The sequence below is a fragment of the Rousettus aegyptiacus genome, unplaced genomic scaffold (assembly GCF_014176215.1).
Source record: "Rousettus aegyptiacus isolate mRouAeg1 unplaced genomic scaffold, mRouAeg1.p scaffold_m13_p_1, whole genome shotgun sequence".
Lineage (NCBI taxonomy): Eukaryota > Metazoa > Chordata > Mammalia > Chiroptera > Pteropodidae > Rousettus > Rousettus aegyptiacus.
Window position 1 is genome coordinate 90,763,692 of NW_023416284.1, and position 127,964 is coordinate 90,891,655.

General features: G+C 35.9%; 1 protein-coding gene and 1 pseudogene across 1 annotated transcript; both read right to left on the bottom strand.

The window, feature by feature from the left end:
• Window positions 1-32,055: 32,055 nt before the first annotated feature.
• TSBP1 (testis expressed basic protein 1) lies at window positions 32,056-110,472 on the bottom strand. Its single transcript, XM_036235078.1, has 19 exons — window positions 110,466-110,472; window positions 107,793-107,891; window positions 106,968-107,000; window positions 106,128-106,160; window positions 105,058-105,090; window positions 104,946-104,975; window positions 104,832-104,852; window positions 101,617-101,799; window positions 79,460-79,480; window positions 78,887-78,907; window positions 78,257-78,277; window positions 75,625-75,645; window positions 75,084-75,104; window positions 58,374-58,502; window positions 57,831-57,899; window positions 52,872-52,892; window positions 37,916-37,936; window positions 37,391-37,405; window positions 32,056-32,801 (listed from the first exon to the last, which is right to left on the bottom strand). The coding sequence occupies exons 1-19, from the start codon at window positions 110,470-110,472 to the stop codon at window positions 32,056-32,058; spliced, it is 1,545 nt and encodes a 514-aa protein (XP_036090971.1).
• Window positions 99,756-99,874, bottom strand: LOC118605199 (annotated as a pseudogene).
• Window positions 110,473-127,964: the final 17,492 nt, after the last annotated feature.

Below are 127,964 nucleotides of genomic sequence, written 5' to 3' on the forward strand. Positions count from 1 at the left end.
TTACACTGCCACAGGCTGGCATAGCAGCAGCATACCTATGGTTTCTCCAACAGAGAGAGAGGACCCAAAATGGGCATCTAGTTTTTCCAGCCTTTTGGGATACTTTCTCGGAAGTCACTCACCTCATGGAGATAACTGGAGAAATCTGCAAACCTCAATCACTGGAGAATATATAGAAATGGATAAGAGGAGCAGGGATTATAGCAACCAATGCTCAGATTATGATAGACCTCTATCCTGCCTGCAGTGGCACCTGAGCATAGATCTTCAGCAGCTGCTCTGCCCCTATGTAGAGCTAAATGGATGGCCCCATCTGGCCAGAGAGCTTGGTTGGCATTTCTGCCCAATTTAGATCCACAGGTAATGGGTTGTGCTGGTCGTGAAGCCCATTCTATGGTCCTATTTCAGCAGAGGAGCAAATTCAATATCACCTAACTGGTGAGCACAGCTTCCAGTCCCATGCATTTGGGAAACATGGGCACAGAAGCATGGCATCTGAGGACCACATCCTACAGCCCACCTGGGCAGGGGAGCAAATTGACAGTCCTGCCCAATGCTACGGATAACTTCCAGTTCCATGTCCCTGGGAAATTCCCAGCAGCCATGGAGTACATCCTATGGCCTGCATGGACAGGGAAAAAATTCATAGTCCCTCCCAACTGCTGAAAATAGCCTCCAGTCCTTCCTAACCAGGAACCATTGCCAAAGATGTCTGGCAGCTGTGGAGCATATCTTATGATCAGCCAGGGCAGAGGAACAAATTTGCAGTCCAGTCCAACTGCTGAGACTAGCTTCCAACCTTCACCTCTGGGCAGCATGGCCATAGGCACCAGACAGCTATAGAACACCTCCTACAGCCTGCTCAGACAGAGGAGCAAATTTTCAGTCATGTCTAATTACTGAGCATAGCCTCCAGTTCTGTTCTATAAGAACTGTGGCCAAAGATGCCTAGTGACCACGGAGCATATCCTATACCCTGCCTGGGCAGGGAGCCAAACTATCAGTAATATCCAACTGTTGAACACAGCATCAAGACCTGAGAAATGAAGAAGTCTGAACAGTGACCCTGAGCAACCTTGAAGCTGAAACTATGGCACTGCCCAACAGTGGAGGCCAGCCTACAATCACACCCATATGGCCCTGCCCAATTGCTAAATGGAGCTCGAGGCCTTGCCCAGGCAAGTAGCCCAGCCGGTTGCCCTTCTAAATCATAGAGTGTAGCCTGAGGTCCTACTCAAACAGAGAGCCTGGACAGTGATTTCGCCCAACCATCAAACACAGTTCCACCCTCCCCCCTGTCACCCTCGAACTTTAGGGTACAGCTAGAGGCCTAACTCAAACAGAGGACCCAGCCAGTGGAATTGCCCAACAGTGGAGCATGGCTAATCTCCTACCTGATTTTAAAGCCCAGCTTGAAGCCCTAACACTGGGGCTCAGCCAGAGGCCATGCCTGATTGCCGAACATAGCCTGAGGCTGGGTCCAATCATGAAGTCTGGCCTGTAGCCCTTTCTGAACATGGAGTCCAGCCAGTGGTACAATCTGGTAAAGGAGCACAGTCTGAGCCACCAGAAGCAATAGTGGATCACAACCACAGTCTTGCCCAACAGCAGATTTCAACCAGTGGTATGGCACCACCAGGGAATACAACCTGCCGCCCTGCTTAACTATAGATGATTACAGAACCCTGCTAGTGGCTCCATTTAACCATAGAGCACAGCTAGAAGCCCCACTTGATTGGAGCGCCTACAAAGCCTGACCCGCCCAACCATGGAGCCCAAACAGTGACACTCCCCTACTCAACCTCAGAACACAGATAGTGTTCTGCCCAATTAGAGATTCTAATAGCAAACCCGACCCACCCACAGACACTATCAGCTGACAAGCCCAGTACCCTAAACTGATTTGACTGGAGAAGATCTTTCCCTGCTCATGTGAATCTATAAAGTCTAGCAGAGGAGACTACTTACTCGAATGAGGGATACCAATACCAGGATACGAGGATTGAGAAGAATATGGCAAACATGATAGAAACAGGAATCTAATAAAGCTCTAATAACTGACCCTAATGAAATTGAGATCTATGAACTGTCTGACAGACTTCAGAATAATCTTAAACAGATTGTTAGCTAATCATCCTGTCTTTATTTCCACTTTCACATACTTAACTAAATGTTACCTGGTTCCTGGAAATTCTGGGCCCTCTACTCTACTGCTTAGGATTAGCCCTCTTGAATTTGCTTAGGATTCATGTTTTGTTGATCAGCTAAGTTAGTTGTTACTCAAACATCTGCTTTTCAGCTTTGATGGTTTTGTTTCAAAATTTCATCTGTTTATTTCTGTTATTTCTTAGCCACCATAGTTTTGCCTTAAAAAAAACCTTTTCTCTCAATTTAGTGTTTCTAAAAGTGCTCAGAGGAAAATAAAGTTTTTCAAGTGTTCATTTTCAACCTCAGTACCCTAGTAATACTTTTATAATGATGGGATTTAAACTGTTATTACAATCACTATAGGAGCAGAATCTCTTCCTATTCAGCAGTGTATACAAGCAGTAACAAATAAATAAGGAATTTACCTGTTTGTTCTGAGACAGTCCCTACAGAAATAAAAACAAACATGTAAGCTAATTTAAAAATGTTACTTCTGTTTTTCTAATTCTCTAAATGGATTTAAAAAGTTAGAAATGATGTCAAAGTATGTAAGAATTCTTTCTAGGTGTTGACATCATGGAATGCTTGAGATTCACAAGAGGAACTTACTATAGGTCTTGAAGTCATAAGTAAATAGGAAAAAAGAGGCATTGATTATATATTACAAGATTGTTTTACTTAATATCTCTAAAATTTATATAGTGCAAAGTTTACATGAATTATTTGTTTAACTGCTCTTATAACAAAGCACATATACTTATTTTAAAAGTCTAATGTAAATAAAACCACCAGTTCTCTGACCTATTCCTTGTTACCTCCAATAGGTGTATGGGAGGAATCCTGAAGAGGTTAAGCGTGTGGAGAAAGAAAGATAACCATAATCAGGCTCCCTCCCACACCTGTAGCTAACTCTTGAGCAGAAGCAAACTCAGCACTTCTCCCTTTATGTACCCATGTGCCCCTAAGCATGCATGGGCTCCCATTATCTGGCAGTGTGCTGCTATTGTTTAACTAGTGTATAAAAGTTGCTGTGTCCGTGTGTGTGTGTGGGGGGGGTGGTAGGGGAGCGTGCCCTTGCTTGAGATCTGCTGCCCTGTGAGGTGGTGCCATGCCCTTGCTGGAATAAAGAGCTATGTCGCAGTTGCCTATGGCTCCCTGAATTTTCTTCTAACTACCTGAGTCTTGTACACCTTATCTTAGAACCATGAATCTATAGCAACAAAGCAGCATATATAAGTGTCTTGTTTTCATACCCATTCAATCACCCTATGTCTTAAAAACATTTTTTTTTCAATTATAATTAGCATACACTAATATTAGTTTCAGTTGTACAGCATAGTGATCAGAGATCTATATAACTCACGGAGTGGTCACTCCACTAAATCAGGTATCCCTCTTTCCTCTTACATATTTTTTACAACATTGACTATTTTCCTTATGCTACACTTTGTATTTCCATGACTATTTTGGTTCTATCCATTTCTACTTCTTAATCTCTTTGCCTTTTTTCACCATCCCTCCAATGACCCCTAGTAGTCCTCAAAATATTCTCTGTATCTCTGAGTTTGTTTCTGTTTTTTTGTTGTTGTTGTTGTTGTTGTTGTCATGTTGTTTATTTTGTTTTTTAGATTTCATATGTATGTCCAATTATGTGGTATTTGTATTTCTCTATCTGATTTACTTCATTCAGAGCAATACCCTTTAGGATCATTAAGACAATACCTTTTTCCATCTCTTTCCTTTTACCCTGTGTGTCTTTTAATCTGAAGTGAGTCTCTTGTAGGCAGGCAGCACATGTAGGGGTTTTATTTTCTTATCCATTCAGCCACTCTATCTCTTGGTTGGAGCATGTAATTCTTGTCCATTTGAGATACTTGTTGATAAGAATGTAGTATTACTATTCTTTATTTATGATTTTGATATATGTTTTTTCTTCTTAAAGAGTCCCTCCAACAATTGATGTTGATAAATTCCTTTAGCTTATTTTTATATGGGAAGCTCTTTATCTGTCCTTCGACCTGAAATGATAGCTTTGCTGGATAAAGTATTCTTGGTTGTAGATCCTCAGTTTTCATCATGTCAAATATTTTGTGCTAAGCTCTTCTGTCTTGCATAGTTTCTTTTGAGAAATCAGCTGCCAGTCTTAGGGGTGCTCCCTTGTAGGTAACTAACTGATTTACTCTTACTGCTTTGAAGATCCTCTTTGTATTTAACCTTTGGCATTATGATGTGTCTTGGTGTGGGCCTCTTTGGCTTCATCTTATTTGGGACTCTTTGAGCTTCCTAGGGTTGTATGTCTATTTCCTTCACCAAGTGAGGGAAGTTTTCCTTCATTATTTCTTCAAATATATATTCAACTTCTTGTTCTCCCTCTTCGGGTACCCCTATGACACAGATGTTGTTACCTTTATTTTTGTCCCAGAGGCTCCTTAAATTATTATTATATTCTTGGTTTCTTTTTTCTCGCCATTCTCAATGGATGTCCTTTATATTAGTATTTTGATCCTTTTTTTCCTCTACTGTGCTCATTCCCTCTAATATACTCTTCATCTCAGAAAATATATATTTTTATTTTTGACTGGTTCCATTTTATAATTTCCATTTCCATTTTTATGTTTTTCTTAAAGTTCTTAGTTTATCTTATGAAAAATCTGATCACCACATAGTTACTGATGAATATTTACTCCTTCTGTCGTCCAATCTCCACCTTACTTTTTGCCAGCATCAACACTGGCTTTCCAAGCCTTCTAACTTTCTTCATTCTGTTCTTGGGTTCCTTTCACTGTTTTCTTTAGGTCTTTTTCTTCTCATAAAGACCATATCTTGCAAGTCTATGGTTTTTTTATGGGTTTTTTTTTTTTTTTGCATAGTCCAAGGAATCATAAATTATGCCAAACCCAGTTGTCTTGCCACCACCGAAATGGGTTTGGAATCCAAATACAAAGATGACATCTGGTGTGGTCTTGTACATTTTGGCTAGTATTTTTCTGAATTTCTGTCTTAGGTACTGCTGCTTTTCCAGGGTTAAGGACATCGATGGCCATTTGTTTCTGCTGAAGTAGCCTTTTGGTCATGAACTTTCTGGCCCAGATAGTTATTGTGTCATTCATGATGGCAGCAGGCCCTCAAGCAGCCAGGGAGGAAAAGAGCCATTTTTATGTGCGTGTGTTTTTTAATCTCTTTGTTAAAGTTCTCACTGAATTCATCTACACTTCCCCTAAGTTCATTGAGCATCTTAATAACCAGTGTTTTGAACTTTGCATCTGTGAGATTGCTTGATTCCATTATTTATGGATCTCTGTTCTGTTCTTTCATATGGTTTCTGCTTCTTTGTCTTCCCATTTTGGCTTCCCTTCTGTATCTGTTTCTATGTACTAAGGTAGCAAAGCTGCTAAGTCTCCCAGTCTTATTAGTGTGACTTTGCATGGTAGGTGTCTATTGGCACAGTCCTGAGAGGGGTTCAATTGAAGGCCAAGTTTAGCCCCAACCTGTGCCCCTCTAGGGCCACCTGTTAAGATTCTGCATGCAATCCACAGATGCTGTGTTTATAGTTGCCTCAAGAGCCCACACCAGAAATCAAATCCATGCTAGAAACTGAGGCTACCTGTCGCCAGTGTGAGTCATGGTGCTACTCAGCAAGTGGCACAGGACTCACTGTGGACACCACTAAATGTGGCTTGGGTGGGGATGCGAGTTGGGGAAGGTGAAATTTCAGAGAATCCTCTGGGCAGAGTGACCTCTATTATTCAGTTTGATGGCATCTCAGCTATGACAGTGCTATGTTTGCACATTGGGAGGGGGAAGGGCTCAACAGAGGAACAAATGGATACTGCCAGCACTTCTGCCTGAGAGAAAGCCTCATGGCCCTTGTTTGGACAACTCAGTGCCCCTCTTCAATCTCTGGTGCCCTCTGAGCAGCTGACTTGGTGCTGGTGTTCAGAGCGAGCAGGTCCGTTACCACAAAAATCCAATAGTGGACACAGGCCCTTTAAGAGGAATGTCTGCAGCTGCTGGTTATAGCTGTTGTAGCCTCTGTTCTGCTCAGTCGTTAGGGACAAGGCAGTCTCATGTCTTTGCCCTCTCCCACCTCCAACTATTGCCGGGCAATTTCTTGTTTTTCTCCCTAGTTATAGTTGCTTCTGTTCATCTAGACCCCGAAGCAACTCTGTTTGTGTTTGCTGTTTGTTCATCTCAACTTTGATGTGGTCACAAGAGAGGTTGAATGAAGCTTCTATCATCTACGCCATTTTGCCTGGTTCTCTCCGCCTTATGTCTTTTGATTGGAGCATTTAATCCATTTACCTTTAAAGTAATTGTTGCTAGATATGTAGTTATTGCCACTTTATTAATCATATTTTTTATCCTCCTCCTCCTCTTCCTCCTCTTCCTTTCATTCTCTTTCTTCTTCTTCTTCTCCTTCTGCTTCTTATCTTTTTAACATTTCTTTTAATACTGGTTTGGTGGTGATAAACTTCTTTAACTTTTTCTTGTCTAGGAAGTTCTTTATATTTCCTTCGATTTTAAATGATAGCCTTGTGGGGTAGAGCAGTTGTGCTTTTCATTACTTTGAATATTTCCTGCCAATCATTTCCCGCCTGCAAAGTTTCTGTTGAGAAATCAACTGACAGTCTTATGGGAGCTCCCTTGTAGGTAACTAGCTGTTTTCTCTTGCTGCTTTTAATATTCTCTCTTTGAGTTTAGAGAAACATGGCAGAATGACAGACATCCCAAGATCTCTCCCCTTGAAACAACAATAAATTGAACATCTAAAACTCAACAAAAAAACACCAGAACTGCACATCAGCAAATATGAGTGTGAAATCTGCACATAAGAGCTACTACAGGTCAGCATCCCAGGTGTTGGGTGGTGGACTGGGAGAAATAAAAAAGCTGCCTCTTGCAGCTGCTGGAGCTGAGGAGGGGGTGGGGAAAAGGTATGGTATGGCAAGTTCCCTGAACAGCACTACCTGGGAGTGTTGTGAGATCCACGCAACCAGTGGCAGGGCACAGTCATTAGGGCAGAAAGCAGAGAAGTAGGATGGCAGAAAAACAACAGTTGATTTTTACCGGCCCTGGTTGCAAGACCAAGGCTGAGCCGCAACCCCCATCTTCCAACTCAAAGGGCCCCTCACCCCTTATCCTCCGAGATCAAATACTGTGGATCCCAGGGGAATCTGAGCAAACACTACTGAAACTGTTGCTAACACTGACAGGGATTATTAATGAGAGTAGTGAGCATGATTAAACATCTATAATGGAAAAAAGGGCATTATTAAGGCTTTATATAAAGAGGGATCCAAGAGACTGAGATGCCAACTACTGAAAATCAAAAGAAAAGCACCTTCTTTGCAATAGGCTAAAGAAACACATTTGTATAATAAATCTTTCTGGAAAAAAAAGCAGACTACACCTCCACTAATGCCCAGGTAGAGAAATAGTCCATTAAACACATGAACAACCAAGATGACAAGGCATTTCAGAAAGAAAGAGAAAAATCTCCAGAAAATAAGCTTACAGACATAGAAATATGCAACTTAAACGACAGAGAATTCAAGATGGTATTTCTGAAAAAACTCAGTGAGTTCCAAAATAAGTCATATCAACAATTTCTGGTATTGAAAAAAACAACTAGATGAACAGAATGAGTTCTTTACCAAGGAGATTGACACCCTCAAAATGAACAGACTAGATCTTCTGGAGATAAAAAAAAATCACACTGCAAGAGTTGAAAAATGAAATAGCAAGCTTGGGAAATAGAATTGATTAAATGGAGAAAAAAATCAGTGATATTGAAGGCAGAAATCTAGAAATAAATCAGAAGGAAAAAGAGAGAAACTGAAGAAAGAAAAATAATAACAAGAACTAGCTGATACCATCAGGAGAGGAACCATAAGAATAATGGGCATTATTGAAGTCGAGGAAAAAGAACAGGGACTAGAAAGTATTTTCAAACAAATAGTGGACAAGAATTTCCCAAATCTCAGGAATGAGCTGGAGCTTGGAATTCAAGAAATCAACAGAATACCCAATTATCTCAAGTCAAAAAGGTCTTCACCAAGACACATTGTATTAAAATTATCAAAAATCAATGCCAAAGACAGAATTCTCAGGGCAGCCAGGAAGAAGAAGACAGTAAATTATAAAGGAAAACCCATTAGATTATCATTGGACTTCTTGGCACAAACCTATAAGCCAGAAAGGAGTAGAACCAAATATTTAAACTATTAAGTGAAAGTAACTATCAGGCAAGAATAATGTATCCAGCTAAGCTCTCCTTTAGATATGAAGGAGAAATAAAGACCTTTCCAGACATACAAAAATTGAGGAAAATCTCCACTATGAGACAATGTACCATTCTGGTGCAGGATATCAATAGTGGGGAAAGTGAGACATATGTGGAAGCAGGGGATATACCGAAACTCTCTGTGCTTTTTACTCAGTTTTGCTGTGAACTTAAAACTACTCTTAACAATATATTTTATTTTTTAAAAACTTTAATAAGAATGTTTAAAAAGAGAATAGTTATTACTGAGAGGTAAATTAGTGATTTGGAAGATTGAGTGGGAAAAAAGTTCTCAACAGACATATAACACTAAGAATAGAAACACAAAGGAAAACAAATTTGGAGGTCGGATCAAGTTGATCTAACAAGAAAATATTAGGAGACCCAGAAGGTTATGAAAGAACACATGAAGTAATAAATTAACATTTCCTGAGTTGAATACAGACCCGATGTTATAGATTGAAAGATCTGACTGAGTGTCAGGCATATCTTGGTAAAGTTATTGAATTCCAAGGTTATAGGTATAATTTTAAAGGCTTCTAATTAAAACCAATAGTCTATATGTGATGGAAAGAGAGCAAAAGAAATATTTGATTTCACATCAACAATACTCTAGGTATGAATATAATAGTATAAAACTTATAATTGAGAGAATAGGCTTACAATCCAGTAAGTCTACACCTGGCAAGATGGGAGAAAAACATGTTCCAACAGGTACAATTTCAAAGTGTATACCATTTTATGTGCTGTCTGAGGAAAATATTAGAAATAAACAATTTAAATAAATTTTTCTTTATAGGAGAAGAGAAAACTGTGAAGATCATTAAATAGAATGTTCTCTTCATCAACCTTCATTTAATCTAATCACCAAATTTCCATTCCTTGATGTAATATTCTTACTGATGCTCATGAGACTAGGAGCCTCCTCTATACTTTGTCCATTAACTTCAACTTTCATCACTTAAATTATATGCTTACTATGAGAATTGTGTGTGTTCTCAAAATATTTTGTGCCAGTTGTCCTTGTTTTGAAATTATGCAATTTAAGCAAGCTAATGTAATATATGGCAAAAGGGAGTTATTTCTATAAGAATGAATTTGGAAAATAATTGAGCATCAAACATTATATATCCAGTGACAATAGTCTGCAAAGTGGAGGTGAAATAAAGATATTTTAAGACTGAGGAAAAAAGGAGAATTTTTTATCAACAGTTCTGCACTAAAGAAAATATTAAAAGGTATTCTTAAGGCTGAAAGAAAATTATTGTTCTATACAGATTCTAGGTGATACAGGGAAGATGAAGAGCAATGGCAGAGTAAATATATGGGTAAATCTAAATATTAACTTATGAAACAATAAAAGTAATAATGTGTTCTGAAAGTTAAAGTTTAAATAGAATTCAAATACATATCAAAAGTAGTATTTAAGCTGGAAGTAATGAAGTTAAAAGGTTCTAATGTTCTTGCATTGTATAGAAGAGGTAAAAATTATAATTTGTATAAAACTTGATTAAATCAAGAGTGCATCATGTATCTTTAGGTGATCATTAGAAGAATGATGAAGTAATGTATAACTAACTAATAGAGAAAAAAGAATAATAAAAATTATTCATTCAAAAAAGTTGAAAAGGATGTGTAAAGTAGAAATAGAAATCAAATAGTAAGATTTATTTAAACCCAAGTATAACTGTGATGACACCAAATTTAAATAGATTTGATGTTTCATTTAAAATATGAAGATTATTACATTAGGGTAAAATACTTACATTACAAGGAAAACAGCCAAAGCCTAAAGATACAGATAAGTTATAAGTAAAAAATAAAAACAAAGGCAAACACTTTAAAAGGAGAGCTGAAGTAACTACATTAATTTCATACTAAGTAGACTTCAAAGCCAAAAGCATTACTAGATATAAAGAGGGTCCTTTCATAATGGTAAAACAATCAGTTTATGAATATTACATAACAAATCTAAATTTATGTGCAAGTCACATTGCCTTAAAATATATAAAGCATAAATCTACAACTAAGATAAATGATTGTATCTCAGTAACATATAGATGAAGTAGGAAAAAAATTAGTTTGCTATATACAACATCAATAATATAATTAAAAAGCTTGACTTTTTTTGACATGCATAAAATATTATACCCAGAAAGAGGAGAATACATATATATATATTTTTATCAAACACACAACACATTATGGACTAGAAAGCAAGTCACAATAAAATTTTAAGAATGAAATCAGAGTGTGTTCTTGTCCATAGTAAAATCAAGCTGGGATTTAATAAAAAAGATAGATAATTGGAAAGTCTCTGTATATGTGGAAATTAAGAATTACATCTTAAAAATAACTTGTAAGTTAAATAAGAAACTACAATGGATATTATTTTTAGTGAGCAACAACAACAACAACAACAAAAAACCCAACTATATTAAAAAAAATTGTGAGGTCAAGTTAAAGCCTTAATTAAAAGAAAATTTAGAACTTTAAATGCAAGTATTAGAAAATATATTTTGCGGCCAGCTTCATTTCTTAGTATGGCTTTTCCCATGGACCTCCTGGTCTAGCACAGGCACTAGACATCCACAAATTGCTTTGTAGCACATACCAGGTAGCCTTGGACCAGTCACAGGCAGCAGCTGACCTTGGCCTGCACAGGACCACTCCCAAAAGGCCCCAGAACCAGCACACTGGGTGGCCAATTTCAAACCATAACAGAATGCCACCCAATTAACCACAAAGCAGTTTGTATCCTGTGGTCATGACCATTCTTCACAGCCAGCGAACCTGAGGGTCAATCCCACCCACGGATGTGCTAACAGCAATTGTAGCTCAAATACAATAGGAGGGCACATACGATTCACACAAGGGACAATTGTGGAGCACCTGGTTCAGGTGACCAGAAGACCGAGACACTGAGCTCCATAGGACATATATTACATAAGGGCACCCTGCCAAGACTGGGAGATGTAGCAGATCTACCTAATACAAAGAGGCAGCCAAAACAAGGGAAAAAAATGTCTCAAATGAAAAACAGGAAAATTTCAGAAAAAGAATTAAATGAAAAGGAGGCAAGCAACCAATCAGATACAGAGTTCAAAACACTGGTTGTAAAAATGCTTAAAGAGCTGCCCAGTCAAGATAGTGTAGAAGGTAGAGGCTATAAATGCCTCCTCTAGTGACCACACCAAAATTGTAATGAAACTATAGAGAATCCAGCCCATGGAATTGCCTGAGGTCTGACTGAACAGAAGCCCAACAGCTAGGGACAAAAATAACATGTCACCTCAAACCAGTAGGAGGGATGGAGACGTGAAACATCCCAATCCCACAACCATGTGGGGCAATTGAGAATTGGGAGAGTTATGCTGGCTGTAGAGCCCCTTTCCCCACCTGAGGAGCAATGGGTCCTGACCCCACATTAGGCTCCCCTGCCCAGGGTTCTAGCACCAGGAAAAAAATGTCCCCACAACTTCTGGCTATGAAAACCAGCTGAGGTTCTGGCTGAGTGAGATAGAGGGCTGAAGAAGTTGCAGACATTTCTCTTAAAGGGCTCATGCCTGGCCTTACTCACTGATGCACTGGTTCTCTCTGAGCCCCAGTGCTGAGGCAGCTATTCTAGGGAGCTCCAGGGACATGTGGGAAGGCATTGAGCTGTTGGGCTTAAGGATGGGAGCTGGAGGGGTGGCTTTCTCCTGGACAGAAGTTCTGGCATTATCCATTGTTGTTTTGTTGGGCCTTCCCCACTGGGCCTGCAGATGCAGGTACTGCCATATCTAAGTCACCATCAACCTGGATAACACAGGTTGCTCTGCCCAGGTTCCACAAAACTCCACCTCTCCCAACTTGTGGGCCCACCCAAGCTGCTTTGAGTGGTTTGTTCCTTACGAATAGGCTATCTTAGCTCCTGCTGCAGATTTTCCTAAAATCTTTCAATGACTTACAAGATCCAAAGAAGCAGCATTTAACCTCAGCATACCCTGTACCTCTTGCTGAGAAGTCCCAAACCCTGCACTAGTGAGAGCTGGTCTTTATTTCTGGCTTGACTCCTCAAGGCACCTGTAAGCCCAGCACGAGTGGCAGCCATCTGTGGATTGCTTGGTGACACTTTCCAGGTGGTCCTGGAGGTGCACAAAACTTGGCCTGCAGCTGAATCTGACCTAGGACTGTGCTATTGGGTTCTACAAGACACTTACTACGTAAAGCCACTTTACTAAGACCAGGAGACTTAGGATTCCTACCTAAAACATTGAAATAGACACAGGGAAGTAGCCAAAATGAAAAGACAAAGAAACATGTCCAAAATGAGAGAACAGAACAAAGCTCCACAAAAAGAACTAAACAAAATGGAGGCAAGCAATCTACCAGATGCAGAGTCCAAAACACTGGTTATAAGGATGCTCAATGAACCTAGGGGAAGAGTAGATGAACTCAGTGAAAACTTTAACAATGAGATATAAAAAATAAAAATGGATATGGGAAACATAAAAGGGAACTAGTCAAAAATAAAGGATATAATATCTCTGATGAAGAGTATATTAGAGGGATTCAACAGAGTAGATGAAGCAGATCGAATCAGTGATATAGAGGATAGGGTAGCAGAGGACACCCAAATAGAACAGCAATAAGAAAAAGAATCCCTCCTCCTCTCCCCAAAAGAAGATAGCTTAAAGAACATTTTGGATAACATCCAGTGTAATAACATTTGCATCATAGAGGTACCAGAGGAAAGAGGGCAAGAAATCGAAAACCTATTTAAGAAAATAATGATGGAATTCCTAATGTGAAGGAAATGGACATACAATCCTAGAAGGTTCAGGCCCACACCAAGACACATCATAATTAAAATGCCAAAGGTTAAATACAAAGAGAGAATATTAAAAGTAGCAAGGGAAAGCAACTAGTTACCTACAAGTGAGCTCCCATAAGACTATCAGCTGATTTCTCAACTCAAACTTTGTAAATCAGAAGCACTTGGCACAAAATATTCAAAGTGATAAAAAGCAAGGACCTAATACCAAGATTACTCTACCCAGCAAAGCTATCATTTAGAATTGAAGGTAAGATAAAGAGATTCCTAGACAAGAAAAAGCTAAAGGAGTTTATCACTATCAAGCCAGTATTAAAGAAATGTTGGAGAGACTTCTTTAAGAAGTTGAAAAAAATGTATGAAAAATATGAATAAATAATGGCAATAGCTACATATCAATAAACAAGTACTTCAAATAAAAAAATAATTAAATGCTCCAATCAAAAGATAAGGTGACTAAATGGATAAGAACACAAGACCCTTGCATAGACTGCCTAAAAGACACTCACTTCAGATTAAAAGACACACAGAATAGAAAGTAAAGTAATGGAAAAAGATATTTCATGATGGAACTATAGCATATTGTGCTGAGTGGAGAAAGTCAGATAGAGAAGACAAATGTTATATGATTTCACGTATATGGAATCTAAATAACAAAACAAATAAAAAACTCCAGAAACAAATTTATAGATACAGAGAACATTTAGAGTGTTACCAGATGGGAGGGGGTTTGGGAGATCACGAAAAAGGGAGAAAGAATTAAGAAGTACAAATTTGTAGTTACAAAATAGTCATGGAGATATAAAGTATAACATAAAGAATACAATCAATAATATTGTAATGACTATGTAAGGTATCAGAGGGGCAACAGAATTATTGAGGTGATCTCTTTGTGAGTTATATATATGTCTAATCACTATGTTGTACAACTGAAACTAATATAATATTGTATGCCAACTATTACTGAAAAACAAAACATATTTAAAAATGCTTATGGAACTTAGTGAGAACTTCAAAAAAGAGTAAGTATAAAAAAGGACAGAGATATTTTGCCTTTTGAAGACGGCAGGCTAGGTAAAAGTGGAGTTTGCCTCCTCCTAGGAACATATTAAAATTGCAACCAAATTATAAAACAATCAACTTAGAGAACTACCTGGATTGTAGCTGATCATAACACATACATCTGAGGATATAAAGAAAAGGCCACATAGAGACCAGTAGGAGGGGGTGGAGACACAAAACAGGCTGGCCTCATACCTGCACATGGCAGTTGAGCCTCAGGAGGGAGAGTGCAGCTGCAGAGTCCTCCCTGAAGGAATGAGGTGCCCTAGCCCCACATAGGGCTCCCTACCTTAGAGTTCCAGTCCTGGGAAGAGGAGTTCCTATAAAATTTTATTGTAAATGTCAGTGGGGATTCTGGCCATCTGATGAGACAAAAAGAACCTGAAAACCCAGATGTCTCCCTTATAGGGTCATGCAAAGACTCACTTGCTCACAGACATTCATCCTGGGTGCTGATAGAGAGTCAGAAGCTCTGGAGGCACAAAAGACATACAGAGAAAGACTGAGTTGCGTGGTGCCAGGGAGAGGGCTGGAGGACAGCCACCATTGCTTTTTTGGGCCTCCTTCCAGGGAGGTCTACAGATGGGCACTGTCTTGTCTGTGTTGAAACCTCCTTCTACACTACCAATTCTGAAGCTGCATTGGCCTGGTAAAATCAGTGTGCTATACCTCATGTCTTCCTGAGACCCTGCCCCACCCGATCCACAAATTGCCCATGGTAGCCTATTGTTAGGCAGCCAGCCTTGTCCTGCTCCTTACCTGGGCCATTCATTCATTGTGGGCAATAGCCCCTGAGTTGCATGACCCACATGTGGTAAGAACATTTCTGGGGAAACTTTTGGTGGTGGGCCAAAGGTACCAGTATGAGCTGCAGTGTCTCTTGGGAAGACTACAAGTGTCTATGGACTCTACATGGATGGTGGCTGGCCTAGCTGTGATCTGTGACTATGGCAAGAGACTACAGGCTCAGTACTGGCAATAAACCTGAATCTGCATTGTACTGACAAAAACAGCTTGCTCCATCTGTGTCTGCCTGAGACCTTGCACCACCCAACTCACAAATTACCAGTAGCAAGCCTATTCCCAGGCAGTGAACTCCACCCTATGCTTTCCCTGGGCCATGAATTCAACAACAAACAACAACTCTCAGCTTGTGCTACCTACGTGCAACCTGTGTATCCCAGAAGAGACTTTTTCTGGCAGGCCACAAGCCCTACTATAAGTTACAGTATTTTTTGAACAGATCTCCGGTTTCTCTGAGTTCAAGGAGGGCTGCTGCTGGCATTGCTGTGATTTGAAACTTTTACAGGAAGCCACAGATTCAGCACAGTAATGAAAACTGACTCTGCACAGGGCATGTAAAATCTGCTCACTTTACCCCAGTGACACCCTGGATTCCCACCCCAACCAACTCACATACTACCCAAAGACTTTTGCAGTTGTGAAGTCTTATGAGCAGCTGGCAGGCAGGCAGCCTCAAGCTTTGAGGTGCACTAGTCCTTTTGCTAAGCTACCTGGGCCTAGACTGGTGGTACCTGACCTTGACTCACAATGTGGTCTCTCCTAGTTACCTCCAGATCCAGCACAGGCAGAAACCATCTCCTGAACACTTTGTAGCTCCTACCAGGTAGCTTTGAGCAATCAAAGGTAGTGGCCGACCTTGGCCTACATGGGAGCTCCCCACAAGGGACCACAGAACTAACACAACTGGAGACTGATATCACACCACAGCAGAGCACCACCTGACTAGCCCCATAAGTGGCACATTCAAAGGGTGGTTTCAATAGGTACATTAGACTGCTGAGGTGAATTCTTTTCTGTAGGGTCAGCTCCTACACAGCAGCTCATACCCTGTGGGCACAGCCAGGCAGCCCAAGAGTCTATCCCATTCACTGACACGCTAATAGCAGTCAAGGCTTACCTACAAAAAGAGAACACACTCAAACACACAAGGAACATACCCTGAGCCCTTGGCGCATGCGATCAGGGTGACTGTGCCACTGGGCCACACAGTACACCTACTATATAAGACCATCTGGACAAGTCTGGGAGATATAACAAATCTTTTTAATACATCGAAATGAACACAGAGAGGCAACTAATATATAAAAAAGAGAAACATGCTATAAATTAAAGAACAGGAGAAAACTCATGAAAAAAAAGTAAACCAAATGGAGGTAACCAACCTACCAGAGACAGAGTTCGAAATATTGGTTATAAGAATGCTCAATAAACTTTGGGGGAGAACAGATGATCTCAGTGAGGACTTTAACAGAGAGATAGTAATTATTTCTTAAAATAAAAAAAAAAGAAACCTAAAATATGCTTTCCATATTAAAGAAAAGCACATCTCATTGTGAAAACCTATCTGAAGAAATAATGAATGAAAACTTCCTAAACCTAGTGAAGGAAATAGACATACAAGTTCAGGAAGTGCTGAGACTCAGAACCAAGCTGAACCCAAATAGACCCATACCAAGACACGTCATAATTAAAATGCCAAAGGGTAAAGACAGAATCCTAAAAGCAGCAAGAGAAAGGCAGCTAGTTACTTACAAACTTACCCCCATTAGAATGTCAGCTGATTTCTCAACAGAAACTTTGTAGGCCAGAAGGGATTGGTATGAAGTATTTAAAGTGAGGAAAAACAAGAACCTACAACCAAGATTATTCCACTTAGCAAAGTTGTCAATTAAAATTTAAGGTAAGATAAAGAGCTTCCTAGACAGGAAAAAGCTAAAAAAAATTCACCACCACTAAGCCTGTATGACAAGAAATATTGAAAGGACTTCTTTAAGAGGAGGAAGAAAAAATAAAATAAATATTAATAATAAAATGATGATAACTATGTATTAATCAATAATCACAGTAAATGCTCCATCAAAAGACATAGAGTAGCCGAATGGATAAGAAAACAAGACTGATACATATGTTGTCTACGAAAGACCAACCTCAGATCAAATGACAGAGGAGAACAATGACTCCACAGGAATACAAAGGATTATAAGAAATACTACAAGCAGTTATATACCAACAAATTGGATAATCTGGAAGAAACAGATACATTCCTAGAAACATACAATTGTCCAAGACTAAATCAAGAAAAAACAAAAAATCTTAACAGACCAATTACTACTAATGTAATCAAATCGAAAAACTCCCCAAAAAACAAAAGTTCTGGACTGGATGGCTTCACAGGTAAATTTTACCAAAAATGTAGAGAAGAATTTATACCAAAAAATTTAAGAAGAGGGAAGGCTCCCAAGCTTATTTTATGAGACCACTATTACCCCGATCCCAAAATCAGATACACTACGGAAAAAGAAAATTATGTTGATATTCTCGATAAACATAGATGCAAAAATTCTCAACAAAATATTAGCAAAGCAAATTCAGCAACACATTAAAAAGATCATATAACATGACTGAGTGCAATTTTTTCCTGGGATGCAAAGTTGATTCAGTATCTGGAAATTAGTTAACATAATACACCACATTAACAAATTGAAAGATAAAAATCATACGATCATATCAGTGGGTGCATAAAAAGCATTTGACAAAATCCAGCATCTATTTATGATAAAAACTCTCAGCAAAGTGTAAACAGAGGGAACATATCTGCATATAATAAAGACCATATATGAGAAACCCACAGCTAACATCATACTCAATGGGGAAAAGCTAAAAGTGCTTTCCTTATCATCAGGAACAAGATAAGGATGTTCACTTTCACTACTTTTATTCGACATAGTATTGAAAGTCTTAGCTACAGCAATCATACAAGAAAGAAATAAAAGGTATCAAAATTGGAAAAGAAGTAAAACTGTCATTATTTGCAGGTGACATAATGCTATATATAGAGAACCCTAAAGATTCCATAAAAAAAAACTGTTAGAACTGATAAATGAATTCAGTAAAGTAGTAGGATACAAAATTAATATTAAGAAACTGTTATATTTCTATACATTAATAACAAACACTCAGAGAAATTAACATTTACAACTGCGTCAAAAAATACCTAGAAATAAATTTAACCAAGGAGGTAAAAAACCTGTACCCAGAAAGTTATGTCATTGAAGAAAGAAATTGAATAACATATGAATAAATGGAAATATATACAGTGCTCATGGATATGAAGAATCAACATCATTAAAATTTATACTACCCAAAGCAATCTATAGACTTCATGAAAGCCTTCTCAAAATTCCAATGACATTTTTCAAAGAACTAGAATAAGCAATTTTAAAATTTATATGAAACCATAAAATACTTTAAATAGCCATAATAAGCTTGAGAAAAAAAAAGTTGGAGATGTCACGCTATCAGATATCAAACTATACTACAAGGCTATAGTCATTAACACATCGTGGTATTGCGATAGAACAAGACATACAGATTGATGGAACAGACTAGAGAGCCCAGAAATAAATTAACACCTATATGGTCATTTAGTCTATGCCAAAATATACAATGGAATAAAGACAGTTTATTCAATAAATGGTGTTGGAAAACCTGGAGATATACATGCAAAAACAAAACAAAACAAAAATGAGATAAAACTGGACTACCTTCTTACATCATATACAAGAATAAACCTAAAATGGATTAAAGACTTAAGTGTAAGACCCAAAACCATAAAACTCCTAGAAGAAAACATAGGCAGTAAACTCTTTATTACTCTTAGTATATATGATATATCACCTGGAGCAAGAGAAACAAAAGAAAAAAATAAATAAATGGTACTACATCAAACTTAACAGTTTTTGCACAGCAAAGTAAACCATCAACAAATTGAAAAGAGAACCTAATGAATGGGAGAACATATTCACCAATGATACATTCAATAAGGGGGTGATATTCAAAATTTATAAGGAACTCATACAACTCAGCCCCAAAATAACAAAAACAAAAACAACCTAATTAAAAAATGGACAGGAGAGAGAGAGAAAAAAATGGCATAGATGATAGAGGCTCTGTTTATCCCTCCAGCAACCAAATCAAAGTTGTGACAGAAACAGGGCGTAAACAACAAGGAAATTTGCCTGGAATCTAGATGAACAAACCATACAACTAGGGAGAGAAATAGGAAATCACCCTACAATGGGAGGAGGTAGGAGAGAGTGAAGACACAAGGCTGCCTGGTCCCCAGTGGCTGAGTGGGACAGAAGCCATAGCAGCAGCAGCCAGCAGCTGCAGATGCCTCTTAAAGGAGCTGTATCTGTGAGTGGACTTTTGTGGTGATGGACCTGCTCACTCTGAGCATCAGCACTAGGTTGGATGTCCAAGTGGCACCAGGGACTTACAGGGGACACTGAGTTGTCGGAGTGAGGGCCGAGGCAAGACACACTCTGTACAGAAGTGTTGGTGATATCCACTGTTCCTCTACTGAGCCCTCCCCCTAACCCAGCGTGCAGACTCAGAACCGCCATAGCGGAGACATCATCAAACTGGGTAACAGAGGTCACTTCGTCCAGAGGATTCCCTGAAACTCTGCCTTCCTCAACTCATGGCCCCATCCAAGCCACATCTAGTTGTGTTCTTGGTGAGTCCTATGCTACTTGCTGAGCAGTTCCAAGATGCACACAGGTGGCAGCAGGCTTTGGTTTCTGGCATGGCTTCTTGAGGCAAATATAAGCACAGTATCTGTGAAATCTTAACAGGTAAACTTGGAGAGGCATGAGCTGGGGCTAAACTTGGCCTGCAGCTGAACCCCTCTCAGGACTGTGCCACTGGACACCTACCACACAAAGCCACATTAAGAAGATGGGAAACTTAAGAGCTTTGCTTAGTACATAGAAACAGACACAGAAAGGCAGCCAAACTGGAAAGACAAAGAAGCAGGAACCATATGAGAGAACAGAACAGAGATCCAGAAATAATGGAGTCAAACAATCTAATAGATGTAGAGTTCAAAACACTGGTTATAAAAATGCTCAATGAACTTAAAAGAAGTGTAGATGAATTCAGTAGAACTTTAACAAAGAGATAAAAAACATAAAAATGAAAATGGAAATTATAAAAAGGAACCAGTCACAAATGAAAAACACATTATCTGAGATGACAAGGATGTTAAATAGAATAAACGGAGTGAATAAAGTAGAGGATCAAATGACCAATGTAGAGAATGGGGAAGCCAATGACACTCAATCAGAATGGCAAGAAAGAAGAAGCCAAGACTATAATAATAACTTAAGGAGCCTATGGGACACTATTAAATGTAAAAATATCTGTATCATAGGGATACTGGGGGAAAAAACAAGACATTGAAGAGCCATTTGAAGAAAGAATGATGGAAAACTTCCCTTACTTGGTGAAGGAAATAGATATACAGCCCAGGACGCTCAGAGAATCCCCAAAACCGGGAACCCAAAAAGGCCCACACCAAGACACATCTTAATTAAAATGCCAAAGGTTAGATACAAAGAGAAAATCTTAAAAGCATCAAGAGAAAACCAGTTAGTTACCTCGAAGAGAGCATTTATAACACTGGCAGCTGATTTCTGAAAAGAAACTATGCAGAACAGAAGGGCATGACACAAAATATTTGACATAATGAAAACCCAGGATCTACAACCAAGAATACTTTATCAAGCAGAGTTATCATTTGGAATTGAAGGACAGATAAAGAGCTTCTCAGACAAAAATAAGCTAAAAAAATTTATCAACGCCAATTATTACAGGAAATGTTGGAGGGACTTCTTTAAGAAGAAAAAAAAGACTCAAAAACATCAATAAAGAATATGTTAATAACTACATTCCTATCAACCAGTACCTCAAATGGACAAGAATTAAGTGCTCCAACCAAGAGATAGGATGGCTTAAAGGATAGGAAAACAAGATCCTTACATATGCTGCCTGCAAGAGAATCACCTCAGATTAAAAGACACACACAGACTAAAATGAAGGGGATGGAAAAAGATTTTGCCTTGATAGACCTAGTGGGTGTTGTGCTGAATAAAATGGGTTGAATAGAGAAAGAGAAATATATGATTTCACGTATTGTGGAATTTAAGAACAAAATCAACAACAACAAAATCAGTAATAAACTCATAGATACAGAGAATATTTTGAGGGCTACTATATAGGAGGGGTAGGGTGAGACCAAAAAAAGGCAAAGAGATTAAAAAGTACAAAGGGATAGTTGCAGAATAGACATAAAGATGTAGAGGGTTGCATGAGGAAGATGGTTAATAATGTTGTAATAAATATGTAAGAGGGAAGAGGGATACTAGATTTAGTGGGATGATTGCCTTGCGAGTTAGGTGGATCTCAGATCACTATGCTATGCAACTGAAATTGGTATATTATTGTATGCCAACTATAATTGAAAAAAAAACTCATTGAATTGAACAATGTAAATACAAGCGACTAATTGTCTATTATATTTCAATAAAGATAGAAAAGAAAACACAAAAAAATGGACGAAAGATCTGAATAGGCATTTTCCAAAGAGTATATACAAATGAAAAGATGTTTACCATCACCAATTATCAGGGAAATTCAAATGAAAAGCACAATGAGATATCACCTCATACCTATCAGAATGGCTATCATTAACAAATCAAGAAACAAGTGTTGGTAAGGATGTGGGTAAAAGTAAACCCCCTGGACCATTGGTGGGATTACAATTTGGTAAAATCACTATGGAAAAACTATGGAAGTTCCTCAAAAAATTAATAATAAAACTATCATATGACTCAGCAATCAGATTTCTGGGTATTTATCCAAAGAAAACCAAAACAGTAACTTAAAAAAACATATGCACTCCTATGTTCACTTCAGTGCTGTTTATAATAGCTAAGATATGGAAGCAACCTAAGTGTCCATCAATAGAGCAAATAAAGAAGAGGTGGTACATATATACAATGGAATATTACTCAGCTATAAAAAAGAAAAAAATCTTTCCATTTGCAACAACATAAGTGGACCTAGAGAGATTATGCTAAGTGAAATAAGTCAGAGAAAGACAAATATCATAGATTTCACTTATATGTGGAATCTAAGGAACAAAATACACGCACAAACAAAATGAAAACAGACTCATAGATACCAAGAACAAACTGACGATTGCCAGCTGAGTGGGTAGTTGGGAGATTAGGTGAAAAAAGTGAAGGGATTTAGAAGTACAAATTGGTAGTTAAAAAAGTCACAAATTTGTAGGGTGCTGCATGGTGAATATGGTCTGTGGTATTGTGGTGACTGTGGTGTCAGGCGGATGCTAGACTGGTTGGGGAGTGGAATCACTTCGTGAATTTTATGGATGTCCTGCCACTATACTGTGCACCTGAAACTAATATAAAATGATATTGGATGTCAACTCTAATTGAAAAGTAAAAATTAAAAAAGTATGCACTGCAAAAAAGGCAACTCGACCTCTAATTCACACCATAAAGAAGTGAATTAAATAATTGTGAAAGAGAAATAAAAATTTTAGGGAAAAAATCCTCAATATACATACCACAGTAGTAGTAGATACCCTTTGAAAGCCTAAAAATCTATCAAGGATAAGGTAGACACATTTGACTAAATGCAACAAATATTTTATGGTAAAAGATTCCTTTATTTTATTTCCTTTTAATAAAAAATATTTGTTGAGCATCTGTTCATGTGAGATACTCTTTTGAGCACTGGAGATTTAGCAGTAAACAAAACAAAGTCCCTATCTTCTTAGACTTTACATTTTAGTGGGGGCAGAAAGTCAATAAACATTCAAATAAATGTATAATGTGAGGTCATGGTGGATGCTGGGAAGGAAAAGAAATCAGGGCAAAGGAATAGAGAATATGAAGTATTGTATTTTTTAGGGCAGTCATATTTTAGTGGACATCTTAAAAATTGTGGAAATGAGTTGTGTTATTTGAGGGTAAGTGTTCCAGGCAGATTCTGAAGTAGGAACATGTTTGGCAGGTTGTGAAGAACAATGAGGGCACCATTGTGGCTGCAGCAATAGGAGGCAGAGAGAATGTGGGAGATGAAGCTGCAGGGAAAACCAGAAGCCTGACACTGTAAGGCCTTGAAGTCAAGACTTTGGATTTTTACATTGAGGGGATTGAGAAGCCTTTGGAAGGTGTTGAGTAGAGAATTAACATGAGGAATGGGAAATCTTTGTGGGGGTCTTGAGTAGAGAGATAACATGACCTAATTTAGGTTTTAAAAGTATGGTTCTGGCTGGTAATGGAGAGTGGGGTCAACAAGTTCAATTTGGAGACTATCACAGCAGTACAGGTGACATTTGGTGAAGGCTTGGGTTACCTGATGAAGTAGGTGAGAAATAGTCATATTCAAGATGTAACTGTAGGGGACAGGTTGAATTAATTGAATGCAGAAAAAGAACAAGTAGATTGGTAACACATTTTTTCAGCACATATGGTGGATAAAAATTAATATATTAAAAGCATCTACAAACTGAATAAGAAAAGGTCAAAGCACCAATTTAAAAAATGAGTAATTCACATAAATTCAGAAGCCTAAAAAAGCCTATGAAAAAGTGCTGTCTTACCAGTAGTCATGAAAATGTAATTAAAGCAAGAGTTAAAGACTATATTTCTCATTAAATAGATAAAAATTAAAAAATAGCTACTGTTCACAGCATTAGTAAGATAATGTGTGGAAAGTCGAAATCTCACACATAAAAGTAAATTTTTATAAAATTTTGAGAAAGTGATTAGATAATACCTATTAACATTAAAAATAAATATTTCCTTTGACCTGGCAACTTTACTTTTGGAAATCTATTCTAGAGAAATAAAATTTTTATCATGTACAAAGATATTTATTATAGCACCATTTAGCAATTGTAAGACCATATGGCCAATAGCAAAAAGCTTGAAACAAGCCAAATGTTTATCTTTAAGAAAATAAATAAGTAGTAATTCATTCACACTATTGGATAATATACTATAACAATAATTCTTTAGAGTGATGTCTGTTGACCTGGAGAGGCATACATTATATATAGTTTTGTGAAGAAATCAAGTTGCAGAATAATGTATATAATCTGACCCTGTTTACATATATATTTATACAGCATAAATTTAAGATAGAAGAGATTCATAAAATGTTAACACTGATAACATTGTGAATTTTTATTTTTTGAAGAGAAATTTAATAAATAAAATATTTTTGAGACCTGGATTACAATATGCATAATCTTTAGTGTGGTATCTCTTAGGTTTGACTTCCAGTCTTGGCAGATGCTCAGGCTTCTGGGTGATGGACAGAAGTATCTTTACTCTTTAAACACTAGAAAAATGGGCTTATATTTCTTCAAAACCTAATTGGACCTCCCCACTACAGACTAGGGACATTGGTTATGTTTCCTATTCTTAACCGTTTTAAAGGGGGAGAATAAGGGAATTTTATCAAATATAAAATTAATATTGTAATCAATTTTCAGTTAATCCTTTAATCTCTTTTGATCTTACTTTTAATTCTATGCTTTTTCCATTTTACCAGTTCCCTGCTTTTTACTTCCTAGATGTGCCAGTTGTAACATAGGGTGAGAGATATTTGGAGACAATGGGAAATCACATTTTTAATGCAGTTATAACCCAGGAAATCTTTCATAGGAGCCCCGTGAACTGATTTTACATACATCATTTATTTACCAATATCTTTGCATTTCTTATTCAACTTTGTTATCTTTAAATTCACTTTCCTGCTTTTATTTCCTTATGCTCTTCTCCTAAACGCAAAATAACTAATGGTAAGTCTTCCATTCATTTTTTTCTTTCCATCTTTATTATGATATAATTGACAAAGATTGTATATATTTAAGATGTAAGACTTGATTTTTCACAATTTTATTGATACAATTGTCACTGTGTAAGTTTAAGGTGTACAATGTAATGGCATATGCATATTTTGTGAAATATACCACAAATTTAGTTAACATCTATCACCTCACATAGTTACAAATTTCTTTTCCCTGTCATGAGATCTTTTAAGATTGACATTCTTAGCAACCGACTTGAAGTTCTGATGTATGTTCCTGCTTCTTCTTATGAGCAGGGTATTTTATATTTGTAGCAGCTTATCTCTAGTAATCAGAGGATAGTTTTATAAACTACATATATGTCTAACTAATGTACTATATTTCTACATTTATATTAAAACTAACTTCAAAGTACATATATTTATTTATTTTCCTAATATTTGTATCATTTTGCTAAACGCGGTGTCATTTTGATAGCCTACCCTTTTTCCTTCCTTTTTCTGGGGTCCTTTAAGATTTTCATACCTGTATATTTGAAGAATAACAATTGTTTTTAATTGGCCTGTGTTTTGGTGGCCTTTAGAGAATGATTCACATAGTTTTCACGGTTGGAGTTTCTTACTATATCACTTATCTTGCCTTCCATGACCCAGCGAATATGAAAATGTTTTTACAGCGAGTTAAAAGTTATGGAAAAGATACAAGGAAGTTTCTATGGATTCATCTCTTCTGAAGCCTTCATTAGTGGGATATACATTCAGATGTAGAATCACCTGAGCTGGATTGCTAAAGTTTGTCTACTATTTTTAAGTAGTTGCCTTTGACAGGGTCTCTACTTCTTAGCAGAAGTTTGAGAGAAGCTGCATTTCTGACAGTCTTCTAAAATCTACTAGTTAGATGCCAGATGGACCAGAAAGAGCTATAAAAAATGAGATAAGGATCATGAAAACCTGAATATTTTTAAGCATATTAAAAGCCTTCTGAATTTCTGGTCAAGAAGGCAAAGTAGGTTAATTCTGTGCTTGCTTTCTCCATGACCACATCAAAATTGCAACTAAACTGCAGAATAGCCATCATTGAGAATTGCCTGATCTAGCCGAATAGTAGTCCTATAACTAAACATATACAGAATTCATGTTTAGACTGCTAGGAGGGGCACAGATGCAGAAAGGCTGGTCCTCATAGCCATGGGTGCTGGTTGAAAATTGGGAGGGAATCTCAACTGCATAGGTCTCAGCTGAGGACTGAGGGGTTCCATCTCCACACTGGACTCCCCATCCAGGCTTCTAGTGGCTCCGAAAACCAGTGGATATTGTGGCTGAGTTAGATGAAGGGCTGCTAGAGTTCTAGGTGTTCCTCTTAAAGGGCCCACAATGGACCTGCTTGCTGACTGACTGACTCACTCTGAGCTCCAGTGCTGGGGCAGTGGATTGAAAGGTACCAGGGACATATGGGAGGAACTGAGCTGTCTGGCTTCAGCGCAAGGGCTGGATAGGGCAGATTTCGCCCAGAGAGAAGTGCTGGCAGAAGGTATTGTTCCTTTGCTGAGCACTCCTCTCACCCAGTCTCTAGGTACTATATTTGAGTCTCTATCAATCTAACACAGTTCACTCCACCTTGGTGATTCCCTGAGACCCTGCCCCATTCAACTTTCAGACCCACCCAAGCTGTCTTCAGTGGGTTTTTTATACAAACAACCTATTTTTTGCTCAGGCTGAAGACTATCCTAATATCTCTCAAAGTTTCACAAATCACGGACAAGCAGTATCTGACCTTCGCATGCCCCAAGTCCAGTACTAGTTGCTAAGCACCCCCAAGGCCAGTACTAGTTGCAGCCAGCCCTGGTTAACAGCTTAGCCTCTCCCAGGCACCTCCAAGTCCAGTGTGGGTAGAAGACATCTGCAAATCACTTAGTGGCTCATGCCATTGGTTAGGGCACAAGCTTTAGTTGAACTTGGCCTATGCTGGGGCCTCTCTCAGGAGGGCTTTGGACTATACTGGAGCACCACATGGCCACATCCACAGATGACACACCTAAAAGGCAGTTTGGGTGGCCCCAGAGCCATGCTAAAGCAAATCCTCCTCTGTAGTGTCAGCTTGTGAGCAACAGCTCTTCCATCATACTCATAGCCAGTCTTCACAATGAATCAACCCAAAGGTCAATTCCTCCCATTGACATGAAAACAACAAACAAAGCTTAACTACAACAGGAGGGAAAACACATCCCACACAAGTGACATACCTGGTCTGCTTGGCTCAGGTGACCGGGGGGGCTTTGCCACTAGATCCTAAAGAATGTCTACTACCTGAGGCTACTCTATCAAAGACCAGGGGACATAGCAACTCTAACACAAAGAAACAAATGCAGGGAGGCAGTCAAAGTGGGGAGACAAAAAAGATGTCCCAAATGAAAGAACAGAACAAAACTCCAGAAAAACAACTAATCAAAATGGAAATGGGCAATCTACCAGATACAGAGTTCAAAACAGTAGTTATAAAGATGCTCAATGGTCTCAGTGAGAATTTTGACAAAAAATAGGAAATATAAGAATAGAGATAGAAAACATAAAAAAGAACCAATCAAAAACGAAGGATACAATAACTGAAATGAAGGATTAGAGGGAATCAATAGTAGATTAGATGAAGCAGAGGTTCAAATCAGTGATTTGGAAGATAAAGTAGCACAAAACAATCAGAACAGCATCAAGAATAAAGAATCCAAAATAACGAGTATAGTTTAATATCAGGCATAACAACATTAGCCTCATAGGGGTACCAGAAAGAGAAGAGAGAGAGCAAGGAATTGAAACCTATTTGAAAATGTAATGATGGAAAACTTCCCTATGATGGTGAAGGAAATAGACATATAAGTCCAGGAAGCACAAAGAGTCCCAAATGAGATAACCCAAATAGGCCCACACCAAGACATCATAATTAAAATGCCGAAAGTTAAATACAAAGAGAGAATATTAAAAGCAGCATGAGAAAAGCAGTTAGTTACCTATGAGGGAGCTTCCGTAAGATTGTGAGCTGAGTTCTCAACAGAAACTTTGCAGGTTGGAAGGAATTGGCACAAAATGTTCAAAGTGATCAAAAGCAGAGAGCTACAATCAAGATTACTATACCCAGATAGCAAAGTTATCATTTAGACTTAGAGAACAGATAAAGAAGTTCATCACCACTAAATCAGTATTTAAGAAGAAGAAAAAGTAACAAATGTGAATAATAAAATGGCAATAACTACACACCTACCAACAATTACTTTCAATGTAAATAAATTAAATGCCCTAATGAAAAGACACAGGGTAACTAAGTGGATAAGAAAACAAGACCCTTACATATGCTGCCTACATGAGACTCACTTCACATTGAAAGACACACACAAGTCTATGACCATGCTACCCTGAACAAGCCCAATCCTGTCTGATCCCAGAAGATAAGCAGGGTCCGGCCTGATTAGTACTTGGATGGGAGACCACCTAGGAAGACCAGATGCTGTAGGTGTTAAAAAAAAAAAAAGGAATTGTAAGCTGACAAGGTTCTTGGAATCTGTGAGGTCAATCAAGGGTTGCCTTGGCTAAAAAAAAAAAAAAAAAAAAGAAAGAAAAGAAAGAAAGACACACAGACTAAAAATAAAAGGATGGAAAAACGTGTTTCATGAAAATGGAAACGAACACAAACAAATGAAAAAGTTGGAATAGCAATACTTATACCAGACAAAATAGACTTAGAAATAAAGGCTATATGTAACAAGAGACAAAGAAAGACCCAGTAATCTTACTTCTGGGTATTTATCTGAAGAAACCCAAAACACTGCTTTGAAGGGAAATGTGAATCCATATATTCATTGCAGTATTATTTATAGTAGTGAGGATATGGAGACAACTTGGGTGTTCATCACTGGATAAATGGATAAAGGAAAGGTGGTACATATATACAACAGAATATTACTCATTCTTAAAAAAGAATGAAATCTTGCCATCTACAACAACATGGATGGACCTAGAGAGTATTGTGCTAAGCAGGGTAAGTCAGACAGAGAAAGACAAATGTCATATGATTCCACTTACATGTGGAATCTAAAGAACAAAATAAACAAACAAAACAGAAACAAACTTATGGATTCAGAAAACATTTGATGTTTGCAAGATGGGAGTGGGGTTGGGGAGTGGGTAAAAAAGGAGAAGGGATTAAAGAAGTACAAAGTAGTCATGGGGGTGTAAATTATAGTGTAAGGAATATAGTCAATAATATTGTAATTATGTATGGTGTCAAATGGGTAATAGATTTATTGAGGTGATCATTTCATAAGTTATAGAAGTGTCTAATCACTGTGTTATATACCTGAAACTAATATAATATTGTATGTCAACTATAATCGAATAATAAAAAAGTTATTTAAAAAAGCCTTTTGGTCACATTTTCTCCTGATACCAGCATAATACTTAGAAGAGATAAGTCAACTAAGACTGGTAAAATGTCAAAATGTATGTGCTCTAGAGGCATAGAAGTAATTTACAATATAAAAATTTCATTTTCCATATTCACCCCTCCCTTTTTTTTTTGCAATTCAGTCTTGCTAAATCAGTGTGGTTCATTGAAGCTCAGAATTTCTTGACTTCTAAAATTAACTTAGGCTTCTATGCTTGTGGCAGGGCTTTGAGCTCATGGTAGAGATCCACACAGTGATTTGGATTATGCTAGAAGCTGTGGAGCTACTCTCTTCAGCTTGTGGTTATGAAACATATTATACTTTGGGCAGGGACAAAAGTATGGGTTTCTCTCTGTGTCTCTGTCTGTGTCTGTATCTCTGTCTCTCTCGCTGTCAAGTCTTTCTAAAGAATTCTAGTGTATTAGATTCATTCAAAAAACTTCCCTGGAAGACATACAGTTAGTCCAAAAGAATTTTATGTTCTGAATTATCAACTTATATTTGGAAAGAATCATAAAGATAATCTATTCCAACCACTCCCCTGATTCCTGACTCTCCTCTGCAACATTCCCACCAAATGATCATGCAGTCATATACTCTTGCTTAAGCTCTTTTAGACATCCCACTTCTACTTATGTTGAAATAAAAATCTGTTACCTGGAACTTTTCACTCACTAGTGTTATTTCCTTGGGGCCATACAAAAATTTTAATCCATGATGAACCTTCATATATTTGAAAATAATTCTTATTGTCTCCTTGTAGGTCCCCCCACTCCCCCCACCCAGTTAAACTGTGGCACTTTCTACAGACTTGAAATTTTTTGGGTCCACATACCATCATAATCTGTCTCTTGTGAAGGTATGCTAGCTTATCCACATGCCAGAACTGAATAAGTATGCAGAGTATGGGCTAACCAGCACAAAATGAGTAGTATAAAAATAAAATTCCTAACAACTATATTTTTAAAGCAGACTAAAATTGAATTTATTGGAAGCCACATCCTGCAACTCCTGTGTTTCTATTTCTTGCCTGCTTAAATTCCTCTCCTAGCTACCTCTCTTTGGAAAGTGCTCTTTACATATTCATCTTCAATCTCCACATAGCAACTAAAATTTTAGGGCTCTTTTAGTCCTTATTCTCTTTGAAGAGTCGGCTATCTTCTAATCATCCTTTCTTTTTGAAACTTTAATTTTCCTTAGTTATCAGAATATTTATTATACAGGATTTCCTTATATATTCCAATATCTTAGTTAATTTTCTTCTTCAACCTATTACATGCAACAGGCTCAGTTCTTGTACCTCTGCTTCTGCTAGCTCTGTACTTTCTCCTTTGGGGAGCTTATTTACTCTATAGCTTCAATTGTTACCTCTATTGGGCTGACTCTAGACCTCTCTCAAGTGAAAAGTGTTATTGTTTGTCCCTTTAAACAAATCAATTGTTCCTTCCCTGTCTCAGAAACTAGCTCTTAGTTTGTTATTAATTTTCTGTCACTCAGTTTCAAAGGTTACGGAGTCATTAATTGTTTTTCCTTTTTCTTACTCATATATAGACAATCATCAAGAAGTAGTGATTCTTCTTTGAAATATCTCATATCTAATCTTTATATTTGTTATTTTTCCATGACTTACTATTCCAAGCACCTCTTACCTAGATTTACTATCTACGATGTTTCTCCTTTTCAATCTATTTTGCACAATCACATTTAATTTTTTTTAATGCAACCATATTTACTTGACTGTCCTTCACAAATACCCCCAAAAGCTTCCAGTCACCTGATGAGTATAATATAAATTCCAGATTTGTGTTTCAAATCCCTTTGGAATCTTCTAACCTTCCTTTTCAAAATTATACCCCAGAATCCTTCTTATGAACCTGCTGCAACAATAAAATCTCCTACTTCTCAGAGAGCAGTCTTTAATCTCATTGCTTTTCTTCTGCTTTTTCTACTTCATCAGAATATCAACATCTTATCCATCTTTTGTGACATGTCACATACCATCATTCCCTTCACCATGAAGGTATCCCCTTTACCTTCTTATTCCAAGAGGCTGATAACTCCTGCGATATTGTCCATCTAAGCTACATTTTGAAACTTAGGTTTCATTTTTTAAAAAATTATTATATTATATCACTACATATATTATAAGCTATTTGATTGTCGGGACTCTGACTTATATTTTTCTGTATATCCCTTATTGTTAGAAAAGTGCTTTGTAAACCATATAAAGTTATGGTAATGTTTTGTTATTTTGTTACAAAATATTGTAAGAGATACAATATTTGTCAAAGAAAATTATTATACATTTATTTAATCAAAGTTTTATTTCAGAAAGTATCCAGTCTTTCTTAATTAAAGAATATAAGTATCAACTTATAAAATAGTTGAAAGCTGAGGTTTGTGGCTGAGAGCTTTAAAAATGATGAAACTTCTAAAGAGCAGAAACTCTGCCAATGTATAGATTAAACGGATTCTATAATTATGATCTATTTAAGAAATGGCTGAGATATGACTTGGATCTGGAGGATGGGAATCAGTTATCTTATGGGCTTTCCTTTTATTTACTCTTACTCTTCTACTTTTTGTTGTGCTTCCTTCCTTTACTTGCCTTTGCCCTTTTTTGAAGCTTCTACTTTTTTACCCTTGGCTTCTGGTTCTTTCTTTCCTTTAACTTTGTCCTTTACTTCATCATCTTTCTTGTTTTTGGCATCATTTTGTTTTGTATCTTTGTTCTTTTTTGCATCTCCCTTTTCTCTGTCTTGCTCTCTTTTATCTTCGGAATTCTCCTTCTTTACTTGAACTTCTTGTCCTTGTGGTAGCCCAGCCTCACTCTTCTTTACTTGAGCTTTTTGTCCTTGTATTCCTGACTCACTCCTCTCTGCTTGGGCTTCTGGTCCTTGTGGTATTCCCGACTCACTCCTCTCTACTTGGGCTTCTTGTCCTTGTGGTATTCCAGTTTCAGTCTCCTCTACATGGGCTTCTTGTTCTTGCGATATTCGGGCCTCACTCTTCTCTACTTGGGCTTCTTGTTCTTGTGGTATTCCAGTCTTACTCTTCTTTACTTGAGCTTCCTGTGTTTTTAGTATTCTGGTGTCACTCTCCTTTACCTTGACCTCCATTCCTATCTGGCCTTTCTCCAACTCAATGCCTTTTGCTTTGCTTTTTGACCCTGTTTTGTGCATTGATGTCAAGGACTCATGAGAATCTCTGAATAAGATTTCCTTCTTTAGTGTTTCCTTGTTTTCTTCTTGGCTACTCCTAGACTTTGTAGTGCCACTTTTTACAATCAGGGCTTTGGGAACTGATTTTTTTGCAAGTTCTCCATCCATGTAACCTGGAAATATAACTGAGCACACAACAAAAGTGCATGATTCAGATATCAAGTATTTTCTCTTTATTCTTACTTTTATCCCTGATACTGTTTTTTTTTGTCTAAAAACCAAAAAATCTTGTGATAACTTGAGTTTTTCCTGAAAATATAAAATGGTGGAACACTACACATAAAATTATAATAAGTATTGATAACATTCCAGACTTTTCAATGAAAGAAAAGATAAAATGTAGTATAAGTGAACTGGCATTTCTTCAGTTATTATGGTAGTAATAATGCTTTATAGCTAAATGAGGATGCATTCTGAAAAGAAATGAAATTTTTTTAAAGAAAAAATTGTGAAAATAAGCAGTAATTATTTCTTAAAATAGAAAAAAGAAACTCAAAATATGCTTTCCACATTAAATAAAAGCACATCTCATTATGCAAAAGTAATAATAGTACTAGCTGATAATTATTAGGTGCTTACCACATACCAGGCACTCACTGTTCTGAGAATGTTATATGTATTAACTCATTTAAACTTCATAACAACCATATAGAGTAAGTATTATTACTACCCTCATTTTACAGATGAAGAGACTGAGCCACAGAAAGTTTAAATGTATGTAAATATGGTCATGAAGTTAGTAGGTGGTGGAGCTGGGATTTGAACCTGAGTAGTCATACTCCAGAGATCAGTTTTAACCACTACCATATACTGTTTCTTGCAATACCTGCTAACTCATTTTGCAAAAATTTCAGGTCTCTATCATGTATAGGTAAATCAGCTCTGCTATGTTTCATTTCTGTGTTATCTAATAAACTTGAATTCATTAGCTTCTGCTATTTTTAAAATTTTAATTTTATTATTATTATTTTTTAGTGACTTAATTCCATGAATTAAGAATAAAAAGAATATCTATGCTACCAATGAGAATTGTGTGAATTCTTGCTATGGAGCAAAGGTATATCTTGCTTTGAAAAAAATCTAACATTTAATATTAATATAATAGAAAGAATACTGAACACCTGTGTTTACATTCCTGCTAGCAGGATTTATTTGGGTAAATCGGTTAATCCCCCAAAACCCATTCCTTATATTTAGTCTGCTATGCCCACTTTGAATTTAAGGATTCTAGACAAATAGTTTAAGGAGTATGGTTTTTAGAGACAGACTCATTCAAATCTTGGCTCCACACATAACCTGCTGTGTGATCTTGGAATAACTTCACTTTTTTATCTGTAAAATGGGAGTAATAGTAGTAGCTACTTCATAGAAGTATTATGAGGTTTAAATAATATTATCTAAGTAAATCACTCAGTACAGTGCATGGCACATTGAAAGTAGTCAATAAATTGGCTATTACTATAACTAAATGAGACAGTACAGGCAAAAATTCTCTAGAAATCATCAAGACAAGGCGTTTTAATTTATTTTATTTTTTTGTTTTTTAACTTTTTTAGATAAGGCATTTTTTAGTTCCAACAAAATAATTTAGAGGAATGGTTAATTGCATTACAGGAAGATTTCTTGCATAAAAGTTAATTATTTGGCTTTTTTAAATATCAAAAGCTTTTTAGTACATTTAGAGTTTGATGTTTGAGAAACCGACATACATATCAATGAATTTTATCAGTTGTAAAAAGTGAGACACATCTGTATTAGGTATGAAGGTAACCATAAATCAAAATGGATGTCATAGTTCAGTGTTTTCTCTTTGGTATTTTAAACTTTAGATACAAAAATAAAAATAACATTAGAAACCTTGCATTAATACTTTCTGAACCCTTTTGTGTATTTTCTTCCCTAGCGCTTGTTCGATAAGATATAGGTACTGACATTTTATTCTAGACAAATCCATTTCCAATTTTCTATTGAAAATCAGTGATACTATATCCAAAGCATTATTCTGCATTAAGAAAAACATTCCAGAATATTTTGATATCTGTCAGTATTACGGGTGAACACTTATTTTGTTTGGGGTGTTGTTGTGTGGTGTGGACAAGAGCTGTTTTTCCACTGAAGCTTCTAACTTTATAAAGTCTATGGAATGTATTCCTAAACAAACTGAATTTTATTAATATATGAATAATTTTTAGTGTTATCATTTCTTGGGCATAATTTGTTTTATGTTTACTACTGTGTATACTACTACATAACTCATTTTTAACCTAAATTTTTTAAATCAAAATTAAGTATTCTAGGATTTAATGAAACAATCAGTGTTTATTCTAATTATATTTTTCCTAGTTTTATAAAATTTTGAAGAATTTGATTCTTTCCCCTGCTTTACTGAAAAAAACCTTTAGTCACTTCTAATAGTATCTTCATACCATGATTTTACTGTTTTTACTGTATATTTTCTATCTTGAACTTAACAGAAATTAGGTTTGCTAGGATTTATTTTTCAGGAATCTAGCTATCCCATAAAGTGAAATTCGCTTTTATTTAAACTTTACATTGCAGAAGTTAAGGCATAAATCATTATCCCACCAAATTCTAAGCTTTTCTCTTCCTTCTACCAGATTTCTAGATGGTGCATAAATATTTCCTTTCCCTTGGACTTCACGAGCTCCACAATATAAACATTTGTAAACCCTGGCTGAATGTCCATTTTTTATAGACAGTAACCTGTATAACAAAATTCTAATATAATAAAAAAAAATTAATCAAGACCTTGGCGATCATTATAATGTATTTAGGCTCATTAAAAATTTTAAATTGAGGGAGGAGGTAGGGAGGGGTAAAGGGGGTCAAATATATGGTGACAGAAGGAAATTTAACTTTGGGCGGTGAACACACCCAGTGCAATATAACTAATGTCATCTCAATAATCTTATTAAAAAATTTTTAATTGGATTAAATTTGTTAAAGTGAAAGATATCAAGAAATAGCTATACATTAAAAATTCTAATTATATTTTACTTAAAATAATGTAGAAAATAGGTCATGGGCTTTATTAGGAAACTAATCATATTAGGTTCTTAATCCGGGGCTGTCAGGGAGAATGCAATCGGATCTAGACTTTATAAGATCTGTCAAGCATTAGAGAGATAAATCATTATAGTTCTCAGGCCACGAATCGACATTTAAGTAGATCATATATTTATTAGCTGGATGTGGAGGTGAGAAAAGAAGGGACTCAACTTGAGAGATGATGAATCTGATTTATCTTAAATCTTTCTTTGAATTATGAGTTAAACCTTAACCTCCTTGTACTAAAAATATGGGAAAAATATGTTTGAAATATTGTCAGTAAGAGTACATCTTTTAAAAGAAAAAAATTAAAAGATTAAACTGATTTTTTCTGGCAATTACAAACACATTTATTAAAATCTAGTTCACCTCCAGGAAGGGAATTGGCCTGCATTCTCTTCTCATAGCCCTCCTTGTTTTGTAAGGAAAACACACAGTCTTATCACCTTCCCCATGTGGGGAGAGAATTTGAGGGATGCATACACCTCATGACTGCTCTGAATGCATATTTTTTCTTGTGCTGTGAATCAAAAGAAAATAATTGTCCCTTTCAACTTTATTTCCTCTGCCCCAATCATTAAACTATCTAGTGTAAACTGAGAAAGAAGAGTGAGGCTTAAATATGATTAAATATAAAAATATATTTTTGCATCCATCAGGGTTTAGAATATTTGAGATGCTTGAAATGTATCTCGCTACATTTAAGTCTTACTTGCTTCTTTGGTTATATATTTACAGAGTTTTAAAAATTACTTTTCTATTTTGTTTCATATGATTTCCTTGAAGAGCTGAGCCATTCATCCTGATACAGAGAAATCTAAATTTAGAAAACAGTTAAAAGCCAAACATCAGTTTAAACGGGTTGTTTTCTATTTTTAACTTTTTTTGTGTACATTGATTTAATTTATAGCTTCTCTAGTAAATGCATATTTGTATTTACAAACATTTGATTTATAGATAATGTTTCAGGACTAATCACAAAAAATGACATTTGTGGTTCAATATAGGATGCAATGTGTTGATATGGAAGGCATTTTTATTTCAGAAATAAGAAGTCTTGGGTTTACATCCTGACATTACTGTTTACCAGCTCTTTAATTCTAGGCAAATGTCTGAGCCAGTTTCCTGATCTGTAAAGTGGGGCATAATAATAGCTATCAGACAGGGCTATGGTAAGAATCAGAGTTACTATTTTTGAAAATGTCTAGCACAGAGCACAGTATATAGTAGGTGCTCAAGATCTACTACCTTTCAAAGGTATTTTGAAGGCAACAGAAAGTAGATAAGGTTTTGTTCTTAATTTTTTTTCTATTAATATTATTTAGAGGGCCTTCACTTATAACTAAAAAAGAGTTCTAAATTACCAGTAAAAAACTAATGGAATTCAGAAACCGATCTTTCTTTCATTGTATTTTGCTGGGAGTCAGTGAGGCGACTTTTTTTTTTTTTCCAGAGCCTAGAAGATGACCAGAGATTGACACCCTTTTGTATGAACTTCCTTTCCTCTACAACAATCTCTTTAAAAAATGACATTTAAAATGACTTTAGAAGCACAAGTATCTGTTTTGGGAGTAGAAACAGCCAGGTCAGAAAATAACTATAAACAACGTAAAGTATCACAGTCGAGAATAGATTAGGAACTTACCCACAGGAGATAATACTAAAAACAAAAAAATGAAAGAAAGAGCAGTGAGAATTTTCTAACTCAAGGAGAACCCAGGTCCCAATGATAACCTTTGTAGGTGAATGCAGAAACAGGGCCTCCAGGGCGTGAGTGTTAAAACCCTCTGTTTCAGCCTCATGAGTGCTGCTGGTCAAAGCTCTACATCCTACTCTACAGAGAAGGTTATCTTTAAAATATCATTTAGTTACTGCAGAGGATTGAATCCATGGGTAATATTCATTACAAGGAAACTGGCTTTCTTGTGGTAGAATAGCTATGAATATGTTACCCATAATCTTTGGTATTAAATAACCACAATCAAATACAAGACTGCTATATTTTGTTACAAAAAGAAAATAGATGAGAGAATCAAAGTACGGGAAAATCATTTATTTAAGAAATATTGACTACTTTACAGTAGAAAAACTTGGAATATGAAAATTTTGGGACCAAAACCTCAAAGGTCTTAGACACAGGACAGGTAAGGTAAAGAAATGATTCACTTACCGATTTTTCCAGAGCTGTCAACTGAAAGAGACAAAGACAAACACATTAGTAGGCTTTCCTTTCTTCTCTATCCCCTAAGACTCTACACTGGATAGCATCTGTGTCATGAACAACCGAGTTTCATGTATTTAAATGTGGGAAACTTCTACTTCTCATCCCCCTCCTCTTGGCCTGCTGTAGTTTAAAAAGAATTTGTGATTAGCCATTTAAATTTTTTTTTTATTGAAATATATTTGACATACAACATTGTGAAAATTTAAGGTGTACAATATGTTAACTTGATACATTTATGTATTGTAATACAATTGCCAGTATATAGATAATTAGCACCTCTATCATGTTATATAATAATTCTTTCTTTTTTTGTGGTTGTGGTCATAAATTCTAATCTCAGAAAGTTTGATGATTATAATACAATATTGTTGTCCATATTCACTATACTATGCATTAGATCTGTAGGGCTTATTTATTATTTGCTGTAAGTTAGTACCTGTAAATAATATCTGTCCTATCCCACCCCCTTAAATGCCTGGAACTACCATTCTACACTCTGTTTTTATAAGTTTGGCTTTTTTAGGTTCCACGTATAAATGATACCATGCAGTATGACTTGTCTTCCTCTGTCTGACTTGTTTGCTTAGCATAATATGCTCAGGGTCCATCTATGTTGTCACAAATTTCAGGATGTCCACCTTTCTCATAGATGAATAATATGTCATTATGTATATATATGTATATATATACTTATATATATGTATAGCATATATAGAAAGACATCTGATATATATCCATCTATATATATATATACATCCATATATACACCAATATATATCTCTTTATATACCACTATATATATCATCTATATGTATCTCATCTCTCTCTCTCTATATATATATAGCTACATATCTCTGTCTATATCAACTATATCTATATCTGTATCTGTATCTAATCATATCTTATTGATCCTTTTATCAATCTGTATGGACTTTTAGGTTGTTTCCATATCTTAGCTGTTGTGAATAATACTGTAATAAATAAGGGAGTTCATAGATCTCTTTGATACCTTGTTTTCACTTCTTTTGGGTATATACCCAGAAGGAAATTGCTGCTTCACTTGGTAGGTCTGTTTTTAATTTTTGAGGAAACTCAATATTGCTTTCCTTAGTGGCTGAATCAATTTACATTCCCACCAACGGTGTACGAGTGTTTTATTTTTTGCACATGTTCTCTTACACTTGTTATTTCTATGTTCTTGATCACCACTCTAAATGGTGTGATGTGATATCTCATTGTGGTTTGATTTGCTTTTCCCTGATGATTAGTGATGTTGAGCATCTTTTCATGTGCCTGTTGTCCACTTGGATGCCTTCTTTGGAAAATGTCTCTTCAATTCCTCTGCCTATTTGTTAATTGAATTGTTTGTTTTTTGTTATTGAGTCGTATGACTTATTCATATTTTTTGAATATTAACCCTTTATTTAATACTGGCTTGTGAAAAATTTCTCTCATTTTAAGATTACGTTTTCATTTTGTTGTTTCTTTACCGTACAAAAACTTTTAAGTGTTATGTAGTCCCACTTACTTATTTTTGCTTTTATTGTTTGTGCTTTTGATGTCATACCCAGAAAATCAATGTTAAGGAGCTTCTCCCTTATGTTTCCTTTTAGGAGGTTTTGGTATTAGGTCTTATGTTTAAGTCTTTGATTCATTCTAATTTTTCGTAAGTGGTGTAAGATAAGGGGTTCAAATTTTTTTGTTCCGCACGATGTATTTATCCAGTTTTCCATCTTTTGTTGATGAGACTATCCTTTTCCCATTGAGTTTTCTTGGCTCCCTTCTTGAACTAATATTAGTTGACCATACCCGTGGAGGTTTAATTCTGGGATCTCTATTCTGTTCCATTGGTCTCCATGTCTATTTTTATGCCAGTCCCATACTGTTTTGATTACTATAGCTTTGTAGTATAGTTGAAAATCAGGAAATGTGATACCTCTTGTTCTGTTCTTTTTCCTCTTGATTACTTTGGCTATTTAGGTTCTTTTGTGGTTCCATACAAATTTTAGGACTTTTTTTCTATTTCTTTGAAATACCACTGGTTTTTAAAAGGAGATTGCACAGAATTGATAGATGGCTTTGGGTAGTATGGACATTTCAATAATCTTGATTCTTCCAATACATAAACATGAGATGTTTTTCCATTTGTGTCTTCTTTGATTTTTTTCAGCAAAGTCCTGTACAGATTTTTCATTGTACAGATCTTTCACTTCTTTGGTTAATTTTATTCCTAGATATTTTATTGTTTTTGATGCTATTGTGAATGAGATAGTTTTCTTTTGTTCCTTTTCAGATGTTTCATTATTAGTGTATAGAAATGCAATTGATTGCTGTATGTTGATTTTATATCCTGCAACTTTACTGAAATTGTTGATTAGTTCCAATAGTTTTTTGGTTGTATCTTTGGGATTTTCCATATATAAAATGATATTACCTACATCAGTGGCAATTTTACTCCTTTTTTTTTCTTTTCTAAATGCCTTTTACTTCTTTGTCTTGCATAATTACCTAGCTAGTACTTTCAGTATTATTGAATAAGGGTGGTGAAAGTAGGCATCACTGTCTTGTTCCTGATCTTAGATGAAAGCTTCTATTTTTCTCCGTTGAATATAATCTTGGCTATGGGTATGTTGTATAGGACCTTTATTATGTTCAGGCATATTCCTGTATACCCAGACTGTCCAGTTTTTTTGAGCATGAAAGGATTTTGTGTTTTGTCAAGTGCTTCTTATACATCTCTTGAGATGATCATATGATTTTTATCTTTTATTGTATAAAGTGATGTGTTGCATTTATTAATTTGTATTATGTTAACCAGCCTTCTATTCCAGGGATAAATTGTGCTTGGTCATGGTGTATAATCATTTTAATGTGTTCTTGCATTCAGTTTGAAATATTTTATTTTGAATTTTTACTTCTTATTCATTTGAGGTATTAGTCTATAGTTTTCTTTTCTTGTAGTGTCCTTATTTGGCTTTGTCATTAGGGTAATTCTGGCCTCATAGAACGAGTTTGGAAGTGTTTGGTCTTCAGATTTTTGGAAGAGTTTGTAAGGAATTTGCATTAGTTCTTCTATAAATGCATGGTAGCAGTGAAGCCCTCTAGTCTGGAGGTTTTCTGTTTTGGGGGGTTTTAGATTACTGGTTCAATTTCTTTATTCGTTATTGGTTTGTTCAGGTTTCCTATTTCTTCCTGATTCAGTCTTGATAGGTTTTATGTTTTCTAGGAATGTTTTAATTTCTTGTAAGTTGTTTAATTTGTTGGCATATAACTGTCCTATGTATTTCTGTACTATGAGTTGTAATATCTTTTTCATTTCTAGGTTTAAATATTTAAGTCTTTTTTTTCATAATCTAGCTACAGCTTTGTCGATTTTTCTCTGTCTTTTTAAAAAATCTTAGTTTTGTTGATCTTAGTTTTGTTGACCCTATCTGTTGTGTTTCTTGTCTTTATTTCATTTATTTTGACTTTGATCTCTGATCCCGTATTCTGCTAACTTTGGATTTGTTTTTCTTTTTCTAGTTTCTTGTGGTGTAGTTAGGCTGTTTACTTGAGATCTTTCTAATTTCTTCATATATGAATTTTTCAACATAATTTCCCTCTCAAAAATTGCTTTTATTGCATTTCATAAGTTTTGATATGTTATATTTCTGTTTTAATTTGTTTCAAGATAATTTATAATTTTTCTTTTGATTTCTTCTTTGACCCATTGGTTGTTCAACAGTATGTTGTTTAATGTCCACATATTTGTAGATTTTTTAGCTTTCCTCTTATTATTGATATATATTTTCATACCATTAAGGTCAAAAAAGATATTTGGTATGATTTCAATCTTCTTAAATTTGCTAAGATTTGACTTGTGTCCTATCAAATGATCTTTCTTGGAGAATGTTTCATGTGCACATGAGAAGACTGTATATTCTGTTGCTGTTGCATGGAATGTTCTATATATGTCTGTTAAGTTCATTTAGTCTAAAGTTGGTTCAATTCCCTATTTCCTTGTTAATTTTTTGTCTAAATAATCTCTCTATTGCTGACAGTGGAGTATTGAAATCCCCTGATACTGTCTTCTTGTTTGTTTCTCCCTCCAGATCTGTTAGTATTTACATAATATATATAGGTGCTCCAGTGTTGGGTGTGTACATATTTATGATTGTTTTATTTTCTTGATGTGTTGACCCCTTTATCATTATATAATGACCTTCTTTGTCTCTTGTTACTGTTTTTGTCTTAAAGTCTGTTTCAACTGACGTTAGTATGGCTAGCTCTATTTTCTTTCGGTTTCCACTTGCACGTGGTATTGTCTTTCATCCCTTCACTTTGAGCCTCTGTATCTTTAGAGCTGAAATGAGTCTCCTGTGGGCAGGATATAGGTGAGTCTTGTGCCACTCTAGGACTTTTGATTGATACATTTAATCCATTTATATTTAGAGTGATTATTAATATGTAAGGAGTTACTACTGCCATCGTATGTGTTGTTGTTGTTGTTGTTGTTTTTTTTTGTAGCTATTGTTCCTTTTCCCATTTGTTTCTGCCTACCTTTGGTAGTTGGTAGTTTACTATGGTGAAATGCTTGGTGTCCTCTTTTTCTTTTTTTTGTAAATATGCTCTAGATTTTTGCCTCGTTATCATGAGGCTTACACAAAACATCTAGTGAAACAGTTTATTTAATGCCGATAGCAACTTATTTTCATTCACCTGTAAAGACTCTTCCCTTTACTCCTTCTCTTTTATATTCTTGATACCACTATCTCTTTTTATGCTGTGAATTTGCTAACAAATTATAGAAGCTATAGTTATTTTTAAGCTCTTTAATTTTTAAACTGTAATTAAGTAGTTCACACACCATTCTAATATAGAGTTATTGCTTTTTAATTCTGTTTATTTTTTACATTTACCATAGTGTTTTATTTTCATGTTTTTATGTTGTTGATTAACATTTTTTATTTCAGTCTGAAGAACTCCTTTCTGCATTTCTTATAAGGCAGGTGTAGTGGTGGTGAACTCTCTCAGCTTTTGTTTTTCTGGGAAAGCCTTTATTTTTCCTTCACATTTAAAGAATAATTGCTGGATAAAGTATTCTCGGCTAGCAACTTTAATCGTTTAACCCTTTGAAAATATCAAAATATCGTTTCACTTTCTCCTGGCTTGTAGAGTTTCTGCTGATAGCTTAATGGGGGTTGCTTGTAGGTTACTTTTTGTTGTTGTTCCTTTGTCTTTAAGGTAATTTTTCTATCATTGTTTTTTGACAGTTTTGTTATCATCTGTATTTTCACATTGAGGTTGTCCTATTAGCTTCATGAACTTGTATGTTCAATTCCTTCCCAGCATTTGGGAAGTTCTTAGCTATTATTTCTTTAAATAACCTCTCTTCCCTATTCCCCCTCTTTTCTTCTGGTATACCAGTTATTTTTATATTTGCCTTTCTGATTTAGCTACTGTGGGGTTTCTTCATTTTTAAAAAATCTAAGTTCACTGTCATTTTGTAACTGAATTATTTCTATATTCTTATCCTTCAATTAATTTACTCTTTCTTCCATTTGGTCTGCCCTTTACCTGCACTCTATTGCATCCTTCATCTATCTCATCTATGAATTCTTTACTTCTAGATTTTTTTTTTTTTTATAATTTCAGTCTCTTAGGAAAAGAACTTTCTGCTCACTGATTTTACTTCCGAGTTTGCTGATTTTTTTTCCTGAATTTTCTTGTAGTTCATTGCATTTCTTCATAATAGATATTTGAATTTGTTATCAGTTAGAACACAATATTCCTTAGGATTTGGTTGCTGAAGAATTATCATTTTCTTTTTTGTGATACCTATCGCCTTGACTTTTCATAGTGTTTGATGAGATGTGCTTTTGCTTTTGCGTTTGAAGTAGTAGACACAACCTTAGTTAAGAATTTATATTTAGTTTCTTAAAATTCGGTCTGGCAATTGGAAACCTTTTAAATATATATTGCAAAAGGAGGTGCTATAACTCTCTTTTGTGGTTTCTCTTCCAGGAGCTGTCTCTGAGGGCGGCACTTGGGAACACACACACGGAGCTATCAGCAGAGTGGGTGGGAGGAGAGGTATGGCTTAGCACCTCTGGCTTTGAGGGATGCCCATAGGCTGTTTGGGCGATACTTGATTGGGGCACTCCCAGAGGTTTTTGGACTGATCTGCTGATCTCCTGCTGATCTCTGAAGCAGATAACAGGAAATGCTCTTTGATATGTTTGTCTGCTTCTTTCCCTTCTCATTCCCCCAAGTTCTGAAAGTTCCTCCTCAGATATCCAGGTGCTGCTGTAGAGAAATGGGTCCCCCGGCTGCAACTTGCACAACTGGGGCATCCAGTTGGCCACCGACCATGTTTACTTTTCACCTTCTCTGCAGAAGAGATTGCCTCTGCACTGCCAAAGCCCATTGCCTTGCAGTGTAACCCTGGGGAGATGGATGACTTGGCGAGTTCCTTCCTCTGCTCTGTCTCAAAACTCATCTCTATCCAACCCCAATGGCATACTGGATGTTCCCACAAATTCTCTGTTGGCTGTGGATATCTGTCTAATTTTGCACTCTCTGGTTTCCATTATTCCTGATTACAGGGATTGGGGGTGGGGCAGGCTCATTACTTCCTTGGATCTGCTGCCCTCACCAAAGTTTTATCTGCCCACTTTTGGATGTTCAGGTGGGTAGAAATTCTCAGGTGTCTTATTATAATGTGCGGAGACATTAGACATCAGTTATGATGTTTAATCAAAGAGGAGAGATAAAAGAAACAACTCATCCTGCCATGAAGCCAACATCACTGTGATTAGCCAATTTAAATTGTCTTTTCATTAATTACTAGCAATTTTGTCCAGAGTTTCAAGATTAAAATATGTAAAATAAGGGATATATAATGGTCTTGTTTAGAAGATGTGTATCACCACTATTCACTGATGTTATTTTATGAAATATTTAAGGTATATTTCTTGCCAGGTTTTGAAATGTGGATATATCCCTTATGTTGATGTTACTTGGTACGCCTGTTATTAAAAAGCACAATATAATAAGAAAGCATGGAATTGTGAGAAACACAATATCCAGGATTATGTTTACCAGGGATGAAAACGGATATTTAAACTCTAGAGCAGGGGTGGCAAAATACAGCCCATGGAACAAATCCAGCCTGCCACCTATTTTTGAATGTCTGTGAGTTAAGGATGAATATTACATTTTTAAATAGTTAAAAAATAAGAATAATATTTTGTAATACATGAAACTCAAGAAATTCAAATTTCAGTGCTACAAATAATGTCTTATTGGGACACACCCATGCGCTTTCTTTTACATATTGCCTTTTAAGAGCTTTTGTGTGAAAACGACAGGATTGAACACTTGTGACAGAGACCTTATGGCTTGCAATGTTTAAAATATTTATTACCTTGCCCTCCACAGAAGAGTTTGTCCACCTCTGCCCTAAAGGAAACTAAAGTACTAGAAATAGATTAGGAACTTACTAGCAAGTACTTCCCTACTCCTATTCCCCTAACTCTTTCTTCTAAGCTACCATCAAGACCCCTAGCAGGATCAATGCTGTAGCAGGACAGCAGATTCCTCAGTGTGTTATAAGAATCCAGTAATGCTCACCACCTTTATAACTCTCATTATGATCAAAGTTACTGTCATCTCTCTAATGACTCTCTCTTCTTTCACCCTTGCCTTCCCATCAATCCCAATAGAATGGGCACAGGGATCCTTTCAAAGTTCCTGTCAGATCAGGTAACTCTCCTTTTTAAGATCCACCTATGACTCCTCATATCTTGCTTGAGCCAAAGTCAAAGTCATCAAAGTGCCTTTCAAAGGAAGACCCTAGAAGATTTATTTCCCTATAACTCTTTGATAGCTTCTTTTCACCTTATGTCTCATTCTGCTCCAGCCTCACTTGTTTTCCCTCAGACAGTCAGAAAACATTTCTACTTCAGAGTGGTTTACTCATTGTCCTCTTTGCCTGAAATATTCTCCCCTCAGATATCTACATAGCTCTTTCACCACTTTCATGTTCTAAATAGTAGTTCTATCAATTGCTGAGAATGGGGTGTTGAATTTCCCAGCTATAATTCTGAGTTTTCCTATTTCTCTTTTTAGTTCTATCAATTTTCTTTTCTGTGAATTTTGAAGCTCTGTTATTTAGTACTTACATGCTTGGGATTCATATGTCTTCTTGGTGTATTAATTGTTTTTTCGAATCATTATGCAATGTCCTTCCTTTGTCCCTGGTAAATTTTTGCTCTGAGGTCTACTTAATGTGATATTAATATAATGACTCCTGTTTATTTTTTAAATAATGCTTTTATTGTTTTTATTTTTCATCTTTTTACTTTCATTGTTAAATTTAAAGTGAGTTTCTTTTAGATAGTATATAGTCAGGTCATATTTTTTTAAATCTACTCTGCTAATTTTTTTAAAGGCGTTATTTTTTAGATAAGTTTTAGATTCATGGTAATGTTAAAAGGAAGCTATAGAGATTTTTCCATGTATGCCTGTCTGTCCCCCACCCCCTGGCCCCATGTATAGCTTCTCCAATTATCAGCATTCCCCACCAGAGTGGTACATTTGTTACAATTGATGAACCTATACTGACTCATCACAATCATCCAAAGACCGTAGTTTTACATTATTGTTCACTCTTGGTGCTGTACATTCTATGGGTTTGACAAATGTATAATTACATGTATCCATCATTATAGTATCATAAACAGTATTATCACTGGCTTGAAAATCATCTGTGTTAGGCCTATTCATTCCTCCTTACCAGCTGATTCTACTCCTGCAACCACTGATCTTTTTACTGTCTCCATAGTTTTGTCTTGTAAGTATGTCATATAGTTGGAATCATATAGTATGTAGGCTTTTAAGATTGGCTTCTTTGACTTAGTAATATACATTTAAGTTTCTTCCCTGTCTTTTCATGACTCGATAGCTCAGTTCTTTTAGCATGAAATATTATTTCATTTTCTGGATGTACCACAGTTTTTTTATCCATTTACCTATTGAAGGCAGATTGGTTCTTTCCAAGTTTTAGCAATATGAGTAAAGCTGCTATAAACATCTATCTATGTGTAGGTTTTGTGTAGACATTAAGTTTTCAGTGTCTTTAGGTGAATACCAAGGAACACAAATGCTCGACTGTATAGTAAGAGTATGTTTAGTTTTATAAGAGATGGTGAAACTGTCCTCCAAAGTGGCTATGTCATTTTGCATTCCTAGTAGCATTGAATGAGAATTCCTGTTGCTCCATTTCTTTACCTGCTTTTGGTGTTGTCAGTGTTCTGGGTTTTGGCCATTCTAATAGGGATTTAGTGGTATCTCATTTTTATTTTAATTTGTACTTCCTTGATGATCTATGATGTAGAGCATCTTTCCACATGCTTCATTTCCATCAATATATCTTCTTTGGTGAAGGGCTTGTTAAGGTCTTTGGCCAATTTTTAGTTGTTTGTTTCATTATTGTTGACTTTAAGAGCTTATCATCTATCTATTTATCATCTATCTATCTATCTATCTATCTATCTATCTATCTATCTATATCTATATTTCATCTTTTAAAGTAAGCTTTATATTTTTTCCAGCTTTATTGAAATATAATAGACATTCAGTCACTCATATTTACAATGTACAATTCAATGAGTTTTTTCAATTATAGTTGGCATACAATAATATATTAGTTTCAGTTGTACAGCAGTGATTAGAAATCTATATAACTCACAAAGTGATCATCCCACTCAATCTAGTACCCCTCTCCCCCTTACATATTTATTACATTATTAACTATTTTCCTTATGCTATACTTTATATCTCCATGTCTATTTTGTAACTATCCATTTGTACTTCACAATCTCTTTCTCCTTTTTCACTATCCCCCCAAATCTCTCCCATCTAGTAGCCCTCAAAATATTCTCTGTTGCTTATTTTGTTCTTTAGATTACACATGTATGTGAAATCATGTGATATTTGTCTTTATCTGACTTATTTCATTCAGCGCAATACCCTCTAGGTCCATCAAGGCAATATCTTTTCCATCCTCTAACTTTTAGTCTCTGTATGTGTTTTAATCTGAAGTGAGTCTCTTGTAGGCAGTATATGTAGGGGTCTTATTTACTTATCCATTCAGCCACTCTGTCTTTTGGTTGGAGCACTTAATTCTTTTCCATTCGAGGTACTTATTGATAGGAATGTAGTTACTATCATTTTTTATTCTTGTTTTTAATACATGCTTTTTTTTTTTTCCCTTAAAGAAGTCCCTCCAACATTTCCTGGTGTTTATGAATTCCTTTAGCTTATTTTTGTCTGGGAAGCTCTTTATCTGTCTTTCAACTCTACATGATAGCTTTGCTGGATAAAGTATTCTTGGTTGTAGATCCTGGATTTTCATCATGTTGGATATTTTGTGCCACGCCCTTCTGTCCTGCATGGTTTCTTTTGAGAAATCAGCTGCCAGTATTATGGGTGCTCCCTTGTAGGTAACTAACTGTTTTTCTCTTGCTGCTTTGAAGATTCTCTCTTTGTATTTAACCTTTCGAATTTTAATTAAGATGTATCTTGGTGTGGGCTTCATTGGGTTCCTGGTTTTTGAGGCTCTCTGAGTTTTCTGGGGTTTTATGTCTATATCCTTCCTCAGGTGAGGGAAGTTTTTCATTATTATTTCTTCAAATATCTCTTCAATGTCTTATTTTCCTTCAGATCCCCTATGACTTGGATATTTTTACATTTAACTGCGTCCCATATGCTCCTTAAATTATTATTATAGTCTTGACTTCTTTTTTCTTACCATTCTGATTGAGTGTCTTTGGCTTCCCCATCCTCTATATCAGTGGTTCTATCCTCTTCTTTATCCACTCTGTTTATTCCATTTAATATACTTTTTATCTCAGATACTGTGTGCTTCATTTCTGACTAGTTTGCTTTTATAATTTCCATTTTCATTTTTATTTATTTTTATCTCTTTGTTAAAGTTCTCACTGAATTCACCTACACTTCCCCTAAGTTCATGGAACATATTTATAACCAGTATTTTGAACTCTGCATCTGATATACTGTTTGACTCCATTATTCCTAATCTCTGTTCTGTTCTCTCATATGGTTTCTACTTCTTTGTCTTCCCATTTTGGCTGCCTTACTGTGACAGTTTGTATGTACTAAGCAAAGCTTCTAAGTCTCCTGGTCTTATTAGTGTAGCTTTGTGTAGTAAGTGTCCAGTGGCACAGTCTTGAGAGGGGTTCAGCTGCAGGCCAAGTTTGGCTCCAGCCTGTGACCCTCTGGGGCCACCTGTTAAGATTCAGCAAGCAATCCACAGATGTTGTATTTATAGTTGCCTCAAGGAACCACACCGGAAACCAAGGCTAGTTGCCACCAGTGTGAGTCTTGGCGCTGTTCAGCGAGTAGCACCGGATTCACCGAGGACACAATTGAATGTGGCTTGGATGGGACTGTGAGTTGGGGGAGGCCAAGTTTCAGGGAATCCTCTGGGTGGAGCAACCTCTGTTATTGAGTTTGATGAGATCTCAGCTATGGCGGTGCTGTGTCTGCACACTGGGAGGGGAAGAGGCTCAAAAGAGGAATAATGGATAGTATTGGCACTTCTGCCTAGGAGAGAGCCTCACTTCCAGCCCTCTCTCTGACAACTCGGTGTGCTCCTATAAGTCCCTGATGCCCTCCATGCAGTGATCTGGTGCTGGTGTTCAGAGCCAGAAGGTCTGACACTGCAAAAGTCTGCTCACAGACACATTCCCTTTAAGAGGCGTCTGCAGCTGCTGGCTACTGCTGCTCTGGCCTCTGTCCTACTCAGCTGCTGGCAACCAGACAGCCTCGTGTTATGCCCCATCCTACCTTCTGCCATTGCAGGGTGATTTCTTAATTCTCTCTCTAGTTGTAGGGCTTGTTCTTCTAGATCCCAGGTGATTTTCCATGATGTTTGCTCCATGTTTCTGTCAAAACTTTGATTTGGTCACAAGAGGGATGAACAAAGGCTCTATCATCTATGCCATTTTTTTCTCACCTCTCAAAAGTTATCTATGTATTTTGAATTACAGTCCTTTAGTAGATGTCTCTTTTGTAAATATATCCTTCCAGTCATTGCTTATCTTCTAATTCTCTTTATAGTGTCTTTTGCAGAGCAGAAGCTTTTAATTTAAATGAAGTTCAACTTATTGATCATTTCTTTTATGAATCATGCCCTTGGAGTTGTATCTAAAAAGTCATTGCCATACTCAAGTTCAGCCAAATTTTCTCTTATGTTATCTTCTAGATATCATATTTATGTTTGTGATCCATTTTGAGTTATTTTTGTGAAGGTGTAAGGTCTGGGTCTAGATTAATTTTTTTTGCAAGTGGGTGTCAGTTGTTTCAACATCATTTTTTGAAAAAACTATCTTTGTTTAATTGTTGAAAAGACTATTTTTGCTCCATTGTATTGTCTTTGTTCTTTTGTCAAAGATTAATTGACTATATCTATGTGAGACTTTCTGAACTATCTATTCTATTCCAGTGATCTATTTGTCTATTCTTTCACCAATACTACACTGTCTAGATTACTGTAGCTTTATATGTGTCTTGAATTTAAGTTATGTCAGTCTTCCAAGTTTGTTCTTCTCTTTCAATTCTGTATTGGCTATTCTGTGTTTTTTTGCCTCTTCCTATAAACTTTAGAATTGGTGTCACTATATGCAAAATACCTTGCTGGGATTTTATTGGGATTGTATAGAGTATCTCTATTAAGTTGGGAAGACATGACATCATGACAATTTTGAGTCTTCCTACCTATGAACATGAAACACTTTTCCATTTATTTAGTTCTTCTTTGATTTTGTTAATAAAAAGAAGAATACTTTACCAAAAAGATTGAAAATGTAAGAAAGAACCAAATAGATATTCTGGAGCTGAAGAACTCAATAAAAGAGATGAATGAAATAGCGAGCTTAAGAAATAAAGCTGACCATATGGAGGAAGACAGAAATCCGGAAATGACACAGGTGGAAGAAGAGAGAGAGACTTGAGAGTAAAAAAAATAAAAATAAAAATCTCTACAAGAACTATCTGACTCCATCAGAAAAAACGATATAAGAATAATGGGTATATTAGAAGGAGAAGAGAGGGAGAAGAAAACAGAGAGCCTATTCAAACAAATAGTCAAACCTATGGAAAGAAATGGATCCTCAAATCCAAGAAGCAAACAGAGCACCTAATAATCTCAATTCAATAAGGCCTTCTCCAAGGCGTATTATATTAAAACTGTCAAAAATTAATGACAAAGAAAAAATTTTCAAGGCAGACAGGAAAAAGAAGATGGTAACCTATAAAGGAAAACTCATTAGTTTATCATCAAATTTTTCATCAGAAACTCTATAAACTAGGAGGGAGTGGAATCAAATATTCGAACTGTCGCAAGAGAAATTACAAGTCAAGAATAATATTCAGCAAAGCTTTTCTTTAGATATGAAGGAGAAATAAAGACCTTTTTAGACATATAGGAGCTGAGCGAATTTCAACCGCAAAGCTTGCATTATAGGAAATATTGGAGTTATTCTACCTGAAACAAAAAGACAAAAAGATACAAAACAATGAGTAATATGACTAATAGAGAGACAGAAGCAGGACTTGCAACCCTTATTCAGAATAGGGTATTATACACTTAAATGTTAAAGGAGGTAAAAACATTAAAAAAAAACAATGACGATAGCTGCTGTAACTTGAAAATGAACTCATAGCATAAATAAGAACAATTTGAGACAACAAAAATAGAATAGGCGGGAGGATAAAGGTCTGAATTTGCTAAAGGGAATGGAGATAAGATGCATGCATAAGAAAAAGAACAACTGTATATTAGAAACTTCCTTTTACCTAAACTTAATGGTAATCATACACACAAAATCTAGAACTGAGATACATAACATAAAAAAAGAGGGAACAGAGGAAAAAAAAATCATAGAATACTACTAAACCAAAACAACAGACAGAAACACAGGGCAAAGAAACAATGGAGACACTGAGCTACCAGAAAACAAAATATAAACTGGCTACAGGAAAATCTCAGATATCAATAATCATCCTGAATGTAAATGGACTGAACTCCCCAATAAAAAGGCACAGAATAGAAGATCGGATCAAAAATCAAAGATTTGTTAATATTTGTTTTTTAATTGGTACATTTATTTCAATGGTTTTTTTAAAAAAATGAAAACAAATAAATTTTTACAGTGACATGCAAGTCCCAATTCAAATTATTCGAGAAAGGGAAGTCAGAAAAGGCTTCCAAACTACTGCTCCTAACCCTTTTCTCAGCGCAGAGCTGGTGGTCCAGGGTCAGACATGATAAACCTTATGAAGGAGAGGGCAGACATCAACCTGTTTCATCGTCAACTTGATTTGAGTGAGTGTTTCCTTGTTTATATTGTGCAGTCTGTCCCTCCTTATATTCTCACTTTATTTTTTCCACTTTATATCTTTTGGAATTTCGTTTTGTGACCCTAAGACTTCTGATTGAAATATTAAATTTTAGTGGGTTATTTCCAAGGTCTTTTCTGTAATAAGACTCCAACATTTTTTTTCCAGTATTGTGTTCTTTTTGTTTCTCTTCTGTAAACTAATTCTCTAAACAAATGAGCAATTTTTTTCTCTGTCCTTGCCATATAGTTTCCTGTTTCTGTGGGCTTTTGATTTATCAAAACCAAAACCAAAACAGAAAACAAACAAATAAGAAAAAACCCTAAATCCCCAAATTATTGTAAATTTAAGGGAATACCAGAAAACATGGAGGAAAAGAGATGGAAAATAATCTGACTCTGTAGATTCAGAGTTGTCAGATGTCAGAAGTGCCAGTGCAAATAAAGGAACTGAGATGTAATGGAGGACCAGAGGAAAGTGAGAGACAACTGAAACTTACCAGCTGCTACTGGACCAATTGCTAAAAAAGAAAATAAAAGGAATTATTGTATTTCTAAATAATGTACTTAATTCTCATTGAAAATCCACTTGGAACATCACAAAAGGGACTTTCTGGAAACATTTAATTCTATACAAATATGCTATCTATTATTATTAAGTCTGCTTTAATAACCTAAATATCTAGGGCATTTTGGAAGGCTTATATGATGAGTTTTATGAATAAAAATCACTTTTTCTAAAGAAATAATTATTTTTAACATTCTTAATCTTCAGGAGACTGGTTACCAGTTAAAGTTTAATAACTTAAGTTTCCTCTTCATTTTTTTTTCTCTTTCAACATTCTCTCTTCCTTTCAAAACTGTACAACTGTCAGCTCTCTTTTTGCAGCACAGCAAGTTTATTTATAATTATAAATTTAAAAACTATTGTCATAATTTTTGCATTTTTTTTCTTTCTGATAATCTCTGGGATTTAACCAGAATTCTAAATTTGACTTAAAAAATAGCATGTGTAAACCATTTAACCCCTGTAAGACAAGGGTTCTTGCAGCTCTTTTAAGGTATAGAACAAGGCAGAGCAAGGACCGATTATAATGACAAATGAGAAATCCCAATTTCCCAAACCTCTTTTATATTCCTAAGTCTTTCATGGTAGATATTTTTAGAGAGGGCAAAATGGAGTTGAGTTTAGTCCCGCTTCCTTTTTTTTTTTTTTTCAATTTTTGTGAGAATTTAAAACTCTTCAAGATCTATCAAAGTTTATTTAAATTTGCTTTTATTTTTATTCCTGTTTTAATCTCTAATCTTATAAAGTCTCTGTTCTATTCTTTACTTTCCATTATATTATTTTTCTATGTCCATCACTTAGTTTACTTATTCCTGCCTTATTTCAAAAATATCTGAGCTGAAGTTTTTATTACTTTACAAATTTTTTTTATGACAAGGCCATATTATGTCTGTCATCTTTATCCTTTATCAATAGATTTTTCACTTAAAATCAATAATTTTAAGAAATGCAGAAAAATTTGAAAACAAGAGATAGGGAAATATGTCATTTAGGTTTTACATTAATAGCAGTGGTTACAGCCAATCAAAGCAAGGGACATGAACCCGGTGGGAGGCCAAAGGACCCTAGAATTGCCAATTAAACAGCATATTGGTGGGTTTGACCAATAACTCTAATCAACCTAACACAATTTTTAAGCTTCCAAAAATTCAATTACTATAGTGGGAGAGGAAAAGAATTCCTGAGACTACTGTCTCTCCTAAGAAGGAAGTTGCAATGAAATCCGATAAATCAACCCTTCTGTTGTTTTTGTCCAGTAGCTTAGGCCTAAAAGGCAAAGCGGAGACACCAGTATACCCACAACTTCAACTGCAGGTAACAGGAGTGGTGGGGGATGGCATGCAGTAATTATTATTGTTTTGATATTAAGAGTTAATATTTGAGATATTAGTTTCTGATTGGATCGAATCTTAATTTCACATAATTGTTATAGATGAACATTATTTATGAGTAATGAACTAATCATGACTGTAACAACTGTTACTACAATAAGTTAAAGATTTATTTTTTGCTCACAGGTCATTTTAAAAAGAGTTAAAATATAGCCATTATATAAAAATGTTTGGCTTTGTTTGTGTGGTGGAGGGAATTTGAAAAGCTGTTGAAAGATAGGCAGCTGGCAAATTTATACAGAAAATTTTATTCAAGTCAAAGTCATACTTCCACCTAGTGTCTTGAACAGAATTTGTCTTAATGCTAGTACTGCTAAAAATGGTAAGAATGGACCAATGTTTCATTATTTGTTAAAAATACTCAGCTCTCTCATAACACTTAAAGTGATTGCACTGGCTAATGTTAAGTTAGAAGAAGCTCTTTATGACCGGCAAATCGAGTACTTCAAAATCCTGTATCAAAAATATAAAAATGGATTTTCTCTGGAGGTGTTACCTTGAAAGAGTAACAAACAAGCTCTTTTTGAATAATAAAGTTGGTGAGGTTATCAATCTATAGTAACTAAAACATGAAAAATTTAAATCTATTTTAGGAGAGATAGGAAGTATGTATATATGTTTCTAAGGATATTGGAAAAAAAGAATTCCATAGTTATTGGCAATTTTTGAATAAGTGTTTCTCATGGAAATCTTCAACTGAAAAATATGCTAAAGTCAACCAATGAAGCATAGTAAGTGGAAGGAATCAGATATTGCCAAATTTGAATTAAGTTTTCATCATTTTACTGTCTTCCCTGTTTTGGCTGAGAGACTTGATTTCTCTGTTCCCTTCTCTTCATCTTCAGATTTCCCTGGTGGCTTGATTTGTTGTTGATAAAATACTTAAACTGTCACCAGTTTATTTTCTCTTCTCTTTTTTTTTTTGTCCACCTGGAGGCATTTATATTTTCTACTAATTTATAAGTTAGTTAATCAATTGTTTTAGTAACATGGAATAAGGAGAATGAGAACATCAAATTTTCAGGGAAGTTATTAGAGATATTACCGAATAGCGATAATACAAATTAAATTTTTTAGAGAGATTAAATAATTTATATGAAGCCACATATCTGTTAAGTATTTTAGCTGGAATTTGAACCTAGGTCCATCTGATTCCTTTCCTAATCACTGGAATATATTACCTTTGCCTCTTTTCTTTTAACAAATTAATGTTATTCAAGTGGTTTTTATTACATATTTAGAATGATTCCTAGGTCGTATCTCTGGAAATGTAATTATAAGTTTAAAGAATACTATAGTCCATCTTGCCACATACTGAAAATTTGCTTTCTTAAAAGATTTTATTAATTTAAATGGAATCAATAATGTATGAATGTATAAATTTTACCAAAACATTATCAGTATTGCTTATTATATTTAGATTTTTCTCTTCATTAGGTGAAAAATACTAATTCAGTGTCTTAATTTTCTAGCTTTTTAAAATAATTTTTTTTTTGCCAGTCATTGGGCATATTATAGTATCTAAATTCTTTAGTAACTTAAGAGTAATAGATACTAGGGAGGCAAAGGGGGTTGGAAAGTGTGAACATAAAATTCTTTAGGGAAAATTGTCTAAGAGACACTGGATTAAGAAATAGATGAATAGTAACTTACCAATAGGTATTGGAGTAACTAGCAGAACAACATGAAACAAAAATATATTAGCAAAGTTTTTGGATCAAGAATGTAGTACCCTTCCTTTCTCTTTCTAAAACATTAACAATGAGACCCTTGGAAGATACCAAACCTCTCCTCAGAAAGACATCTATAATGGAATCAGAGGGATTAGCATTTCTTTTGTGATAAAGGAATAGTCTCAGTCTGATTTGACTGGCTCCAGTATGTTTCAATATAATAGAAAGGCAGAGAGAGTTAGTACAGATGTGCTTAGGTCATTTTTTTTTCTTTCTTACCACAGGATTTTTATACAATTACAAATCTGAATGCTAATTGCAATTATTCTCTTCCTTCTTCCCATACCTAACATACCTTCCTGATTTTTCCTCTCTTGTTGTTATCTCCACATTTGTTATGTCCTATCCCATATACCTTTCCTTTCCTTTTTTTTTTTTTTTTTTGCCGAATGGAAAGTTTTATTTGTTATTGAAAGCTATTTGAATTTTTTAAAAAACAAAATGTTTCTTTTGACTTATTCTCTTAGTCAAATGTTTATTTTTTCTATTGAATAATGAATAACCCATCAGATAGTTGATTAAGAAGGAGAGGGAATATTTATAAATACTTATAAATGTTCTTTTAAATGGAATTGGTCAGAATTTCTTCTCATTTTGAGATCACAGTTTGTACCAGAATTATGAAAAGAAAAGGAACTTACTGATAGGTATTGCTGCATGTACTTGTGCTAAAATCCAAATACAAATTATTAGTATGGGCTGACACTGACAACAGAGTTGACACTGATAAAAAATTCTTACTGCTATCGTTTCCAGACAGGAATTTCTAAAATGAAAAGGAAGAGTGAGCTCCAAAGCCTTTTACATAAGTTATTTTACTGTATCTTTCCAGTAATATAGTCATTTTGAAAAGGTGAGAAAGAGGTGTTATTTTCCTTTTATCATCCAGTTTCTCTTGGAGTTTGAAATATCAGAGTTGGAAAAGCCTCATTTCCTTTAAATTTTGCTTTCATTTTTATCCTACCCCCTTCTCTTACTGCTTACTCTCTCATGAGTTTTTCATGCTTACTTTTTCATGAGTTTCTACCTTATGTGTAGTTGAAAGTGTATTCTCTTGTTGAAAAGTTGATAGAGCCAATGCTGAGATTTTCATCTCACTTTAATTATTTTTGTTTAGAAGTTTCATTTCCCAGATATTATTCAGTAAACCAAGAGGGAAAAGTTGGTTATTGTGTTTACAAAACTCAGTGAGCATGAGTAATTCCAGCACAATATAAATGAGGATAGATTTTACTTTTTCTGCCTCCTCTCAGGCAGTAGTATATATAACCTCCATTGTGTCCTTACCAAAAACATTTTTAAATACGTAAAGTCTTGTTTATTTTTAGTAGAACATTTTAACTTACTAGAAAAAAAATCAATCATTTATCTTTTCTCAATAATCTTTATGGTCTGTTGCACCTTGTGAAAGTTCGTAAATATTCTAGAAGGATTTTGAGAAGAGGGTATGAGAAATATAAGTATCAGTCTTTCCCTTGAAATGGAAACAACCACATTTGGGAAAAAGGCCATAGTGAGCACATGACAGAAATATCAACTAAGAAGGGAATTTCTTAGAACTGTAGGTGTCATTAAAGTGGGTACAGAGAACATGGCTTTCATTGATGCTGTTCGGTAGTGAATTTTATTTGTCATCTCCTGCAGTTTTATTTCTTGCTAAAAGCATTTATAAAGTATGATGATAAAAATGTTAACAGCTAGCATATTTTTCTATAGGTGACAATTTACAAAAAATGTTCAAAAGCATTATTTCTAATTCCAGCTCACCTTTAGCCATCTCATCATTTGATTTTCTATCCATTTCTTTTTTACTTTCTAGAATATTCATCAGTAACTCTAGAGAAAGTTATGTAATGTAAAAATAAGAGAGATTGAAAAAGTCGAATGTCAAGGTCTTACATGTTAAGAAAAGGATATTATCAGTACAGGAACCAACCACAGAATTGATGAATAGATACAGAACTTACTTGGCTCTTCTTGTTTTACTGTGAAAACAAATAAAATAAATAAAAGATTAAGAGGTTTCTGTATGAGGAACAGTTACTTCTCAAACTCTTTGGACTAAAAATTTTAAAAACAGGACTTCGAGAGACCAATAAACTCTCTATTTAGAATCAATTATATATAGTGGAAGAATACATATCTTCAGTTTATTCCACTCAAGTCCCTCTTACTTTGGATACCTTTTTGAGAAGAAAGGATAAAAGTGGAATCATTTGGGAGAAGCTATTTCTTCCTTTTGTTTCTCCCTACTAATTTGAACTTTCAAAAATCATTGACTAGTAAGGCTTTTGTGTCACACTTTATTACCATCTTCTTCTTCTTCTTCTTTTTTCTCCCCTCTTTGATTCCTGCCCCCTTCCATCCCTGACCTAAGGATGTTGCCATTTCCCTTTAAGAGCTGGTCTGGGGCACCCGGGGTCTGTCCCGTGGCTCCACCTGGAGCATGAACCCAGGATCTTCTGCGTGTAAAGCAGATGTGCTAACCACTACACTGTGGAGCCACCATTCATCATCTTCTTCTTCTTCCTCTCTTACCTACCACTTCTTTGGAATGGTTGTGTTGTATTATCATGATCATTACTATGATTCTTGTTTGTTAAGTACTGTTCTTTAGGTTAATTTTAGAAAGGTTTCTCTTTTCCCCGTAAGCTTAAATATCTGAGGGCTAGGTGGTCATATTTCTCATCATTTGACTGGGATGGAGGCAGTGCTTGACTTTAGATTCAGGTAACTAGACCTGAATGTGAATCCCATCCTCTGCTGCTTATAATTGTGAGATGATAGACAAGTTACCTCATCTAGCTATTTCCTTCTCTTTATAATAGGAATAACAATAGTTATCTGATATAATGTGTATGCACATATAAAGATCTGAGTACTGTGCCTGACACATTGTAAATACTAAATAAATATTATTTATTATTATAGTGCCACATTTAGTACCAATTTAATTTCAATTATAACCTCCAAGTGGATGTCGATAGGGGTAATGGAGCCAACTACTGAAAATAAGAATAGGCAAATAAGAAGCTTGAAGGAGAGGAATGCTGAAATAATTAATAAAGTCAAAAATAAGTCTTAAGTCTTGGTACATTCACATTAAAAACAAGACACAAAAGGGCCTCTAGATACTATCTGAAACTAATGATAACAATAGAAGTGAGAGAAACATGGGACTTACTCTTAGATTTCCCAGGTCTTGCTTCAAAAAACAAACAAACAAACAAAAAAACAACAAATTAGTGTGGTTGTCTGATAAAACAGAAACACATTTTCACTGATGCCATTTCCAAGATGAGCATCACACGTTGAATAGTAGGGGATAGAAGAGGGATTAAGCAAAGACCACTTTACCTTGAGATTGTTATGGAAAGAAGGATCCACAGCTAGTGATAGAGTTCACTCTTTCCCATCTAGGTCCCTGAAACTGTGAAGTCTAGAAGTGTGTTTCGCTCCACCTATTTCAGTAGAGCTACTTTCTTGGTCCTCCTTGGCCATTTTTTCTCTCCCAATCTTCACTAACATTTTAGACCTCTGCAGTCCTCATCATTGTTCCCCACTTGATTTGCCCAGGTTGTCACTTTCTTCTCTGAGAGCAAGTTCTATGTTCTCTTAATTAATTCCCACACTTAGCATGGACTCTATGATACCAGGCACTTAAAAAATGTTTGCTGAATCAATGAAGAAATTTTCCATACTGTGGCCAGCATCAGAATACCCTTCCTTTTCCTCTGTTCTCTTCACACACTCACTAGTCAGGAAGATTTTGTCCTTATGAGTGAAACAGATTTTAGGCATCTGAAGACAGGCCATGATCCCTGTCACAAGATGCATGAGGATAAACAAGGAATGGCTGGGGTGGGGGAGGTTTTACCTAAACCCTAGCAGATTTTTATCTGTAAAATTTTGGAAACTTGGTGAGATTGGAACAATAATTTCAAATTATAAAGAATTTTCTACTTGGAAGAGGAGAAATAATACTCTTTTGGAGGAGCTTGTTCTTTCGATCTAGAAAATCACCAAAAGGGCCAGGTATAAAAAACAAAACAGATATCATGTGAAAAGATTTGAAAAGGAGATATTTGATACACCATGGTGCTGAGTAACCAAATGGTTCCATGTAAAAATGAAAAAAACCCACACAGAAACTATTGTTTTCTAAGTACAAATTTGGATTGTACTAATGTTGAAAACTGTTTATTAAGTGTGTAAGCATGTGTGTGTGTGTGTATGTGTTCTTGTTCACAGATGACCAAGCAACAATTTTATTGAACTATGTTATGAGACTGAACTCAAGCTGTGCTATTTGGGGGCTCATGTAACAAATATCAGTGTGGGGAAGGAAATCCTCATTCCTCATGGAACCCAGTATCATGAGGCACTTTAAGGATCAGTGACTTTTACAGCATCAGAAGACCGCACCCTTGACAAAGAGGAGCATTAGTCATGGAAGTAAGTGTGGCTCCTTCAAATAGCTTCACAGACAGTGGTTAAAATAAAGAGAACCAGAGTAGTTTTGTTCAGATAGACTAGTGGGAGAGGACATGTAGTTACTCCCTTAGATATTCCCAGAACTTGAAGGGATAGAATGCATACAAGAGGGGCTGGATCTTTTTGCAGGTGGACACATTGGAGATCCACAGCCATATTTGCGATAATGACCTACTTCCTTAGGGCTTCACAGTATGTTTTATTTGTGTTTTTTTTTCTTTTTGAGATATTAAAAATACTCAAATAATAATATCTCAGGAATCAATAGTCATTTTACCTATAATGTAATATTTGTTATATTTGTTCCCAATTTCTTCTAAGAAAAATTATTACAGAGATGGCTAAAATCTCTTTGAATCACTAATCCCTCATTCATTTCCTTCCCTTTGCTACATGGAGGCAACTATTATTATGAGTTCAGTGTGTACACAAGAACTTTCATTCCTTTTTCTTTTTCTTTCATTGTACAATTCAATGAGTTTTTTCAATTATTATTGGCATACAATAATATATTAGTTTCAGTTGTATAGCGTAGTGATTAGAAATTTATATAACTCATAAAGTGATCATCCCACTAAATCTAGTATCCCTCTTCCCCCTTACGTATTTATTACAACATTATTAACTATTTTCCTTATGCTACACTTTATGTCTCCATGTTTATTATGTAAATATCCATTTGTATTTCACAATCCCTTTGCCTTTTTTCACCGTCCCCCAAACCCCCTTCCATCCAGTAGCACTCAAAATGTTCTCTGTGTCTATGAGTTTGTTTCTGTTTTTGTTGTTGCCATTGTTTATTTTGTTCTTTAGATTCTACATGTACATGAAATCATGTGATATTTGTCTTTATCTGACTTATTTCATTCAGCACAATACCCTCTGGGCCCATCAAGGCAATAACTTTTTCCATCTCTTTCCTTTTAGTCTGTGTATGTCTTTTAATCTGAGTGCGTCTCTTGTAGGCAGCATGTGTAGGGTTTTGTTTCCTTATTATTCAGCCACCCTTCTGGTCGGATCATTTAATTCTTTTCCATTTGAGGTACTTGTTAATACCATTCTTTATTCTTGTTTTTGATACATGTTTTTTCTTCTTAAAGAAGTCCCTCCAACATTTCCTGTAATACTGCATTGGTGATGATATTCCTTTAGCATATTTTTGTCTGAGAAGCTCTTTATCTATCTTTTGACTCTAAATAATAGCTTTGCTGGATAAAATATTCTTGGTTGTAGATCCTGAGTTTTCATCATGTTGAATATTTTGTGCCAAGCCCTTCTGTCCTGCATGGTTTCTTTTGAGAAATCAGCTGCCAGTATTATGGGTGCTCCCTTGTAGGTAACTAACTGATTTTCTCTTGCTGCTTTGAAGATTCCCTCTTCGTATCCAACATTTGAAATTTTAATTAAGATGTCTTGGTGTGGGCCTCTTTGGATTCCTGGTTTTGGGGACTCTCTGAGCTTCCTGGGGTTTTATGTTTTTTTTCTTTCATCAGGTGAGGGACGTTTTCCATCATTATTTCTTCAAATATCTTTTCAACGTCTTGTTTTTTTTTTTTTTTCCTGGAACCCCTATGACATGGATATTTTTACATTTAATAGTGTTCCATAGGCTCATAAATTATAATTAGTCTTGGCTTCTTTTTTCTTGCCATTCTGATTGAGTGTCCTTGGCTTCCCCATCCTTTACATTGGTCATTCGACCCTCTACTTTATTCACTCTGTTTATTCTATTTAACATTCTTTTCATCTCAGATAATCTGTGCTTCATTTCTGACTGGTTCCCTTTTATAATTTCCATTTTTATTTATTTTTATCTCTTTGTTAAAGTTCTCACTGAATTCACCTACACTTCCTTTAAGTTCATTGAACATTTTTATAACCAGTATTTTGAACTCTGCATCTATTAGATTGTTTGACTCCATTATTTCTGGATCTCCATTAGTTCTGTTCTCTCATATGGTTTCTGCTTTTTTGCTTTCCCATTTTGACTGTGTCTGTTTGTATGTACTAGGCAAAGCTTCTGAGTCTCCTGGTCTTCTTATTGTGGCTTTGTGTGGTAGGTGTCCAGTGGAATCATCTTGAGAGGAGCTCAGCTGCAGGCCAAGTTTAGCCCCAGCCTGTGACCCTCCAGGACCACTTGTCAAGATTCAGCAAGAAATTCACAGATGCTGTGCTTATTGTTGCCTCAAAAAGCCACACCAGAAACTGAGGCCAGCTGCCACCAGTGTAAGTCTTGGCCCTGCTCAGTAGGGAGCACTGGACTCTTTGAGGACACAACTGAGTGTGACATTTCAGCTATAGCGGCACTGCATCCTCACACTGAGAGAGGGGAGAGCTCAGCAGAGGAACAATGGATACTGCTGGTACTTCTGTCTGAGAGAAAGCCTTACCTCTGGCCCTCTCTCTGACAACTCAGTATCTCCTGTAAATCCCTGGTGCCCTCTGTGCAGCAACCTGGAGCTGGTGCTCAGAGCTAGCAGGTCCATCACTGCAAAAGTCTGCGCTCGGTCTTGGCTCCTTTATGAGTCATGTACAGCTGCTGGGTGTCACTGCCACAGCCTCTGTCCCACTCAGCCGCTTGGGACCTGGCGGCCTCAGGTCTTTGCCTCCTGCTACCTTCTACTATTGCAGGTTGGTTAATTATTTCTCTCCCTAGTTGTAGTGCTTCTGTTCATCTAGATCACAGGTGACTTTACTTGCTGTTTGTTCCATGTTTCTCTCACAACTTTGATGTGGTTGCAAGAGGGATGAATAAAGCCACTATCATCTACGCCATTTTGCACCTCCTCTACACACAAGAACTTTTAAAAGTATTTTCATAAATATGTGGATTGCTAAGAAATATGGTGGGTTCAAATACTGTTTTGCATTAATTTGCTTGTGTCATCTTTTTATATTATTTTATATCTACAAATATTTTTCATCTGGCTTGTTTCATTCAACATTATGGTTGAGATATTTCTTTGATTATACGCACAGACACACATACAGTTATTCTAAACTTCTGTATAGTATTCTATCTTATGGGTATATATTTCTGATCTTTTTTATTGTTAAAAATATCACAACAACCATTTTTGTACATGCCTTTTAATGTATATAATAAGACTTTTCTCTAGTGTTTGTAACCAGAAGTAGAATTCATGGGTATATGCATATTTAATTTAGATACTGACAAATCACTTTTCAGAGAATGTGAGTCTCAATTTACCACGCATTTCAATGAATAATTAATCTTGTCAGGCTTTAAAATTTTTCAGAATATATTTCGAGAAAAGTGGTACCTCATTTTTACATTGTATTTCTTTAAATTAAATTTATTGGGGTTACATAAATTGTATAGGTTTCAAGTGTATGATTTAATAATACATCATATGTATATTGCATTGTGTATTCATCACCCCAAATTAAATTTTCTTCCATTGTCAAATATTTGGCCCCATTTTCCTAAGGTAACCACTAAACCGTTGTCTTTGTCTGTGAGTTTTTGTTTGTCTTATTCATTTGTTGCTTTCAATTTTATATCCTACATATGAGTGAAATCATCTGGTTCTCAACTTTTTCTGTCTGATTTATTTTGCTTAGCACAATAATCTCAAGATCCATTCATGTTGTCGCAAATGGCAGTATTTTTTTTTCTTGTAGCTGAATAATTTTCCATTATAAAAATGTACCACATCTTCTTTATCCAATCATCTATCAAAGGGATCTTCAGTTATTTCCATGTCTTGGCCATCATGAATAATGCTGCTCTGAATGTAGGAGTGCATATATCTTTATGGTGAAATGTCTTCAAATTTTTGGGGTAGATACTCGAAAGAGGGATTGCTGGGTCATATGGTAATTCTATTCTTAATTTTCTTGAGGAACCTCTATACTGTTTTCCATAATGGTTGTACCAATTTACATTCTCACTAGAGGGTTCCTTTTTCCCCACAACCTCTTCAACACTTGCTATTCCTTGTCCTGTTAATAACAGCCATTCTAACAGGTGTGAGGTGGTATCTCATTGTGGTTTTGATTTGTATTTCCCCAATAGTTTGTGAAGTTGAGCATCTTTTAATATTTCTGGTGACCACTTGTGTATCTTCTTGAAAGAAGTGTCTGTTCAAGTGGCAATTGCATTAAATATGTATAATACTTTAGGTATTAAGGTCATTTTAACTAGGGTGATTCTTCCAATTCATAAACACAGAATATTTTCTATTTCCTTGTATCTTCTTAAATTTCTTTTAATGTCTTATAGTTTTCACATGCTTTGTTAGGTTTATTCTTAGATATTTTATTCTTTTTGTTGCCATTGCAAAGGAATTGTTTTTTTTCCATTTCTTTTTCTGAAATTTCATTGTTAGTGTATAGGAATGCTATGGATTTTTTTAAGTTGATTTTTTATCCTGTGACTAGTTTTTTAATGGAGCCTTTAGGGTTTTTTTTTTGTACAGAGAATCATGTCATCTGAAAAAGGTGACAATTTAACTTCTTAATTCTCTATTCGAATGCCTTTTATTTATTTCTCTTTCTTGATTACTCTAGCTAGGACTTTCAACACTGTATTGAATAAGAGTGGTGATAGTGGATAACCTTGTCTTGTTCCTGAATATAGAGGGAAGGAATTTATTTAGTTTTTCACCATTAAGTATGATGTTAGCTGAGAATTTGTCATATATGGGGTTTATTATCTTGATGTAATTTCCTTCTATACACATTTTATTAAGTATTTTGATCATAAATGGATGCCGTGTCTTGTCAAATGCTTTTTCTGCATCTATAGATATGATCATATGATTTTTACCTTTTATTTTGTTTATGTGGTGTATCACAATAATTGATTTGCATATCTTGAACCATCCTGTGCCCCCGAGATGAACCCCACGTGACCGTAATGTAATTTTTAATGTGGTGTTGTATTCAATTTGCCAGTAATTTATTTAGAATTTTTCATCTGCATTTAGCAGAGATATTGGTCTAGGTGTTTTGTGTGTGTATGTGTGTGTGTGTGTTTTCTTTACTGGGGTAATCTTGGTCTCATAAAATAAGTTAGGAAGTATTGCCTCTTCAATTTTTTTGGAAAAGTTTGAGAACAACAGGTATTAAATCATTGACTGTTTGGTAGAATTTAGTAATGAAGCATCTGGTCCTGTACTTTTTGGGTGGTTTTTGATGATTATTTCAATTTCGTTACTGTTGATCAGTAAATTTAGATTTTCTAGTTCTTTATGATCAGTCTAGGAAGGTTCTCTATTTCTAAGAACTTGTCCATTTCCTCTAGATTATTGAAATTGGTGGTGTATAATCTTTCATAGTGTTCTTGTATGATCCTTTGTATTTCAGTGGTATCTGTCATAACTTCTCCTCTTTCATTTCTGGTTTTGTTTTTTTTTTTCTCTTAGTGAATTTAGCCAGTGAATTTGTCAATTTTATTAATCTTTCAAAGATCAAGCTCTGTTTCATTATTTTTTCTATTTTTTTGTTCTCAATTTTATTTAATTATCACTAATTTTTATTATTTCCTTTCTTCTGCTGACTTTGGCTTCATTTGTTCTTTTTTTAGTTCTTTAAGATGTAATGTTAGTTTGTTTTTTGGGATTTTTTTAAATTTTCTTTCTTTTTTTTTTTTAAGGTAGGCTTGCTAAGATATAAACCTCTTTAATTACTGCTTTTTCTGTATACCAAAAGTTTTGATGTATTTTCATCCTCATTTGTTTCTATGAGTCTCTTGATCTCCTCTTTTATTTCCTCTTTGACCCAGTTGTTCTGTAGTAGCATGTTATTTAATCCCCACATATTGCAGTTGATCTCTAGTTTGAAAGAATTGTGATTGGAGAATATGCTTGGTATGATTTCAACCTTCTTGAATTTGTTGAGACTAGTTTTGTGTCCCAACACATGGTCTTTCCTTGAGAATGTTCTATGTGCACTAGAGGAGAATGTATAATCTGGTGTTTTGAGATGAAAGTGCTCTGTAAATGTTGATTTTATTCAATTGGTTTAATGAGTCAATTATGGTTGATATTTTCTTATTGATTTTTCTGTTTGAATAATCTATCTATAACTGACAGTGGGGTATTTAGGTTCCCTACTATAATTATGTTTTCATCAGTTTTTCCTTTACATTGTATTTTTGATTATTAAACAGATTTAGCAACTTTGGTCATGTTTGTTAGACATTCAATTTCTCTATTTTGCAAATTGTTTATTTTTATCAAATTTAATTTCTTTTCTTGTAGGTGCAGTCTTTTCTGGTCACCTGTTTTGGGTGCTTCAGGTGTGTCCCTTGTATGGGTTGTGTGTGCCCTCCAATTGTGTTGAGCCTTGTTTGCTGTTTGCACATCAATGACAGGGATTGACCCTTGGGCTGATTGGTTGCGAGGACTGGACATGACTACAGAAGAGGAGTTGTTCAGGGGCTAATATTATGAAGCAGAATTGCTTTAGCTGGACTCTAGTGCTTGCCCAGTCTGCCCTTTGGGTGTGTTGTCTTTGGATGTGGCCCTGGGTGGTGCTTTGGCTCAAACCGAAGCCGGCCACTAGACATGTAGGCCTAGGCCTTTTGGGAGGGGCCTTGTATTAGGTCAAGTTCAGTTGCAGCCTGTGCTTTTTTCTTGATCCACCTGGCATGAGCCACTAGGCAGTCTTCAGATGGCGGCCATCCATGATGGGCTTGGTTGTGCCTTGAGAGGCCAAGCTACAAACAGAGGCTAGCTTGCTGCTAGTGTTGGACTTGAGACTGCTCAGCAGGAGGTATGGGGCATACCAAGACAAGATGCTGCTTGTTTAGGTTTTGTGAACATTTGAGAGATCTTAAGAAAGTTTGCAATATGAGCTAAGACAAGCTGTTTGTATGGAAAAACCACTGGAGGAGGCTTGAGTGGTTCTGAAAGTTGTGTGGAGTGGGGTGATCTCAAAGAATCACCAGGGCAGAGTGACCTGTGTTAGTCAGATTGACAGAGACTCAGATATGGTGGCCATCTACGTCTGCACTCCAGGTTGGACTCAACAAAGGAACGATGGATTCTGCCAGCACTTCTGTCTGGGAGAAAGCTGCCCACCAATCCTCACCTTGAAGCCAAACTACTCACTTTCTCACCATGTGTCTCTGGCACCTTTCGATCTGCTGCCCCAGTTGTTGAGTGAAGAGTGCCAATCCTTCAGTAAGTACATGTGCTAGCCCTTTAACAAGAATGTCTGTGACTCCTTCAGCTCTCCATCTCACTCAGTCAAAATCTTCACTGGTTTTCACAGTCAGAAGTAGTGGGAACTTCTTTTCCTGGCACTGGAACCCTGGGCTGGACCCCCTTGCTCTTCTATGGGGACCTCTGCAGCAGAGATATCCCTCCAAATTCTCAATCACCACACACAGGTGTGGAACCAGCCCATTTTGCATCTTCACACTGATTATCAGTCTCGAGGTGTGTATGTGTCCCCAGTTGTAGGACTTCTGTTCAGCTAGATTTCAGGTGATTCTCAATAATGATTTAGTTGTAATTTGATGTGGTCATGAGAGAAAGTAAGCATAACATTTACCTACTCTGCCATCATGACTGGAATCTTTGCCTGGAGCTCTCTTTATACCCTCTCTCTATACCACCTTTCTCTGGCCTAGTCTTTTACTCTACTTACATTTTTTCATGGCATTTATCTACCTGACATCTAGTACATATTTGTTTGCTATTATTTGCCTGGTTTTATCTCTAAATGTGAAATCCTTTAGTGCAGGGGCTTTGTCTTTTTCACTGCTCTATTCTCAGTTTCTAAGATAATGCCCAGCCTGGAACAATATATGTTTGTTAAATGTATTAATATATTTGAAGATGTAAAGTTTTTTATTTTAGTACTCTTCAGATTGCTGTAGGTGTATTTCTATGGGTTTGGAATTCTCTAATTTGTTGAGGCTTTTAAAGTACCATTCATATTGTGCTGGATTTCCTCATACATTTTGTTATTTTTTGATAGTCTCTTATTTCTTCAGAGTTATCTTTGCTGATGTTTTATCCCATAATACTCTGGGTTGTGGATCCTTTCTTGTGGGGAGTTTCATGGTTGCTATTGGCCTAACAGGATACATACACCATTACCAAACCGAATCGCACTCATTTTGGCTTGGGGTTCCCATACTGCATGGATAGCACACTCCCATCAAGGCTTTGTGCCCTGGAGGATTTAGGTGTGGACCTGTGCAGGTGGCTGTTTTCATGGCCTGGGCAGATAGATGAAGATATTTTGGTTCCTCTGCTTGGACAGACAGTGTATTTTTTTGCTCCTAGCTTCACTCAGGGAGGCCCAATTCCATTCTTCACTATATTTTGTCCTCAGGCTTTGGCTGCCATTTCAAAGCACATGTTGAAACTCTAGCTTTGTTTCTGAGGTGTAGCTGCTACCTCTGTCACCCTATCCTTTCATCTTTATTGCCAAGGACTTAACTTTAGTTATTCTTAATATATTCCTGTTCAGTTTATGCCCCTTGGAAATCATTCTTAACTCTTCCTCTTTTTTATGCTTAAGCTTGGCTATGTATTAAAAAGTTATTATTATAAAACATACTTAGAATGTGTTTAGGTGGAAGTATGGGATGTACATAAGCATGTTTTCAGTCTGTCATAATGATCCAGATGTATGTTGTGTTTTAAAAATTGGGATATTTTACCCAAAATCTGGATTGAAAGGCTTTGGCAACTCTAATATGCATTCTTGCCTGGAGAAATTGGCTGGAGCTAGGCAGCAGCTGCCTGCTGCCTTCTTTGGAGTATACATGACTTCCCATCCTCAGAGTTACTAACAGATGTACCTCATCTCACTCATTTACATCACCTGCCTGGACTCTGTTGGCATCTGAATTTTTAATCTGGAGAGGAACTTTGGGTTTTAATATTAATGTGATTTAATTTCAATCTGAGGAAACCCAGGGGATATTGGGATTGCATAAAAATCATTTATAACATAGACATGAGGACCAGATTTGAATTATAGAAAATTAATACACAATGTGAAAAGTGGCTTCATAAATTCTAATTAAATATCACCATTGCCAGTGCTTGATCTGGTTTAAGAATATAGTCACCATTGGTGTCTGTTAACCTGGAAAATTTACTTAAAAACTGACAGAATGGTAAATCCTAAAGTTATGAATCAAAAAGGTTGTCTTGCAGTCCTAATCTAGAGGCCTTTGGATAATGTGGAAGCAAACAAATAAGAGAAACATGAGTCTTACTCGTTTGTACACTTAGAAATAGAAGCATCTAAGCTTGGAAAAAGTCTCATATATGACAGGCTAAGAAATAAAGAACTTACTTGAGGTTCTCTGTGAAATCACTAAAAAGTAAGCAAAAAGAAACCCATGTAATTTTTCTTAAATAGAAAAAACATAGTATTATCTAATATATTCCACTGGTGTTTGTGAGGGGAGGGCAGGGCAGGCATTAGAAGAAAGCATCCCAAAGTATGCAATGCAAATTTAGATGTACCATTAAGCAGTGGTGATGTGATGATGAAGTTAGAACAGGGTTTTCTTCAAAGTCCTCTTTGTTTATTGGACCTGAACAACTTTGGGTATAGTCCCAGGTAAAGGCCACTGAGTCTTTCTGTTTCCTTTAAATAGCACTATAATCTTTGAGGGAACACACAAAGGTCTCTCCATTTAAACATTGTTTTGGACGTTCTCTCTCTTTCTCAAAAATTCTGCCTACCTTTATGATTTTATAACATTCTCCAGTTTCTTTGGTTGACAGATGCTAGTCTAGTCTCTCTTTTAAACAGTACTCTCTTAAATAATAATGTCAGGGAAGCTGGGTAATAAGGAAGCAAGAGAACAATGAGAAACTCAAATCACTTTAACAGAGCTAAGTCCCTCAGACTTTGAAGAAGACCAGAGAACCAAAGCAGAGAAACTGATGTAATACTTACTTATGGGTGCCAGGGGCACACCTAAAAAACAAATTAGATGTCATTGGACATTTATTTGAAAGAAAGTTTCCTCCTTGGGAGGATTATTTGTGTGGGGGAGAATTTGGTAGTGATAGCTCTTTGTTCAAATTATGGTTCTGCGTGTATTCTTGGGCAAGTATATGGCCTTATTTTCTAATCAAGGGTCAATAGAATTACTCTAAAGATTAAATGGGATAATAAAATTAAAGCACCTATATAGTTCTTAACCACATATGACATGCAAAGTAAGTATGTCTTCTATATTAAGTAAATGTAATTTACTTCGGAAGAGAAGGTATATGAACAGCAGGGAAAGGAAACTGGGAACCATGATTCTCAGCTTGCTGCACAAGAGTTAAAAATGAGCAGGGCAAGGACGGGACCCTATAGTGTGTAGAGAACAACAATGACAACAACAGAAAACAGTAGAAAAAATAGTGAACTTACCACTAGGCACTGGTGGTGGACCAGCTGAAAGACAAACAAAATATCTTCATAATCCTTTTTTCTCACATTAATTTCCCACCCCCCTTCTATTTAGAGAGTTCCTTCTCAGCAAGTCATTATAAAAACAGGAAAAATGGTCCCTTCTGTCTTTATTTACTTTTAATGTAAATCAGCAGAATTCGAAATTTGCAAAATATCATTAATAACTTCATGGAATTTTGATAATGGCAAAGTAAGTACTTAAAGAAGTATGTATCTCATGCCCAGAACTCTCAGTGCTGGCAGGAAAGGACAGGTTACAGGACCCCTCAATGGAGGAAGCAGACTTACTGGTGGCATGTGGAGCTGATCCAGCTGGAAAACAAAACAGAGAAAATTATCTTCTTTTCCTTTCTTCCCTGCTCAATTGTTTCACAATTTTTTGAAGTCCCCTTATAATGGGTCATTTTTAACTGCTTGAAAACTTTCCCCTCTGCCCTTGATTTTTTATGTAAATCATGGAGTTTGATTTTTTTTCATAAAATTAAGCAGCTGAGAGAATTATTGGTAATCTGAAAGCAAGATGTCAAAACATTAAGCCCCTAAAATCTCTATATAGTCAGGGAAATTTTTCTCAGATATCTCAGAATTCAAATATGGAAGAACAGACTAGGTAGGGCAGGAAGTTCAAATGAAAAATCGTTTTAGAAACTTCTTATCTCCTCTTTTCTCACCTATCATTTTTTCCTTTTCTGTAGACAGTCTCTTATTGATGGTTTTTATGACTAAGTACATTTTTTTCTCTCCTCTCATATTTATGTAAATTAATAGTTAGAACTTTCAAATATATCATTAATAACCCTGAGGGATTTTGATAATGAGATAACAAGAGGCCAGGAGGGACCTCAAACCCTTTGCATCCCGATATGGCCAAAGGCTCTTTCACCCCACTCTGCCCCCAGTGAGAAACCAATTGAGCCGTGTGGCAGAGAATCGAGTGAACACACAGACTTACTGATAGCATGAGGAGTTGATCTCACTGAAAAACAAAGAGATTTTTATTTCCTCATTCTTGTTTACTGTCCTATTCACTTTTTTTTTTAAATTAGTAAACTTCCTAGTGATATAACTATTTGAAAAAATTTTCCTGTCAGAGGCATTTGAACTTTCCAAAAAACCTATTATCAGATAGTAGAATGCTCCTTAATGGAGGTGCAAAAGGCTAAGAAAATAAGAGTTTCAAGTTTCTGTACTGGAACTCAAGTTCCAGTAGACATCGCTGGACTTTGATAAGTGCACAGCAGAGAAACAAATAAAATATGTACTAATTGCTAGTATAGATGACCTAGCTGGGAAACAAAAATATCATCTGAACCTATATAACATTTGATTTCCTTTTGTATGGAAAGTCACTAATTGACAATCTTCAGAACCATAAATACATTTTTTTCTCTGCTTTTTAATTTTTATGTGACTCAGTGAATATTCTAGAAACTTCTTAGTAACTTAGTGGAATTCTGAGTAGTGAAAAAATAAGGGGTCAAGGAAATAGAAACTTTAACTATTACAATCCCAATATAGATGGTAAATTTTAGTTCAAGGATATCTATCAGATACTGCTGGAGATAAATGAGTTCCATCATGAAGAGAAATAGCCAAACTTACGAGAGGATCCTGTAGCTGAAAAACAAAGAGAGAAATCAGTATGTAAAGGCTGGTGAAATAGGAACTAGTTTTCTCGCTACACTTCTGAGAGGGAATGTCAGAAATGGCCACAGAAGGAACATCAAACCCTTGTAGTCATTGTAGTATACTGTGCTAGGGAACATTGGCCATCAAGGGGGGTGGGGCGGGATTCTGTCTCCTGCTTAGCCTGAAAGGCTGCAGAAAAGTACAATGATTTATCTTTTCCCTTTTTGCAGTGACTGGCAAATTTTAAAAATCCTATAGGGCATTAATAATTTAAACTCCTGCCTTTACTTTTTTCCTCCCTATTTCTGCCATCCCATGAGAGCTTTCATTCATTAATACAAATACACTCCCTCCCTGTTAACAAGCCACAATAAACTTCAGATTATTTTGTTACATAATATTTTGGGTTATTAAATGGGGTTTGTTTTTTCCCAATTCATTCATTCCTTGGTTGGGGGCAGCTAGATAGTGGAATGAGCACAAGACAGAGAAACATGAATTTCTATATCCATAAGACAGAAACAAAGGATGCCAGACCCTGTAGGAAACTGAAGGGAACTATCATATAAGAATAGGCATGGAACTTACTAGTTGTTTCTGAAGTTTCAGCTGACAGAAGAATGAAAGGAAAAAGGAAAGGAGAAATCAGTGTAGAACTAAGAGAACCCAGTTCTCCCATGATGGGTTTAAAAGGGGTAACTGCAGAGAAGATGCAGTGAGCTCTAAAATCTGTCTGTTAGCTCTGTAGTATCTGGGCTTAGGCACCCACCTTTGTACTGTGCATCCTCAGGCTTGTTTAACCTCATCTGGGGCAGGACAATGACCATAAGACCCATTTTTCAGTGTACTTTTGTCATTCTCATTTTCACAAATCTCTCTTTTCCACCTAATCTTTTAATTGATTTGAAAGTTTTCTTCCTACTCCTTCTTTTTACTAGTCCCATTTGGAACACTAGTTCTTTGTTAATTAAAAAATTAATGAGTGCATTTTGCATCTTCCAAATCACCTATAATTTAGGGGAAAGCTAGGAAGGAAGAAATATAGTAGTATGTTTTCATGTATACATTATTATGTTTTTAAAGAATTTGCACATAAGGGAGAAGAAGTTAAGTAGGGAAGAAACGTAGGGAAAGGGAATTATGTACCCATGTAGGTTTTCTAGCACATAGTGGCTATTAGGTGACTTTGGGCCAGATGAGACCCTTTCTTGTTGCCATAGTAAAACCTTCTGAGGTGAACTGGCTTCTGTTTTTTCTTCATAAGAATGATAAAACCTTTCAAGGCTGTAGGTTTTGGCGATAATCAAAAGTACTGAAAGAGGCAGCCTAGATTTAGGGGAATAGAAGATAAATGATGGTTGTTATTCATTTGCATCAAAAAGGGTATTAAGATTTAGGGCAGACAACATTAGCTTTAGTGGTCATGGTATGATAGTGCGGGAGACTGCCTACCCTCTCTACATTTTGAGTTCATTTATCTAGGATATCTTATAGGACTGTAAACTACTTGACACCAGATATTAACCACCTCTTTCTCTCTCTTATTTATGATATTATGCCCAGCGCTTAGCACAGTTTCTAATACATGGTAGGAGCTCAGCTAGTTGAAGAAATGTTTGTGTATATCTGATTGCCTTCTGATAATTTTTTCCTGTTTGGCTTAAACTTTGGAATGCTATCACTTAATGTCCAAACTCAGAATTCCTTATGACTAGGGCTGGTTTTGATACTGTCTTTGCCTTAGCTAAATACAGACGGAACTTTCCCTTCATTCTATTACATTTGCGTTTGTAGTAGCCTGATACTTCTGCAATTCCTGTAATTGTAGCTCACCTACTGTCATATCTCATTCCCTGAAGCGCGCTCTCTCTCTCTCTCTCTTTCTCTCTCTCTCTGCTCTGTGTGTGTGTGTGTGTGTGTGTGTGTGTGTGTGTGTGTGTGTGTGTGTGTGTGTTGGGGGTGTTTGGGATGAGGGGACAGGATACGCCATGATGAAAAAAGAAAGGCTTTGGGGAACTCAGGATCAATTAGACCCTAAGTAGTATTCTCTGGTAGATTTACCCAGGAAACTGGGAAAAAAAATTGATAGAAACTCAGTCTATTTAAATTTGATTGTCTTTTTCCACTTTTGTATTTCATTTTTAAAATTTGCTTATCTTTTCTCATTTTCTCTGTATTGTCTCCATTTTCTTTGAATAGGCCCTTTATAAACTATAAAGCACTTTAGAACTGGAAAGCTACTCTTATGATTTGAGAGAGTTTTCCTATATTGTTATAGAAGTCATCATAACCATTACTCGGGAAATTTTCTTACTCTTAAAAAAAATAACCCTGGAGAATTCTTGGTAGATGGAAACTGGGAAGCATGGAAACATGTTTAAAACCAGTGTTCTTATGGCAATAGAATCATTTAGGACAGAGTGCAGGCTTTCCAGATATTTTAGAATATCAAAGAATGTTAGAGGAAAAAATAGGTAAGGGACTTACCAGTAGATCCAGTATATTGTACTAAAAATAGAAACAAAGATATTGCGGTTATTGAACATGAAAAACAGAGGCACCATTGATGTTTTCCAAAGGAAAACAATGAAGATGGTTTTCCAGGAATTACTAAACCCAAATCTTCAGGATTAAACGTTTTTATTCTGCTTTGCCATTAGAATCAGATTTTCCTCCAGGAGAGTTGTAACCCTAATTGAAAGGATAACCACTTCATTATTGCCTTTCAATATAGGCGAGATCTTAAGTGTATTCCTTTGAGGTGAAATCTTAATTGAATTCCTTTCTTTCCATCTCCCCCTATTTCTTTTCTTCACATCAATTTTGTTTTACTCTCTCAGCCATCTTTCTTTTGTCTTCCTTTTCATTTATTACATCCTCACCTAGATTCTCTCTATTGCATCTTTGCTTTGGAATGTTTTTCCAATTTTTATTGACAAATCGTTATAATCGCTATTAGAAAAATGTTATGCTACCTGTTATGAATTCGAGTGATATATATGAGTTGACATATATACAGGCAACTTACCGATAGGTCCTGGAGTTTGCACTAAAAAGAAATCCAAATTGACATATTAGTACAAGTAGGTGAGTGAAGAATACATTTTTAATTAATTTTCTTCTAGGGTTAGGGCTTTGGCAGATGGAGGAGGAGAGAGTAAGTGGTATTTGTAATGAGAACATAAGGGAGAACTTATCCAGCTATGTTACGTATAGAGCAAAAGGGATGTTTAGCATACTGCAATATATTACAATATTTCACCCCGAGGTGAGGGTTTTTTTTTTTTTTTTTGTCAACCTAGGAGACATTAGGAGAAAAAACTTTATACTTCCCTTTTTTTTGTCAGTAACAATACTACTTTTTCAAAAGACTACCTTTGTACTGAAATCTTTATTTCTAACCAACTAAGATGTTCTAGTGTAGGTATTAGGGTAGGAGGTAAGGATCCAATCTTTTCACAGCTTTTAGCTCATTTTGGGTCCAATAAGGTGGTGACTGATGCTTTGATCGGCTTTAGTGTCTGTGGCAGAGTCAATAAAACTGCAGCTTTAAATGAGAATTTATCCTTCAGCTGTTTTTCTAGCTCTGATCTTCTGACAACCTCATGAAGATTGTAAGCCTGCTATGTTATCTGGCAATACTACTTTTACATGAGAATGATCCTTGATTGGTTAACTGTATGTGAATTGGGAGAACTATAAATACCTGTTAGAAAGCCATAGCTTTGGCTTCCCTAGTGTAGCAACCATGTATTTTGGCATGATTCTTATGAGATCCCTGCAGGTTATGTGTATGGAGTTTTTACACAAAATTTTGGCTCCTGAGGCTTCTAAGCCAGGGCAGCTCCCATACTGGGCCAATGGAAGGCCAAAAGAGAATTGTTCCTGGGTAGCTCTTTGGATACCTGCAGCAACCACTGCAAAGACTATTAACATAGAAGAGGGGTGGTTGATGTTCTGCTGGCAAGTTGTGCTTCCTACCTTACTTAGTCCTACTGAATAGTCTGGTGCCAAATAAGTTTGCATGGTTAATTGAATCTAAAAAACAACACTCCTCTCAGTGGGCATTACTGTGTTTTTCCCCTCCAAAGTACCTCACTGCATGACACTCATGATGAGAAATATCTCAGTTCTGACACATAAACACCAAACCTTTAACATCGAATCTTTTTTCTGTGTAAAAAAAGCTAGAAGGTGGCTAGCTTACCAGTTCTGGATATCCTGAGCCATTAGCTATAGCTAAGCTAGAAACTTAGGTATTTTGCAAAAGTAATTTAATGTTTACATTGACAGTATCTATAAAGAAGTGTCCATGATCCTGGAACTCCTAGGTGTAAGCCCCTCAATCTTCGGACAAATGATTACTTCGAATTTTATTTTGTTTCTTCAGTTTCCCTGTATTTTCTTCCCCCTTTTCTGCTTTTAATTTGTGACTTCTTGTAATCTTCCTTTTTTTCTTTTTCTCAGATTTACTTACATTCTTTTATTCCTTTTTCTCCTCCTATCTGTTGATTTACTTAATCTTTCTCCTTCAAATTTTCTTCCTGTTTTTATTATTTATCTCATTTTTTTTGTTTAACTTGTATTGTTATTCTCTTTTATTCTTTGTATTGCACTCTCTCTCATTTCTTCTCTCCATTGGACTTTTTTTGTCTCCTGAGTTCTAACATTAAAAGTTCATTTTATTATTTGCTAATAACCCATTATAATACCAAAAATTATAATGAAAAGAACTCAACTAAGAGTCAGCAAAACTTCAGTCCTAGCTTTATTATTAATTATCCCCCTCAATTGTTTTGAGAAATGACTCCTGAGACTTAGCTTCCTCCTCATCTCTAAAAATGGGTATATTAACTCCTTTACCCACCATGATTGGAATGTTTGTAGATCCAAAAGAAATAATGCATGGAAGAGTTAGAAAAACTGTAAGACATTACAGGAATCACTCAAAAAATGTGGTAGGTACAAATACAGGACTCATTCATTCTGTTAGGTGAGTATAGGGGATCTCAAATTACATTTCTTAATTTTTATAATTTAAACGATTCTTAATTTTTGTTAAGAATACTATAATCCAGTGTGTAAAGCTGTAACTATTTGCTCTTAGTTTACAAACATGTAACAATGGACAATTGCACCTTAGAACTTAACCATTACTTATAATGTTTCTATGGAAAAATACATTAGGGCAAGTTCCTAGAATTTGGTGAAGATAGAATCTGTTTGGAGCAAACTTTTTAGAGCAATTAAAAGTGAAAAGTAACTTAAAGTTTGCATTATCTTACAAAATAAAGATAATCTAATAATAAAAAAATTATTTGCATAGAAAGCAACAACTTAAGGTGCCATGTTCTAAATTTTTATTTTATATTAGTTCTAAAGAGCTACATTATATACTTAAGTGGGAACAGCTCAGAAAGCAATATCCCTAGGGGTATTTTTTTTTTCATTTTGTATTTCAGCTTCATAGTTAATATATATGTGTTTTATTGCAAAACCTGGGTGAATCCAACCTCTAGGAATTCTGGGTGGGATAATGAGGCAGTGGAAACACTTGATCCAGGAGTTTGTAGGCACGAATCATTGAAATAGAAATACATTGATATTCTGAGAATTGTAAAGGATAAAAAGGCATTATAATTGAGACTTAGGTGACTTACCAATGGTTTTTTGAGAGAGCTCTAAAATAAGTAAATAAAAGAGAAAAGAAGTAAAAGAAATCATTAGGTGCTTTAAGGCTCTGGAGACCATAGTCTTATAGGCTTTTCCTAGTAATAATCTGCACCACTGAACTTGCAGTCAGCTGCATTTGAGTAGTGGGGATGTTGAGTCTCTTGCTAGGATGCTAAGACAATCTAATCAATATCAAGGCCTCTCCATCTGATGGATCCACCATGAAGATAAGCAGCAAAGGTGTTAGGTAGAGGTCATCCCCTTAGTCTATTTAAACCCCTGTAGAGGACTGAAAAAAATCCTTCTTCACCGAAACTTAATTTTCTTCCTTTCTCTCATACTTCTCTTCATATCCCTCTGTTTCTAAAAGTCCTTTGCATGATGTTGATACACCATTGGAAACCTACAAGGGTCCACCCTCCACTTTATAGTTTGTGTTTTGCAGTGGAATGTACATTCACAGGGTCATTAATGACTTAATGAAATTCTAGTGAAATTCAAAGGCCCAGAAAATGTGGACTCCAAACTCCTCAAATCTCAACATAAAATCCAGGGAAGTGTCTCTAAGATATCTCTGGACATCAAAATATCACACAATGGAGAATCAGCAAACTTACTGATAGGTCCTGTAGCTCCAGCTGAGGAGAGAGAGCGAAGGGGGAGAGAGAGAGAAATTGGAAGATTAGTATGCTTCACCTCCATGAAGGATACCTATTCTCTAATATTCACTCCAGAGTGAGTGTCATAAATGGAAACCTGCTTGTACTGCAATCCTTGGACAGGCTTTGTGTTATACAGCATAGGAGACTCACAGGAATAAAGATCTCCCCTTGTTTTCAGTGATGGTCGAAACCTTTGGCCTGGGAAATATTTATTCTGTACTAATTTGTAATGCCTCTTTTTTTTCTTATGCCCCCCCCTTTTCTCATTTTATTAGTGACTTATAATTTGAAAAGTGAACCTTCCCTTGCTGAGAGGGCATTATAAGTGCTACTAAACGGGCCCTTTTCTTTTCAATAGTCCATTGGGATTTGCAGTTTCTCTACTTGATGCAGAGTTTCTTTGGAAACTGTGTAATAGAAATGTTAAGGGAGTTGAGAAACATGGCATCAAAAGAATAGGGTAGATCAGTCCTTAAGACTGTGTAGAAATTGAAAGAACCAGAGTGGAAAAAAAAAATTGGTACTTACGAATAGGTGCTGTAAATTGCACTGAAATACAAAGAGGATAAAAATCAGTGTGGTTTGATATTAACAGAATTTTTATATCACCTAAATTCTTTTGCAAGAATCTGTGAAGAAACTCTAGCAGAGGGAGAACTACAACTTCAGGTTCATAGGTAGTTTTGGTTTGGAAACCTATAACCCTCCACCAGATCAAGTCATTCGGCATTCATATTAAATGAGAAACCTGTGGCAGAGGGGAACATATAGAACCTGGGCTGAAGGTTGTCAGCTCTTCTCTTTCACTTCCATCCTTCCTCTCTTTCCCTCTCTTCCCTGTCTACTCTTCAGCTGTCTCAAAGTGTTGAAACTCTAGGGGTTGGTAGTATGATAGTTCCTTTATCTTTTTTTTTTCATCACCACCTCCACCTTTGTATTTTTATGCTTATTCTATTGCCTTTTCTTAGAATTGCCTGTTCTTGTAGCTCTTCCTTTAGTTGAGGAAAAGCCCACAAATAGCTGTTTATTTTTATCATAACTCAAAGAATTTTTTCTAGTAATTATTTAAAAAATCGTATGACTTTCCCTTGTCCTACACTCAGTGACAATTCATCGCATTTTTTTATTCTGATGGTTTAGGCATCAGAAGGTGTCAGAAGACTCAAATGCAACCAAGAAGCATGAATAGGAAAACCTACAGGTATAGAAATGGAAAGATTCAGGGTGATGAGAGAGCCCCATATCCCACGGAAAACCAAAGAGTGCCAATTATGAAGCAATAAAGGAACTCACTTATGGGTCCAATAGCTCCAGCTAAAATATGAGAAAAATAAGAGAGAGTAATGAGAGTGGTTCTTTGGCATAGGAGAATACAGTTTGCATCAAAATTCTTTTGAGGAAAACATAAAAAATGTAGACAACAGGGATTAAATTTCCACTTCATGAGAGGAGCAAATGAGGTTTATATTTCATTCCTCACCTTGGGGGATCCCAGTAAGTACAATGATCTGACACCTGGAGCTACAAGGTTATAGCAGTCAGGGTTCCTTCCCTGATGGGTGTCCTGTTTGTATCTCTGCAGGTTACACAGGATATTGCCTTTCTTCCAGCTGGGCTCATTTAAACTTTTAAGCTAGAATCTATAACCTCATCTTCTGAAGGAGGCAGTGGAAATTTCTGTCTCTGGTGGGTGACCTTGGCTCCATTATTCAACAGAGTAACTTGACCTGCAATATCTTAGTATAAGAGGGAATAGGAATTTCTAGATAGACTTGAGACATTCTTAGGTATGGCTAGTGGATAAAGGGATTGAGGTAATAGACTCCATGCTTAGCAAAACAGCCTTTTACACACACACACACACACACACACACACACACACACACACACACACCCTCTTTGGTTACATGTGCTTTGAACCTAAAGGATTTACTCTTGAAGTTTGACTTTTGATTATTTTAATCATGTTCCATGTATATAAATGCTCCAGGAGGACTAGATACAGGGTGTGATTTGCCATGACTTCTAACCCTCAAATCATTGTTATTCTTCCTTTCAAGGCTGGCCCAGCCCCAGGAGCTTAAGCTCTGAATATCCTCAGCAATGATGAATACAAATGTGTTAGGAAATGAATTAAACCTCAGTGAGTTTCATTTTTTCTTGTCATTCGCTTTAAGGCTACTCTTCCTATGGAAAATCTCCATGGATGAAGTAGCTGATTAAACTTAGATCTAGTGCATTCATCTTTTTATTTTCTTTCATATAGATCAATGGTTCTAAACTTTTATGTGCACACAAACTGCCTGGGGATCTTGTTAAAATGCAGATTCTGATTTAGTAGCTCTGGGGATGAGCATTAGGCTAAGATTCTACATTTTTAGCAAACTCCAAGGTGATGCCTATGGAGGTCTTTGGACTTACTTTCAGCAGTAAGGCCATAAATGACTAGTAAAAAAAATCTCAGAGCATGTACATGTCACTGTTTCTGGTTACCATTGTTTTTCTTTTCTAAACCAACTGCTTATCATTTACCCCTCATTCTTTATCTCCTACCAGTGCTTCTGTCAGAGAGATTTGTTGTAATGTCATTTAAAATGCTGTCTAGACACTAGCTCTTTGTTCATAGCAGGGCATATACATTCCATGAAAACAACAACAGGCTGGGGACCCTCAGTCGGAGAGTTGGGACTTATTGCCTTCTTCTCTGAGCGTTACTGGGATTTCTAGCAAGGAGGCTCCCTACCTTTCTCTCTGCCACTTTTGTTTTTAACACTTTCACTTTTGTTGTCGAATCTCAAGATTTTGAGAAAATTAAAAGTGATAGTACTTACTTGCAGAGGCACACAGCTTATTAAGATAAGAATAGAGAATAAATAAGGAGAAAGGAGTTGACTATTTGCGTGGGAGAAAATAAAAACATCTGAGAATTGGACTGTCTTACACATTCAAACAGTGTAGTAAAGCAGAGCACATGAGAATGAAAACACAGAGAAAGAGCTTACTTATGGCTCCTGCGGTGCTGGCTGCAATATAAACACAAACAAATACGTTTGATGGGAGCATGACTAAAGGAAATATATACATTTCAGAGAGTTTCAGATTAAGTATTTACTACATATTAGATTTACATGGAAGTCAGAAAGAAGGTAAATCTGCATTTTCTTCCTTTCCTTAGGATACTGATAAGATCATACTCCCTGCAATTAGTTTTCTTGTTCTCAATTTTTACTATATTCTTGCTATAAAATGCTTCTAAAAGTTTCTGTTTGTCTTTGATAAACAACTGTATCTAACTCCAGGATTTTTCTTTTACCTTTTAATTGATTGATTGATTAATTAATTAATTTTATTAGCAGAGTTTCCACTTTGATTTCAGGATCCCCTAAGTAACTGAAAATCATCAGTTACTTAGGGGATCCTGAAATCAGCCTCCAGCTCCTCACACTGGTAAAGTAAAAGGAGAACAGTAAAATAGTGATGTTTTCCTTTCTTCTATCTTTATGTAGCTTGTTAACCGCCCTCAGCAGCCCAAAGTAGGCACTTTGTAGAATATTAAAAAGAATGGAGTTGAGAAACGGGAAAACTTACGTAAAGGTTCTGGAATTGCTTTTAAGTTTTTTGTGTTACCTAAAATGAAAATTGACAAGAACTGTGCTAAGTAAAGGTCTGCTGTTTAAAACAAAAAAAGAAAAGAAAATTGACAAATATAATATCACTTAGATTTAAATTTTCAGAGGGCATGGAGTGTAGGCAACCCCATTCTCTTCTCACCAGGTGTGACCTACAAAGAGTCTTGAGGTTAAAGACCTGAGTCCCAGTTTTGCTATTCTCCAGCTCTATGACTGCCTTTGAAATACTAATCTTCTAATCTTTCAAATGGAAATGGTATCTCACATCTCATTTGTACTGCAGGGCTGCAGTGAAAACTGAGGAGTAATAATGGACAAGAGAGCTGAAAATTTCTATGAGAAATGTTATGGAGAGAAATATTCAGTGACTAGAAAGAAATTAAATTCTTCTCCAAAGTAGTAAGCTTTCACTGCATTGAAGGTGTTCTGCTTTATTTTACTTTTCTTCTACCTTTTTTATATTTTTTCTTATTCCTTATTGTCATTTAGAAAATTCTGAATGCTGTATTTCATAAACATTTCATTTTGTTTGCATGTTAATCTGTGTGATTCTGCTCTTTAAAAAACTCTGTGTGTGTGTGTGTGCGTGTGTGTGTATTCCTTACTTTCATTAGGACCTTAGTTATGCCCTTTGAAATTCCAGTGAGTTTGTCTGCAGTCTAACCCTTGTTTCTGCCTTGAGATTAACTAATGTTATTTTAAGATGTCAAAAGCCTCTTTATTGAAACGAGTTTATTTCTGAAATGAGTTAATTTTACAATGAAATTTCAAAGGTTTTTTCATTTGTGTAAAATTATGGCTTGGACTTTTAGAATCTATTTTGGTCTTTCATTTTCCTAAAGATTTTCTCTGAAATTCTTTCTTCTTTTTTTCCTCCCCACTCTTTCCTCTTTTACCTGTTCAATTCTGCTTCTTATGTACTTTTATTTCTCTTTGTTGAAATTTCTTTAAGTGCTGAAGCATTATTTTTAAAAAATTATGTTTAGTAGAAAAGCTTTTTTGAGTTAAAAATTTTGAAATTTATTTCTCTAAAAGTAATTAAATAAATATAGTTTTTACCTGCATACTTATGAACTTTTTTGTTTTATACCTTGTTGTGTTTGAGGGAAATAACTTTTTACAGAAATGATAAGATCTACCCCAGCACCTGGGAAGAGATGTCAATTTTTCTATGTGGTATAAACTGAAGTAACATACTGCATTCCCACTACCAAATAAAGATAATTTAAAAAAGATAGCTCCCATATATTTAATATTTAACAATATTAAGTTACATTAGGAATAGCAAATATATATGAGTTATTTACTAATTCTGATAAATTAGTAGCCACTCCTGGGAGATAAGAAGAATTTAGGTTGCCTGTGGGCTGAACAGGAAAGAGAACTATGATCACTTACTGAAGTCTGCCACCAGCAAAGGCATGAGCAAAGGTGGAACACATCATATATTTTCTACTCCTAACCTAAAGTAATATAGAATAATGAAGACAAAGGAACATTTTGAACTGAGAATTTTGTGGCCCTGTCCAGCTGAAGACAAATAAGCAGGACAAAGGTATTCACTTATTGACTTTCAGAGTGGAGAAGCAGCTAAAAAACTTAGACTTGCATATACTGCCAAAATACTAAGTATTATGTGTCTTTGGATCAAGGACATGGTTTCTGTGGATAATCTTCCTAATGAAAATATCAGAAGCATTTCTCAGAGAGTAACATATTTTTCATACTGGACAGAAATACTGGTTGTCTTTGTGGGGGTCACAAACTCAAGTTGCCGTCAGGGGCCCAGCAAAGCTTGTGAATAGTGAATTTGTCAGTTATAGGGGATAGTAGGAAAATTGGCCATTTTAAAAGGACACTCCTTATCTAGAAGCATTCAAATTCAAAATTTTAAATAATGAAAATGGAGTAAGAGCTGGGAAGATGGCAGACTAGGTAAAAGCATGGTTTGCCTCCTTCCAGGTGAAGATTGAAATTACAGCCAAATTTATTTTAGTGAACGTGGAGAATTACCTGAAGTTTAGCTGATCATAACGCATACGTCTGATAAGATAAAGGAGGAGCCACATTGAAGTCTATAGGAGGGGCAAAATCATGAATTGGGCTGGACCTACACCTGTGGATGGTGGAGGATCACCGAGAGGGAGAGTGAACTGCAGAGGCTCCCCTGAAGGAGAAGGGGGTCCTGGCCTCATTTGGGGGCTCCCCAGCCCAGGGTCCCAGCCCAGGAAGAGGAGTTTCCAACAACTCTGTAGGAATTAGAGGAAATTCTGGCTGTCTGGGTGAGATGGAAAGAGATTGAAACGTTTGATGCTCCTTTGAAGGGCCCTTGCTAGGGCCTCTTGCCTGCGGACACTCACCTGGGGCATCAGTGGTGGGTCAGATGCTTGCTCAGGATTCATACTGGGGAAGTCTAAATTACCTGGCGCCAGAACGAGGGCTGGAAGGGCAGCCACCATTTTGGCTCAGTTGTGGCCCCCTATAGGGCAATCTATAGACCACATCAGCTTGACTTTGCAGACTCCTCCCACAGAACCATTAGGAAGTGCTGGCCTGAGGAGACCAGCCCACCCCATCCAACCTGCAGATTGCCCTGGAGTTTTGTTTATGGATGGCTGCCAAGCCTTGCACCTATTCAGGGCTAAACATTTGCAGCTGGTAGCCTGCACTGTGAGTGCTCATTTTGAGACAGTTTCAGGCTGATCACTGCTGCCAAAACGAACTTGAGCAGATCTCAGGGATCTGTGGGCCAGTCTCAGATAGCAGCTGGTCTTGCTGTGATCTAGTTACCAAAGTTGCCTTAAGACTGAGGCTGTATTAATCTCCCTGAGCCCCTGATGACCATTGTCTCCCTGAGACCCTGCCCCACTCAACCCACAAATAGCCCCAGGTGGCCCATTGGACAGTCAACCGCCCCTCTCCCACTCCTAATCTCTCAATCCATACTGGCAACAAGCTATGGGTAGCAGGGTTAGCACTACAGGGAAATCAGTTGCAGGCAGACCTCTGCTGCCTGCAACAGCTGCAATATTGCGTTAGGGGATCACAGAGGTTTGGGGGACCACCCCAGATGGCAGCTGGTCTCATTGTGATCTGTGACTACAGTGAGAACTCCTGGGCACAGATGTTGCAGCAAAACTGAGCCTGTGTTGGCCTAATGGTCCTTGTCTCCATGAGATCCTGCTTCGTGCAAGCCACGAAGTGCCTGTAGCTCATTGATAGGCAGCCTCCCCCACACTGCTTTTCTCTGGGATTGTGCATTGGGCACAGGCTACAGACTTTGGCTAGCACAGTGAGCGGATTTTGGGGAAAACAGTTGTGGGCAGACCATTGCTGCCTGTATGAGCTGCAATATCTTTTGAGGGGATCGCAGGGGTCTATGAAACCACCCCAGAGAGCAGCTTGTCTTCCTGTGTTCTTAACTACTGTGGAAACATGTAGACACAGAAATTGTAGAAAACTGAGGCTATTGGCCTGACAGCCCTTGACTCCCTGAAATCCTGCCCCATCTGATATACAAAGTGCCCGCGGCATGTTGATAGGCAGCTGATCCTGCCCTGGGATGGAGCATACTACATAGTCAACAGATCTCAGCCAGTGAAGTGAGCAGAATTCAGGGAATAAGTGGCGAAATGCAGTATCGCTTGGGCAGATCTCAGGGGTTTTGTGGACCCGTTACAGATGACAGTAGGTCATGCAGTGATATCTGACTTTGGTGGGAGCCCGCAGTCCCGAACTGGAAGTGAATCTGGTGCTGAATAGGCCTGACAGCGCTGTGCCTCACTGAGACAACGCCACACCTAACCCACAAATTACGTGTGGCAAGCCTGCTCCTAGGCAACCCAATCCCATCCTGTCCTTTCCTTGGGTCATGACTACAACAGCAAAAATAACACTCAGTTCATGGGACCCACGCAAAGCCCATTCATCTGGGAGGAGCATTCAGTGACAGGCCACAAACTCACAGCCATGAGCTTCTGTAATTCTTAAACAGAGCTTAAGTGTTTGCAGGCCTGAGGTGGGCAGCAGCTGACCTTGCTATGATTAGAAACTTGTAGAGGGAGACACAGAGACAGCTCTGGCATGTAAACGGACACTGCAGTGGCAGGGGGAAATTTACTCAATAGATCCAGGAAACTCCCAGGGTCCCTTCACCATCCTACACACATATCACCCAGAGGCTCTTCCAGTTTACTTAAGGCAACTGACAGGCAGTGTCAGACCTTGAGGAAATCTGGTCCCTCCACTAAACTGCCTTGGGTCAAGGATGGGGGATAACTGGCCTGCTACCAACAGTGTTGCCTCTTCCGCTTCCTATAGATTCAACATAGATTTGCTTTTTAGCTCCCACAGGTAACCCTGAGCAATCAAAGGCAGCAGCTGACCTTGGCCTACTGAGGAGCCCTCCCACGGGGCTCCAGCTCACCTGGAGGCTGGCACTAGACTACAATAGAGCAATTCCAGACTATTTCCATAAGTGGTACACACAAAGGGTGGTCTCAACAAGTTCACAAGCCTGTTAGGGCAAATCCCACTCAGTGGGATCACACCCCACAGAGCAACTCTTACTCTGTGGGTGCAGCCAATTCCCACAATTAGTCAGCCTGATCATTAATCCTGTCCACTGATGTACTAACAACAAAAAAGGCTTAGTGACAACAGAAGATCACACACAACCCACACAAAGATCACTTCCAGAGCCCTGGCATAAGGGATTAGGGAGAGTGCACCACTGGGCCACACAGGACATCTTTCACATAAAGTCATCTAGCTAAGGCTGAGAGATGAAAAAAAATATTCCTAACATATAGAAAGAACAGAGAGAGGCTAATAAAATGAGAAAACAAAGAAACATGCCACAAATGAAACAACAGAAGAAAACTCCAGAAAATAAGCTAAATGAAATGGAGGCAAGCAATATACCAGAGACCGAGTCAAAATAATGGTTATAAGGGTGCTCAACAAACTTAAGGGGAGAATGGTGGAGCACAATGAGAACCTCAAAAGAGAGATAGTAAGCATAACAAAGGAAAGAGAAACCATAAAAAAGAACCAGATAGAAATGTGGAATATGATAATAGAAATGAAGAATACACTAGAAGGATTCAACAAAAGATCAAATCAGTGAACTGGAAGATAAGGTAGCAGAATACACCAAATCAGAACAACAAAGAGAAAAAACGATTTTTAAAAATGAGGATCGTTTAAGAGACCTCTGGGACAACATGAACTACAACAATATCCAGATGATAGGAGTACCCAAAGGAGAAGAGAGAGAGCAAGCAATTGAGAATCTATTTGAAGAAATAATGACAGAAAATATCCCTAACCTGGCAAAGGAATTAGACATACAAGTTGAGGAAGCACAGAGAGTCCCAAACAAGAGGAATTCAAACAGATCCACACCAAGGCACATCATAATTAAAAGAACAAAACTCAAAGACAAAGAGAGAATCTTAAAAGCAGCAAGAGAAAGGCAGCGAGTTACTTACAAGCTACTTGTTTGTTTATTTATTTATTTATCTTTATGGTGATATGGGTTAATGAAATCCAATAAATTTCAGCTATACATTTTAACAGTAAGGCATATATGTTTATACTGTGAGTTCATCTCCCACAGTTAGATTTCTTTCTGTCATCACATATTTGACCCCCTTTACCCCATCTACTTCCCTCCTTCACTCTCCCCCCTACCCTCTGGTAACCACTAATGTATTGTTCATGACCATGAGTCTCTGTTCTTTTGACCCGTTCCTTTGTTGCTTAATGGAAACTCTGCAGGCCAGAGGGACTGGCAAGAAATATTTAAAATATTTAAAAACAAGAAACTACAACCATGAATACTCTATCCAACAAGAATTTTGATTAAAATGGAAGGTGAAATAAAGAGCTTCCCAGACAGAGAAAAGCTTAAGGAATTCATCACCAATAAGGCAGTATTACAAGAAATGTAAAAGAGACTTTTACAGAAAGAGAAATGGTAAAAAAGAAAAAAGAAAGAACAAATACGAATAATAAAAATGGTGGTAACTAGGTACCTATCGGTAATCACTTTAAATGAAAATGGATTTAAGTGCTCCAATCAAAAGACATAGGGTAGCTGAATGGATGAGAAAAAAAGATCCGTGCACATGTTGTCTACAAGGAACCTACTTCAGATCAAATAACACTCAGAGACTGAAAGTAAAGGGATGTAAAAAGATATTTCACACAAATGGAAATGAAAAAAAAAAAAGGTAGGGGCAGTGATACTTATATCAGACAAAACAGACTTTGAAACAAGGGCTATAAGAGCCAAGAGGACATTATCCTAGTAAATGTATACACACCAAACATAGGAGCACCAACATGCATAAAGCAATTATTGATGGACATAAAAAGAGAGATCAACAGTAATACACTCTTAGTAGGAGACTTTAACACCACATTGACAACAATGGACAGATCTTCCAGGCAAAAAATCAACAGAAGCAATGAGCTTAAAAGACACACTAGATCAGATGGATTAACAGATATTTTCAAAGCTTTTCACCCCAAAGCAGCAAAATACACATTCTTCTCAAGTGCACATGGAACATTTTTCAGGTTATACAACATGTTAGGACACAAAACACATCTCAATAAATTTAAGAGGATTGTAATCATATCAACCATCTTCTCTGATCACAATGGTATGAAACTAGAAATCAACCAAAAAAAAAAAAAAAAAAAAAGAGAGAGACACTGGAAAATACATAAGCACATGGAGGCTAAATAATATGCTACTAAACAATGAATGGGTTAACATGAGGTCAAGGAAGAAATCAAAAGATACCTAGAAACAAATGAAAATGAAAACACAACAACTCAATGTATGGGTCAGAGTGAAAGCAGTCCTAAGAGGGAAATTTATAGCAATACAGGCCTACCTTAAGAAACAAGAAAAAGCTCAAATAATCTAAACTTACAATTAAAAGAACTAGAAAAAGAACAGCAAACAAAGCCTGAAGTGAATAGAAAGAAGGAGATAATAAAGATTAGAGTGGAAATAAATGAAATAAAGTTTAGGAAAACAATAGAAAAGATAAATGAAACCAAGAGCTGGTTCTTTGAAAGAATAAACAAAATTGACAAACCCTTAACCAGACTCATCAAGGAAAAAAGAGAGAGGACTCAAATAAATAAAACCAGAAATGAAAGAGGAGGAATAACCACGGACTTCACAAAAATACAATGGATCATAAGAAAATACTATGAACAATTACATATCAATAAACTGGAGAATCTGGAAGAAATGGACACATTTATAGAAACATACAATCTCCTAAGACTGAGTCAAGAGGTAAACAGAAAATCTGAACCGACTGATTACAACCAATGAAATTGAATTAGTGATCAAAAATTTCCCAAAAAACAAAGTCCCGGACCAGATGGCTTTATAGGTGAATTTTACCAAACATTTAAAGAATTAATTCCTATTCTTTTCAAACTCTTCTGAAAAATTCAAGAAGAGGGAAGGCTCTCCTTTTATAAGACCACCATTACCTTGATCTGAAAACCAGACAAAGGCATTACAAAAAAGAAACTATAGGCCAATATCTCTTATGAACATTGATGCAAAAATCCTCAAAAAAATATTAGCAAACCAAATTCAGCGATACATCAAAAATATCATATACCATGATCAAGTTGGATTTATTCCTGGGATGCAAGTTGGTACAATATCGCAAATCAATGTGATATACTACATTAACAGATTAAAAGATAAAAACAACATGATCATTTCAGTAGATGCAGAAAAAGGGTTCGACAAAATCCAGCATCCACTTATGATAAAAACTCTCAGCAAAGTGGGAATAGAGAGAACATACCTCAATATAATATAGGCCATATATGACAAACATACAGCTAACACATATTCAATGGGGAAAGGTTAAAACTGTTTTCCTTAAGAGCAGGAACAAGACAAGGATGCCCACTTTCAACACCCCTCTTCAACCCTGTATTCCTAGACACAGTAATCAGATAACAAAGAGAAAAAAAACATATCCATATTGGAAAGAAGAAGTGAAACTCATTATTTGCAGATGACATGATACTATATATAGAGAACTCTAAAGATTCCACCAAAAAAAAACCTGTTAGAATTGATCAATGAATTCAGTAAAGTAACAGAATATAAAATATATATTCAGAAATCAGTGGCATTTTTGTACATTAATGATGAACTTTCAGAAAAAGAAATTAAGAAAATAATCCCATTTGCAATTGCATGAAAAACAATAAAATATCTAGGAATCAAATTAACCAAGGAGGTAAAGATCTGTTCACAGAAAATTGTAAGTCACTGACAAAAGAAATGGAAGGAGAGACAAATAAATGGAAGCATATACTGTGCTTATGGGCGGAATGATTCAATATCATTAAAATAGCCATCCTACCCAATGCAATTTATAGATTCAATGCAATCTCTATTAAATAACCAATGGCATTTTTCAGAGTGCTAGAACAAAGAACCCTAAAATGTATATGAAACCATAAAATACCCCCAAATAGCCATGGCAATCTTGAGAAAGAAGAACAAAGTTGTAGATATCACAATACCTGATATCAGACTATACTATAAGGTTATAGTAATCAAAACAGCATGGTACTAGCATAGAAACAGATACATTCATCAATGGAACAGATTAGAGAGCCCAGAAATAAATCCATACCTCTATGCTCACCTAGTATATGCCAAAGGAGGGAAGAATGTACAATGGGGTAAAGACAGTCTCTTCAATAAATGGTGCTGGGAATAGTGGACAGATACATGCACAAAAAAAGAAACTAGACCACCTTCTTTCACCATATATAAGAATAAACGCAAATTGGATTAAAGACTTAAATGCAATCCAAAATCATAAATCTTCTAGAAGAAAACAAGCAGTAAACTCTCTAATATTGCTAACAGTAATTTCTTTTCAGATATATCTCTTTAGGCAAGGGAAAAAGAAGAAAATATAAACAAGTGAGACTACATCAAACTAAAAAGTTTTTGCACAGCTAAGGAAAATATTAACAAAACAAAAAGACAACCTACTGAATGGGAAAAGATATTCACTTATGATACATCTGATAAGAGATTAATATCCAAAATATTTAAAGAATTCATACAACTGAATGACAAAAAATTCAATTAGAAAATGGGCAGAAGACCTCAACAGATATTCCTCCAAAGAGGAAATACAGATGGCCAATAGACATATGAAAAGATGCTTAAGGTCACTAATCATTAGAGAAATGCAAATTAAAACCACAATGAGGTATGTCCTCAAACCCATCAGAATGTCTATCGTTAATAAATCAAAGAACAAGTGTTAGTGAGGATGTGGAGAAAAGGGAACTCTTATACACTGTTGGTGAGATTGCAAATTGGTAAATGGAAAATAGTCTGGAGTTTCCTCAAAAAATTAAAAATGGTTATACCTTTTGACCTAACATTTGCACCTCAGGGTATTTATTAAAAGAAAACCAAAGCAATAATTTGTAAAGATCTATGCTCCCTGGGTTCATGGAAACACTATTTACAATAGCCAAGATATGGAAGCCACCTAATGCCCATCAACAGACGATAGATAAAAAGTTATGATTCATATATACAATGAAGTATTACTCAGCCATTAAAAAAATGAAATCCTACCATTTGCAATAACATGGGTGGACCTAGAGGTTATTATGCTAGGTGAAATAAGTCAGACAGAGATATACCATATGATTTCACATATGCAGAATCTAAAGAACAAAAAGAAGAAACTAATCAAAAACAGACTCACAAATGTAGAGGACTATCTGGTGATGGCCAGAGTGGAAGGAGTTGGGGAGCTGGTTTAATGGGATGAAGGGTTAAAGAAGTAAATTAGTAGTTGATAGATGATCATGGGAATAGGGAGCACAGCATAAGGAATGCAGTTAGCATTAATGTAATGGCTTGGTGGAGAGCCAGAGGAGAGAAAGAGTAACTAGGGGAGGATCGTTTTATAAACTATATAAATGTGTAACCAATGTACTGTATACTTGAAGTAATAAAATAAAATAAAAATAAAATAAAATAAATAAAATAATGCGAATGGTAAGATTTCATTCTTTTTTTATGTATATTCCATTTTATATATGTACCATATCTTCTTTATCCAATCACCTGTTGATGGGTATAGAGGGTATTAGTCTGAGTGAAATAAGTCAGACAAAGAAAGACAAATACCACATGATTTCCATTCTATGTGGAATCTAAAGGACAATATAAATGAGCAAACAAAACAGAAACAGACTTATAGATACAGAGAATAAACCAATGGTTGCCAGAGAGGCAGGGCAGTTTGGGAGCTGGGTGAAAAAGGTGAAGGGAGTAAGAAGTACAATTGGTGGTTACAAAAAAGTCACGAGAATGTAAAGTACAGCATAGAGGATATAGTCAATAATATTGTAATAACTAGGTATAGTGCCAGGTGGGTACTAGACTAATTGGGGGATCACTTCATAAAATATATAAATATCTAACCACTATGCTGTACACCTGAAACTAATATAAAACAATATTGAATGTCAAAAAAAATTAAAAATAAAAAAATAAAAATAAATAAAATAACTCTATGCTAGTTGGCCAGAACACTTCTACAGATGGCACTGGGCTAGTGGGTCACTAATTTGGGAACTCTACTTTGAGAAAAAGGGATCTAGGTGAGCAATACTTCAACAACATGGCAATGTGATTGACATCACAGGGGCTGTGGCCTGAGCTGGGATGGGCCAAATGAATCCTATTTTTATTTTAAGAATAGGTATTTGGTTTGATCACATTTAATTAAAGTTCGTGATTCATAAACTTGCACAGGTTGTGAAGCACCTGGAAGTTCTTATACTTTTTAGAGAAAATCATGAAATAGTGATATATTGAATTCCATCTTTGAACAAAAAACAATTTTACTGTCAAAAATATGACCAGAATGTAGTATTCAATATGAAAAAATTTACCTAAAGTACATAGTTCAGAAGAAAAAAGCTGTCCAACTGAGATTATCTGTTTCTGGATTTTCCATTCTATTTCTTGGGTAATTTTTCTTGATTTCTTCACTTTTCTGCCCCTCATTGCTCAACCATCTCTTCATTTATAAATTGTGTTCATTTTGCTTTGACAATAAATGGAAATTGGTTCCTGGAGAGTGATTTAAGCTTTATCGCCTTGAATTTTTACTTTCTCCATTAACTTCCTTTAGTCTTTCTAAAGGAAGTTAAAATTAGTTATGTAATTGATTCAAAATTTTATGAGAGATTAAATAACTTACCTACTTTCAAAGCATCAGTAAATAGGAGCTTGACTGCAATTCAAGGCAGCCTGGCTCAAGAGCCTGCATGTGTAACTGCTAGGCAACTGTCCCTCAATATACTTGAAATATTTTAATTAACAAACAAACATTTTAAGGGTCATTTTTAGTAGACTTATTATACTAGTCTCAATTCATAGAGAAAGAATGCATACTTCCAATAATAGGAGTGAGCAATAACTTTTCTCTCACAGCAAAAATGAATAGCATAATTTCCTTCTTTGTTGGTGGGATATAGTTAGAGACACAGAGTCAAGGGAGGATCTATTTGGGCTGGAAGAAAATCAAACCTGTCCTGTACTTCAAGAAGAAGGAGATAATGGAAGAAGAAAATGTAAAGATGTAGAAGGGAGAAACTATGACTGCTGAAGAGATAAGGTCGGGTAGGGAGATGAGGTCAAAAGCTTGAGGGGAGGAATTTGCTTGAAAGCACAAGGGGTATTTCATTGTATTAGGGAGAAAGGTGAGACATGTGAGCATGATACAGATAAGATAACTAACAAAGAAGGTGGAGAATCATAAGCCTTGAGCCCTGTCACTCTGACATAGGAGGGAATGGATAAAACAGGCAGACATCCTCTGCCTACTGCAGGAGCCCTACAGTACCAGATTTTGAAATGGGATGAAAAACTTACTCACAGATCCTTGCAGTAAAACTAAAGAACAATAACAAATATTTAAATCAGTCCAGAGTTAATGGTTTAAATAATCCACTCATTTCTTAGAGTCTTTCCAAAAATGTGCTCTCAGGATACATTAAGCTCTCCATTCCCTGGTAGGCACATAGGTTACTACACCTGCTGGACTCAAATCTTCTTCCCCCTTGGACACTATTCAAGTGTGAAAGTTTTCAGCAGAGTATTTAGGTTTACAATTCTTCCAATATTCTGATTTAATTCATCACCTTTCTTTTACCTTATTTTCCACCCTACCCCTTTTTCTTTCTTTTGTCTTTTCAGTTTAGAGAGTCTCCTCTCCATAATGTGATAGCTTCAAGAGCCAAAGAAAAGAAATGTTAGAAGGGTTCCAATTCTTTGAAAGAAAATTGAGGCTGAGAGAGGGGATGCTCTATGCTTATGTATGCGAAAAATTATACAGTTGTCCTCCCCTTTATTCATGGTTTTGCTTTCCATGGTTTTAGCTATCTGTGGTCAACTGCAGTCCAAAATATTAAATGGGAAATTTGAGAAATAAACAATTCGTAAGTTTAAGTTGTGTGTTGTTCTGAGTAGCATGATGAAATTTTGCTCTGTCCTGCCCTGTCCCACCCAAGACATGAATTATCCCTTTGCCTAGTGCATCCATGTGGTGTAAACTTCACGCCTGTTTCACTTAGTAGTTGGTTGGGTTATCAGATTGACTGTTGAGGTATCACAATACTTGTATTCAAATGACCCGTAATTTACTTAAGAATGGCCCCAAAATGCAAGAGAAGTGATGTGGCAATTCAGATATGCCAAAAAGAAGCTATAAACTTTATCATAGGTGTGTACAGTAAAACAAAAACAAAACAAACACACAAAAAACCAGTATACATAGGGTTTGGTACTATCTGCTGTTTCTACTGGGGGTTTCAGCATGTATGCCCCATGGCTAAGGCGGGACATGACTGTAGGTGGTTTTAGCCTCCAATTTTTCTGATTCTAAGTTAAGTGCACTTTTTTATATAACCGACAATTTTTTTCCCCCTTTCTGTTCTTTCTGGAATATTCTTTTAAATAGTAATTTACTTTTTCACCTACAATTGATTCTCCCATTTTTCTGTCCTTTTTCTTAATCTCTGAAGTGTTCCTCTTGTACTATTATGTAAATCATAGGGAAGACTTGTGGAACTTCTAATGATAATAATTATGAGTAATAATAATATACAAACTACTATAGAGTGCAACCCACTGTATTCAGTGGAGAAAGGCTGAACATTTGTCTTATTTGCCTTGTGTTGCATGTTAAATTGCTGTGTGAAGTCTGATTACTTCCATCATCTTTTGGGATCTCATTTAACTAATCTCTAAAATGACAGGGTTTAACAGTGCTCTTTTCAGCTCAACTTTTAATGATCCACTGAGTCTCAATTCACAAATAGAAGTCCTATATTCATGGGCCTTTCAGTCCTAACTGATAAAGTCTAGGATAACTGGAAAGCAAAAAAGGCTGACATTCTAAACTTAAGTCCTGTCTAAAAAAGAGGGGAGAGAGAGGACACCAGGGGGGACACCAAGGGTTCATGGTGGAAAAACAGCCAGGAACATGCTCAGTCCCCTTGTGGGCTGTGCTAAATGGACACACAGATACATTCATGAGGGTAATGGCTTAAAAGGCCACCGAGTTAATCCCCTTTTGAAGAGAAGCATCAGAATGAAGCCCTTACACTCCCCACCCCATGGAGCTCCAAATCCTTTGTGCCACCTGTGGTGTGGTTTGGTCACTGGTCTTTAAGGATCTTATGCTTTGATGCTGTGGTTAAGGCCCAGAAAGATGTATAAAACTGGTGATGAGCAGAGCAGCTATTTACTTTATTTTTCATCTTTGTAAAGGTTGAAATTCTTAAGGGAACGTGGAAGACTTAGCATTAGTTAAACTTTCTTTAGTTGCCCTATGTACTCCTTTCTTTTTACATGCTTACTCTCCTCTTTCCTAAATTGAGAAATAGAAAAGAGACTTAAATATGATTCCTGAAATTGACATTGAGGATCAAGACTAAAAATCCATAAGAGTCTGGATTAATTGGTTTAAAAAACATAATTCTCACAGCTCTTTTACATAGGGGACCCTAATTAGTTTTCATTAAGTACTGTGGATGATCAGATGCTACAATGCTGGGATTTGAATGTTAGTTTATCTACTTACTAGCTATGTGACCCTGCACAAGTTTTTTAACTTTTTTATGTCTAAGTTTATTCATTTTAAATATAGTATTTATAATATCTGCTTCCTAAGATTGTTATGAAGATGTAAATTGCCTAGAACAGAGATAAGGTCGATTTGAGATTCTTAGAGAAATAGTAAGATCAAGCCCTTTGAGTTCCTAGTTTGAGAACTTCTTTCTCAAGTTACTATAGTCCAGTGAGTTGCCTATGAGGTTGACCTCATAAGAGGGCCTCATCCATCCAGCAGGACTACACTAATATTTTTTCCATATGCATAATTTCTCAAATTCCTTGAAAACTTTTACTTCATAAAGATACTTTGAATTGAAAAATTAAATCTATTTAATGGTGTTGTTGGGGCAGTTGGACAAGTTTGGAATCTGGAGTCGAAAGACCGTGTTTAGAAGCTTAGTTTAAACTTTTACTAGCTAAGTGTCCTCGGGCAAGTTAATTATTGCCCTAGAACTCCAATTTTCTCATCTGTAATTCCTTTAACTATGGATTTAATCAACACTGCTTTCTTTCATTACAACTTTCCCCTCCTCCTTTACTCCCATTCTGCACTCTCTTCACAACGCTCTTTCTTCTCCTCTCCCATTTCTAAGTTAAAGAAAATATTATTTTACTGAAACCATCACTGGCCAGCTAAAACAGTTTAATCCTCTATTTTTAATAAGTGGGCTTTTCATTTTCCAAAATTTTTATTAATTTCAGACAAATGCTCAATGATGGGGAAGGAAGAGGACAAAGAATAAAACTTAAGCAGTTAGGGGATCCTAGCCTTGTGACACACCAGAGAATAGAAATTGGGAATAGAAAAGGAACTCACCCTTTGTTCTCCTAAAAATAAGCACAAATTTAAAAGTTTATGTGGTTGTCTGTCTCAAAAACAATACATTTTTTAAGGGAGAGTATCAGCACAGGGAAGCGCTCGGAGCCAAATCCTGAATGTTGGTTGCAGCTCAGAGAGGTAGGAATTAGACATCACCTCCATTGCTACCAGCCAGACCTGGGGATACCTCCAGGGTAGGCCGTCATTACCCTCCAGTCACATGAAGCTTTGAAATTCTCAAGACATATAACACTATTTGTCTCTCATACTATTTTATATCCATTATCATCTCATTTTTCATACTAACTCATTGCTCTCTTCCTTCTTTACTTTGTTTTCTGAGCCCTAGTAATTTGGAAATGTTTTCTGCTGACATGTCATGGTAAGCCATTATAAAGTTTCATTCATTTTCTGTACTGTTGGTTGATTATTCAGGTGTCTGTGTTATGCAGGAAAAGAAATTAGAGGAATGTGAAGCTCAAGCTTTTACTGTAACTCAGTGGAAGAAGTCTGGGCAGTTTAGGAATATGTCCTTGAAATTAAATGGGGTTAAATGTCAGTACAGTTGAGGAAAAGTAAAGGTACTTACCAACACTTGATTGAGACAGTGCTAAAAGAAAAGAAAACAAGAATGAGATCTGTGTTTCTCAGAATTTAGATTCTATAGCTATTATATTAGGTAGGAGCTTTGGGAAAGAGGACAGCAATGGGTCACATTCATTTTCATACTGTCAGTTGCAATGCAGTGTGGAAGACAGATGGGTATCCATTTATAGATTGCCTGTTGGTTATAAATTTCAAATTTTGTATATTTTCTCAGTAATACTCTTGTGGTTGGGGTAGAATTACAAGATCTAATATAACCTGTCTTTTAATTTCTTTTAGTAAGAGGCTAGCAATATTTTGGGGGTATTACTAGTTTCTCAGTCCATGGAAACTTTTCTGCCTCTGTGTCTTCTTTCATTTCTGATCTTGCTGCTTTTTTTTCACTCCCTCTTTTCCCTTTCTGCCTTTTCTTCTTCCTCTTGCTTTCAGTTTTCTTTCTTTTTTTCCCCTTGTTTTGAAAGATCTGTTGTTGTTATACCAAACTATTACTACATCACTGCTTCAACACAGGATTCCACTTTCCAAAAATTATTTGTGTCCTGTGAGGATGCTGAATAACGAGAAAACAAAATCAGAAAATATTTGAATATTAGAAGATAAAGGGTCAAGGCAGAGAAAGAGGACTTTCTGTCAAGATGGATATTTAACCTTCTCTTCTAATCACTTGAGAAAGTTGGGTACAATATTTTTTATAGATGAAAGCTAAGCTTGAAATCTATAAAGAGAAATCTCCAAGAACTTTTTCAAGAAGGAACCCATAATTTTGATAGCGAATGAGAAGTTTTATCATCCACATATCTCACTGGAAAGCTGGGTTTTCAACACCTGATCAGGAGCAGAAATCAAGGCCACGGATCTCATGCATTATAAGAACTTAGGACTAGTCTTCCTCTATATTTTAGACTCACAAAAGCACTACCTGTGAAATCTACCTGTAGAACAATAAGATAAGAAAAAATAATTAAGATAAGAAAAAGGGTTAAGAGTTGGTCAGTGTATTCCAGGTAGCAACCTGTTTGCACCAGACCATGGTTGGAAATTGAGTATCCAGTAATGGTAGAACCCTCAGGGTCAGTTGAGTTTATGTATAAAGCCCACATATGAACCCCTCATGTAGGGAAGAAACTGAATGCAGAAACTGTTATAAAAACTGACCAACGAAATCTATAATAGGCTTATTGCATAGCTGAGAGTGTATAAGGAACTCAAAAAAAATGATAACCAGTGAGCTCACATAAAATATGTTTGAGAAAACCCACTGTCATGACAGACGGTAGTCACAACAAATGGAACAGCTTTTCGAACAGGGTTTTCAACAACGATGATTAAACATTTATATACCTTACAAAATGTTCACCCAAATAAGTCTTGTACCCATCTGGTATCATACATAGTTACTACAATATTATCTATATCTATATCTATCTATCTATCTATCTATCTATCTATCTATCTATCTATCTATCTATTTTTTAGGCGAGGCAAACCTTGGTTGACCTCATAGATTGCAAGGACCTTATCAGTTTACAATTCCTTATTTTTTTACATCTACAGCACCTGGTCTTCCTAGGTGTTCTCCCATCCAAGTACTAACTAGGCCTGACCCTGCTTAGCTTCTGAGATCAGACAGGATCCGACTTGTTCGGGGTAGCATGGCCATAGACATTACTACAATATTTTTAACTATATTCCCTATGCTGTACTTTATATATCCATGACTATTTTTATAATTGGCAATTTGTACTTCTTAATCCTTTTCACCTTTTTTACCCATTTCCCCAATCCCCTTCTTATTTGGCAATCATCAATCTGTTCTTTGTATCTATGGTTTTGTTTGATCATTTATTTTATTTTTAGATTCCACATATAAGCCCAATGATATTAGGAATAAAAACAGGGCATATACATAGATAAACAATTTTTAAAATCATAAAATAATTTTATGCTGTTAAATACAAAAAAAGCATTAATTAAAATTTATTTAATATTTATTTGTGATAAAGTTTTGTTAGCAAACTAGGACTAGAAAGGAATTTCCTTAACCCAATAAAAGAGAATTGTCAAATGAAAGCAAGTATCATATTTAATGGTGAAGCCAGAGACATTTATAGTAAAGGCAGATACCAAGAAGAATGCCTATGATTATTGCTGGTATGAACATTGTGCTGGATATTTTGGGCAGAACAATACGAAAAGAAAAATAATTAAGATAAGAAAAAGGGTTAAGAATTGGAAAAAAGACTCATAATTTTTAATTTTTGCAGATATAATTTCTGTATACAGAATCCAAGAGAATCTAAAAATTATTAGAACTCAGCAAGATGGCTAGACACAAAAGCTACTCTCAACAATGCAATATACAACTTATATACCAGCAATAATTATTTGTAAAATCTAACAGAAAAGAAATAACATTAACGACAGAAACAAAAGAAATATGTGAATAAGAATTAATCTAACAAAGGATACTTAAGATCTTTTAGAGAAAACTTAGAACATTATTGAGGGGTGTATAAGAAATATGAATAAGCCATATTAATGCATGGGATTTTGTAACTAACTAGCTAGTGAACATATGAAAAGATACACAATTTCAGGAGTGAGCAGAAACATGCAAATTAAAAATTTTTACACTTATTAAAGTGGCGATAATGTGAAAGAATGATGAAATCTAGAATTGTTATTTATGCAAAGAAATGGGAAAATTTTTATGAATTTTGGTGTGCCTCCTGTGTAACTACCATGGAGCTTTATTAAATAAACTAGTAAATTAAAACATTCCTAAATTGCATAAATGTTCATACACAATGTGATTCATGAATCCCACATCAGGGTATGTACCCTGGATAAATTTTCCACTTACTTAAGGACATTTTGCAGCATTGTGATAACAGCAATTGGAAACACTGATAATGCATCAGTAGGGAAAAGAATAGAATAAATAATATATATTCATAAGTTGGAATATTATTTAACGATTAGAATGTATAACCTGGATTTCTATATATCTCAATATTAGAACGTTCTGAGGAAAAAAGCAAGTTGTAATGATACTTTCAGAATGATGCAATTTTAGTAAAATTTTTAAAATACATACAAAACAATACTATATATTTTTTGGTGATAGAGATTATATAATTATGTTAAAATACACTTAAAAGATTTATAATACATTCGTAAACCTTTCAGAAGAAAAAAGAATGAGGACAAAAGGAATTTCTATATTATCTATCTTTTGAGAAATATGACAAAAAATTAGTTGTCAAATCTAGGGTGTGAATTTACAATGTTAATTATTTTTGTACTTTATTTTTAAAACTTATTTCAGGAAAAGAAAAACAAATACAGAAACTACAGGACTTGCAAAACAGATGACAGTAGAATAGAAAAACCATGAAGAACTTACCTAGGGAGTTGACTGATGGTGCTACACACACAGAGAGAGAAACATTAGGTGAATTATCAGAATCTGGAAGCCCAGGCTCTGGGAGATCCACTGACCTGGTGGTGAGTACTGAAGGTCCCCCGTTCCTCCGATCCCCCGCTACCCCCATTCCCCGCCCCCAAGTATCTCTCATCTTTTCAATCTCTATAAAGAGTTTAGTAGACAGATGCTATTCCTGTGAAACGTTATAACTTACATTTTTCTCTATCCTCATCTTTCCCTTTTTTCTTCTTGTCCTTTCTCTCATCTCTTCTTCTAACTCTATCACTTTCTTTGGTTTCCCATTCATTATTTTCTCTATTTATTTCCTTTCCTCCCAATTTGGAAACTTGTTTGTTACTGACTGACCATCTTAAACCAGCACTAGGAGACTTTATCTATTACTTAGTATTCATAGAAACTGATAGGATTTTATTTTCTCAAAGCATTTACAATTCAGGGAAGCGTTAGTTGAGAAACTATATAATGCTTACTATAATCTCCTGTGGATCCCTCTAAAAACAGAAACAGAATAAAAACCAGTTTAGCTTTTTAATTTCTGTAGTTTTGATGTTATTACAGAGGATTACCCAATCACCACCCTCAAACGCCCAAGTAACAAGAAACTGGAGGCAAAATCTCCTCAGGATTTAATTTCTGAGTCAAATAACATGATAAGTCAGGCAAAGTTTAACTGAGATAAACATGTAGTGAGAGGAAATAATAAACTGAAAATACTGTAGCAGAAGAATATATTAGTTATAAAATAAGTTGAAGCCAAGTAAGAGAAGAAATGGCAAAATATTTACGTAGCTGATTGAGAATTCAAATTCAATGAAGATATGGCAAACTATAATAAATACATATACATATATTTATTGTGATTAGATATACATCCTGTGATCTAAACCTTGTTTCTTAGTGATGTCATAGAAACAAACTTTCTAAAAGACAAAGAAAATTATGCAAAAACTAGTCATATATTAACTATTGTTTTCATGAAAGTGTAAAAATAAATAAAAATAAATAATACACTCTGGAAATGACTTAAAATATATTGCATGATGATAGCATTTGATATTGTATGAAAGTACAAGTAGCTAAAATCTATGTAAAAATGTGAAGACAATGTGTATTTTTTTTCTAAGCTTATTTCTGAAAATGAGTGTTTTCCTTCCATACTTGGTTGTCATTGTGATAGAAATTAAGTCCAAAATACACAAAATCTTCTGTGTTTTACACAAATGTTACTTGTTTCTCATGGTTCTGTGGGCATTTAAAAAAAGTAAATACTTATAAAAAGTAAATATGAAGAGATGATGAACACTTTCATGTGCTCTAAAAATTAATAATATTAAAAATAAAACCAATATACATAAAAGTTAATTACCACAGCAACTTTAATATGTGATATATTTAAATTCAACTAAGATTTAAGTACTAAATTTCACATACCTAAACTTATATAATGATCTTACCAAATATTTTCCTGTCAGAAGGCTTCTATAGTCTTAAATTGACAAACAAATTTATATGTCTATGTCCAGAAATGATAGAGAGAAAAGTGGTAGAGCTTGGGAACTTAGAAACTAGAAAGATTTAGATTTATAAGGCCACCTTAAAGGTGACTGGAAAGTCGGAGAAAATAAATTGTCATTTGACATTATGAATTTTAAATTATGGCTTATTCAAACAACAATAAAATGTTTACTGATGTAAGTTTTCTCTAAGAATGCAAGGGTAGCCTGAAATAGAAAGCAGCTAAGGTTGTAGACTGCAAATTACAGATCCATAGCCAGGATGTTAATAATTAAGACATTACTAACTTAATTTTATAAAAACATTATTAAATTGTGTAAGAATAAACTCTCTAAATACATTAAATTGGAAGTCAGACAATTCTAATTTCATGTCCAGGTTGAGTCGCTTGCAAGTCCTATGGCCTTGGGCAAGTCACTAACATTTTTTGAGCATTATAAATTAGGAATAACAATCTATAGAAAATTAATTAATATATTTAAGAACTGCTTATAAGGTTTACCCTGACTGATGAGGAACATAAACTATAAGAATATGAAAGTAGAAGCATGAAAACCAGTTAGTAGGCAGTCGTAGTAGTTAGGCAAGAGATGTTATTGCTTCAGCTGAGCTTGTCCTTATGGGGAAAAGTGGTCTGATTTGGAATATAATTTAAAAGTATTAGGAATGGGATTTACTGGTGAATTGGATGAGAAGAGTGAGAGAAAGTAGTTAAAGATGACTATAAGGTAGATGACCTGAGCAATTGAGTGAATACAGGAGTCAGTATATAGTAAGAACCAGAACTTGGGATTTGGACATGTTGAGAGTAAGATACCTCTCATACACCTTTAGGACAATTGTATTATGGTTCTATAGGTTGTTCACTGTACAAGGGATATGGAATTGAAATCCCTAACAGTGTCCCTGACATGGGGCTGCATCTATCTGGTGGAAGGAGCCCTCTCTAATTTGCACCGAAGAAAACTATGGGCTAGGAGAGGCCTTGGATGGGTGGGGTGGGGCCTTTTGGGTTCTTCATCCTTGTATGATTGACAAGGCCATTTGTAGATATTAAATAAAGTAAAATTAAAAATGCCTATTTGAGTGCTGACTGCATGTTAATTATCTCCCTTTTCAAGTGTGCATAGTTTTATTTTCCTTATCTGTGTATCCTCTTAAATGCCTTACATTCAAGTAGTTTCTTGCACTGATTAAATGAGGTACTCTGATGAGGAGGTTCATTTTCCAAGAAACATGAGATGTAAATGACAACAGTAGAAAATAGCAGCACTTCTTTGTGCCTATAGAATTTCAATGCACGTGTCATACTCTAATGTGATATTTTCAGGGATTTATTCCTGCATTTCTTAACATTTGTATTAAGAAAGGCACATGGAATGGTTAGCATTTTTGAGCTCTAGGACATGGAATTTCTCTTGAGTACTCAGATTACTTTCATTAACTGATTAGGAGGTGAATAGAAGAAGAATTAGATAACACTGGGGGCAAAGGGGCTTCATAGTGTGAATGTGAATATTTCAGAACACTTTTCAGAATCTCTATATGCTACTTGGTTTCTTATCTTTTTATTTGGGTAAGTTTCATAGCCCTTCATGTTATAACAGAAAAAACATTGATTTTCCTTTAATTTTACCGTGATCTCTAAATAAACTTACCTCGATCATCATATGAAGTGTCTAGAGGATTGAGAAAAGAATATAAAATTCTTAATTTCCCATAAACGGATTTCTTTATTAATTTCTTAGCAATTCAGTATCGAATTTATTTACCACTTTCTGTTGAATATGAATGTCGGAATCCTAAAAGACAAAATGTAAACAATGAGATCTACCTTGACAACTATGTCTGCATTATTTTCTTATTAGGTGAAAATCTGATTACCTCCTCCTGTTTCAGATGTCTGAGAGGAAAAATCTTTGGGGACTAGGACAGATTAAGTTTACTTATAACCCATCAAAAATTTTTTTATCCTTAGTCTATAGCCAACTACTAAGATTTTTTTTTTTTTTTGAAGATGCTTCTATTTTCTTTGGATTATATATCAGAAAAGAAAAAGTGAATGCCATGGTCCTTTGCTCTTTACTCTCACTGCTCATGACAGGTGAAGCAGAAATAAGAGGACTAATGGACCAAAAGTCCAAGTGTGGGGCATGGACAGCAAGCACAGTAACCAAGCTACCTCCTCTTCTCTTTCCTCTTGGGGATACAAATCTATATGCTTATAGTGTGTGTGTGTGTGTGTGTGTGTGTGTGTGTGTGTTCCTACAAAAAAGTAGAGTGTGCCTTGGAATCTCCTTAGAACCATCAGATTTTTGGATGTCTTATTTTAAATAAGCTTTATCATTATTCCTTACTAATGCCAGACCACATGTACTGATTCGAGGGGCAAAGTATAACTCTATTATCAATAAGAAATACTAAAATTCAGCATAAATGACCCTTTGGGTCTTAAACCAAGTTTGGTAGTATGGTATAAAAATATGAATACTGGACCCAGGATCACAAACCTGGGTTCCCTATACAACTCCTCCCTTTTCTATGAATTTGGATATTTACGTGTTATATTGTACTTAACAGCTTACAAAGTGTCTTTTCATATATACTGTTTAATTTTCATGATGATCCATGAATTATGTAATTTATTCCTATTTTACACATCCAGGAAATTGTTTCAGAAGGGTTCTTTAATTGTTCCAAGATCATGGAGTAAACAAGAGCTGGAAAAATTCTTTAAATGGTCTTAGAAAGGGGATGTATTTGCCATTCTGAGAAAAATGCACAAATCTTTTATGTGTATATATCTGCAGAGAGACATAGCTTGCCAGTTGTTTATTATAAAAGCAGAAGATGTGCTGACCTAACAAATCATGCTTAAAGAGAGATGAGTTCATTTTGTTCTCTAAAGAACACATTCCTTCCATTAATTCTCTAGTACTTCCTAATATATTTACCTTTACCATCCTCATAGTCCAGGAGACCAGCACCTGGAGAAAAAAAAAGAGAAAGCTTCATGACTTTGCTTCTTGAAAATTAGTAGGCTTTAAGACTCTGAGAGCTAATATAGGCATGAACTCTTGGTAGTAAACAATGATGGAAATTAAGCATAGTCCCTAGTCTTTAGTTCTTTTGTAAGAACTAGAGACTGTGCTTAAGTAGCAGAAGCAGATGATGATAAATGACCATGCCAGTCTCCTAGTCAAATTAGCTAGGTTAAATAATAATCAGAAGAAGGTTCAAAGTTGCTTTTCCTTCTTGGTACTCTAGTACCTAGCTCCTGTTTTTCTTTTCTTACTCATTCTGGGCTTTCTGTAACTTAGTGGCTATCTCACTAGACATTGCTATGGAAAAACTGCTTTACTTCTTTGCCTCTTGAGCCTGGTGTTCTCCTTGTCAATCATACTCATCTTAGTTGTGTTCACTCTTATTCCTAGCTACATTAGATTCTTCTACCCAGCCGCATTGCTCAGGCTCTTTTTACTGGTTTTTGACATTCTACTTCAATGCTATTTCCATGGCTTGGTGTCTCTGTTGCTGCTCTTGGACCACAGACATCTGAAGAGAACCTCAGATTCATGCAGACCTACCTACTACTAATTCATTCTGCCCAACTCCAGTTGGCACTCATAGAAATCTCTGGTGAATTTCTCCCAGTAACTTAGCAGTTCAGTTCATAGAATGACACATTATGCAAGGAGCTGCAAATCAATGGTAAACAAGTTGGTCACCAACTTGTGGAAATTTCATAAATGTTTACTACCATTCTTCTTTCTCTCATGGGCGTAAGTACTTACTTTGTTCTGAATTGTATCTTGAGACATCAATTTCTGTGGAAGAATTAAGCAAAAAATATTTTTATTGGCTACTTGTGAGAGGTGTTCTTCCTCCTGTCCCCACTCTCCTCACTCTGAACTGCTTTGTTTCCAAGGCACCCCTCTCGATATGATACATCACTGGTTCCTACCTCTTTCTGTGACTCAAGCCATCCATGTTCTATTTATCCTTCCACATTACTTATTCTCAAAGGGACCACAGGGACTAAGGATGAAGAATAGGGAGGGGATGCAGCTGACTAGAAGGAAGTGGAAAAGATAATGAGAATAATCCTGTAAAGACATGCCTCATGGCATGGAAATAGTTCAGTGCCTTTACTAGCCTCATCTCTGTTTCATTGACAAGTACTACTACTCTATATTCGACTCATCATCTTCCTAGTATTAAGTCTCTAAAATTCTTAAAGTCTTTCCATAGAATACTAACTAGTGGTGTCTGCCAGCACAATGTCTTATCTTTTCTATTCCCCCACACTCCACAGGTAATTTCCCTTGGAAATCAGATAATTTTCTTTCAGAGTATTCTTGTTATTAATATTGTTAAGCTCAATCTGACTTTTTTTTTTGGTTGAAATTATTGGAAATGCTAGCTTCGGGAGTTTAAAAGTGCAGATGGAAGTACTAATAGGTCAGAGATTCTTTGATTAATCTATTAAAAGGGATTCCCAGAATATTTGCATTCTCTAGCTATCTGATGAGTAGAAATGAACTCAGACTGAATCTTAGCCTTCCTTCCCTCTTTGTGATTTTCAGAAGAAATCTCCATTTTGATTCATTGTTACTCACCATTTTGTTTGCGTCGTGTCCATCTTGTTAACAAAATAGCCAGAATGGCAAGTCCCAGTAGAGTCAGGATGACAGCCAAAGTTATTTCTAAAACAAAAACTCACCTGTAGACCTGCTTATTTAGGCCCGTTCATTATCAGAGACAACTTATGGTCACCTCGTACTGTTGTTACCAGATAGACACCCCCTGCTATCCATCTGTTATCGTAACTCATTTTTTCCACTGTCTTCTTCATCTTATTGTCCCCACATTTCTTCCCCTGATGATTTTTTAGCTTTTATGTTGGTCCTTTTGCTCAGTTACTAAGAACCTCAGATGCTGTGTAACTTTGGTTTAGAGGTTAGATAGTGAGATAACAGGCTAAATCTGACAGATTCCTCCATAATTGAACTCCTTATTCTGCAGACAGTAGAAAGTTAGGGAATAAGTGGTATGCAAAGCAATTCTTTGGGGTGTAAGAAAAATTGTTGTTCAAGTTTTATATAATTTTATGTTATGGCTTAAGATTTCTAGATTTTCTGTTTTAAAGCATATAGTAGTACAGTAGTATATTCATAAAATTTATAAATATACATATATAAGGAATGCATGTTAAAAGTTTTTTACATAGGTGAGTGATCAAAAATTTTGGAGGCCCCTGACTGAAAGATCCTGACTGAAAGTGGTTGTATTAATAAAAGACAAAGCAGAGGACAGAAATTATTTTTATCATTGAGAAAGACTTTTTAGTCATCACACACCAAGCACCTCATAATAAGATATTTGTGAAGGTTGTTACTGTGGTTAATAGAAGAAAACATGTGGGACTGACTAACCTGTATTTGTTTCTGTGTCACAGGAGAGAAAACATTAATCAGATACTTTGCTGTGGTTATGAAGAACAGAGACTACGGAGGCTTTGGGAGAAGAGAGCAAGAGTACAAACATGAGCACCAGATAGAATGAGAGCAGGAAGGAAGTGAAGAAGGAAGGGAGGAATGAGTGAATGAATGAATAAATAAATGAACTAACCATAAATATACCTGTGATGGTAAAAAATGCTGAAGAAAACTGAACTCTGAAAGGCTAAGAATTTAATTACACCAAAAATTAAGGCTACTGCAGAAAAGCAAAAGGTGAATTCACCTCAAGATGTAAGGGCACACCTCCAGTTGGGGCAGAGTAAGCAAATGTCTACTGAGTTTTTAAAGTGTTAGGCCATGTGAAAAAATACTCCAGGCAAATCAACCTTCAAAAATATTCTCCTAATGGACTATAAAATAAACAGTAAATAGTCAGTTTTGCCTTTATCATACAAGACAGAATTTTGTAACATGTGAAATAATCCTTGGTGGAGGAAGCGATAACCAGATAGTATACTCAGATCAAACCTCTGGAAAGTAATACTCCTTTTAAGTGGTGTCTGAGCTGTTCTAGCTACAGGGAAGTTAGAAGATAATCTCCATTTATGAGGAAATAAGAAGAAGAATTGGCACAGATTTTAAGTGATATTACAAGAAGTGAGATAAAAGGCTAAAGAATTTTCCTATTGCTCTGAAGGATGGTTATTTTCTTTGAATAGTTCAAAGTCCATAAACTGAAGGAGAATCAGCACTCACTCTCGAGATGAATTGACTGCGAAGTATGTTCCCCAAGGTCCAAGAGGAATCAAGAAAGTGTAAGAAGGAATATTGAATTTGAAAGAAAGCAGGCAAGGAAAATAAAACAGTTGTGTTCAGGGCCAAAGAGAAGACTCCTGACCCATAGGGTCAAGGAGGCCTCAGGAATTGGTCCATACCCAAGACTGCCATTTTCCAGGTATTATCTTCAGTAGGTTCTGTGTCATCTGGATTTCTTTGTCAGAGGGCGATGAAGATTAAAAAAACAAAAACAAAAACAAAAAAACAACCACCCCAAGTTCACTGTTTCCAAGCAGTATTAACTTGGATGTGAAGGCCCTTGTAGACAAGGATGCAGAGGGTCGCAGAGGAAGTGTGCGACTTAGGTTGATCAGACCTAAGCCGACTATAGGAGTGTGGCCTATGAAGGTTCTGGAATCTGTGTCATAACAAAGAACTAGAACTTCAGGGAGGCAAGAGGAAAGGAAGACGAGGAGGAAGAGGCTGGGAAGATTTCAGAATACTTTGGAAGATCTTAAACATAGGATACTGGAATGGAATTTATTCTATCTGGGTTCTGGAATAATTTCTAATTTTTCAGAGATTTTGAGGCTAGAGATTGTTTTCTATTCATCTTTGTAATGTTTGAGTCAGAGAACCTCCTATAGAATAGACACTTAATAAATGTTTGCTGATTAAAGATGAGAAAATTTCTGTATTTATTTAAAAAGAAACAAATGAAGGATGAGCCAAGTTGTTGAAGTTAGATAGTAAGGGAAAGTCAAGAGGTTTGTGGTGATAAAAAGAATGAGCTTGTGAATGGGATTTCATAAGCCATTGTGGAGAATGAAGGGAGTAATAAAACTTCTTTTTATTGAGTGTCTATGAATATAAGGCACAGCAGTAGATGCTTTACAAGTACAAACGCATTTAATCCTCAATAACCTTTACAATGTAACCCTTTAAGACTGAGACTTTCTAAAGTCACCCCGCCAACAAATGGCAGAGTTTCTGACTCTGAAAACCCATACCGTATTCATAAAGTCACACCTCATTTCAGTCTTAGAGACCTACTGTCCATATTGGTATTTTATAGACTACGCAATCAGCCTCTGGTCGATGAGAATCTAGTTTTAGGATGCTCTACCTACCAGGTATGGGACAGCTCTGAATTAATTTGATTTTAAAATCACTTCAATGGTTGAAATCCTTATTTGACCTATTTTTATGGTCTAAGTTAATTAGGGACTAGTATTATTGAAATTAGGGACTAGTATTATTGACTAGTATTATTGAAATTCAATAATGTCACAATTTATTTCAGTTAAAACTCATCTATTGACACAGATTTATTCTATTATATTTCAAAGTGATTAGAACCATCAGCAGTCCAATGGTCAATTTAATAATTGATTTTATAATATTGACTGTGTTAATAGTACACCATAATAGAATTACTAGAATTTGCTTGCATAACACTTTACAAAATAGATTAGTACCTCAGCCTGGTTTCTGAATAGCAGCTCTCCAAGTGTAGAATAAATGTAAACTGACGGTAAAATTCGAATGGAGGAAACATTATAATTCTATGATAGTACCCTCATAACTACTACTATCATCATAACCTGAACCCAATCTCAAATTAATACAAAACTAAATACCCCTTGTGATAGTTTTATGTGTCAACTTGACTAGTCTATGATGAACAATTGTTTGGTCAAACGCCGGTATAGATGTTGCTGTGAAAATTTTTTGGATATGATAAACATTTATAATCACAAGACTTTAAGTAAAGCAGGCTATTCTCCATAGTATGAGTGGGGCTTATTCAATCAACTGAAATCCTTAAGACACAAAGACTGATATTTCCCAAAGGAGAAAGAATTATGCCTCAAGATTGCATCATAGAAACTGCCTGAGTTTCCGGCCAGCTTGGCCTGCCCTGTGGATTTCAAACTCAAGACTGCAATATTAACTCTTACATGAATTTATAGCCTATTGGCCCACCCTACAGATTTTAGATTTGCCATACTACCGCAGTGTGTGAGCCAATTCCCTTAAATAAATCTTTCTGTATAAATCTCATTTATTTTATATTTTTTGAAGGTCCCTGACTAATAATATACCTCTTTGCTAAATATCTAATCGGTAACAATACAATATACTGTGTGTGTGTTAGAAAAAACTGCCTATGGATCTTCTGTACATTACCATATGGGTGGGGGACATTTGATATATTTTTAAAAATTGGCCATCTACAATAAGAATTATAAACTAATAACAAGAACAAAAAAATAATATTGAAAGAGTTGAGATATATAACTTTCAATGGATTTGACCTGATTAAAATTATAGTTTAAGAAACATAGAATAGTGAATAGCAAGCATCCTCTGTTTGCCTAAGACTGATAATCCAAGCATATAGGTTAAAGGCATATTTGTCCTTTCATTAAGGCATTTGGATGAAAGAGAAAATTTAATTTTAATATTACTGACCACTGCTTAAAGCATACATACTATGTATTGTTGATTGATGGGATATTCATATAACTTAAATGCCTTTGACATACAGCATATAACAACAACTTGTTGGGCAAAGGCAAGAGTCTGATTTTCTTTTTTAAATGCAGGAAATTTCTCTACCCCACTGAGATGGGCTAGGAAAGCTTATATTTGGGGTTATGCATTTTTCTTATAAAACAGTTTTGGATTTGCTCAATTTTTTAAAATAAATTTTTATTTTTTAATTACAGTTGGCATACAATATTAGTTTTAAATGCACGACGTAGTGATTAGACATTTGAATAATTTATGAAGCGATCACCTCAATAAATCTAGTACATAGTTATTATAATATAATTGACTATATTCCTTATGTTATACTTTACATCCCAATGATGGTTTTGTAATTTTTAAGGCTGACATCTCTTGAGATCAGAGAATTCTACACTTGGCATATGGATGAGATGACTTAGAGCCCAAGCATTGCAATGTTTTAAAGTATAATGTATTAATAGAAAATTTGAGGCATGGTAAGGCCAATATCAGGAGGTGATTGTCATTGAAAGGGTAGTTTGTTACTTATTGTTCCCAACAGGAAAGAGCACACTATGCAACAGGGGGCCCCATGGGGAAGCACCTGAGTTGATCAGGAGGCAGAGGGAAAGGAGGAACTGTGTGGGCTCTGTGGAAAGGTTTAGGATTGGCAGGGTAACCAAGTTTAGGTTTGGCTAGTCTGAATAATTTCAGTGAACTGTGAGGCATAGGAACTATCCCTGTTTGTCTGGTACCTGGGCTTCTGGTGATTAGGGCAAGTGGATAGTAGCCTGGAGTATGAGACCCTGGTAAAGAAGATGGTTGAGGCATGAGCTCTGGACTGGTTGATTTATATTTGAAAAGTATGCTTGTGGATGCATTGTTTACTATTTCTAAGAATTGACTAACCTGGGAGGCGTAGTCCTTTTAGGATCAGCAAGGCCCTGAATATTACAGCATTGGAACACAGAATATAAAAGATATGGTTAATACATGGGACAAAATAATTGCCTGTTCCTAGTACAGGATAATTGAAGTGTGGTTCTTTTAAAACTCTCTGTTTAGAGTAAGATAGAACATGGTGTATATTTCAGAATGTGGTTAGAAAGCAGTGTTCTTAGAAAAAGCTAAACATGCTAAAATGGATATATTAGATAAATTATTATATATTTAAATATATTACATGACCAGGAAAATTTTTTATAGAATTTTTAATGACATGAGGAAAGCACATGGTATGATGTTGTAGGATAAAAGAAGTTCAAATAAGTTAAAATATAAATTAATCTAAAACCATAAAAATACATTAGATAAGTAATAATGGTTATGTCTCATTGTGGATTTATGGATGCTTTATTTTCTTTACATTTTCTGATATTTTCTATCTTTACAGTGACTTTGCTTTGCCTTTTTAAATCACAAATATAGTAGATGGATTAGTAAATATACAGATATATAAAAATTTTCAGAGGGGAATATTTACATAGTCTTCTTTCCTGCTTATCTTTATGTTTTTTATCTGCCTAGATAGGTCAACGTTGCCCAGAGAGTTGCAGAGAAGGTCTCATTGCTAATGAGGATGCCCTGAGATAAGAGTGACTTTGGAAAGTGTCCATTCATACCTTCTCACTAGGCTATAACAATCATCCGTAACATTTTGGTAGATTATACTACTACACAATATCCACATAAATCTACAGATTACTTTAATCTTCATATTCTTCATTAAGCACATATCAATACAGTATCTACTACATACAATGTAGAATCTATTTAAAATGATAAAGAAATATTTTATTTCTTATTTATTTTTATTTTTTATTTATTTACTTTGATTATAGTGACATTGGTTAACAAAATCCAATAAATTTCAGGCATATAATTCAACAGTAAGTCATATTTATGTGGCATTGTATGTTCACCACCCAAAATTTAAAATCTAAGAAATCTTAAAAATGTAACTGTGTCAGTGAACCTTTCTACAAGTCCCTCAGAAATATTACGTTTGGCTCATTATCCTTTCCTGGTGTTCCTGGTAATAGCTTAGGTAAGGGACAACTCTGCTAGTCAATCCTTAAACAATTTTTTCCTCTTATAAAAGCAATACATGTATAACACAGAAAACTCTGAAAATAAAGAAACAGAAAAGTAAGAAAAGAAAACATTATTCTTTTTTTTAATAGAAAAATTGCTTAACATTTCAGTGTATTTTTTTCCAGTCTTTTGGATATATGTATATGTTTCATAATTGTAATAAATGATGTTTAAGTTGTAAATGTACTATTTTTTGAACTGATTTTTAAATTAAAAAAGATGCATACCTGTTATAAAAATATAAAAAATACAGACGAATATAAAGATGAAAATAAAATTTTCCTCTTGGTAATTCTGGAACTATGCCTTAACTTTATAAATATAACATATGTGCAGAAAAATGCACATTCAACTGCACAACTCAATATATTTTTATGTAAGTGTACATCCATATATAACCCTACCTATATCAAGATATAGAACATTTTCAGCACCCTAGAAAGCTCTTTTGTGTTCTCTCTCCTGATCACCCCTGCCACAGGTAACAACCATCTTGATTTCTGTGCCTGAATTAATTTACCCTGTTCTTAGACTTCATATAAATAGAATTATAAAGTATATACTTTTTAATGTCTAACTTCTTTCACTCAAAATTATGCAGTGAGATTCATCTATGTTATTTATTCTTTTTTGTTGCTGCATAGTATTCCATTTTATAAATATACTACAATTTACTTATCTGTTCCATGTGTATGAACATTTGGGTTATATCTCAATGTTTAGTTCTTATGACTAAAGCTCTATAAACACTCTTGTACATTTTTTAAAGGCATTTTCATTAACTTCTGTTGTGTATTTATTTAAGAGTAAAGTTGCTGAATTTTAGCTAGGCTATGTGTAGCTTTAGTAGATGCTACCAAACAGTTTTCAAAAGTGGCCATAATAATTTATGCCCCCACTGTCAGTGTATAGGTCTAGTTACATGTACTTTCTAAAAATATCTCAGTTGTTCATTTACAAGTTAGTTCTTAAAGGGTATGACCTTAAAGATGTTGACTTCACTTACCAAGAATTTATTTAATTTAATTGACAATTTGGTCTATATTACTGTACCTATTTATGCATAACAAATTACTACAAGTTTAGCAGCTCAAGACAATAAACATTTATCATCTCTCAGAGTGTCTGAGGTCAGGAATTTAGGAGTGGCTTAGCTGGGTGGTTCTTGTTTAAGATCTCTCATGAAGTTGGAGTCCAGCTGTTCATTATGGTTGTAGTCATTTGAAGGCTTGGCCAGCGCTGAAAGATGTGCTTCCAAGGTGTCTTGTTCATATGGATGTTGGCATAAGGCCTCGATGTCTTGCCTTGTGGGCTTCCTTAGGGGGCTGCTCACGAAAAGGCAGCTAGCTTTCTGCAGCGAGTGATCCAAGAGAGAGACTGAAATCAACAAGAGGCCTCACTGTCTTTTATAATCTAATCTTGAAAGTGACAGACCAATTTAATATAATGTCGGAGCGGACTACACACTGGCGTGAATACCAGGAACTAGGGTTTCTAGGCCATTTTAGAGGTCGACTATTGCAATTACTATCTATTTTATTTCCTCACGATTATGTGATTCAGTGTTAACCTTGAAAGCTTTCAGGAATTACAGTGTTGGGACTGGACATAGTTTTTACAGATCTCTTGTGATTCCCTCAGCTCAGTATTTGTAGTCAACATTGCATTATGTATGTCAATCAAACACCTCCTTGCCATGTGCAAACTTTATTTTTTGAAGATTGTTGAGATACTGATCTAAATCTACTTTCTTTTTCAGAGTTTCAGCATTTAAAATTTTATTGAGAAATACACCCAGTGCAAAGGTCTTGTACTGCCAGGATTTCACCCAGTGCAAGCTCTGTACTGCTCCACTTTCTCATTTTAGTCTCATTGTCAATAAGTAGAAAACCAGAATCATGCAAGACTCTGGAATCGCCTGTTACCAAAATTGCTCTTAACTACCTGCAAGCAGTGTAGTTGCCTGAACTGTACATGACTTATACATATTTTTTTGTGCCCAATGATAGATAGGTGTTTTCTAGTTTGCTGTATCTCTTGTGTAGTCTATTTGCCTGATTTTGCTTTAAACATTGGTAGATCAGGACTATATTTGAAAAACTCACATAATAATAAATGACTGAATCCTTCAAAATTGATTCATGAAGAAAAGTTCCAGCAAGTTAGAATCTGTTTGAGTAAGTGACATCTGAACTGATAAGTAAGAATCATCAGCCTCTCCCAGGATGTTTTTCATGACAAACAGAACCAACCAACCAGGAAACAATGATAATTTAGGAAATAATTAGTAAGCCAAGAATTCACATCATAACGTCATAATGTTTTTAAGGGATAAAGTTATGAAGCAATTATAATAACTGGGTCTGATAAGTCTCTTAGAATCAGAGTATTCCTTTACTAAACAAAAATGAAGAAAAGATGATACATATTTAATGTTTAATCTTTTTAATAATTAGATGCTACATTTGATTATAATATATTTATTTGGCTACAATAGCCTTCTATTTAATATATTTCAACATCCAAGCTATTGAGATTTATTTTGACAAGGAGTAACTTAGAAAACAAATAAGGATGGTTATTTATTCAATGTACATTTATTGAAAGCATGTGATATGTCAGGCACTTTTGTAGGTTTTATAAATATTGTAGTAAGTTATACATATTTCTTGTCTTCTTCGAAGTTACTTTATAGAGGTTGGGAGGCCAAAATAAACAAAGCAGCAAATAAATATAATGATATGAGACACTGGCAGATGCTATGGAGAAAATAAAACATACTAATGGGATAGAAGTAAATGGTGATTGGTTATTTAATCAGGGTGTTTAGGGGAGGCTTCTCATAGAAAGTGACATTTAAGCAGAGATTTGAATGTTCGGGAGGGGCAGCCTTAAAAGGATTCTGGGAAGATAGAGGTCTAGTGTGAAGAAGCAGTAATGATGTGTCATTTTTCGACACATTATAAATCATGAAGTGTGTGAATGTTCTGCAATTATGACAGCACTGATAAAATTGAATTATACTGGTGGTCAATGTATGGATGAAAACAATAGCATTATCTAACTCTTTAGTCTTTATGTCTCAGGTACTTATGCACATTATCTGTCATTTAAACTAGTTCAGTTATTTCTTTATTCTATAAATACATATGTGGCACCTACTAGGTGCCAGGCACATTCCACATACTGGGAAGCAATAATGAAGTCGATGACATAACCCCATCTCCATGGAATCTAACCTCAGTTGTGGGAGCCAGAAAGTATAACAAAGTTCAGAATTTTCATATAGATAGGTGCTATGAAGAACATAGAACAAACATATGGACCGGAGGATGAATGAATGAGAAGGAAATTACTTTGTTAGCATAGTCAAAAAGTTTTCTCTGGAAAGGAAATATTTTAGATGAGACCTGAATGACATGAAGGAGTAGGCCTTGCAAGGAGCATTTCAGGCAGGAGAAATAGATAAAATGCCCCCAAACAAATTTAATAAAGCATGTGAAGGACCTATATGCTAAAAACTGCAAGGCATTATTAAAGGAAATTAAAGAAGATAAAAAAATGGAAAAATCATGTTTATAGATTGGAAGAATTAAAATAGTTACAATAGCTGTATTATCCAAAGCAATATACTGATTTAATGCAATACCCATAAAAATACCAATGACATTTTTAAAGAAACAGAACAAAAAAACCCCATCAGATTTGTATGGAATCACAAAAGGCCCCAAATAACCAAAGCAATCTTGAGAAAAAAGAACAACCCTGGGGATATCACACTGCTTGACTTCAAATCATACTACAAAGCAACAAGAATTTAAATAGCATGGTATTGGCAGAAAAACAGGCACACAGGCAAATGGAACAGAATCTAGAGCTAAGAAATAAACCACATATATGTGGGCAAATAATTTTTGACAAAAGAGCCAAAAACATACAATGGAGAAAAGAAAGCCTCTTCAATGAAAGGTACTGAGAAAATTGGAAAGCCATATGCAAAAGAATGAAGCTAGATTGCTGTTACCACACAGCAAAATTAACTCAAACTGGATCAAAGACCTAAATATAAGACCTGAAACAATAAATTGCATAGAAGAAAATGTAGGTTCTAAACTTATGGACCTTGGATTTAGAGAGGATTTTATGAATTTGACCTCGAAGTCAAGGGAAGTAAAAGCAAAAACAGATAAATGGTACTATATCAAACTAAAAAGCTTCTGCACAGCAAAAGAAATCATCAATAAGACAAAGAGGCAACCAACTGAAATGTAGAAGACATTTGCAAACAACTCCTCCAATTAAGGGCTAAAATCTAAAAAATATAAAGAACTCACACAACTGAACAACAAAAAACCAAACAAGCCAATTAAAAAATGGGCAGAGGCTGAACAGACACTTATTTTAAGAAGACATACAAATGGTCAAAAGACATGAAAAAATGTGAAAAGATGCTTGACTTTATTAGCTATTAAGGAAATGCAAATCAAAACCACAATGAGGTACCATTTCATACCTCTAAAATGGCTATCATCAACAAGACAAGTAATAACAAGTATTGTGGAGCTTGTTGGGAAAAAGAAACTTTCATACACTGCTGGTGGGAATGTAAATTGGTACAGCCACTATAGAAGACAGTATGGAGGTTCTTCATAAAATTAAGAATAGAATTACCATATGATTCAATCTTCTGGGTATCTACTCCCAAAATTTACAAACATTTAACTGTAGTGATATATGCACCCCGATGTTCCTTGCAGCATTATTTGTGGTGACCAACACATGGAAACAACCAAAGTACCCTTTAATAGATGATTGGATAAAGATGATGAGGTACATATATACAATGGAATATTACTCAGCCATAAGAAAAGATGAAACACTTCCATTTGGGATAACATAGATAGATCCTGAGATTATCATGCTAAGCAAAATAAATCAGACAGGAAAAGTTGAGAACCATATGATTTCACTCATAATGTGGGATATAAAACTGAAAGCAACAAATAAGACAAACAGAGACTCATAGACACAGAAAACAGGTTAGTGATTACCAGAGGGAAAATAGGGAGGGAGGAAGGTAGATAAGAATAAAGGGGGTCAAATATATGGTAATGGAAGGAAATTTGACTTTGAGTGGTAAATATATAATGTAATATACAGATGATATATTATTGAACTTGAAGCATTACATTTTATCAACCATGTCACCTCAATAAATTTTAAAAAAAAGAAAAAATGTGTGAGATGCAGTGCTTAAAAGAAAATTTATAGTATTGAATGCATGTATTAGAAGGGAAGAAATATCTAAAATCAATTCTCTGTGCTTTTATCTTAGGAAACTAAAAAGAAAAGCAAGTTAAATTCAGAGTAAGCAGAGAAAAAGACAAAAAAGTCAGAACCAAATCAATGAAATTGGAAACAGGAAATCAAAAGAGAAAATCACAAAACCAAAAGCTGGTTATTTGAAAAGATTAATAAAATCAATAATCCTCTGTTTTGGCTAACGAAGAAAATAAGAGAATAGACACAATTTACTAATATCAGAAATTAAAGAGATCCTATTATTACAGATCCTATGAGCATTCAAAGAATATTAAAGTAATACTATGAGCAACTTTATGTCCACAAGTTTGAGAACCTAAGTGAAATGGACCAATTCCTTGAAAAACATAAGCTTCTAAAATGCACACAAGAAGAAATAGATAATCTAAATAGGTCTATATTTATTAAAGTAATTGAATCAATAATTAATAGCTTTCCAAAACAGAAAATACTAGGCCCAGATGGGTTCACTGGTGAATTTTATCAAACATTTAAGGAAGAAATTATATCAATTCTCTACATTTTCTTTCAGAAGATAGGAACAGAGAGAATACTTCTTAACTAGCATTCTTCTAATACCAAAACTAGACAAAGACATTACAAGGAAACTACAGACCAATATCTCATGAATTTGAGGGCAAAAATCATCAAAAAAATATTAGCAAATAGAACCCAAAAATGTATATAAGGAATTATATGCTATGACCAAATGATATTTATCATAGATAGACAAGGCTGATTCAACATCAAAAATTAATAAATGTAATCCATTACATCAAGGGGCTAAACAAGAAAAACACATGATCATATCAATAGATACAGAAAAGCATTTGATAAAATCCAATATTCATTCAAGATCAAAGCTCTCAAAAACTCGGAATAAAAGGGAACATCCTCAACTTGATAAAGAATATTTTCAAAAACCTACAGATAACATAATGCTTCATGATGGGAAACTTAAAGCTTTCCCACTAAGATCAGGGTACAAGGTAAAGATACCCTTTCTTACTACTGCTTTTTAACATCACACTGGAAGTCTTAGCTGATGCAATAAGGCAAGGAAAGGAAATAGAAGGTGTACAATTTAAGAAGAAAAACCATCTTGCTCACAGATGACATGGTTGCTTATGTAGAAAATCCAAAAAAAATGACAAACTCTTGAAACTAATAAGTGATTTTAGTAGGGTTGGAGAATACAAGGTTAATTCACAAAAGTCAATTGCTTTTCTATATAACAGCAATGAACGAGTGGAATTTGAAATTAAAACATAATACCATTCACATTAGCACTGTCCCCTGGCACCAAATGAATTAGTTAGGTGTAAATTTAATAAAATCTGTACAAGATCTGTATGAGGAAAACTACAAAACTCTGATGAACAAAATCAAAGAAGAACTAAATAAACAAAGAGTTTTTCCATATTCATGGATAAGAAGACTCAATATTCTCATGATGTCAGTTCTAATTAAAATTTCAGCAAGTTACCTTGTGGCTGTAGACTGATTCTAAAGTTTATATTGTGAGGCAAAAGACCCATGATAGCAACACAGTATTGAAAGAGAAGAACAAAGTTGGAGGATTAACACTACCTGACTTCAAAATATATATGTACTTTTTTACAGAGATATATATATATATATATATATATATATACACACATACAGACACATATATATTTATAGATATATACAAACACATACACACATAGATGGCAAAAAGCATATGAAAATTTTCCTCTACATCATTTATTATCAGGGAAATACAAATTAAAACAAGCTTCTACTGCATATCTAAAAAACTGCAAATCCAAAAAACTGATAATACCAAATTCTAGTGAGGATGGGGAGCAACAAGAATTCTCATTCATTGCTGATGGGAATGCAAATGGTACCACTCAGGGAGACAATTTGGTGTTTTCTTACAAAACTAGATATACTCTTTTTTAATTCTCTTAACATATGAGCCACCAATTGCACTCCTTGACTAATGTCTAATGACCCAAAAGAGTTGAAAATATGTCCACATAAAAACTTGCACATGAATGTTTATAGAAGCTTTATTCTTTTTTAAAAAAATTAAGTTTATTGGGGTAACATTGGTTAATATAATTACATAATTTTCAGGTGTACATTATCATTTGACATCTGTATATTCCATTGTGTGTTTACCACACAAAGTCCAGTTTCCTTCAGCTACCATATATCCATATATTTGATCCTCTTTACCCACTTCACCTTCTCCCTATCCCTCTTTATTTGACTCTTTTTATCCCGTCTACCCTCCCCTCCTCCCCCACTCCACTTGTAACCACTAGTCTACAGTCCTCTGGTAACACTAGTCTATAGTCCATGTCCATGAGTCTCTGTTTGTCCTGTTCCTTTGTTGCTTTTAGGTTTGTATCCCACTTATAAGTGATACCATGTGATTTTCGACTTTTTCAATCTGGCTTATTTTGCTTCACATGATTACCCCGAGGTCCATCCAGGTTGTCGCAAATAGCAGTATTTCATCTCTTCTTATGGCCGAGCAATATTACATTGTATGTATGTACCGCAGCTTCTTTAGCCAATATCTATCGTAGGACACTTTGGTTGCTTCCATGTCCTGGCCACTGTGAATAAGGCTGCTATGAACATTGGTGTGCAAATATATTATGGATATGATTTTTTAAGTCTTTGGGCTAAATACCCAATAGAGGGATTACTAGCTCATATGAGAGATCAAGTCTTAGTTTTCTGAGGAACCTCCATACTGTTTTCCATAGTGGCTGTACTGATTTGCAGACCCACCAGCAGTGCATGAGGGTTCCTTTTTCTCCTCATCCTCTCCGACATTTATTAATTAACTTGTCCTTACTAGGCAAGGACACACCTAGATGTGGCTTGGGTGGGGCCGCCAGTTAGAGGAGGCAGAGTTTCAAGGAATCCTTTTGGTGGGGCAACCTCTGTTATCTTGTTTGATGACCTCTCAGTTATGGCAGTACTGTGTCTGCACACTGGGAGAGGGAAGGGTTCAACAGAAGATAATGGATACCGCTGGCACATCTGTCTGGGAGAAGGCCTCACCTCCCACCTTTGCTCTGACAACTCAGTGTCCCCCTGTAAGTCCCTGGTGCCCTGTGAGCAGCCGACCTGGTGCTGGTGTTCAGAGTGAGCAGGTCCATCCCCGCAAAAGTCCTCTGGTGGACATGGCCCTTTTAAGAGGCATCTGCAGCTACCATAGCCTCCCCCACTCTGCTTCTCGGGAGGAACAGCCTCACGTCTTAACCCCCTCTTACGTTATATCATTGAAGGGTGATTTCTTATTTCTCTCTGCAGTTGTAGTGCTTCTATTCGTCTAGATCCCAGGCGACTTTCCCTGCTGTTTGCTCCATGTTTTTGCCACAACTTTGATTTGGCTGCAAGAGGGATAAACACAATCTCTATCATCCACACCATTTTTTTTTCTCCCAAGGTTGCTATTCTTAATGTAAGAATTTTCTCCTCCATCCTTCAGTGTAGAAAAGACCCTTCCTACTGTGGAGGATGAGGGGTTTCAGGAAGAGAAAAAATAAACATTGGCGAGAGTCTCCACCCTGTTTCTCTCCCTCAATTAGAGTACAGGGGACAGAGCCCATTTCTATTTTACCTATGGTTCCTGGAATGGTAGTGATGCCCACAGACTTCCTCCCCACAGCAGCACTGAAGAGAAAAGGGAAAGTTACCCAAGGCAAGAAGAGGCGGTCCCTGGAAGACTCAGATACTGAAATGGAAGTTTCCTGCCTGAAATGCTGGCCTGGAATGATACAGCAAGAGGAGATGTTACCTAATCATCTGCCAGAATCCAGGTTCATGTGTGGGATGCACTAGTAAGCCAAAACACTGAGAGCTGTTTGGAGACAGAAGAAAGTTTATTCCATTTGGCCAGAGCAAGAGGATGGGAGAGCAGGATCTCTCAAATCCATCTCCTCAAAAAGCACAAGTAGGGAGTTATTATGTAGCTAGGGGAGTATGAGAGGAGGAGTTTCAGAGAATTGAAGAAAGAAGCCCATGTCTATTCAGTCTTAGATAACACTTTTTTTGCATCAGACTCCTGGGTGTAAGCAGTTGGGGGCAGCAACCTTGGGGACATTCTTTCTTTCTGCAAAACAAACTCATAAATTCTCCTTGAGACTCTGAAGTTATTTCCTCCTGCTTGACAATGGGACACCACAGTAGCAACTTATGACTGCATTCGTGAGAACAAAAAGAGGTGAGTAGTTAACATGTGTGAACGAAGGCCTAATTAAGAAGTAAATCATTTAATTCTAGCTGCCAAAAATAGTAAGGACATTAAAATCACAAGGAACTTGGCTACAGAGATTGATGTTATGGATATAACAGTCATCATCACCACCATGGGAAGGGCGATGATGGTCCGGGCATGATGTGACCAGGAGAGAGGAAGTCAATGCACAAGCCCTGCACTGCCTCCTACTCAGGGCTTAGAAATAACCTTGGGTGGAGGGCTGTTTTAAAATTATTAATTGTGAAAAACACCAAGTTTATCCGGAAATTACTAGATTGATTCCTCTGCTATAGACATTAAAGTACTTGGCATAAAAATTAGAATCAGTAATAGGAAAATATAGGAACTTACTTTTTCACACTCAAATTTGTGGTGTAAAGATATTCTACCCATTGCACATATTCTGATATGTAGTGCTAGAATTCTTCCAAGAATCTTAGTACCCATCTTTGCATTTTGTTTATGGCCAGTCACATTAGTACCAACTGACCACTTAAAGAAGCTCTGTTCAAATTGTTGAACGGCTCTTCTCAAAATGCCCTTATATGCATTTTCTCAAGGGTATACCAGTTTTGAAATAAGAACCGTGTCCTGAATTATAATATGAATTATGAACGTCCATTTTGTGTAGGGACTTGTGGGTATGTGGGTGAAAGGGACAGGAAAACCACTCACAAGCTCAGCTCTCAGGAAACAGAGAAGGCAGGAGGGCGAACAGAAGTGAAGAAGAGTCGTGCAAGCACATGGCCACAAGGGGGCAGCAGAGACATGCTCACTGTCTGGCCTTCCAGAGCTTTTCTTCAACGCTCAGATGTTTCCTCCTCCAAATGCTGCTGTCATGGGTGCCCCACATTCACGACTCCCTCAGACAGGAAATGAGAAAAGGAGCCTTGAGCTCAGGATGTCTAAGATTTTAATTCTAGCTTTTGCTGTAAATTTTGACAAGCTTTACTTTGGATGTCTGTTCATTTCTGGGGCTTCAATTTCCTTAGCTTCAAAATAGAGATAATACATGCCCTACTCACATTAAAATGCTCCTGAAAATGTAGTGTGAGACTATAATCATGACACAAAATCTTCTTTTAGGTAACAGATTTTGTTATTGGCAGTGGAAAGTCATGACAAAGAGGTAGACTAAAACAGTAGAGAAGATAAATGAAAATTACAATATTAATGTAAGAGGACGTCAGGAATCTTGCTATGAATTCAGGGAAATTCAGGTGGCAGCGATGAGCTCAATTCTTGGAGACTTGGTGGAAACCTTTTTTTTTTTTTTAACAATCATCAATTCACTAGAAGGATAACAATTATTGATTTCATGAGTCCCCCAGCAGTGGGTCTTACAAATGGAGAGTTCCCTCAGGGAACTCTCATATCCTGGTGTCATAGTATATGCAATTCTACGGTTCTCTTGGTTTGTTTCTGACTGGAGGGGAGAAGGCACCGACAGAGCCATGAGACACCTGCCTGAAAGCTGGGTCTTGAGCCTGGAGTTCCCGAGAGTTGAGAAGAAGGTTGATGCACTAAAGTGGAGGGTGGCCTTTCTTCATAACTATGGCCATGGTTCAGCTGGCACCCTGGGAAGACAATCCTGGTCCTTCTATTCCTCCCACTTCCATCACTCTTTATGCTCTAGAACAACTACAAACAAGAAAGTCTGACTCTCATTGTTGTTGTTTGGAAGAAGCCTAAGGCTCTGAAATATTGTTTAAAATGATATTTCTTAGGTTGAGTCTTCTTGCAAATGACTTTGAGAGAGGAGCATGATTCCCTCATTTCAATTCCAGCCTGAAAGGATGAGTTCAGGCCACCCATTACAGGATCAGCAAGGGTGGAAGTAGATCTTAGAGGGGCTGTATATGCAGGAGGACAGGGACAAGTCAACAACCCTGACCTCTGGGAAGGTTGCACCTCAAAGTGGTGTGTTCTGAGGTATAAACAGACTGAAGATAAGCTCAAGTCCTGAAGGGATAGAAATAACAAATTCTGTGTCCATCAGAGTCCGTTGAAATAGAGATGATACAGGAATAAACTCTTGAGAAACAGCTTTCAGGGCTTTTTGGTATGTTAGCCTCCCCATCCTAATCCAGCTTATCCAGTGTTACCTTGGCCTCAGCAGGGGTCACATGGACATGGAATTGCGCTGCCCCACCTGAAACCTTCAGGGCTTAGGGCTTTGACAATGTTCCTTCAAATCAAAGGGAAACACAATGTCACCATCTGGCCAAAACCCAAAGAAGAAAAAGAATCAGCGACAAAGCGAAATCTTGTGAACTGAGCACTCATTTAAAGGAGAATGAAGAAGACGGTGATTTCTGAAGTTTATGCCACCAAAATCAGGTAACTGTAATACAGCAACTGCTTCCAAGGACTCTTGCCCAGACCCAGCATTCTTAACAAATCGCCCACGTTATAGATTTTCCACCAGAGGTCAGTAATAATGGTACTTGAAATACCCAGGGATGAAGTACTGAGGTGATTCCTAGTTCTGATGGACCTACAGTCTAAGCTGAAGGGCTCATTGTACTGTTAGATCATAGCTGTCTTAGAATCAATCCAAAAAGTATCTGATAAACTGAATCCTCTGAAGTGTTTAATTTTTTAAAAAAGTACCTTACAATTTTAAATTTTACCTTTAAATTAAATTCCTTTTTTTAAAAAAAAATATGTTTGGAATGCCCTCTATCCCTAGGATTTGTTCTGGCTTTGGAGTGCCAAAATGAAAGAGTCGAAAGCAGCTCTGAAGTCGACAGAATGTCAAAAGAACAGGAAGAGGTACCGAGTGAGTGAGTCAAACTGTTAATAGGCCATTTGGGGTCAGCTTTTGAAGTCAACTACTCTTAGGCTTCTTTGCAGGTTTCCTCCATGGTCTCTCAATTATCAAAGTTAAGCTTGCACCTTCTAGAACAGACAAAAAGTTAGGAATTATAGAATGACCTCACTATGGATGCTGAACTTAACAGTAATGGAACTTGTGGTTGTTTTGTAGGGAAATATGATGAGATGTGGATTCAGAGTTTCCAAATTCATTCTGTCTGTCTCTGTCTCTGTCTGTCTGTCTCTCTCTCTGGAGCACATTTACATCTATAGTCTTCTCTGTATTATAAGAAATAGAAGCAAGAATATTATATTTCTCAACCTTTCCTTGCCCCAGGTTTCTAAATGTGGCCGACGTTCTGCCAGTGAAGGAGTCTTATGAGATTTGAGAGGTGGCAGATAGTTTGAAGCCATCTCAAGCAGTGGACACGAGGGTTTCACAGACAGGAGTCTTGGCAAAAGCCTTGTGTCCCTGGACATTTTTTTTCCCTTGGGGCTCCAGAGAAGCAATGGTGTCAGTAGTGGCTTGCTATAGGTCTCTGACCTCTTAAAGTTGAGGGTCTGCACTGATTCGTGCTCCTCCAGAATTCCTAACAGTTTTAAGATATAATTTCCTGTAATTGGGAAGAATCATAATAAATAATCATATGAGAGTGTCTGTGGAGATTTCTATTTCCTCACTGAACTATGACTGGTACAGTGGCTCCTCACCATTTAAGGCCATCAGGAAGAGCGTGTTCAAGTGTCCTCAGAAATTCCCTTGAACAGATAGGAAACTAAAGTTTAGGAGAGAACAAGGAACCATGATTGAATAGTATCCAGATAAGAACTTCTCTTCTATCACAGAGAAAAAGAACCGAAAGTCTTTTCTGAAGTCTCCCAAATTTAGTAATCTCATGAGGAGAACCAATCAGTGTTCTAAGACTAAACAAGATCATAAGTTACTAAGCAACATCTTGGGTTAAAGGTGCTCTTATGACATGTAAAATATTTTTCTGTAAAATATCTCTGAGTTTGCCATATATTTACTGAGCTCCTGGTGAGAATAAGGTATCACAGCAGCAAATGGCAGACACAGAAAAATTATACTCAGGTTTTCCTCTGAAAGAGAAGATGACAAGCCTAAGTCATAGGATCAGCTCTCAGCAGAGACTGATACTGTAGAACTTTCATCTGGCCCATTCTTCTACCTTCAAGAAATACATTCCTTAATTTTAGCACAAACCAGTCTATGGGGCTCTCCAGGTGATCTAGAAGTCAGTGTCAGAGGGTATTCAAAGCCCTGAGACGTGATCGGATAATCAGTAATGAATAGGGTGTTGCCCTCATGATTTGTGAGGGCAGCTGCAGGGCAGGATAAGACCTCAGTGCAAGAGTATAGAAATTCCACCCTGAGTATATGTGTTATGACTAATATTAAACAGTGAACTCACCACCGTCTGTCTAACTGACAGGTCTCTCTTCATTAGAAGTATTTGGATTCTAATCCTTTCCATATATAGTTTCATTTTCCTTTCTGCTGCACTCTATTTTCAGAA

Bases quoted from the DNA above. Each gene is read 5' to 3' on its own strand.
- TSBP1 (XM_036235078.1), bottom strand. The intron at 107,001-107,792 runs GTGAGTAACAAT...ATTCTTCCACAG, and splicing joins GACACGACGCAAACAAAATG to AAATTGATGTCTCAAGATAC. The intron at 52,893-57,830 runs GTGAGCTGGAAT...TTTCTTTTTTAG, and splicing joins AAATGATGAGATGGCTAAAG to CAATTGGTCCAGTAGCAGCT.